The 144,179-nt window shown below is 38.6% G+C and overlaps 1 protein-coding gene across 3 annotated transcripts; it reads left to right on the forward strand.

The window, feature by feature from the left end:
* Window positions 1–4,148: 4,148 nt before the first annotated feature.
* Window positions 4,149–117,753, forward strand: LOC133559272 (cilia- and flagella-associated protein 46). Of its 3 annotated transcripts, none has more exons than XM_061910879.1 (59): window positions 4,149–4,269; window positions 4,704–4,792; window positions 4,860–4,981; window positions 7,803–7,934; window positions 8,162–8,226; window positions 10,541–10,705; window positions 11,248–11,371; window positions 16,000–16,094; window positions 17,161–17,286; window positions 17,434–17,533; window positions 17,755–17,853; window positions 18,128–18,318; window positions 24,124–24,349; window positions 26,446–26,563; window positions 28,455–28,584; window positions 31,904–32,028; window positions 32,675–32,790; window positions 33,169–33,275; window positions 38,456–38,662; window positions 38,756–38,945; window positions 39,828–39,977; window positions 43,821–43,925; window positions 44,525–44,706; window positions 47,702–47,833; window positions 47,987–48,152; window positions 48,532–48,598; window positions 48,725–48,860; window positions 48,960–49,143; window positions 49,320–49,473; window positions 56,150–56,373; window positions 65,565–65,663; window positions 65,776–65,934; window positions 66,113–66,261; window positions 66,986–67,084; window positions 67,172–67,232; window positions 68,007–68,159; window positions 68,254–68,454; window positions 68,533–68,639; window positions 68,841–69,023; window positions 70,944–71,082; window positions 72,650–72,844; window positions 76,802–76,990; window positions 77,198–77,311; window positions 84,174–84,356; window positions 84,510–84,683; window positions 85,070–85,167; window positions 90,427–90,497; window positions 91,866–92,041; window positions 92,173–92,279; window positions 92,650–92,720; window positions 98,059–98,229; window positions 100,915–100,985; window positions 101,260–101,365; window positions 107,855–107,957; window positions 108,044–108,156; window positions 113,486–113,567; window positions 113,738–113,874; window positions 116,649–116,753; window positions 116,950–117,753. In XM_061910879.1, the coding sequence occupies exons 2-59, from the start codon at window positions 4,744–4,746 to the stop codon at window positions 117,057–117,059; spliced, it is 7,713 nt and encodes a 2,570-aa protein (XP_061766863.1). In that variant the 5' UTR covers window positions 4,149–4,269; window positions 4,704–4,743; the 3' UTR covers window positions 117,060–117,753. The 3 variants fall into 3 exon arrangements, 2 of the variants coding, with proteins under 2 accessions (XP_061766863.1, XP_061766864.1); XM_061910880.1 differs by having other exon boundaries at window positions 4,158–4,264; XR_009808131.1 differs by lacking the exons at window positions 85,070–85,167; window positions 92,173–92,279; window positions 92,650–92,720; ... (7 more) ...; window positions 116,649–116,753; window positions 116,950–117,753 and having other exon boundaries at window positions 91,866–91,932.
* The last annotated feature ends 26,426 nt before the right edge of the window (window positions 117,754–144,179 follow it).

Here is a 144,179-nt window from a genome sequence, read left to right on the forward strand (position 1 = left end):
AGACACAGTCAGGTTTTATGAGAGGAAGACACAAATCTAATAATATCAGGCTTGTACTTGACATTCTGGATTACCCAGAGGTCATTAATGATGAAGGCTTCCTTCTTTTCCTGGACTTTTACAAAGCTTTTGACTCGATCGAACATGAATTTATATTCAGGACACTTGAGAAATTTGGCTTTGGCAATTTTTTCCGCAAAACAATTAAGACTTTGTACTGCAATGGCAATAGTTCTATAAAGCTCAAATCTGGTACATCTCCAAGATTCGAGTTAAAATGTTGCCCTATTTCTCCATATTTATTTCTGTTAGCCATCCAACTGTTATCGGTTCATATAAAAACTAGTCATTTAAAGGGGATTTCTGTATTAGACAGAGAAATAATTTTCAGCCAACTGGCTGACGACACAACACTCTTTTTGAAAGACTCTTCTCAAATTCCCCTAGCCTTGGATGTGATTCATGTTTTTTCCTTGGCTTCTGGTCTCCGTCTAAATGTGAATAAATGTGAACTAATGGCTGTGAAGAGATGTGAAATTATGTCTGTATCTCAAATTCCAGTCAAGGATAGTATTAATTACCTAGGAATACATATCACTAAAAATCAAAACTCTAGATCGGTATTGAACTTCAATCAAATTGTAGAAAAAAATAAGAAAAAATTTAACCATTGGCTACAGAGAGATTTATCTTTAAAAGGCAGAACCTTACTTTCCAAAGCAGAAGGTATCTCCAGGCTCACGTATGCAGGTATTTCTTTAGATGTTAACCAAAAAATATGTAAAACTATTGACAAAATACTGGTTGACTTTATTTGGAAAAACAAAATTCATTATATTAAGAAATCTGTTATAATGAACAATTACGATCAGGGTGGTCTAAACTTTCTTGATTTCACTATACTAAACAACACCTTTAAAATTAATTGGATAAGACACTACTTGAAAGACCATACCTCAATTTGGAACTTTATTTCTCATCATGTATTCTCTAACCTTGGAGGCCTAAAATTTTTGCTATTGTGTAATTATAACATTGATAGGATTCCTGTTGCGCTCTCAAACTTCCACAAACAAGACCTTCTAGCATGGTCTCTTGTATACAAGCACAATTTTTCACCTACCAAATATTTCATCTGGAACAATAAAGACATATGTTACAAAAGGAAATCTCTTTTCATTGTCACCGACGTCCCACTGGGTCATTATTGTCACCAATGTCCCACTGGGTGTGAGTTTTCCTTGCCCTTATGTGGGCCTACCGAGGATGTCGTAGTGGTTTGTGCAGCCCTTTGAGACACTAGTGATTTAGGGCTATATAAGTAAACATTGATTGATTGATTGATTTTCCTCAACAATTGGTTTAACAATAACGTTATTTTAGTGAGTCAGCTTTTCAATAAGGAAGGTCAACTTTTTAATTACCAAGAATTTCTCAACCAATTTAAGATATCTGTGACTCCCAAACAATTTGCTATTGTATTTGATGCCATCCCAACAGGTGTTATTATGTTGTACAGGGCTTACACACCTCCTCTTTCTGCTGTAAAAATTGTGAATGATCCACTTGACACTCCTGTGGGGAAACTTCGCTTTGATCAAAAAAATAACAGAAAAATCCGCAGCTTATTCCAAAATGATTGTGTGTCTGTCCCTTATGTAATTTCCTTATGGAATAATGTTGTAAATGACATCTGTTGGATCAAAACGTGGTCCCTCCCTAACAGGTATTTACTTACCAACAAAGTCAAAGAGATATCATTTAAAATCATCCATCGCTATTACACTGTGATGGTTAGATACAAGAAGGACATTGATGTTACCTGCACCTTTTGTAACATGCACCCAGAGACTGTCAACCACTTGTTTTGGACTTGTGTAAACACTCGATCACTATGGCAGGGCATCTGTCGCTTCATCCTGGACAATATTTATGACAAATTTGTGCTTTACTTTAAAGATGTGATTTTTGGTTTTACACTGTATGAACAAAAATTTGAAAAGGAATTCTACCTTTGCAACCTCATTATTTTATTGGCTAAGTTTTATATTCATAAATGTAAGTTTCTTAATACCCGTCCTATCTTTTGTGCCTTTAAAAAAGATCTGGAACTTTACATTAAAACGCTCTCTACCTCTAACAACAAAAAAGCTGTGAAAACGATGATGCTATGTTCCAAATTTAAGTTGTTTGATGAATCTGAATAAGCCTACGGCTTTGCATTTTGTTTATTATATATATATATATATTTTTTTTTTTTGTATTCTATTTTTATTATTTTGAACTTACAACCCCCTGGCGCTGTTTTGTACTGTTTTCATAATGTTTTATAATGTTTTATATTGTTGTTTGACTTACTGTTTGTAATTGTTGAAATTTATAAATAAACCTTTAAAAAAAAAAAAAAAAGCTCAACAACACTTCCTTGCTGACTTTAAACACACTATAAGATGACTTACTATATGTTTGAATGTAAACATGCTGCTCTTTTCACTCAACATTAATAAAAAGAAACACATCAAAATGGGCTTTGCGACACTCATGCAAATGACAGTCAGCTGTTTTGAATGCAATCGCTGTGGAACCTCCTTTGAAAAGCAAGACTTTTTGCTCTGTGTCATAAGAAAGGTGCAACATTATCTTATGTTTTTAGTCCTTTTTTAATGACAAATCATGAAGTTAACTTACGTGACTTGGTTCCTGTGGAAGGGGCGTAGCCTGCGGGCCTGCCGCGGAAGGGGGTGTGCATGGACCGGCCTCGAAGACAGCGACAGGTGAGTAGATGGCCTAGGTGGGCCTTGTTATCTAATCACCTGTCTCCTTCATTAGCAGCAGCCGTAACGAGACACGGCAGTTGGAGTGCTCGTTTCACTCAACATTAATACAAAGAAACACATAAAAATGGGCTGTGCGACACTCATGCAAATGACAGTCAGCTGTTTTGGATGCAATCGCTGTGGAACCACCACCTGGTGGGACAACTTTGACACGCAAGACTTTTTGCTCCGTGTCATAAGAAAGTTGCGACATTATCTTATGTTTTTGGCCTTTTTTTAATGACAGATCATGAAGTTAACTTACGTGACTTAGTTCCTGTGGAGGGGGGCGTGGCCTGCGGGCGTGCCGCGTAAGGGGGTGTGCATGGACCGGCCTCGAAGACAGCGACAGGTGAGTAGATGGCCTAGGTGGGCCTTGTTATCTAATTACCTGTCTCCTTTATTAGCAGCAGCCGTAACGAGACAGGGCAGTTGGAGTGGGAGCCAGAGAGAGAGAGACACGGACTGAGGGGAAGACAATTTGCTGGAAAGCAAAAGCCTACCACTATTTATGAAAATAAAACAGTGTTGTACTCTGAAGTCCGGGCTCTCGTGGCAGTGTGTGGTGCTCCGCAGAACCCACTAGAGGGCAACCTCTAAACTTCCATTTTTGTAGATGGAGCCGGGTGCGACCGTGCACACCCGTAAAAAGCACCAAGCAACTAAAAAAAACCCATAATGGAGCGTCCTCCTTGTAGTGTGTACTGATGTTAAAGACAATACACACTTTGTTTCACATTTACCATATCACTATATCCATGATCTGCGATGAGGTGGCGACTTGTCCAGGGAGTACTGTGCCTACCGCCCGAATGCAGCTGATATAGGCTCCAGCGACCGTGAAAGGGACAGGTGGTAGAAAATGGATGGATGGACTATATCCATGATTAAATCCTTTACAATTCCCTTAAACATGCAAAATGGTTTCTTTAGCTCGTCAGTTCATGTTGATTTTAGAAATAATGTACACTTCAATTGGGTTTCAGCAGCACCGACATGTATTCACTCTTAAATAATGTCTCCATAATTCTGTGTTTATGTGCAGGGTGATTTTAAAGATAATGTACATGTCATTGTACGTCCAAAGTCGATCAAAATGAACATAATAGGAGGTGTCATGCCACCATGTGAGCTATTGCTGCTTTTTTCAGGCTTCTGATTTGACAAAATATGCATGAGAGCAAGAGTATAGACACTTTTGAAACTACACTTGTGTAGATGGTGATTGTTTTAACCCCAAATATGTGTTTTTGAAACTCTGTGTTCGTGTGGACATAACCTATGAAAGGCCATGAGAACTTTGTAGGATGTTTGTCCCTCTTTAGTTGCCGTAGTGCGGATGTTGAGGCGGGGTAATGTTGCTAGGTAACGTTCTCAAACAAAACGAGACCATTACCACCAATTTAGCAATCTTTATCGTCGAGGGGAGTACTTTCGTTTCTTTCCAGGTATGGTAAGTTTGTCGCATTTTACTGTCTGGATATAACTAAACATCCTTTGCCGGTTAACAGTATCGTGTAATGCGCTTAGCTTCAGAAACACATACATGCTTATTTCGGTGTTTTTTCAAGGGTGAAGGAACTTAAGGTAACTTTTAATGCAAAAAATCCTCATACTTAGTCCTGACAGTTACTCTCATTCAAATCAACAATAGTTAATTATTGGTCCGTGGTGGCAAAACAAAGATGGCTTAACAACGATAGCGACGCTTCTTTCAAGCCATAATAATGATTAAAGCGAGGAACATTTTCCAATGCCAACATCATTTCATCTATAATAGAATAATTCTCAATATTTTGGTTAATGTGACTCAAGGCACCTATTGTGGGGCGAATAAAGTAAAGATTAAGAGTGAGAAAACAAATGTATGTTTCTTGTGTTGCATAGTGAATGATCTACAATCTGCAGAAAGACTCAGGCATCTAACATGGACATGGATGTCATCAAATATCTGGCCAAGGCCAAGGCGAACCACGGTTTGTGTTTAGATAAAATGAAAATACATTGTGCAATGTTTATTGCATTGTATTGTTTGTATATCAGATTGTGGAGCTTTGCAGTCAGCTTTCAATGTATTGGACGCGATGACAGCAACTGGAAGCCCAGAAGGAGCACTCAGCGTTGACCCACATTTGTATGTATCCTGTGGGGAAGAAGCTCTGCAGGTAGGAGAGTTTAACAGAATTGACAGTTTGCCGGGCTTCACGGTGGAAAAGAGGGGTTAGTGGGTCTGCCTCACAATACGAAGGTCCTGCAATCCTGGGTTCAATCCCAGGTTTGGGATCTTTCTTTGTGGAGTTTGCATGTTCTCCCCGTGAATGCGTGGGTTCCCTGTGGGTACTCCGGCTTCCTCCCACTTCCAAAGACATGCACCTGGGAATAGGTTGATTGGCAACACTAAATTGGCCCTAGTGTGTGAATGTGAGTGTGAATGTTGTCTGTCTATCTGTGTTGGCCCTGCGATGAGGTTGCGACTTGTCCAGGGTGTACACCGCCTTCCGCCCGATTGTAGCTGAGATAGGCGCCAGCGCCCCCCGCCATCCCTAAAGGGAATACGCGGTAGAAAATGGATGGATGACAGTTTGCCAGCTTCTGTATAAGTTAAATTACTTTAATTGCAATGGTATTTGGAAGTTTGATCTCGCCACAAATCATGTGCTCAATAATTGCAAAATATACATTGTTGATCTGAAAGCCCTGCAAATAGAGAATCATTACTGGTGAGAATGACTCTAACCACTTTACATTTACAGGAAATTGTATAAAGCCGGTATATTCAACTTGCAGCCCGCGGGCCAAATCTCGGGGGAATGGCACAATATGGGGTTGCCGAATTCCGTTCAGTACTTGAGAGGCACACATATTTGTAGCAAATTCTTGAAAACATTAGAGATCTCACTGTAAACACATTGGCAGATCCTTGGGTTGACCATTTAACCTTGCCAGCAAACTTAGAACATCCTTTTTTTAAGTTCTCTCCATTTTGACAGTTATTATGTGATTTATGTAACTAAGCTACTGCTGTTGCTTGTTTACTTCAGTTGCAGTCAACAGACAAGTGTTCACCTTCTTTAATTATATGAGCAGTGTTCCTCAAACTTCCATATTTGATATTTTGTTTTTTATCATTTGGGCTATTCAACTGGTGGCCTGCAAGTTCAGTTAAAAAACTTGTGAGATAGTCACATTTTCTGTTCCTTAAAAATTGCATAGCACTCTTTTGACTAAATAGAACAACATCAAATGTCTACTGTAAAAAGGCAGTGGTTCTTTGGAATATACAAAATAAGAAAAATAGAGAAGGGAGAAGTCAAAGCCCCAGTTCTTAGCTTTCTAGAAATGTTGCCTGCAAACAATCTAGTTGAACATCCCTGGAGATGCTAAAATGTTGTTACATATATGATGCTTTGGCAGATGTATCTAACTAATAGGAAATTAATATTGTGCATACTTGCATGCCTCCTATTCTTTGGAGAATCAATTATATAATTATATTTAGATTTATTATGTTCTGCTAAAAGAGTACTTAGATTTTTGACAACCCTTAGAAATATACTATTATGCGTAGAACGTGGACTAACCCTGTACCCTTCCCGGAGATTGATGCACACATATCCAATGATTGACAGCCAATGAACCAACAGCCCTAAGCTGTCAGCCCAATGTTCAGTGCGGCTTGTAAGGCATCAGCAGTGACGTCCACATATTTTCCTTCCTATTTATGTTAAAGGCATAGGTACGATATGTTGTACTGTAATATATTTTAGTTTTTTGCCATTATTAATCAGAAAAAGCATATTTCAAGTAACATTACACTTGCCTTTATGTATTAGACAATGGACTAGTCCAGTGGTTCTCAACTTTTTTTCACCAAGTACCACCTCAGAACAAACTTGGCTCGCCAAGTACAACCAAATTGACCAATTTTAAAATACAGTAGCATAATATGTCCAGTTATTCATTAAAAAGATGGCATATGTTTTATTCAAAAATATATATTTATCATTTTAGCCATTGTAACACTAAACACAGTTTGAATAGTAACACTGGGTTTACATGTAGGAAAATAAAACACTGTACTTTAATCAATTGATTACTTAAAGGGACGGCGTGGCGCAGTGGGAGAGTGGCCGTGTGCAACCCGAGGGTCCCTGGTTCAATCCCCATCTAGTACCAACCTCGTCACGTCCGTTGTGTCCTGAGCAAGACACTTCACCCTTGCTCCTGATGGGTGCTGGTTAGTGCCTTGCATGGCAGCTCCCTCCATCAGTGTGTGAATATGTGTGTGAATGGGTAAATGTGGAAGTAGTGTCAAAGCGCTTTCAGTACCTTGAAGGTAGAAAAGTGCTATACAAGTACAACCCATTTATCACTTATTTATCATTTATTTGGTGTACCACTAGATAGAGCCCTTTTACCACTAATGGTGCACATACCACAGCTTGAGAACCATAGGATTTGTTGTTAAAACCCAATGCAAAATATTTTAACTTTCCATTCCGACAAACTGTACTGTGAATCTATTCACCAAATATCCTGATTCTGTCAGCTTTCCCTCATGTTATTGAACTTATGCTTTGTGAACACAAATACAAAACCCATAGCCAGTGAAGTTGGCACGTTATGTAAATCGTAAATAAAAACATGACATAATGATTTGCAAATCCTTTTCAACCTATACTCAATTGAATACACTGCAAAGACAAGATACTTAACGTTCAAACTGGTAAACGTTGTTATTTTTATCAAATATTAGCTCATTAGGAATTTTATGCCCGCGACATGTTTCAAAAAAGCTGGCACAAGTTGCAAAATTAAGCCTCATTTATCGGCTTTATTAGTTTTACGTCATGAATTATCATATTGATCCGGTACTTATAGGTCTGACATTTATCGTGCACCCCCCATGTTTTTGTTTACAAAATGCAACTTCTTTAGTATATCCATTCCCAATTATGTTGATTTTTGTTTGATCTTAAATTTTAGCTGGGTTGTTTGGAGATAAGCGCGGCGTGTCTGCAGAAGTTCTTTGAGTGCAACCCACCGGCTGATCAATATCTGTGTCGGGCCTTCATCTGCCAAGGCCAGCTTGTAAGTCCCTCGGCCACAGGGAGCATGGTGAGTACAGTAAATTAGCCACTGCTTCTCGATATGGTTGCTTAGGTTACTTCACACATAAGATACACTGCATAGTGTTCTCTTTTATATTTGTATTGCCACTTGTTGTCATTTCTTTGGAAGCAAACAAAGGAATTTAATCAATTGTCTGTCCAATTACCATCTATACTGTACATCCGGTATGTATGAGGTGAAGCGTTCTCACTTCCCCATTGTTTCTATTTTAGGAAGACTTTGAAGAGAATGTGCAGTGTTTTCTTAAAGCAATTGAAATTGCAAAGCGAGAAAAAAGGTAAGTAACTCTTCTAAAATATAGATTGTTTTACAAACCCCGTTTCCATATGAGTTGGGAAATTGTGTTAAATGTAAATATAAACAGAATACAATGATTTGCAAATCATTTTCAACCCATATTCAATTGAATGCACTACAAAGACAAGATATTTGATGTTCAAATTCATAAACTTTTTTTTTTTTTGCAAAGAATAAATAACTTTGAATTTCATGGCTGCAACACGTGCCAAAGTAGTTGAGAAAGGGCATGTTCACCACTGTGTTAAATCACATTTTCTTTTAACAACACTCAATAAACTTCTGGGAACTGAGGAAACTAATTGTTGAAGCTTTGAAAGTGGAATTCTTTCCCATTCTTGTTTTATGTAGAGCTTTAGTCGTTCAAGAGTCCGGGGTCTCCGTTGTCGTATTTTACGCTTCATAATGCGCCACACATTTTCGATGGGGGACATGTCTGGACTGCAGGCGGGCCAGGAAAGTACCCGCACTTTTTTACTACAAAGCCACGCTGTTGTAACAGGTGGCTTGGCATTGTTTTGCTGAAATAAGCAGGGGCGTCCATGATAATGTTGCTTGGATGACAACATATGTTGCTCCAAAACCTGTATGGACAATTCAGCATTAATGGTTTCTTCACAGATGTGTAAGTTACCCATGCTTTGGGCACTAATGCACCCCCATACAATCACAGATGCTGGGTTTTGAACTTTGCGCCTATAACAATCCGGAAGGTTATTTTCGTCTTTGTTCCGGAGGACACCACGTCCACAGTTTCCAAATTTAATTTGAAATGTGGACCCGTCAGACCACAGAACACTTTTCCACTTTGCATCAGTCCATCTTAGATGAGCTCGGGCCCAGCGAAGCCGGCGGCGTTCCTGGATGTTGTTAATAAATGGCTTTTGCTTTGCATAGTAGAGTTTTAACTTGCAATTACAGATGTAGCGAACAACTGTAGTTACTGACAGTGGTTTTATGAAGTGTTCCTGAGCCCATGTAGTGATATCCTTTACACACTGATGTCGTTTTTTTGATGCAGTACCCCCTGAGGGTTCAAAGGTCCGTAATATCATCGCTTACGTGCAGTGATTTCTCCAGATTCTCTAAACCTTTTGATGATTTCACGGACCGTAGATGGTAAAATCCCTAAATTCCTTGCAAAAGCTCGTTGAAAAATGTTGTTCTAAAACTGTTCGACAATTTGCTTACAAATTGGTGACGCTCGCCCCATCCTTGTTTTTGAATTACTTAGCATTTCATGGAAGCTGCTTTTATACCCAATCCTGGCACCCACCTGTTCCCAATTATCCTGCACACCTGTGGGATGTTCCAAATAAGTGTTTGATGAGCATTCCTCAACTTTATCAATATTTATTGCCACCTTTCCCAACTTCTTTGTCACGTGTTGCTGGCATCAAATTCTAAAGATAATGATTATTTGAAACAAAAAAAAGTTTATCAGTTTGAACATCAAATATGTTGTCTTTGTAGCATATTCATCTGAATATGGGTTGAAAATGACTTGCAAATCATTGTATTCCGTTTATATTTACATCTAACACGATTTCCCAACTCATATGGAAACAGGGTTTGTAATACACAGGCCATGTGTACAGTATGCTTGTGTGCATGTAATCAACATAAAATATTCTGACTTGAATATGTTTACACTGCAGGTCATATGTGTGTGCAGTTCAGTGACACACTAAGATTTTCTGTTACATTAATTTTTAATTTCAAAGAATACATAATTTAAATAATATACATGTACTTCATTTTGACCTTTTCCTCACATTGGAATAATCTCTACCATGTTGTTTTTAAATTCAAACATCTTTTGTTGTTGGGTTAAAGAGATCATGAATATAGACATATATACATTTCCTGGTGCCTCGTTAAGATACAGTACTGTATTTGTTTGGACATCAGCACTGCCGCTCTTTACTAACGAATGCATAAAGTTTAAATAACGGTCAAATGTGCAATCCGCAACACCGAAGAGAATATTTACAAAAATATGCCCAGTTTAGATGATACAAATATGCTCTCTAGTGGATAAATTAGCAGTACTCACAGTGTACATCTAGGCTTAAAACATCTATTTTACATATAACATTGATCTGGTTTGACAGAGTTTTCTTCTGTGGCTTATTAGATAACAGTTAGAATCCCACTGTTTTGCATTTAATCAGACCTTTGCACTCAGTGTTAACAAATAGTTTTTAATTGAGTTGTGTTGTCCCAAGATAATACATCACTTACATGTAAATCATAGTAAATGTCTGTTTCCTTGTCCTACTTGTTTCCGGCAGAACTCATTATATTGTGTTCAACGCCTCAGTACTATATCTCCAGATGGTACGTCCTCTCCTGCAACCAGGGCGGTGTCGCCACCTGATTTCCTCTCTCAAGCAGGTGGTCAAAAGTCTGGAAGCGGTGGCTGACAAAGACCACGGCTGGAGGGCAGAACTTATGATGCAAGTGACCCTTTACTGCACTCTTGTGCTCATCTTGCATTCATGGGGATGGTTGGTGTGCAGAGCTAATTAAGCAGCATTTCATGTGCTGCAACAGCTTTCTGGCTCCTCGATTAATTGGCTTGCTTATTCTCATCTAATGGAGAGAGAAAGTTTGCTGATGTAAGCTGTCTTATGTACATGAAAAGGTTCACATGCTAATTTGTTTTTTGACAACCGCTAACATTGTACAATTTGTCTGCAGTGTGATGTGAATGATGCAACAAGTCACAATTTTAATTGGGTTCACAAAGCGACAGGGTCTAATTTTGGATCTAATTGTTCTATTATCATATGTTAGTCAACAGTTATGCTCTTCCATTGAATGATAGGCTGTGGTTTAATACTGAAAACATGCATGTCCTGTATGCGTAATTACAACACTGACAATAGACACAAAGCAATTGTTTGTTTAATGTAAAGTATTACAAATGCAGCTAGTCAACACATATTTTGTAAAACAAACAAAAACAACTGTTAAATCTCTTAATGCTCTTTTTCAGGCACCTACTTGACTGTCTTTTGGACTCTGGGAAAATGGACGATGCTGGAAGCTATGCAAGAGTTTCGGAGGAATTCATCAAAAAACACTGTCCAAATCTTTATTACAAACTTTTTCGTTTACAGGTAAATTATTTTATGACTCTACAAAATGTTTTATTATGGATGTAAAAATATTTAAAAACTAAATATGTTTAACAGTTTACCTTGATTGATATGCGGTAGGTTAAAATACATACTCTCTGAAAGGCTACACAGTGATTTTGTGGTTTTAGCATGTCAGCTTTACAGCCAGGAGGTCCTGTGTCAGACTCCGACTCACACTTCGCTGTGTAGGGTTGGCATTTTCTGGAAAGTCTGGATTCCTCCCACATTCCAAAAACATTCCTTCTGAGTTGTTGATTCGAGACTTGAAATCATTGTCCATAAGTGTGAATGTGGTTGTGAATGGTTGTTTGTATATGTGTGCACAGTTATTGACCCTGTTATTGTGTGCCCCGTCTGCCACCCGATTTCAGCTGAGATAGGCATCGGTTCAGTTGTAACCCTGAACAAAATATGTAGTCAATAATAAATAATAATTTCTGCTGTCACAAATGTTCAAGTAATTCAGTCTAAAAATGTAAGCATCACCAGCTATGGAAATATAAAAAATTACAAAACATATTCCTGGTGAATATGCCATTTTCTTTATCCCTATCTGTTGGATTTACCCGCACTTTATCTGTTGTATCAAACTATACAGCGCTGGTCATCAACTACATTTGTCAAACAACCAATGAATGTTATATATTTTAGCTTCTGTCAGTATTAATTTGGTATTCCATCCATCCATCCATTTTATACCGCATGTCCCTCTGGGGGTTGTAGGGTGTGCTGTTGCCTATCTCAGCTACATTCGGGCGGTAGGCCGGGTACACCCTGTACAAGTCGCCACCTCATCGCAGGGCCAACACAGATAGACAGACAACATTCACACTCACATTCACACACTAGGTATTTACAGACGCATATATTCTCTAGCACAGTTTATATTGACTTGGGCGTCAGTGGCTCAAGAGGTAGAGTAGGTCGTCCAGTAATTGAGGGTTTCGCTTCCTCTGTCCCAAATCACTGCTGTTTTGTCCTTGGGCAAGACACTTCAACCACCTTGCCTCCAGTGTAACCCTCACTGGTGTATAAATATTTGGTGGTGGTTCGAGAGACCATTGCCGTGATTTGGAAGCCACATTTTCATCAGTCTACCCCGGGGCAGCTGCGGCTACAAGTTTTTAGCCATCTACTACTGAATGGATAATGTGCCCTCAGTTTAGAGCGTGTCTAGAAAGGCGCTATCTGAATCTAATCAATATATTAAATAACAAAGTTCTATAAAGCACAAAACTGGGCCTGAAAGTAAGACATCACTTTTTTATGCACGTTGATTAATAAAAAAATATTTTTGGCCACCCATCAATCTGAATGCACATACTTTGTAACATTTCCTAAGTTAGGCTGAAATACGAAGCTCATAATGACACAAAATGTAAAATTGCTGGGGAAAAAAGGCCTGGTGGTCTGACGAGTTGTGCAAACCCTTGCTAATGCACATGCGTACAACATGGAAACCTGTTTTAAGTATTCTAGTATTATAGATTTCATTTGGCTTTGATGCCAAATGAAACGTCAAAAGAGATAACACTATACAGAGTAAATTGATTTGGACATCTTCACACAAACATTATAACCTAATAAAGCGCCAAATTAAACGTTTGATGGGTGGTGTAGAATGTAAAACATTTATAATAAATGACAAAATGCACAAATCCTTAAGATTCAACTAATGTAAAAGATTCCTTTCGGTTAGAAAAACTATAACAGATTTCCCTTCATTATTAATTGTAGCACGCACAGTAGCAAGGGTATGCATGAACCCACACAACTTTCCATTGCTGCTGTCTGCGCCCACTGTACGCTATGCGCTGGAAAGCATGGCAAGGGAAATTGAAGTAAATCTGCGTTAATGTTGGGCATTCTCAGACTTTGACAATAAAAATGACCCAACTGAAATAGATTTAGTGCCAATATCCTTAATATTTTATATACAGTATACTGTCCAGTATATGCTATAAACAGACCACACAGTCAGGAAATCGAGGGTTTTAATTTCTATTTGGGCATCTGTGTGTGCAATGTTCATGTTCTCCCTGTGTCTGCTTTAAAACAATGCTTGTTTGTCTATGCCAGGGGTTGGCAACCCGCGGCTCCGGCGCCGCATGCGGCTCTTGGATCACTTGGATGTGGCTCAGCCGCATACTTGCCGACCCCCCCATATTTGCGGGAGGCTTTCCGGATTTCAGTGCCTCTCCCAGAAATCTCCCCAGGATAACATTCTCAGATTTTCACCCTGACAACAATGTTGAGGGCGTGTCATGATGGCAATGCCTTAAACGTCCTCTCGACCATGTCGTCGCATCCGCTTTAAAGGCCTACTGAAATGAGATTTTCTTATTCAAACAGGTATAGCAGGTCCATTCTATGTGCCATACTTGATCATTTCGGGATATTGTGCTGAAAGGATTTAGTAGAGAACATCCACGATAAAGTTTGCAACTTTCGGTGTTAAGAGAAAAGCCCTGCCTTTACCGGAAGTCACAGACGATGACGTCACATGTTGATGGCTCCTCACATATTCACATTGAAAGACAATTTCCCCATTAATTTGAGCGAGGATGAAAGATTTGTGTGTGAGGATATTGATAGCGACGGACTAGAAAAAAAAAAAAAGTTAAAAAAAACGCGATTGTATTGGGACGGATTCTGATGTTTTTAAACACATTTACTAGGATAATTGTGGGAAATCCCTTATCCTTCTATTGTGTTGCTAGTGTTTTAGTGAGTTTAATTTTACCTGATAGTCGTAGGTGTGTATCCACGGGTGTCTTGACGCCAATGTCTCAGGGGAGTCGACGGCAGCTATGGACGGCACAAGCTCAGCTTTTCTCCAGTAAGAAGCGACTTTTTAACCCCAATTTTCTCACCGAAACCTGCTGGTTGACATTCCGTCGTGATTCATGTTTGCTTGACCGCGTTCTGATCCATAGTAAAGTTTCACCTTCAGGAATTTTAAACAAGGAATCACCGTGTGTTTGTGTGACTAAAGGCTAAAGCTTCCCAACTCCATCTTTCTACTTTGACTTCTCCAATATTAATTGAACAAATTGCAAAAGAGTCAGCAACACAGATCTCCAAAATACTGTGTAATTATGCGGTTAAAGAATACGACTTTTAGCTGTGTGTGGGTGCGCAGCGCTCATACTTCCTAAAAACCCGTGATGTCTTGCATACACATCATCATTACACAACGTTTTCAAGACGAAACTCCCGGTAAATTTAAAATTGCAATTTAGTCAACTAAAAAGGCCGTATTGGCATGTGTTGCAATGTTAATATTTCATCATTGATATATAAACTATCACACTGCGTGGTGGGTAGTAGTGGGTTTCAGTAGGCCTTTAATACTATGCCATATGAGTGCCGGCCCGCCACAAATTAGTGTGCGGCTGCTGACTCAACGTGCAAGCGACTGCAAGGCATACTTGTTCAACACCCATACAGGTTACCCTCAGTGTTGTGATATAAACAACTTTAACACTCTTAATAATATGCGCCACATTGTGAACCCACACCAAACAAGAATGACAAACACATTTCGGGAGAACATCCGCACTGTAACACAACATAAACGCAACAGAACAAATATCCAGAATCCCATGCATCCCTAACTCTTCCGGGCTACATTCTACCCCCCCACTACCATGCCCCCAGCCTCCGTGCGTCGGTTGAGGTGGGCGGGGTTTGGTGGTAGCAAGTATGCCTTGCAGTCGCTTATGTGTGTCTGCAGAAGCCTCATACAACATGTGAATGGACTGGTGAGCTGTTTGTTACGGTTGTAGAGGGCCCTAAACACATTGTCATCATAGCACGCCCTTATTATTGTTGTTTGGGTGAAAACCAGCAGACAGTCGAGAGAATGGTTTCTCTAAAACTCTGTAGTGTCCCGGAAAAATTGAGATGGTTGGCAAACGTGATGTTGTCAAGCGGCATTCAAATATAACTTGCAGGCCGCACTAATATTACATTTTTATATTAAGGTGCGGGCCGCGTGTCTGAGACCCCTGGTTAATACAAAGCACAAAGCAAAAAAAAAACTTTGTACGCTGTGTTATTTCGTTTTAAATTTCTTATGGGAGTCTTGTGGTTCCCATAGTTTTCTTTATTTTGTGAAATGGGTCAAAATGGCTCATTGAGTGGCAAAGGTTGCCGACCCCTGCTCTATGCGGTATGAGCCCTACAACCCTTACAACTGGCAGTCTAGGGTATACCAGCTGCGATAGGCTCTTGCTTACACGTGACCCTAATGAGAACAACCATTACAGAAAATGGATGGCTGTTATGTGTAATGCCCATTCATCCATCCATTTTCTATTGCATGTCCCTCTTGGGGTCGCGTTTATGTGTAATGCATTTACTGTATGTATATATTTACAATAAGTGTGTTGTATATTTTTACTTAAATAGCCCAAGACTCCATGAATTATATAATTGTATTCTGGAAACCATATGTAAATCTCTGGCATGATGACCTTTCTTGCTGTACTGTACTTTTTCTATACTACTCTGGCATCAATGCATCAACTTAAAATGCCAACTAATTTAAATTACACTTCACGTAGAAGCCTGTATCAATTCTAACCTCAGCCCTCTTGCATTAGGTGTGGCATAACCTATCAAAAAAGGAAGTTCTGCTCAAAAAGATCCGGCAGTCGACTACATTAACTGCCATTTACAAAATACTACAATTTAAAAGGTAAGAAACGTTGATGTATCATTGGTTGTAGTTACGTTGTTTAAGTAAAGAGTTTTTTCTTTTCTAGATTAATTTAGGAGCATAAACTGTTAGTGGCCTTTAATTGCCACATTTGAATGATCATATCACAATATTATTATTGTGGCTTCAATTTAGGTTGTGTTTTTTTGATTGAATATGTATTTGTATATTTGTAAAACGCAACATAGAGAAGCATTGTCAATTGTTACCAGTCATCTATCCGTTTGTATTTCTTAAAATTTGAAAGCCCCTCTTGCTTGCATGTAACCTGTTAACTTTGATAAATTAGGACTCTTAAGTAGATTTTTTTTTTAAATCAGATCAATTACACATTTGAGTTTTGATTAATTAAGATTAATCACAGGTTATGACTGGCTTGCATAATTTAAAAAAAGAGCCCAGTATTTGGACATAAATGCAATTTTATTGTCAGAATGTCATACAAGAATAGCAGTTTTATCTAAAATACGGCCAGGGTTTATTTTGAAGTGAAATTTGCCAGTGAGCACACCAGTCAGAGTCTCCTCACTCATATTTGCACTGTTATATGCATTGACCAGATCACTGACCGTTAACGACCCCTCATCCTTTCAGGTAATCATCCACGGTTAAGGTAAAAAAACGTGCGGTCAAAATAAATTATGTGACTAATCTGCACTCATGCTGCGCGCCACAGGTAACAATGTGCATATTAGGGGAAATGTTCCATTACGTTATATTCTTTTCAGTGACAGAGCAGGAAGTTATGTTTACATAAAAAAATCTCATGAAGCACCCTCTCATTAATTAATTGACAAATTGTGAGGTCCACTGCACAGCGCATGATCTTTGTATCAAGAGAGGCGGCCCTGCATGTTAACTTTTTAAGGCTCTTAATAGCAACTGCAAATATAACTACCTACGACTCTGATTTTCAGCATAAGATGCCCTTTTCTTTACTTTTTAAGTCCATTATATAGGGTTGTATGTAATACCTTTTAATTTACTTCAGAGGTTCATGTATGTATACATATGTTTACTCTGAGATATCTACCACTGATTATAGGGGCCTCGGGGAAATAAAAGAGGATGAAGTTGTAAAAAAAGATTTGAACGAGCTTGAAGAGATTTTTAGTCTACTGGGGGATTCCACAAAAGCATCTCTTCGGACACCCCTTGAACCATCTAGCAGGTTTGCAGCCATCCCACAAGCCTATTTTCCTGTTTTGTCCACTTAGGAAATTACTCTGTGCCATGGACACATTGATACACCAGGATCTATTCACTGATTACACACAGTTTGATTTAATCTGATATTTGAATTATTTTCGATTTGCAGAGTTTCCTTACTCATGGAGCTGTCTTTGCTGGCCTTGCAAGTAAAGAATGAAAAAGTGGCAATCAAATGCTTAAAAAAAATTAAGTCAATTGGGGAAACGGTAAGTGTTGGAGACTGTCCTAAAAACATCAAGCAGGTGTAAGATTAAACACAGCTGTTTATTTTATCTGAATCAGTCTTTTTGTTTGGCATATGATTGATTCTTAGTTACTCTAGGTACAACAATGCCATATCTGTTGTGTATAGATCTGCTGTGGTTTAACAAATATATTTGTTATTCCAACCAACTCTTTTGACTTTTGATTTTTTTTTTCCTTTCAGAGTATCGGTGAACAGATAATAATGGAGTGTGTCAACTGTGAAATAAACCTCCAGAAGAAAGAGACAAAGATGAATGACTATTCCAAATCCAGTGTTGAGGTGCTCAATCATCAGACACATCTGAGAACGTGTTAAACAAGCTGTCACTTTAGTAATTCGATGAGCACTTCACAATGAATAGTTTCCTGTATATTTATTTTTAGGACATATTTTACTTGAGGTAGTGTTTTACCTATAGAAAATACTAAAACTTATATAAACTCTCATATACAGTTCTAAAGTTCTAAATGCATAAAGTTTTATTAATTACATATCAGTATTGAAAGAGATGATGTTTCTATTTGCTTCAGAAGATTTTTTTTTCCCCCCGTAGGCCCGTCTAAAGGAGATAGGGAAGCTGAATCATTGTCTACAGGCTGCTGTACGAGAAGGGGACCCGCAGGCCGTGCAGGCAGTGTGTGCGACCCAGTGGAGCTTCTGTCTCCCACTGTTGCAGCACAATCTACGCAGACACGTGAAGACGCCTCTGTCCAGGGTGGCCCAAGCACTGGAAGACATGCAATGGTATTCAATTTATTTAATGTGTTTTTGATGTCTAATTGTATTTAAATAAAACTAGGGCACCACAGGATTCATTCAATTCTATGGGGTAACGATTCGATTCAAAACGATTGTCGATTAAAATCAATACTTTTTAATAACATTGGGTGCCAGTTGAATGATTAACTACATTTTCCATAAAGTAGATGACAAGCTCTGCTAAATTTCTATAGTAATTAGAAGAAAACTAGATCTGTACAGCAGATATGGTCAGCTATATGAACAATACGGTTTGCCTGAATGCCTGTACCGGATCGATTAGAAAATATATGTACATTTACATGTATCTGTTTTTTTTAATCGATGAATGAATTTTTTCAGTCGATTAAGAATCGTTACAAATAAGAATCACAATTTTTTCGAAAATCTTCATTTTCAATCAATCAATCAATGTTCATTTATATAGCCCTAAATCACTAGTGTCTCAAAGGGCTGCACAAACCACAACACAAACCACAACACAAACCACTACGACATCCTCGGTAGGCCCACATAAGGGCAAGGAAAACTCACACCCAGTGGGACATCGGTGACAATGATGACCCAGTGGGACGTCGGTGACAATGAGGACTATGAGAACCTTGGAGAGGACCACATATGTGGTCTAGGGGACCTAAAGCAATGGATGTCGAGCGTGTCTAACATGATACTGTGAAAAGTTCAGTCCATAGTGGATCCAACACAGCCGCGAGAGTCCAGTCCAAGGCGGATCCAACACAGCAGCGAGAGTCCCGTCCACAGCGGAGCCAGCAGGAACCCATCCCGAGCGGAGGCGGATCAGCAGCGCAGAGATGTCCCCAGCCGATACACAGGCGAGCGGTCCATCCTGGGTCCGGACTCCAGACGAGTGTTCCATTCTGGGTCCGGACTCTGGAGAGCCAGAACTTCATCCATGGCCACCGGACCGGACACCCTCCACAAGGGAGAGTGGGACATAGGAGAAAAAGAAAAGAAACGTCAGATCAACTGGTACAAAAAGGGAGTCTATTTGAAGGCTAGAGTATACAAATTAGTTTTAAGATGAGACTTAAATGTTTCTACTGAGGTGGCATCTCAAACTGTTACCGGGAGGGCATTCCAGAGTACTGGAGCCCGAACGGAAAACGCTCTATAGCCCGCAGACTTTTTTTGGGCTCTGGGAATCACTAATAAGCCGGACTCCTTTGAACGCAGATTTCTTGCCGGGACAAATAAATCAATCAATCAATCAATGTTTACTTATATAGCCCTAAATCACTAGTGTCTCAAAGGGCTTCACAAACCACTACGACATCCTCGGTAGGCCCACATAAGGGCAAAGAAAACTCACACCCAGTGGGACATCGGTGACAATAATGACCCAGTGGGACGTCGGTGACAATGATGACTATGAGAACCTTGGAGAGGAGGAAAGCAATGGATGTCGAGCGGGTCTAACATAATACTGTGAAAGTTCAATCCATAATGGATCCAACACAGTCGCGAGAGTCCAGTCCAAAGCGGATCCAACACAGCAGCGAGAGTCCCGTTCATAGCGGAGCCAGCAGGAAACCATCCCAAGCGGAGGCGGATCAGCAGCGCAGAGATGTCCCCAGCCGATACACAGGCAAGCAGTACATGGCCACCGGATCGGACCGGACCCCCTCCACAAGGGAGAGTGGGGCATAGAAGAAAAAGAAAAGAAACGGCAGATCAACTGGTCTAAAAAGGGTGTCTATTTAAAGGCTAGAGTATACAAATGAGTTTTAAGGTGAGACTTAAATGCTTCTACTGAGGTGGCATCTCGAACTGTTACCGGGAGGGCATTCCAGAGTACTGGAGCCCGAACGGAAAACGCTCTATAGCCCGCAGACTTTTTTTGGGCTTTGGGAATCACTAATAAGCCGGAGTCCTTTGAACGCAGATTTCTTGCCGGGACATATGGTACAATACAATCGGCAAGATAGGATGGAGCTAGACCGTGTAGTATTTTATACGTAAGTAGTAAAACCTTAAAGTCACATCTTAAGTGCACAGGAAGCCAGTGCAGATGAGCCAGTACAGGCGTGATGTGATCAAACTTTCTTGTTCTTGTCAAAAGTCGAGCAGCCGCATTTTGTACCAACTGTAATCTTTTAATGCTAGACATGGGGAGACCCGAAAATAATACGTTACAGTAATCGAGACGAGACGTAACAAACGCATGGATAATGATCTCAGCGTCTTTAGTGGACAGAATGGAGCGAATTTTAGCGATATTACGGAGATGAAAGAAGGCCGTTTTAGTAACGCTTTTAATGTGTGCCTCAAAGGAGAGAGTTGGGTCGAAGATAATACCCAGATTCTTTACCGTGTCGCCTTGTTTAATTGTTTGGTTGTCAAATGTTAGAGTTGTATTATTAAATAGAGTTCGGTGTCTAGCAGGACCGATAATCAGCATTTCCGTTTTTTTGGCGTTGAGTTGCAAAAAGTTAGCGGACATCCATTGTTTAATTTCATTAAGACACGCCTCCAGCTGACTACAATCCGTCGTGTTGGTCAGCTTTAGGGGCATGTAGAGTTGGGTGTCATCAGCATAGCAGTGAAAGCTAACACCGTATTTGCGTATGATGTCACCTAGCGGCAGCATGTAGATGCTGAAGAGTGCAGGGCCAAGGACCGAACCCTGGGGAACTCCACACGTTACCTTAACGTAGTCCGAGGTCACATTGTTATGGGAGACACACTGCATCCTATCAGTAAGATAAGAGTTAAACCAAGACAGGGCTAAGTCTGACATACCAATTCGTGTTTTGATACGTTCTAATGAAATATTATGATCGACGGTATCGAAAGCAGCGCTAAGATCGAGGAGCAGCAACATAGATGACGCATCAGAATCCATCGTTAGCAATAGATCATTAGTCATTTTTGCGAGGGCTGTCTCCGTGGAGTGATTTGCCCTGAAACCGGATTGAAAGGTTTCACATAGATTGTTAGACGCTAAGTGTTCATTTAACTGCGCCGCAACAATTTTTTCGAGGATTTTTGAAATAAAGGGAAGGTGAGATACCGGTCGGTAGTTTACCATGAGGTCAGGATCGACGTTAGGTCTTTTAAGAAGAGGATGAATAACCGCTTTTTTGAATGCTAGGGGAACAGTGCCCGAGGAGAGTGATAAGTTTATAATATTTAGCACTGATGGACCTAATAATACAAAGAGCTCCTTGATCAGTTTCCCAGGAAGAGGGTCAAGTAAACATGTTGTTTGTTTTATTCCATTTACACGTTGTAACAATTCCTCTAATGTTATTTCCTCAAAACGAGAGAAACTATTTTGGAGGGCAGTATCAGCCGTATATACCATCGTGTCAGTGTTAATAGAACCCCGTTGTAGCTGGGACGCATATGGTACAATACAATCGGTAAAATATGCTGGAGCTAGACCATGTAGTATTTTGTACGTAAGTAGTAAAACCTTAAAGTCATATCTTAAGTGCACAAGAAGCCAGTGCAGGTGAGCCAGTATAGGCGTAAAATGATCAAACTTTCTTGTTCTTGTCAAAAGTCCAGCAGCTGCATTTTGTACCAAATGTAATCTTTTAATGCTAGACATGGGAAGACCCAAAAATAATATGTTACAGTAGTCGAGGCAAAACGTAACAAACGCATGGATAATGATCTCTGCGTCTTTTGTGGACAAAATAGAGCGAATTTTAGCGATATTACGGAGATGAAAGAAGGCCGTTTTAGTAACGCTTTTAATGTGTGACTCAAAGGAGAGAGTTGGGTCGAAGATGATATCCAGATTCTTTACCGAGTCGTCTTGTTTAATTGTTTGGTTGTCAAATGTTAAAGTTGTATTATTAAATAGAGGTCAATGTCTAGCAGGACCGATAATCAGCATTTCCGTTCTTTTGGCGTTGAGTTGCAAAAAGTTAGCGGACATCCATTGTTTAATTTCATTAAGACACGCCTCCAGCTGACTACAATCCAGCGTGTTGGTCAGCTTTAGGGGCATGTAGAGTTGGGTGTCATCAGCGTAACAGTGAAAGCTAACACCGTATTTGCGTATGATGTCACCTAGCGGCAGCATGTAGATGCTGAAGAGTGCAGGGCCAAGGACAGAACCCTGGGGAACTCCACACATTACTTTAACATAGTCCGAGGTCACATTGTTATGGGAGATGCCCTGCATCCTGTCAGTAAGATAAGAGTTAAACCAAGACAGGGCTAAGTCTGACATACCAATTCGTGTTTTGATACGCTCTAATAAAATATTATGATCGACGGTATCGAAAGCAGCGCTAAGATCGAGGAGCAGCAATATAGATGACGCATTGGAATCCATCGTTAGCAATAGATCATTAGTCATTTTTTCGAGGGCTGTCTCTGTAGAGTGATTTGCTCTGAAACCGGATTGAAAGGTTTCACATAGGTTGTTAGATGCTAAGTGTTCATTTAGCTGCTCTGCAACAATTTTTTCGAGGATTTTTGAAATTAAAGGAAGGTGAGACACCGGTCGGTAGTTTACCATGAGGTCAGGATCGAGGTTAGGTCTTTTAAGAAGAGGATGAATAACCGCTTTTTGGAATGCTAGGGGAACAGTGCCAGAGGAAAGTGATGAGTTTATAATATTTAGCACTGATGGACCTAATAATACAAAGAGCTCCTTGATAAGTTTCCCAGGGAGTGGGTCAAGTAAACATGTTGTTTGTTTTATTCCATTTACAGGTTGTAACAATTCCTCTAATGTTATTTCCTCAAAGCGAGAGAAACTATTTTGAAGGGCAGTATCCACCGTATCTACAATCGTATCTGTGTTAATAGAACCCATTTGTAGCTGGGACGCATTGTCTTTAATCTCCTTTCTAATGACTTCAATTTTCTTATTAAAGAATTGCATGAAGTCATCTGCCTAGTGGGTGGAGCTGCTGGAAGGGGTCCCTTGTTGGGTTAGCAATGCTACCGTACTAAACAAAAATTTAGGATCGTTTTTATTATGGTGGATGAGATTTGAGTAATATTCAGCTTTAGCTAAGGTAAGCATGCTTATAAGTTATTAAACCATCACTCCATGCTTGATGGTGCACCTCAAGTTTAGTCGTGCGCCATTTGCGTTCCAGCTTTTTACATAATAATTTCTGAGCTCTAGTTTCTTGTGTAAACCAAGGGGTACGATTTTTTGGAGCCTTTTTTAACTTTAGCGGTGCTATGTTATCAGTGGTTTCGCGCAGGGCATCGTTAAAGTTGTTAGTGAGGTTATCAGTAGAGCCCACATACTTTGGGAATGGTGCCTAGACCGAGGGCAGTAGGTCAGCAAGAGTTGTCATTGTGGTCGTATTAATGTTGCGGCTGCTATAGCAGTTATTATTATTATTATCATTTTGACGAACATGCGTCTGAACCTCGAATTTTATAAGGTAATGATCGGATAATACTTAAGTATATGGGAGTATCATAACTTTGGGAACGGTGATACCCCTGACAAGCACTAGGTCTATCGTATTACCGTTGCAATGCGTGGGTTCATTTATTATTTGTGTAAGACCACAGCTATCAATTATGGTCTGGAGCGCTATGCACGGTGGGTCCGATGGGGTATTCACATGGATATTAAAGTCCTCCATTATAATTATATTATCGGCGTGCGTCACTAGATCAGCAACGAACTCTGAGAATTCATTGATAACGTCCGAATACGGCCCTGGGGGGCGGTAGATAACAGACACACATATAATACAACTATCTGTCTTTTGTCTATTTCAAAGTCCAGAACATATACATTTCCTATTGGTTTAGAATCTTAAGTGTTGTGTTACATTTTTCCAGTATGCTGTTTCCAGTCCGATGTCTGGTCCACGCAGAGCTTGCGGTGATGGAAGAGGAGGACGGACTCCTGGAGGCCTCAATCACTCACCTCCAAAAAGCCATGCTGCTAGATAATGGCACACAAAAAGAAAGATTATCGTCAGCTTTCCATCTCTTACAGCTCAGAGGGAACCTTTATCAATCGCCCTCTCGCAGCGAGGATAAAGCCGCTATGCTTATGCAGCAGGTTTGCAGAATTCGGTGCCAAACAGTTTTACCATTTCAGACTGTTGAATTGAATTTCGTTTCAAGCCAGGGTTTTTTAGGGAAATAATTATCGTGACATTTGTATAAGTACAGGAGTATGAACAACAAAAGTACAGTCACATTGCTTAATCCATCTACAACTTTCAGTTGGACAATTTAATTGTAGGCAGCACAGGTGGAGACAGGTGGTTAGCATGTCTGATTTGCAGTCAGGTTGTTATAGAAGCTCAGCTTAGCTCGTTTGTGTAAGTTTTCTTCTTACATAGTCCAAAAAATGTTAGATTAATTAGAGACTCTAAATTGTCTCATGTTAATGGTTGTCTCCATATACAAAACCCAAAACCAGTGAAGTTGGCACGTTGTGTAAATCGTAAATAAAAAACAGAATACGATGATTTGCTAATCCTTTTCAACATATGTTCAATTCAATACACTGCAAAGACGATACTTAACATTCGAACTGGTGAACTTTGTTATTTTTTGCAAATATTAGCTAATTTGGAATTTGATGCCTGCAACACGTTTCAAAAAAGCTGGCACAAGTGGCAAAAGACTGTGAAAGTTGAGGAATGCTCATCAAACACTTATTTGGAACATTCCACAGGTGAACAGGCTAATTGGGAACAGGTGGGTGGCATGATTCGGCATAAAACCAGCTTCCATAAAATGCTCACAAGGATTGGGCGAGGGTTACCACTTTGCAAACAAATGCGTGAGCAAATTGTTGAACAGTTTAAGAACACTTTTTAACGAGCTGTTGTAAGAAATTAAGGGATTTCACCATCTACATTCCGCTATATCATCAAAAGGTTCAGAGAATCTGGAGAAATCACTGTACGTAAGCAACACTAAAAAATTGGCCCCAGTGTGTAAATGGGAGTGTGACTGTTAAGAAACGCCGCCGGCTTTGATTGCCCCAAGCTCATCTAAAATGGACTGATGCATTGTGGACAAGTGTTCTGTGGTCTGACGAGTCCACATTTCAAATTGTTTTTGGAAATTGTGGACGTTGTGTCCTCCGGACCAAAGAGGAAAAGAACCAGCCGGACTTTTCTAGGCGCAAAGTGTAAAAGCCAGCATCTGTGATGGTATGGGGGTGTATTAGTGCCCAAGGCATGGGTAACTTATACATGGGTGAAGGCACCATTAATTCTGAAAAGTACGTACACGATTTGGAGCAACATATGTTGCCATCCAAGCAACGTCTTTTTTATGGACCCCCTTGCTAATTTCAGCAAGACAATGCCAAGCCAAATGTCACAACAGCGTGGCTTCATAGTAAAAGCGTGCGGGTACTAGACTGACCTGCCTGTAGTCAGGACTGTCTCCCGTTGAAAATTTGTGGCACATTATGAAGCGTAAATTACAACAACGGAGACCCCAGACTGTTGAACAACAGTTCCCAAACATTTATTGAGTGTTGTTAAATTGGAAAGCCATGGAAAACAGTGGTAAAAATGTCCCTGTGCCAACTTGTTTGCAATGTGTTGCTGCCATTAAATTCTAAGTTAATTAATATTTGCAAATCCACAATTTCCCCTGTGGATCAATAACGTTTGTCTAAATCCAAGTCTAAAACGTTTGAACATTAAATATATAGTCTTTGCAGTGTATTCAATTGAATATAAGTTGAAAAGGATTTGCAAATATTGTATCCGCCCTGAGATCGGTAGGTTGGTCAAACCCCGGCCGAGTCATACCAAAGACTATAAAAAAAAACTGGACCCATTGCCTCCCTGCTTGGCACTCAGCATCAAAGGTTGGAATTGGGTGTTAAATCACCATAAATGATTCCCGGGCACGGCACCGCTGCTGCCCACTGCTCCCCTCACTTCCCATGGGGTGAACAGGGGGATGGGTCAAATGCAGAGGACAAATTTCACCACACCTAGTGTGTGTGTGAGACGATCATTGGTACTTTAATTCTTTCTTTTTTTACGATTTACACAAAAGGGCCACTTCACTGGTTTTCGGTTTTGTATCATTAACTGGTGACGATTCCAGGGTGCTGTGCCTCTCACCTATTGTTTGTTGATGTACAATATGATGTGTAAACTGTCGCTTTGTTTCTGTCAGGTGAAGGACATGCAGACCCAACAGGATACAGATTGCCGTCCCTTACTTCTGACTGTGGGTCAACTGTTGGCCCCTGCTGATTTCCAGATGGTGCTGAATGCAGAAAGCACCCCTAAACGTACACATTTTCCTCCTTTGAGTTTTAATTTTACAACAATTTGCCTTCATCACACTTCTTACTTGATAATCAGTTGTCATTTACACCAGTGGTCCCCAACCTTTTTTTCACCACTTACTGGTGTAATGTAGGCATTATTTTCAGCGACCGGCTTTCCACTTGAGCCAGATAAATACAGCAAAAACAAGTGCAAGAAAAAAATCCAACTCACTATAACGCTGAATTAGTGGGAGCCCTGGGATTATTTCTTTGCAATGAGATGCACATGGAAATCAGCTTTTGGCTACAAATTTGTCACATTTATATTTTATACGTTCATTAATTTTCATTGTATTATGTTTCAATGTTATAACAAATATAACAAATGGTAACTTCCTATGAGGAGTTTTATTGTACATCTTTAAACAAGCTTATTTGGGTGTCTAGTGAGACAGGCGAAAATTAAGAAAATGCAGTCGTTTATAAATTATTTAATATTTCGGTACAGCCTGGTAGCAAATGCGTCACGGACCAGTACCGGTCCCCGAACCGATAGTTGGGGACCACTGATTTACACAATGTGTGGCACCCATCTGCATGCACTTGAACACATTAATATTTATTTTATTTTTGATGTATGGACACTGTGCATATAGGATGTTATGCTGTGAAAAACTAAACCGTTTCATGTTTATTGTGGTACCTATATTAAAAAATACATTCCACTCCATTCCAAGATTTATAATAGTAATGATAACATATAGCACAGAGACTGAATGCTTTGCAACAACACCCGTACAAAAGCACTTAAATTACCAATGATTGTCACACACACATTAGGTGTGGGGAAATTAATCTCTGCATTTGACCCATCTCCCTGGTTCAAGACACTAGTCAGTGTTTGCTCTTCATAATCGAATGACTAAATCCCCCCACTGCTGCTTAAACCATGACATATTTAAACTAATCTAATGCTAAACCTAAAAAAAATTTCTATATCGATATCTATTGATATGTTTTTTAGATAATAACCTAATATGTAGTTTCTTTATGTATCGAGCTGTTTTCGGTGTCCATATGTATCAATATTTTTTTTATTAATCACCTAGTACTTACATTTAATTTTCCTATGTATCAAACTTTTCTGCAAATTGGTATGACACAATTTACAAATTAATTCCCTCAAAATACACCAGCATTTTTCTTGTGTCTTGGAATTTTAAATGCATGTTGTTTGGTCGGGGATAGAGTTGTTTTATGTTCTCCGCCATTTCAGATAATCTCTCCCATGATGCTGCTTTTTCAAGCGCTTGTGCATTGCAGCGGTGCTGTTTTGGGAAGCCATTTATAATTAGCACAGTTTACATGAAACCAGTTGTTCAGGTTTTTCCATTGATCATGACACTGGTTTACTATTACCTTTTTTCTCCTTGGCTTGTTGTTTGATGTCATCTTTTTTTTTAATGCATGGCCAACTTTTCTCAACACCAATTAAGGCATAAGGCACATAATTTAGTTTGTACATCATTAACGACATACAACAAGTTGATATTGTGAATAAACTTGTAAAAAAAAAAAAAAAAAATTGCCCAAACCAATCTGGAATGTATCCATATAATATTTTTCAAGTTTGTTTTAATCAAATTTCGACAGCTATTGACATGACTGAAGAAGAACTGAATTACACATTTATCTGGGGTGCATCTTGCATTCTTGCTTTTCATAAACATGCATACTTATTAATCCATGTTAAATACATCAAAAATAATTACTCATATCCAAGAAAGTGCAACAAAACCAATTTACGTTTTGTTTGTGCATTCATAACATGTACAATATGTCCCAAACGAATTGGGAAAATACAACTTTGTAAGTTTTTCAACATAATTGATGGGACTTTGTGTTTCACTAGTTACCAAAGCAAGTGTTGGATGCGGGCCATTAGCTCAGCTCTCTGCTGAGGCTCAGCATTACTATGCAGCTGTACAGAAGTTGGAAGGATACCTGGATCGACAAGGAGAAAATGCTGACAACACAGAGAGGTGTTTTTTTTTAAGTCTTCTTTCCAGTGTAAAAACTCAAAGCGAGTATGGTAGTGTTTTTGTAAAGGAGTGCAGGAACTCCGTTGGCATATTGTCTTTATGATATTTGCACAAACCCTGTTTCCATATGAGTTGGGAAATCGTGTTAGATGTAAATATAAACGGAATACAATGATTTGTAAATCCTTTTCAACCCATATTCAATTGAATGCACTCCAAAGACAAGATATTTGATGTTCAAACTCATAAACTTTTTTTTTTTTTTGCAAATAATAATTAACTTAGAATTTCATGGCTGCAACATGAGCCAAAGTCGTTGGGAAAGGCCATGTTCACCACTGTGTTACATCACATTTTCTTTTAACAACACTCAATAAACATTTGGGAACTGAGGACAATAATTGTTGAAGCTTTGAAAGTGGAATTCTTTCCCATTCTTGTTTTATGTAGAGCTTCAGTCGTTCAACAGTGCGGGGTCTCCGCTGTCGTATTTTACGCTTCATAATGCGCCACACATTTTCGATGGGAGACAGGTCTGAAATGCAGGCGGGCCAGGAATGTACCGGCACTCTTTTTTTACGAAGCCACACTGTTGTAACACGTGCTGAATGTGGCTTGGCATTGTTTTGCTGAAATAAACAGGGGCGTCTATGAAACAGACGGCACTTAGATGGCAGCATATGTTGTTCCAAAACCTGTATGTACCGTTCAGCATTAATTGTGCCTTCACAGATGTGTAAGTTACCCATGCTTTGGGCACTAATGCACCCCCATACCATCACAGATGCTGGCTTTTGAACTTTGCGTTGATAACAGTCTGGATGGTTCGCTTCCCCTTTGGTCCGGATGACACGATGTCGAATATTCCCAAAAACAATTTGAAATGTGGACTCGTCAGACCACAGAACACTTTTCCACTTTGCATCAGTCCATCTTAGATGATCATGGGCCCAGAGAAGCCGGCGGTGTTTCTGGATGTTGTTGATAAATGGCTTTCTCTTTGCATAGTAGAGCTTTAACTTGCACTTACAGAAGTAGCGACAAACTGTATTTAGTAACAGTGGTTTTCTGAAGTGCTCCTGAGCCCATGTGGTGATATCCTTTAGAGCAGGGGTCACCAACCTTTTTGAAACCAAGAGCTACTCTTGGGTACGGGTTAATGCGAAGGGCTACCAGTTTGATACACACTTAAATAAATTGCCAGAAATAGCCAATTTGCTCAATTTACCTTTGAATAGGTAAATCTATATATATAAAAAAATGGGTATTTCTGTCTGTCATTCCGTCGTACATTTTTTTTCCTTTCACGGAAGGTTTTTTGTAGAGAATAAATGATGAAAAAAACACTTAATTGAACAGTTTAAAAGAGAAGAAAACACGAAGAAAATGAAAATTAAATTTTGTAACATAGTTTATCTTCAATTTCGACTCTTCAAAATTCAAAATTCAACCAAAAAAAACAAAGACAAAAACCAGCTAATTCGAATCTTTTGGAAAAAATAAAAAAAATAATTTATGGAACATCATTAGTAATTTTTCCTGATTAAGATTAATTTTAGAATTTTGATGACATGTTTTGAATAGGTTAAAATCCAATCTGCACTTTGCTAGAATATATAACAAATTGGACCAAGCTATATTTCTAACAAAGACAAATCCTGATTTCTTCTAGATTTTCCAGAACAAAAATTTCAAAATAAATTCAAAAGACTTTGAAATAAGATTTAAATTTGATTCTACAGATTTTCTATATTTGCCAGAATATTTTTTTTGAATTTTAATCATAATACGTTTGAAGAAATATTTCACAAATATTCTTCATGGAAAAAACAGAAGCTACATTGAAGAATTAAATCAAAATGTATTTATTATTCTTTACAATAAAATAAAATAAAATTCTTCAACATTGATTTAAATTGTCAGGAAAGAAGAGGAGGGAATTTAAAAGCTAAAAAGGTATATGTGTTTAAAAATCCTAAAATCATTTTTAAGGTTGCATTTTTTCCCAAAAATTGTCTTTCTGAAAGTTATAAGAAGCAAAGTAAAAAAATAAATGAATTAATTTAAACAAGTGAAGACCAAGTCTTTAAAATATTTTCTTGAATTTTCAAATTCTATTTGAGTTTTGTCTCTCAAATAATAAAAAATGTCGAGCAAAGCGAGACCAGCTTGCTAGTAAATAAATACAATTTAAAAAATAGAGGCGGCTCACTGGTAAGTGCAGCTATTTGAGCTAATTCAGAACAGGCTAGCGGGCTACTCATCTGGTCCTTACGGGCTACCTGGTTTCCACGGGCGCCGCGTTGGTGACCCCTGCTTTAGAGATTGATGTCGGTTTTTGATACAGTGCAGTGTGAGGGTTCGAAGGTCACGGTCATTAAATGTTGGTTTCCGGCCATGTCGCTTATGTGGAGTGATTTCTCCAGATACTCTGAACCTTTTGATGATATTATGTACCATAGATGTTGAAATCCCTAAATTTCTTGCAATTTGCACTGTGAGAAACGTTGTTCTTAAACTGTTTGACTATTTGCTCACGAAGTTGTGGACAAAGGAGTGTACCTCGCCCCATCCTTTCTTGTAAAAGACTGAACATTTTTTGGGAAGCTGTTTTTATACCCAATCATGGCACCCACCTGTTCCCAATTAGCCTGCACACCTGTGGGATGTTCCAAATAAGTGTTTGATGAGCATTCCTCAACTTTATCAGTATTTATTGCCACCTTTCCCAACTTCTTTGTCACGTGTTGCTGGCATAAAATTCTAAAGTTAATAATTATTTGCAAAAGAAAAAATGTTTATCAGTTTGAACATCAAATATGTTGTCTTTGTAGCATATTCACCTGAATATGGGTTGAAAATGATTTGCAAATCATTGTATTGCATTGATATTTACATCTAACACAATTTCCCAACTCATATGGAAACGGGGTTTTTATCTGTTATCTTCATTAGCACCCTGAAATGGGACAATCGGTAAAAAATGGATGGATGCATGGAAATTTATTACCGCCTGTGTTTACTGTCCATTAAATACAAATATATTTGATTGACCGTATTGGTACTTTAGGAAGTAGAGCTTGAAGGGGTGCATATATGATTCCATTTGAAATGTGGACCATTATAATTGGCTGGTTTGCTTTACCAAACAATGTAATATACCTCAATTTCCTGCCCAAAGTCTTTCCCTTAGTATTGTGTAATGTTCAGCTGTGTATATTTCTTTCTTTTCATTGCAAATGGAGAGAACCTGATTGGTGTTCTACAAATAACCATGTTGAATGGTTTAAATGGTGACATTGTATCTGTTCTTGTTTAGGCTAAGGCTGTGGGCAACACTTGCAAAAACAGCAAGAAAACAGGAAGTTTGGGATGTGTGCCGAGTCGCTTGTCGATTCTGTTTGCTCTATGATGAGGGACAGTTGAAGATGCCCAAGTGTCACAGTAAGATGCTCAATGAAAGAATTAGATTTCTGAGGAAAAGAAATATCAAATAGACATGCGGGTAAAAACGTTAGTATGTTTACTGAGTTACAAAAAACAATTTACGATTGTTTTATATTGAAAGCAGATTTACACACATTGTAATTACTCAATATTATTTTTTGTCTTAGTTGCCTCTGTCTGGAATGTTTCTATTTCTGTTGGAATATTTGTTGGTAACTTCTAGTCGACAGTTTTCAGTGTTGAACCTGATTTATTGAATTATTTATGGTAGAACAAATTATTTCAATAAAATGACCAATAAATGTTGGGGAAAACTTGCAAATTAAAAATGAAATGTCTGATCTTAATTTGAACACATGCTGTGCTTGCTGTGTATTCATGTACTGCATACTCATTAAGTCCGTATTTGTTCTGCAATATATGTCATCTTGACAAATGAAAAGAGGTAAAGTACCATTCAAGTATAACATTTCTTCATTATTTAGGACACCGCCATGTATTAAAAAAGTTCCCGGTATAATTTTGCAGGGAATATATATTCACACCTTAAGCTTTAATAATACTATGACCTACCAGAAGTAGCTTTACTGTAATTGGTTTTCTATGTCACAATATGTTTATCTTTTATTTCTTTGTCATGCAGAGTCTAGATGCTCGGATGAAGACACCACTTCTGAAATTGTTAGCAGTTGTGAAGAAAATCAACCCTGTGTGAAAAAGTTGCGTCTTTTAGCAGAAATGTGTTTTATTACTGCTGAGGTATGTGAGTACACACTAAAAACTATAATTAAGAATTTAATAATAATTATTGTTAATAATTCTAATAATACCTACATATCCTTTCACCATGTGACAAGCTGCTCTCACAGGAAATTTTCTGTACCACTCCCTCACATAAAGGGCCTGCGTCAGTAGCGTCTCATTTGCATATAACCAACTACTTCCTCAAAGTATTTTTTATTCTTGGTTTATCTTCGCTGCATGTCACATCTCTGAACTGTTTTATTTTTCCCAAAAATAATATGTACATGCATGATATTATTTTGTAATGTTAAAAGGGACAAGTGGTAGAAAATGGATGGATGGAATAAATCAATGGTTGTAAAGTTACAAATCAATGGTATCTGTCTTGCTAAGGCTACCATCAAAAAGATACAAATGCAAGGTGTGCAGCTCAACAGCCCAGCAGTCCATCCACAGAATGGAAGTGTTTCTGAAGATGATCCACACTGGGTTATTTACAGGTAAAAACCCAACAACAACATTTAGATCTTGGTTATCAAAACTAGGGCCGATACCGATTGGAGTAGTCAAGAGGCCGATATTAATTTGCAGTAAAAGTTATTTAAACATGAATAGCATGTGTCAGTAAACAGCCAGACAAGGCTTTAAGTTGTTTTCGAAAAATTACTTTTTAGAAAACAGCAGACCAGTAGCAACATATTTAATAATGTTGTAGTTATTTAAGCAGGAAAAAAAACTCAGAGGATGTCACAAACCCCTTTAGTACGTGTGTCTAAGAGGACCATCAACATTTGCATTTCAAAATATGGGAAATGTCCTGAAAATTGGTAAAATTATGGGATTTTTCTTCATCACACTAACTTGCAACCAAATTATTTGTATAGAATTTTATGATTTTACTACATTGTAAGGTTACCCTGTGAGGAACCCTGACATATTTGTTGGTTGATAGGTGGAAGTTGATTTTGAACATGTATACAGTTTCACTATGACACATCACATATTTTACATATTTTCAATTCTCTTTACAACTTGTCCGAAAAGGAATGGAAAGAAATTAAGCTTATTAAATCCCATCCCTTTTCCAATTCATAGCAATTACTAACACAAAATGATCAGTTTCTGTTCTCGATTTGTAACACAATTAACATGAATGATTTCTAAATGGTATGACTGATATAAAATACATGATTTCTAAATAAGGCAAACATTTAGATAAAACAATTTCTGGGATCAGATGAGACATGTATCAAGCAGCTGGCTGACAATTTCTTCTTCAACGTTACATACATGACCTGCTTCCTGCTCTTATTTATATATTATATAAGTCTCCTATTTGTCAATTTACACAAAGTATGGATTTTTGGCAGAGATATATTTTCTGTCATCTTCATGTCCATTCATTTCTGTCACGTTATTTGATTTAATTACATACAAATTTGCGACGCTTTCACACTGCGAGTGTTGCGGACCAAGGCTTCTCGGTCGATCGCTGTAGTAGCAAAAACACAGCACAGTTCTGCACAAAGGAGCACTGGTTACTGCTATGAACTTACTCGCTACTTATCACAATTTTCTTTTTCAATATTAAATAAACATTTGTGATGGGTAGAGGGTGTTGTGACAGCACAGTTCCACACTGGGGCAATATTGCTCTATTTATTTATTATATACATCAAATATACATTTTAATAAATAATGAACAATATAATAAATAAACTATATAATGGAGTGTGACTAAATTCAAGAGTGTATATGGTGTAAGACTTTGTGAAGCAGTTATCTGTTGAGTGTTAAAAAAGGATGTCTGTAAGCAGGCGAAAGATCCAGGGGCAAGAGAGAGACCTCGGAGTCCATGTCCAGGCGACGGGGGTTCAAGGATCAAGGGAGGGTGTGTAGATCCAGGGCAACGGAAGGAAAACACTGCGGGCACAAGGGAGAAGACAGGGGACAAGACAGGGGACAAATCAAGCATGGCGAAGAACACGGAGGGCAAAGAGCTAACGATCGCTTACGGTACGCCAACAGAAGGTTATACCGGCGAGGGATAGTCGGTGGTGTAGGCTTATGAAGGCAAGTCTGATCATCTGCACCAGGTGTTCAGATTGCTGATCGCCCACAGCCTTGCCAGCATGAGGGCGTGACGCGGCCAACGCGAGTAGGGGCGTGTCTCTGCACGATACCAGCGTAGGCGCTGAAAGACCCAACTGCCGGAGAAAAGCAAGTTTGAGCCCGTCCTGTCACAATATTGGTACCATATGTGTATATATTGTTACCATATGTGTATATATTGTATCTGCTGAAGTATTGATGTTGTAGTTGTAAACAAATATATGTATACTGTATTTTTCGGACAATAGAGCACACCAATTTATAAGCCGTGTCCACTTAACTTTAGAAGAAAAAAGTTTTTTTCCATATAGTAGCCGCACCGAATTATAATACGCAGATTTATATGTTGCAAAATGTGTTATTTACACAGGATGATTCTGTAAATGTTTATTTACATACCTCAATTGTTTTGAAACGGTGCCGGTAACACGGCATTAAAACAGGTAATTAAACAAAACAGCTGCGGAAGCTAACTCTCCAATCAGCTAAACCGTGGTCATCCAAACTACGGCCTGCAAGCCATGTGGGGCCGGAGATGTCACAAGTTTATTAAGGAATCCGGCCACAGGTAGATTTCAATTATTTTTTAAAGTCAAATTACACGCAAATGCTTTTTTACCATCTTGTGGACAACCTGAGTAATTTAGGCAATCGACCCATCATCAAGCTTTGAAAGGAGGAAAGTGCAAGAATTACTCATATGACCCAATGCAAACAACATTAGTAATGGTGCAAAAAAATAAATAAAAATCGAACCAACAAAATGCCAACAGACATGGTCACTCATAACACAATTTGCAGATGTAAAAAAAAAATCAGAATAACACCCATTTAAATCCATTACAAAGCATTATGGGAAAATGCAAAACACTATCTCCACACTTATCCATGTTTAGTCAGCTGCTTGATATTTCTGATTGATTACAAAAATATGCAGAGGTTGTCACGGAAGTAAACAAGGCATCAGTCCAACTTTCACATACTCTTAATATCCAATTTTATGAATAAATAATTATATATGCATTATATTAATATAATATGCACAGCTCTCTCGCTCTCTCTCTCTCTCTCTCTCTCGCTCTCTCTCTATCTCTCTCTCTCTCTCTCTATATATATATATATACATAAAATGAAAAAAAATATATATACATATACATATTTATATATACATATTTATATATATATATATATATATATATATATATATATATATATATATATAATAATGTCCAATGCGGCCCCCAGGGCAAAACGTTTGGACACCCCTAAGCTAAACAGACTCAATACCTCCACAATGACGTCTTCTTGAGTTTACTGAGGAATTTGTGAAACTACACAGACACTCGGAAATGTGTTAGCATATTAGCTAGTGCTAACGATGTAGAATCATTACATTATGATAACACGTACAAATATGCGTAAAAACACTCCTACAGACATCACACGTGACGGTTTGTGAATTGTATTTATATAGCGCTTTTTCTCTAGTGACTCAAAGTGCTTTACAAAGTGAAACCCAATATCTAATTTTTACATTTAAACCAGTGTGGTTTAAATGTAAACCATACTGGCCGCTCTACCAACCGAGCTATAACGCTTAGTAAGTATGAACCATTTTAATTATACTGTAAAATTTACAAACATTGCACCTGGGGATAGGTTGATTGGCAACACAAAAAAAAAAATGCCCCTAGTGTGTGAATGTGAGTGTGAATGTTGTCTGTCTATCCGTGTTGGCCCTGTGATGAGGTGGCGACTTGTCCAGGGTGTACACCGCCTTCCGCCCGATTGTAGCAGAGATAGGCACCAGCACCCCCCGCGACCCCAAAGGGTAATAAGCGGTAGAAAATGGAGGGATGGATGGATGCTTCAAGTGATGAATGAGAGTTCGCTATGGATGGCTAAAATACTAGAGGCACTCCGGTTGGAAAAAAACAAAAATCTGGTAAATAGAAACACTCCAGCACCGGCAGTGAGGAAACTCGTCCAACAGATGGTGCCAAAGCACAAATAATAAAAACACCCACACAATGTTTTATTTTTTTTTTTTTTTTTCTATATGATTATTTTTATAATGTCCGCCAGCGAAGGAAAATCCATAAATTAGCCGCTCCGTCTTGTAAGCCACAGAGTTTATAAAGTGTAGGAAAAAATGAGCGGCCTATATATACATCTATCTATATATATATATATATATATATATATATATATATATATATCTATATATATATATATATATATATATATATATATATATATATATATATTTATATATATATATATATATATATGTATATATGTATATATATATATGTATATATGTATATATATATATACACACACACACACACACACACACACACACAGGATTCACAGTTGTGCTGATAACTCTGACATTTATCCTCGTAGCTTGCTAGCTTGTGTGCGCAAGCTTTCTGAGCCTCTTATTTTGTTCGCGCAGGAAGGATGAAGCAGTATTTTCATTGTGAAAACAGGAACTATACAGTCTGTCTATTGCCTATTGCCGGTTGTTTTTTCTCCATACTGAGCTCGTAGCAGCCAGTGTCATCTCACAAGATCCTCAGATGCCGTGAATGTCAATGAAGTGACGTCATAGTGAAGATTGTTAATCACAAATTTTCAGGTCTGTTTTTTAATGCTTGGCTGGCGATCGACCGACACACCGTTCGCAATCGACCGGTAGCTCACGATCGACATAATGGGCACCCCGGGTCTAGAGTCCCTGTTTATTCACCTGAATCAGTGCAGATTTGGCGGTATTTTGAAAGGTTTAGAGGCAAATGTATAAGTGATAAAAACATTTTTTAATGCGATGATTGGATTTTTACACTCTTAAGAATAATATATGGTTTTAAGATTTATAATCACCAAGACATTACTACTTGCTACAACCTCACTTCATTTGACGGTCGCTGTATTTAGAGAAGAAAAGAATGGAGGTACATAATATCTTTACATCTGTTGGGTCCACAAATTAAGCATTAATCTGTGAAATGTATAGTTGGATTTATTCGTTCATCGCTCAGTAATGTAACATATTTGATTGACGTAACAAGTGCCTTGCTGCTGTAAATGTCACGCAAATGAGAAAAAATTAAAAATATGTTTGTAGTTGATTTCCTGCTACAAATATTAGACAAGATGGCGATTCCAAGCTGCTGCAATGAATTTTTCCGTATTTTGGCGGGCTCTTCTTGTAGAGTCAATTTTTGGGGTCGAAATCAATTAATTCGGGGGCAGCTTGAAGTAAAGTCGCTGCTCCTCCACATCTAGAGGAACCAGATGAAAAGGCTCCGATATCTGGTTGTTCAGGGAACATGCGACTGGTATGGGGGACACGACAAAGACTCACGATACGTTGGAGAGACTATGTCTCCTTAATGGCCTGTTACACCTTCGAAGTAGCTGGACGGAATAGCTGGGAAGAGGGAAGTCTGCCTAGACTGCTGCCACCACTATCCAACCCCAAATAAGCGAATGAAGATGGCAGTAGCCAATGGATGTATACATTTTTATATTGATATTTACTTTACCCTACCTCACACAGGGACTGGATCCAGTTTTTGTCTGCTTATGCCTCCTCTACTTTCTTGCGAGCAGCTGAGCTTGGCACACAGATTAAGGAACCGTGGCTTGTCGCAAATGCATCCATTTACTCGTGGAACTACAACAAGCACTTGCTGGTTAGTGGAGACTATAAATGTCTCATTCCCACATTCCAAAGCCTGGTAGAGATGCTCCAAGAGTCCACTGGGTAGGAATGATTTGTACATTGTTTTGCATAACTTACTTTTGATACTACTCAATTTTTCTCAAATCATTGAGATATTTATTTTGTTCTTTCTAGTAATCGTGCTCTGTTGGTGCTACTGTGTGACGTTGTGGCTCGAGGTTTGATCCAGCATCTGGAGTTACCTGACACTGTGGAGCAAGCCCCGCCACAAGACAAGGGCAAAACCAAATCTGAGAAGGTGACTTCTGTCCAAGCTGGTATGCTCGACCCTGATATTCTCCAGAAAGTCCACAAAGCACGAGAGGTATGTTGGTGTGTGTTAAGTGGCAGTGTTTTATTGCGCCATTGTTATGATTTCACGTGTTTATAAGCCTGACATTGTATTACTTTTACTATCCATCCATCCATCCATTCTCTACCCCTTTTTTCCCTTTCGGGGGCACGGGGGGCGCTGGCGCCTATCTCAGCTACAATCGGGCGGAAGGCGGGGTACACCCTGGACAAGTCGCCACCTCATCGCAGGGCCAACACAGATAGACAAACAACATTCACACTCACATTCACACACTAGGGCCAATTTAGTGTTGCCAATCAACGTAAAATCAAGCAAAATTACAATGTTTAGGATTATTGAACCTTGGTCATGTTTGCATGATTTTTTATCAAACAGTGGATCAAGAGGGATGTCAACACATGAGGACTCGGTGTTCACAACACATTTGCCCAGGTTCCTGCAAAAACAGACACCTGCTAGTCTTCAAAGAGGAAATGTCTTGTCCTAATGCAAGAATTTAAAAAGGTCACTCTACTTCCTTTCTAAAACATTTATTAAGAATTAATAATAAAGTAATTCCTGTGACCTTGGCAATATTTGACAGAATTTTCAGTCAAAGTCAAAATTGACCCAAACCATACTGTGAAGGCAAAAAATATGAACAGCATATGTATAGGGCGGAAGCGGTAGTATGCACAGGGAGAACAGATTTAACTCTCAATCTCTTGACTGTGAAGCCACCAAATGCTTCCCACTAGTTTACCCTACACCCAAACTGGAACTCAAGTAATTCACTACATGGATAAGAGTTTGCAGTGCAACAACAAGCCTGCTGATGACAGGTTGAATTTCTGTTTAATCAGCTTTTAATTGCTGTAAATCATATACAGTATCACCTCTTTGTCCCCACAGCTTTGTGACTACGCCCTGACCATACCCATCTGCAACCCCAGAGGGGAGACAGTTCCAATCGCTGTACAGAAGCAAGTAGTGGCCACCTGGGTGCAGATCAAGAACATCCTGCAGCAGCAGGCTGGCGGCAATGTTGACATGGATGAAAAGGTGCCATTTTACTTCTCAGACCGGACTAATCTATGTTAATCATGGGATAGGATTGGGGCCGAAATTTGTCTTCATTTACTGATTGGCTGATGAGCTGTTAATCCCAGCTGATCTTTACCAGCTGTGTCTAAGCGTTAACATGGCCAAAGATTGTACTTACTTGAAAGATTACTTCAAGAGGGATGCAAGCTCAAGAAGTCACAATTATATTTCCAGATTACTTGCTATACATGAATTCCAGGAAGGTGTGTGTCCTGCCAGAACATCTGCTTGAACTTAACAGCAAGCTGAAGGCATTGTCTAAACGCCGCGTCTAAATGGGGGTTCACACATTGCCGGTTTAGATGGCTGTTCATTACAATTCGGATATTCCCCGTGCTCTGCCAAAGACCGAATTAACACCGATCACAAAACCTGAACATCCGTCACTCATTCGCCATCTGAGAACCGCGGAGAGTAAAAATATAATCGAACATGTCAAAAATGTTGTAACTGTCTTGGCGGTTTGAAATTGGCCATTTTTAAAATGCCTCTCACCCTGTAATTGATGTATTTCTGCCGTATAAGATCCATGATAATACTGTGTTAACAACGTCCAAATCCTCCTGTCACATTTTCCTCCCGGACATTCCTGACGTAAACACGGTAATTATACGGATGTGGCAAAGTTAAACAGGGAAGCATCCCGGGTTTGTAACAGAGCTACACAGAGGCACTACGTTGATGTAGAGATTGGAGAACCCGGCCATTTTTTTGGGAAGATTGCTGATAACACTGCAGCAACTTGCGTTGGCATAGTGTTCAAAACATTATAAACAAGGCTTTCCATCATCATTCAGACACGATTCACAACAATTTGAGAAATGCAGTGAACCACCATCTATGACTGGAGGACCAGAGGAAAAGGAATGGCTAAGCATGGTAGACACACCGTGCATGACAACACATGAAAGCTAACCATTAAAGCTTCAATGTAAAGTAGTGTTGAACGATCCAGATGTCGATACTATTGATATCCGGTATAGTATTAATATATAAATAACAATAAAGTGATTAGATTTTTCTTTGGTAATATTTTGGTCGTTTGTTATTGTGTATAATTATATGGATACAAGAAGACTTTGAGAGCAAAACCCAAATACTTGTGCATGCAATGATCGCATTGTCAACTCCTCTTAATTTGTCATTTATTTATAGCACATTTGGGCACACACATTGATTAAGCTTAGTAAGAGTTCAACCAAGACCCTTTTTGATCGTTAGTAGGTAGTATACATATGTTCCACTTGTAAAAGCAATATGACCCAGTACTTTGTTAACTGCATTATATGACAGGTCTTGTCAACATTAGTATACTTTCATTTACAATTTAAGCTCATGCTTTATTATGAGTGCCACCAAAACAGTGTTTTTGCAACAAATCAAGAAGAAAAAATATGTATTCTTTTGGAGGCAGAGTTCATCTCCATACAGAAAGCTACAGTAGATCACAGATAGCAGTGCATCCAAACTATAAGTTTCCGCTTAATGTTTTGTGCTGTCTAACTAAAAAAAGAGGCGGAATATTTCTGGCCAAAACTACAGTACATATTTCAAGCACAAAGAAGCATTGAAAAATACAGTAGTCTCTTTTGTTATTTATTTAACATGCTCAAACCAATTGACTGTGGTCAAGAAGATAAATAGTGTACAGGTAGAAATTCTAATAAATTAATACAGTTAAAAAAACTGTTCTTGCCATGGACTCCCTACTCATATATCTTGTATAAAATGGAGTATTAAATAACCTTGTTCATTGGCACAGCAGCAATGGGAACAGATGAATAAGCTGCTTGAAAGAGATCCTGAGTGTCACTGAATGTGTGCATTGTAGGGATGTAACGTTAAAATCTCACGATACAATGTTATCTCGGTTTTTATTGTAAATATTTTTAAACTGCAATACTCAGATATTTACAGTACCGTTACACAACTAGTGCATTGCTCCCTAAAATACGTCTTCTGCCTGCATTTACCTTTTTACTACAGGCTGTTGGATCAATGTTAATGGTTACTGTATATTAATATATTTAAGTTTGTGAAAAAATTGCAGGGGAACATTTTCTTTTTTTTCACTCTTATGCAACAACATTTTTACAACCCTTTGCAGTTACTCTGCAGACCCCTTAAGGGTCCGAAACCTCTGTAGAAGACCTCTGAATTGGATTGTCATGCAAACGTTAGGATTTTAATTCAGGCCAAGAGATGATTTAAAGGCTCAGGACATTTTAAATTACAGTAATTGGCTATCTACAACATTTGACAATTTTTCAAATGTAATTAGTCTTTCTGTAAGGAGTTTGAATGTTCTCCATGTGACTGCGTGGATCCTCTCGGAGTACTCCGGCTTCCTCCCTCCTCCAAAGAAAGACACCTATGGATAAGCTGATTGGCAACACTAAATTGGCCCCAGTGTGTGAATGTGAGTGTGAATGTTGTCCGTCTATCTGATTTGGCCCTGCGATGAGCTGGCAACTTGTCCAGGGTGTATTCCACCCTCCCTTTCGCCCGAGTGCAGCTGGGATAGGCTCCAGCCCCTCCGCCACCCTGAGAGGGACAAGGGACAGGAAATTGATGAATGGTTTATGTAATTAGATTCTGACTTGAGTATTAGCTCTAAGCTGTAAACTATAATCTTAAATTATTAACTACATTGATAAAAACACAATAAATACATTCTTATATTAACATAAGAATTACCTTTTTCATGAAAACTACAAATTAAATATAAAGAAAAATTCTGTTTTAATATATTGATTTGCACTTGCACATTTAAACCCTTACATTGGGTGGCAAATAGTGTGACATTGTGGAACATTTAATTTTGTTTTCGGTGTGGCACAATTCTTTTTTTGTAATGTTCTAATGCGGGACATGGTTGGTTTCATATTTACAGTACTGTTTGCCACAGGCCAATACAAACAAGCCACAGGCTATAAATGCCTTCACAACCAGACTTTTGAGACCCCGAATGTGCTGTAAATTCTGTACTAAGATCCCCAATATCGCCTTCATGATGCACTGTGTAAACAATGTAATTACGCTTACCTTTTCCACATTATAGCATTGTATTCACAGCCTTGTGATAATGTCAATGTCACATTTGTCTGTGATGCTCATTAACAGTGGGATACATATGATGTGGGGATTGCAGTTTTATACATTTGTCAAATTGACTGATGAGGCACCATATTCCTACAGCACTTAATTTGATATATTTTGACGTGAAACCAATTAGATTGTTTCTAACCAGGCTAAGTGAGAACTCAGTCTTATAATACATGGCGTTTATAGTATATAAAAATATAATCTGATTATTGTATTTTGAAATGTTTTTGGATTGAATAGCAAGTTGTGCATTATCAAAAAGGACCTTTATGCTGTGATTAATATTTAATACACACAGTAATTGGGAAATATAATTTTATACATCAAAGGTACATGTTTGTCTTACAGCAAAACAACACCAACCCACTTTTTAGCATGATGCACTTTACCACTATAATACTGTAACAATGTGTTGCTAAATATGCATTTTAACATTCAGGTGTTGAGATCAGTCAGTGAGTGGATAACTCATAGTCAACTTTTAATATGTGAAGAAATAGTGATATATGCCCAACAGGTGCTGCATACAACAAACTCTAAGACTCCATCCATTTTCTGCCGCTTATTTCCTTTGGTGTCCCGGGGGGCGCTGGTGCCTATCTCAGCTACAATCGGGCGGAAGGCGGCGTACACCCTGGACAAGTCGCCAACTCATCGCAGAACTCTAAGAATTACTTTCCAAATTTGCCTTGTCAGAATGAAGAAATGTCACCAATGACTCGTGTGCTGATTCAAGTGGAGATGCTCCAGTCCAATAAGACGCCCAGTAACTTGGAGAGTTATGATCCCAGTCTCCCAACAGTACGTACTCGTATCTTCATGTTTTGCTGATATACAGCCAGTAGTTAATAGATCACAGCAACACATTCTAATATGCCCCTACAGCTGTCTTGCTCTGATTGTAGGTTAATAACATCTACTCAGTAGTTCACCCGCTTTAGACATATAGCCTTTATTTCTTCCCTTGGCTACTTTTCTGTTCCATTTGATGGTTGTACTTCTTCTTTCTTTTTTCTGCCCTAAATATATACTTTTAGATTTTTCTGTGTCTGCTCTTTTCCCTGTTGCATGCCAGCATTACTTAACAATGTCTCACCTCTGCATCCTTTATTATATTCCATAATTTTAATAGGCCTTTTACTGTCTTTTTTTATGTTCCTTCTTTATTCTAAATCAACGCTTATCCCACTCTTATCCTCATTGTCCTTCATCGGTCCCCTATCGCTGTCTCTGGCTGTAACCATTTTTGTCCCACTGGTTCTCATCCCTTGTCTAGATAATTCCTTCATGGTATTTGTTTGTGCTTTTCTCCACTTTTGTCCAATAAACATAATCCCTTGCCTCCTTTATCACAGTAATGTCTTACATATTTCCTTTTGTTGCTTTTGTCTTTTACAAAGCTGGTGACCATGGTGTCCAATGGCAACTGGACTGATACTGTGGTGGAGTTGCAGATATGGTGTCAACTTGCCACATTCTGCCACCATGCCAAGGAGTACCGCTTAGTGTTGAACTGCACTGAAAAAGCGATGCAGCTTGAGGATGCTGCAGCAAGATGCCTCAGCTCCACTCCTTGCCTTTTGTAAGGATACTGACCTATCTGTCATATTATTACAATACTGTATCTTCAGAGTAATAGACCCCCAACATGTGTATAGCCTTCATATCAAGCTCAATGTCTTTTTATGGAATTCATACATAAAGGAGTAGGTGAGTTATTTGCTTGCAAAGCTCCACCGGGGTGCATGGGCTTATTTTGCAGAATAGCAGTCAATGGTCTTTAGAAAGTATTGCTTGTGATGTGGGCCAACGGTGGTCAGCCTCTCAGTGAGATTGTGTTGACTCTGCATGTTCCCATAAACATGCAAGTTAGGCTAGTCATATACTATGAATTATCCATAGGTGTGAATGTTAGTGTATGTCTATATGTGCCCTGGGATTTACTTTCGACCAATTTAGGATGTAAGCCTCTTCCCCCGTGATAAACTCTAGCTCCCCCTTGACACAACAGAGGCCTAGCTACAAATGTATATTACTGATTTGCATGTGACATTATGTCTGGTTGCTATTGTCTTTGATACAAGCACAATGAGTCAATGGAAAGCAGAGTGAAAATGTGCTGTTTTTGCTTGTGGAAATGGTTTCAATAGATGTTTTGGCTTTAAGGTAAACAGATAAACAAAAACACAGAATGGTATTCAAGTGCAGTCAAAGTTTGCAGTTACCACTTTGTCACTTTCTATATGAACTTAAACTGTGAAATCCTAAAATTGTTCTATGTACTTTTCTTATTCTCCATATATTTACATATGAGCAGTTTTATTTATGAATTGGATGCATGCATTGTTCTTGCATCGGATTTTTAATACAATGTTTAGCCACAAGAAAATATCTCTAAATAGTTTCTCGTATGCTGCATATTATATAGCAACGACATACTGGATTTTCCTTAATATTGTTGGAAACCAAACATTTTTGAATAACAGGGAAACAGCTGAATAGCTAAACAATGAGACACAATATTAAGTTTACACAATTAAAACAACTGCAGACATGAATTATAAATTACGATAAAATAGTTGGCTCGCAAACAGGAGAACAACTGCACAAACTAAACTTCCATCCGATCAGTGTGCATAACCACTTATTCTCATGGGTCACGATCACTGCAGTAGACGGCAATTAAATGTTTCATAATGCACGATTAAGTCTGACATTTCTTTTCATTGCTGAATGCTTAATTTGTGGACACAGCTAGATGTAAAGAAATGACGTGTCTCCATACTTTTGTACTCCTTGTGAGTGTAAGAGGAGTGTTTTCGACTAGATAGTTTGAACAGTCTACTTGGGTGATGATGAATCTTATACTGTAAAGTATGTATTTGTAAGAATGTATGGATCAATCCCATTACATTCACTTCTTTTTTCATACTATCTGGCTTGTATATACACTTCTAAACCTTTTAAAAACAACAAATTTGGGCACTACTGCAAGAAAATAAACAGCAGTGTGTGACCTGACCACCATCTGTAACCCGGAAATGCCTTCAGGCATACTTGCCAATCCTCCCGGATTTTCCGGGAGACTCCCGAAATTCAGCGCCTCTCCAGAAAACCTCCCGGGACAAACTTTCTCCTGAAAATCTCCAGAAATTCAGGCGGAGCTGGAGGCCACGGCCACTCCAGCTCCATGAGAACCGACTCAGCAATGTTGTGACCCTCTTAAATAGGACAATACTGCCATTTGCTGTACATATAATAGAATAGAACACACTATATTGAACCCTGGGGGATATTGAGCACCGCAGTTTACTCACAATTAACTATGGTAATATAATATAATATATGTAAGATATTATATAAACAACTTTGAAGCGCTGAACTGGTTTCATTAAATGTCTTTATTCAAAGATATCAGGAAATGCTGACATGCTGAACGATCATTACCAGCAATGATCATGTTGATTTTAACACAATCACACGAGTGAAAGCAGTGCAGACTTAGTCAACAGCCACCCAGGTCACACCGATGGTGGCCGCATAAACAACACCAACACTGTCACAAACATGCACCCCACTGTGAACCCACACCAAACAAGAACAACAAACACATTTCGGGAGAACATATGGCCTTTATTTCTTCCCTTGGCTACTTTTCTGTTGCCAGCGCAACATAAACACAACAGAAACAATACCCAGAACCCTTTGCAACACCAACTCTCAACGAACCCAGCTAGGTGGGGGCTGTGTAGCGTATGGGAAGAGTTGGTGTTGCAAAGGCTTCTGGGTATTGGTTCTGTTGTGTTTATGTTGTGTTTATGTTGCGTTGCGGTGCTAATGTTCTCCCGAAATGCGTTTGTTGTTCTTGTTTGGTGTGGGTTCACAGTGGGGTGCATGTTTGTGACAGTGTTGGTGTTGTTTATGCGGCCACCATCGGTGTGACCTGTGTGGCTGTTGACTAAGCGTGCATTGCTTTCACTTGCGTGGATGTGTTCAAAATTAACATGATCACTAAGGCTAGTAATGATTGTACAGCCTGTCAACATTCTTGACATCTATGAGTAAAAACATTTAATGAAAACCATCCAACGCTACAATATTTACAATAAATTAAATATATATCGCTGAAGTACACTGAAAGTAAAGTATTTGATACATATTCAGTACATATTATTTTATATATATATATATATATATATATATATATATATATATATATATATATATATATATACACACACACACATATATATACAAAATATATATGAAATACGGTACTTGCCTTGGTGAATTATACTACGCCCCTCTTAACCACGCCCCCAACCACGCCTCTGCCCCACCCCCAACCACGCACTCCCACCCCCCATCTCCCGAAATCGGAGGTCTCAAGGTTGGCAAGTATGCCTTCAGGTCAAGTGGGTGGAGCCCAGCAATGAAGAATGAATAGATGGATGCTTGTAATGTCCTTCTTGGAATGTATTTATTTATTCTTTTTATCAATGTTTGGTGTTCAGGGGGGGGATTTGATTTATCAATGGTTTCTGATTCATGGCTAATTTATCTCTTCACTTTCTTAGGTATGGCTTACCTGCAGTCAATGAGATGCTCAGCAGTGCTGCTTGTCTGAGGGGTTTGAGCACAATTCACGAGTCCATTGGAAATTTACATATTTACATGACAGGCATGGACATGCTTCTATCTAGTGTCAGGTACTCTCCTTGGTTTACATACATACTAACATAACTTAAAGTCTGTATGGAGCTATTTCTGTTATTTTTTTGTAATTATTTAGTTACTCAACACAGATGTGAGACATAACATGGATTATGGCCATCTTGTGCTGTGTTTTCTGTCATTCACAGGTATGCACAGAAGGCTGGGAGTCCAGAACTTTGTCTTCGAGCTGCCAGACATTACTGGAATGCTTGTCTACCTCTATCACAGTCACCTGAGGAAAGGCACCAGCTTAGAGAGCCACTGGAAGCAATTCTCAATGCACTCATCCTCATTTTCACGAAATATACAAGTGTAAGAACACATGCACTCACATACTGTACATTGTTGATTTAGTTTTTCAAAGTGAGATTTGAACAGGGACTGGAGCAAATAAAGGCTTCTAATGTTTTGTGTTATTTATGTAATGCTATATTTCTGAATAACATAAGTATACAGGAAGCAGAGCTCCAAAACATTTATTATGTTGCAATGTATTAATGTGTTGGCAGAACTTGTTGAGAAGCTCAGGGAGGAAAAATGGATAGTCAAATGTGGCTTTTGTGAGGATTTTGAATTACCGTATTTTGCGTCTAAAACATACCTGAACAATGGCGCTTATGAAATAGTTTGAGGATCTCATAAAACTCCAATTACTCCTCTTAAATATTCATTTATTTTATTCCATAAACAGGACAAAGTAAAGGGTTCTCAGACTTTGGCAGCCGTCCCTCCTGGGATTTCCAAACCTGAAGCACCAAGTAAGAGTGACATTTATTTTGGCATACTGTTTCTGTATTTCAATAGTATTTTGTAACATGAGCACATGTTTGTCATACATTACAGATTTGATTTTTGCACTATTCTTTCCTTGTACCTCTGAGCAGATGAAGAAGTCCTAACCCTGAGATCATCGATTTACTGTCTGTTGCTTCAAATACACATAGACAAAACAGACTGGAACGGTGCTCTGCAGCTGCTGGATAATGCAGTTAGAGATATGCCTTCCTCCAAACACAGACTGTGAGTAAACCAAATAAACCAGGGACGATCGAGAGCAGATGAAACACACTTTACAAAGTATAGTATATCCATAGCTTATTGCTATCTGTATTTGTCCAGAAATCTGCTGAAATATCGCATACAGATGAAAGCACGGTTGGGTGAAAGTGTGTTAATGGACATGCAGACGTTGCAAGGCAAAGAAGAGCAGCATTGTTCATTGATGTGGCACAAAGTAGCACTGTCTTCTTGTGATGTAAAACAGCAACTGAATTGCTTTCAGAAATCTCTCACCTCTTTATTGGTAAGCTTGTAGCTTGTTGGGGCAAACAAATATATGCTCTTACTGTCATCTTGTGGAATCATGACATCATTACATCTTTTTTTACAACAACCTGAGTTTTGACATACTGTAGGCATCCTTAACTATCATATATTTACAATATTTCTTTGTTTGTGTACTTTGTTTTGGCATGTAAGAGTGAAGAAAACCAATGGCAAAAAGTCGGTTTCATGCTACAATTTGGAGCCTGGCTTTACTCTCACAACATATCTAAAGAGGATGCTCAGCACCAGGTTCAGTGGGCCATTGACATTCTCCTTCACTTAAAAACTGAGAAGTCAGAAAAAACAGGTACAAATCGGTGACACACCTTGCTGACAGTCTACACCACATCACACACCAACATAAAAATGTGTTACAATGTTGTACATTCATTGTTTCAATAGTGTGGGAAATACATGATTGCAGTGACAACAGTGTTTATATGATGTGCTTTACATACACATACTACATACTGATTCCTTACAATTTACAAAAATACCAGGGTTGTCAACATTTACTTGATAAAGAATGTGATTAATATAAAAACATATTGTGTTATCATACATGAATAAAGATTGATCACAGTTTTTGATTTTACAGCAGAAAGGTGGCGCGCATTGTATGGGCAGTAATCACGTCACATGCCTGTGTGATACCAGTTAGAGCGGTGTACAATTGCGCTATTCAAAACAAACTGCGATGGAAAGGGAATAAGCAGTAGAAAATGAATAGATGGATGGAATCCTAGATAAAACTGAGGTAATTTGTTAATATTTTAGTGACAAACCTTTTTATCATCAGCACCCATCAATTTTAAAATAGCATCTTTAAGCGAAACGTGAACATGAAGATGGCGCTGCTAGCATTAATGCTACATGGAGGGGGGGGTGGCCGCGGCGGCGATGACCAAGAAGAACGCGCAGTTGGAATATAATTACTTTATGTACATATTTATATATTATTTACATATTTATATAATATGTAACTACAAGCTCCATTCACAGACAGAGTCCCATTGCTTTTATGAGCGGTTGAGCGAGTCAAAAGCCCCCCCCCAAAAAAATAACCCAATTTATTATTTTTTTATTATTTTTTTTATTTTTTATTTGCGGCGGCTGTAATTCTTTCGTGGCGGGCCGCCACAAATAAATGAATGTGTGGGAAACCCTATTATATATATATATATATATATATATATATATATATATATATATATATATATATATATATATATATATATATATATATATATATAATTCTCTCTCTCTCTCTCTCTATATATATATATATATATATATATATATATATATATATATACATATATATATATATATATATATATATATATATATATATATATATATATATATAGTTTGCGTCAACATGGCATTCTTCCCAGGACCCTGTGGCCCCTCCTTGTCTACGCAGTCCCCATCTCAACAGTGGAGACCTTAGAGAGGAGGGTCAGTAGCCACCTCCGGAGATGGCTGGGATTACCAAAGAGCCTGAGCAGCCTCGCACTCTACGGGAACACCAACAAACTGCAACTGCCCTTCAAATCCTTGGAGGAAGAGTTCAAGGTAGCAAGAGCCAGAGAAGTGGTTCAGTTCAGGGACTCACGAGATCCGAAGGTGGCTAAAGCAGGGATCCAAGTGAGGACTGGTAGGAAGTGGAGGGCTGAGGATGCAGTTCAAGAGGCAGAGGCAAGGCTGCGTCAAAGAAGCCTGGTGGGAGTGGTCACTCAAGGCGGAGCTGGGCTAGGCACTTTCCAACTCCCCAATTGTAAACCAGCGGGAAGGAAGGGCGCCGCCTTGTTCAGGAGTAGGTGAGAGCTGCAGTGGAGGAAATAAGAACTTGCAAGGCAGTGGGATTGAAGCAACAGGGAGCTTGGACAAGATGGGAGAATGCAGTTGAGAGGAAAGTGACCTGGGCCGAGCCTCACCGCATTAAATTCCTCATCCAGGCAGTGTACGATGTGCTTCCAAGCCCATCAAACCTGCACACATGGGGTATAGCAGAGACGCCAGCATGCCCATTGTGTTCCAAGCGAGGAACCCTGGAACACATCCTCAGCTGCTGCACCAGGGCACTTGTATGGGCAAAGCAGTTCCGACCCTCCAAGAAAATCATCGCCTTTGTCAGAGCTGGGGAGCAGCCAACCCCTGCCAGAAGAACATCTGCTGGCATCCTAACCTCTGCAAGAGACTGGCAGCTGTTGGTGGACCTTGAACATCAGCTGAAGTTCCCCAGCCACATTGCAGTCACCACCCTGCAACCAGACATTGTCCTCGTGTCTGAGTCCACCAAGCAGGTAGTGCTGCTGGAGCTGACCGTCTCATGGGACGACCGCCTGGAAGAAGGCTTTGAGAGGAAGCTCTCCAAGTACGCGGGACTGGTCAGTGACTGTCAGCAGGATGGGTGGAGAGTGAGGTGTCTCCTAGTCGAGGTTGAATGCAGGGGTTTTGCAGCCCGCTCCTTGACCAGAGCCTTCAGCACTTTGGGCATCGAGGGAGAGAGAAGGAGGAGAGCCATCCGCAGTACCACCGATGCGGCAGAGAGGGCCTCAAGATGGCTGTGGCTCAAAAGAGGAGAGCCATGGAGTCATGGTAGCTAGCTAGCCATCTGGACACAAGCTGGGGTCTGATCAGCCCCGGCTGGGTCACCTGGAGGAAGGTGTATGATGTTGAAAGACCCGAATCACCCGATGATTCCAGGCACATCACTGAAGATGTGTCCGGAGGCATCAGTAGATGTATGTACACAGTATATCATATTTAATCAGGCCGTGGCTTCTTCAGGTGTCTGTCTTCATTTGAGGAAAGGGAATTTTGAGGGTCCTTATGTAACTGGCCTGGCTGAGCCCCAGCATTCTGCTCAAGGCTCGAACTGAGTCAGCCGAATTAGAGTGCAAGAGACGAGGAATCCACTTAAAAGCCAAAACTGCTCAATGCAAACTCTTTTAAGGTGTCTGCAATAGGCGTGTCCTGCTACGATGTTGATATTGGATATCGGCCCGATATTTGAAAAAAAGAACAAGTATTGGATTGGGTGGCATGGCTCAGTTATTGAACAGCCGTCACTGCCGTTGTGTTGTTCGGCAAGACACTTTACCATCCATACTCCAAGTGCCGCCCTCACTGGTTTAAATTCAGCTTAAATGTAGATGATGGGTTTCACTTAAATAGCTATATAAATATAATTCACTTTCGGTTTGCATCTAAAATCTTTGATACAAACAGTCCTTCAGCATGTTTATTTGTGCAAAGTTCGACAGCCAGTTAATATCTACATTTATTCAAATTGGAAATGTAACAATATGTACATTTTATATCACGTTTATTATGACCAAAATGATCATTGTTATTGTTATAATTGTGATACAGTCGAATGTGCTCAAAAATTACTTATACACACACTGGAATCTGTATTATATTATTAGAACATACCCGTAACTATTATAAGTAGACAAACTGTTAGAAAACCGACTATTTTGCATGTTTTGTTTATTATGCTTCATCTATAGTGTTTTTTTCTTGGTAGTTTATGTGTTTTAATGGCTAAGCCTTTATTGCTTTCAATATTGTTTTTCTGTAGCACTTTAATTGTATTTAAATGAAAAGTATACCACAATTAATATATTTTATTACTATTTGTTACTTCTGGTGGGCGTTGTGTCCTTGAACGCACTGTAAAAACACCTCCGTCTCTTTTCCTATGAGTAAAGATTGATATCTAAGAGAACCAAGAGAGCACAGCTTCCATCCATCCATCCATTTTTCTACCGCTTATTCCCTTCGGGGTCGCGGGGGGCACTGGAACCTATCCAAGCTACAATCAGGCGGAAGGCGGGGTCCACCCTGGACAAGTAACCACCTCATCACAGGGCCAACACAGATAGACAGACAACATACGCACTCACATTCACACACTAGGGCCAATTTAGTGTTGCCTATTCCCAGGTGCATGTCTTTGGAGGTGGGCTTAAATAGCTTAATTGCTCAACGATGTCTTTGTAAAAGTTTAGAATGGGATGTTATCTCCTAATGGGGGAATACCTTAATGTCTCTTATTTGCAGGGTTTTTTTTAGTTTATCAAAGTGCAGCTATCAATCATGTTTTTTCTGTGATTTTAATTTAACGTTGATTGTTATATCCTTACTCCGTATATAGTTTGTATTTTTGTGTTTTAGTTGAATAATTTTTAAAAGGTAAACATGGTAGGCTGTATGCTACGAGAAGTGATCAGCTCCACAACTGCTAAGCACACAAGCTAGACCTTCATAATAAGTGTCCTTAATTGAACAATAGCGCGGTCTAAAACACTATTTGTCAATGAAAACAAATAATTGTTTAAGCTTATTGCTTACAGATACAAAGTCTCTAAAGCCGTAATAAATATACAAATCCTGTTTCCATTTAAGTTGGGAAATTTTGTTAGATGTAAATATAAACGGAATACAATGATTTGCAAATCCTTTTCAACCCATATTCAATTGAATGCACTACAAATATAAGATATTTGATGTTCAAACTCATAACCTTTTATTTTTTTTGCAAATAATAATTAACTTAGAATTTCATGGCTGCAACACGTGCCAAAGTAGTTGGGAAAGGGCATGTTCACCACTGTGTTACATCACCTTTTCTTTTAACAACACTCAATAAACATTTGGGAACTGAGAAAACTAATTGTTGAAGCTTTGAAAGTGGAATTCTTTCCCATTCATGTTTCATGCAGAGCTTCAGTCGTTCAACAGTCCGGAATCTTCGCTGTTGTATTTTACGCTTCATAATACGCCACACATTTTCGATGGGAGACAGGTCTGGACTGCAGGCGGGCCAGGAAAGTACCCGCACTCTTTTACTATGAAGCCACGCTGTTGTAACACGTGGCTTGGCATTGTCATGCTGAAATAAACAGGGGCGTCCATGATAACATTGCTTGGGTGACAACATATGTTGCTCCAAAACCCGTGTGGACCATTCAGCATTAATGGTGCCTTCACAGATGTGTAAGTTACCAATGCCTTGGGCACTAATACACCCCCATACCATCACAGATGCTGGCTTTCGAACTTTGCGCCTATAACAATCCGGATGTTTATTTTCCTCTTTGTTCTGGAGGATACCACATCCATAGTTTCCCAATATAATTTGAAATGTGGACTCGTCAGACCACTGAACACTTTTCCACTTTGCATCAGTCCATCATAGATGATCTCGGGCCCAGCGAAGCTGGCGGTGTTTCTGAGTGTTGTTGATGAATGGGTTTTGCTTTGCATAGTAGAGTTTTAACTTGTCGGTGTTTGATGCAGTACCACCTGAGGGGTCAAAGGCCCGTAATATCATCGCTTACATGCAGTGGTTTTTCCTGATTCTCTGAGCCTTTTGATGATTTCACGGACCATAGATGGTAAAATCCCTAAATTCGTTGCAATAGCTCGTTGACAAATGTTGTTCTGAAGCTGTTCGACAATTTGCTTACAAAGTGGTGACCCTCGCCCCATCCTTGTTTGTGAATTACTTAGCATTTCATGGAAGCTGCTTTTATACCCAATCATGGCACCCACCTATTCCCAATTAGCCTGCACGCCAGTGGGATGTTCCAACTAAGTGTTTGATGAGCATTCCTCAACTTTATCAGTATTTATTGCCACCTTTGCCAACTTCTTTGTCACGTGTTGCTGGCATCAAATTCTAAAGTTAATGATTATTTGCAAACAAAAAAAGTTTATCAGTCTGAACATCAAATATGTTGTCTTTGTAGCATATTCAACTGAATATGGCTTGAAAATGATTTGCAAATCATTGTATTCCGTTTATATTTACAACTAACACAATTTACCAACTCTTATGGAAACGGAATTTTTAAGTCATGAGGTTAATTTGACAAATTATTATAGCACCTAAATGTCGCCAAATACCAATTACAACAACTCTTCAACTTAGAGACAGTGTAAGTCCAGTCTAGTTAATTAATACTATGTAGGTTAGTGTTTTTCCTATGTATGGTTGTTCTCTATTCTAGCAATTTTACTTTATCAAGCCTTCTTAAACATACCAAACTATAAAATAATACATGTATGATTTGTGCTGATATTGAATCAGATCTACGTATATCAGTATTGGCCAATAAGCAAGGCTTTAATATTGGTATCGTTTGGGAAGTGAAAGTTCGGGACACCCCTTGTCAGTGAGTAAGGTTTACCAACGTACACTCGCCCATACCCATACTAACTCGTCTCCATTACTCTTTATATATGCTTGATGTCAAGAGTAGATGTAAAATATATATCTGTGGCTTTTTGGTTTGATCATGTGTTAAGAATGTTTCCAAAGATTAAGCTCTGTTTTTAGAAAGTTTAATGGTTTTAGGTCATCCAAATAATAACTGCTGAAGCTCTCTTAATGAATACTTTTTTCTCAACTTTGATTCTCTGCTCTCCAAATCCCAAATACAATATGCCATAGATGATCTTTGTAAATCATTATACTTATACTCACTTTTGAGTCTTTGCAAAACTATATCAGAAGATGCATTATCCTTATACCTCCTCCCAAGTTCTCCATTACCATTCCTTAAATCTGACGCACCAGACCTTTCTGACTTTGTACTTCATCTGCTTCCAAAGGACACAGTGATACCTTTTTTGACAATTTCTGAGTATTGTTAATCTTTCACTTACTCTCTCATTTCAGACAGACATTCTTCAAAGGGCAACGATTATATACAATATCAGACAGATTATTTTGTGCAGTCCAAATATTACATTCAGTGATTGATACATTCAGAATATTAACAATAATAACACACAGGATAGACGGATAATTGATTTGTTTTTTGGCATACGCTAATTGATTTATACAAAACTAAATAAATGTAAGTGATTTTACAAAACAAAATATGCGTTAAAACATAAATAAATAATACTGTAATTATGCAAATTTGTGATTGTGGAATATACTTTGTAATGTTTGTGTCTAGAGGACGAGTGTCAGGAAATGGATGGGAGCTCAGTGAAATATGAGAGTCTGGCTGTTGTCCAAGGGCTGTCATTCACACAAAGTGTATCGACTCTAAAGGAGGTCCAACGCCTTGACAGCTTGGTACAAGCACACACTCTGCTCGCTGTCATGGCAGACAGGAATTCACCCGAGCACCAGTTTAACCTACTCAGAGCTTACGACTTTGTACTCCAAATTTGGAAGGTGAGTAACTTTTATAAAGTTCCTAAGTCTTAAATAAAATTAAAGTATTCCACGTTTATTAACATTAAGGAATATAACACGGACACAAGTTTATAATATGTATCAATAAAAAAATAAACATCAGGAACCAGAGTACATTATATTGTAAATGTGAATAAGACTAAGACTTGGTCGGTGTAATTTTTATGTGCCAGAGTCATGTGTATGTAATAACAAGATGATTATAACTAAGGTAAATTTGAAAAACAGAGGCAGTGACAAAGTTGTCGCAGCTGATTAAAAAGAGGCTGAAATGTTTGTCAAACATGAATTGACGTTCATACACCCGTGTGAATATATATATATATATATGTATATATATATATATATATATATATATATATATTTATATATATATATATATATATGTACTATCGCTTGTCTCTATCAGAGTCTCGGGGGTTGCTTAGCGTGGAGGGCAAAACTATATCAGAAGATGCATGATTCTTATACCTCCTCCCACTTTCTCCATTACCAGTGTCATCGCACGGCCAACACAGATAGACAAACAACATTCACAGTCGTAGTCACACACTAGGGCCTATTTTGTGTTGCCAATCAACCTATTGGAGGTGGGAGGAAGCCCGATTACCCGGAGGGAACCCACGCAGTCACAGGGTGAACATGCAAACTCCACACAGAAAGATCCCGATCCCGGGATCAAACCCAGGACCTTCGTATTGTGAGACAACGTGTATATATATATATATATATATATATATATATATATATATATATATATATATATATATATATATATATATATATATATATATATATATATATATATATATATATATATATATATATACATATATATACATATATATACATATATATATATGTGTTCTGTAGAGATGAAGTAGTCTTGTGATTTTTCCCACACCTACATATTGCGCTCTACCACGGTATCGAGCACTATTCTCTGGATAATCCAATCAAGATATATATATATATATATATATATATATATATATATATATATATATATATATATATATATATATATATATATATATATTGTTGTGATCTTAAGGATGCAGATGAACGAGGTTGGAGCGTGAGGTAAAAAAAGGGGAATTTATTAATAAAACTAAATGTGAGCGAAACAAGGAAGTGCCCTGACCAGACAGGCTATGACAAAAACAAAACAAAATGCAAAACACATACAGTAAATGTGGAGCTGACGGCGTCCACACAAAACGAGTATACTTGCACTTCGCATCTAAAAGGATCGTCAATGGCAGTGGTTCTCAACCTTTTTTCAGTGATGTACCTCTTGTGAACATTTTTTTTATTCAAGTACCCCCTAATCAGGGCAAAACATTTTTGTTTGAAAAAAATAGATAAAGAAGTAAAATACAGCACTATGTCATCAGTTTCTGATTTATTGAATTGTATAACTGTGAAAAATATTGCTCATTTGTAGTGGTCTTTGTTGAACTTTTTGGAAAAAAATATATAAAAATAATTAAAAACTTGTTGAAAAAAAACAAGTGATTCAATTATAAATAAAGATTTCTACACATACTTTAGAATTAATAATCAACTTAAAGTGCCCTCTTTGGGATTGTAATAGAAACCCATCTGGATTCATGAATTTAATTCTAAGCATTTCTGCACAAAAAAAAAAATCTTTAACATCAATATTTATGGGACACAAAAATAAAATCTGGCCACAAAAAAATCTAGCTGTCAACACTGAATATTGCATGGTTGCATTTTTTTTCACAGTTTATGAACCTACATTCATTTTTTTAAAGTATTATTCAATAAATATATTCATAAAGGATTTTTGAATTGTTGCAATTTTTGAATATTTAAAAAAAAATCTCACGTACCTCTTGGCATACCTTCAAGTACCCCCAGGGGTATGCGTATCTCCATTTGAGAACCACTGGTCTATGGTCACCAGAGAATCTGAATAGATAACATCATCAACATCAACAATGTCCCGACAACGAAGGTAGAAAAAGGATCAACTTAAATAGTCTTGATTGCAAACCGAAATCAGGTGAAGGGAAATGCTCTGGGACAAAAGTGAAGAAGGCATGGGAAAACACCAACAAAACCGGAAAAGCCGCCAAAATAAAAACACAGGACAGGAACTAACACAAAACACTGGAGAACACTAACAAAACCCAACATAAAGACACGGCTTGGCGCAACAAGCCGTGACATACATATGTGTATATATACACAATTATGTATATACACATATATATGTATATACTATATGTATACATCCATCCATTTTCTACCGCTTATTCCCTTTTGGGGTCGCGGGGGGCGCTGGCGCCTATCTCAGCTACAATCGGACGGAAGGCGGGGTACACCCTGGACAAGTCGCTACCTCATCGCAGGGCCAACACTGATAGACAGACAACATTCACACTCACATTCACACACTAGGGCCAATTTTGTGTTTTCAATCAACCTATTCCCAGGTGCATGTCTTTGGAAGTGGGAGGAAGCCGGAGTACCCAGACATATATATATATATATATATATATATATATATATATATATATATATATATATATATATATATATATATATATATATATATATATATGTATATACAAAACCAGTGAAGTTGGCACTTTGTAAAAAAAAAAAAAGACTGAGAAATTTGAGGAATTCTAGTCACACTTATTTGGAAAATCCCACATGTGAACAGGCTAATTGGGAACAGGTGTGTGTCATGATTGGGTGTAAAAGCAGCTTCCATGAAATGGTCAGTCATTCACAATCAAGGATGGGGCGAGGTTCACAACTTTTTGAACAATTGTCTGATCAAAGTGTCGAACAATTTAAGAACATTTCTTAACAAACTATTGTAAGGAGTTTAGGGATTTCACCATCTACGGTCCGTAATTTCATCAAAAGGTTCAGAGAATCTGGAGAAATCCCTGCAAGGCCAAAAACCAACATTAATTGCCCGTGACATTTGAACCCTCAGGCGGTACTGCATCAATAAAACGACATCAGTTTGTAAAAGATATCACCACATGGGCTCAAGAACACTTCAGAAAACCACTGCCAGTAACTACAGTTTTTCGCTATATCTGTGAGTGCAAATTAAAAATATACTATGCAAAGCCAAATACATTTTTCAACAGCACCCTGAAACGCCGCCGGCTTCGCTAGGCTCGAGCTCATCTAAGATGAACTGATGCAAAGTGTAAAACTGTTGTTTTTGGAAACTGTGGACGTCGTGTCCTTCGGACTAAAGGGGAAAAGAGCCATCCGGACTGTTATAGGCAAAAAGTTCAAAAACCATCATCTGCGATGGTATGGGGGTGTATTAGTCCCCAAGGCATGGATAACTTACACATCTATGAAGTCACCATTAATGATGAAAGGTAGATATAGGTTTTGGAGCAACATACGTATGTTCCCATCCAAGCAACGTTATCATGGACGCCCCTGCTAATTTCAGTAAGACAATGCAAAGCCACGTGTTACTACAGCGTGGCTTCATAGTAAAAGAGTGTGGGTACTAGACTGACCTGCCTGTAGTCCAGACATGTCTATAATTGAAAATGTGTGGCACATTATGAAGCCTAAAATACCGCAATGGAGAACCTGGACTGTGGAAGAACTTAAGCTGTACATCAAGCAAGAATGGGAAAGAATTCCGCATGAAAAGCTTCAAAAATTGGTCTCCTCAGTTCCCAAACGTTTACTGAGTGTTGTCAAAAGAAAAGGCCATACAACACAGTGGTAAAAATGCCCCCGTGCCAACTTTTTTGCAATGTGTTACTTTCATTAAATTGTAAGTTAATTAGTTTGCAAAAAAAAATTAGTTTCTCAGTTAGAACATTAAATATCTTGTCTTTGGAGTCTATTCAATTCAATAAAAGTTGAAAAGGATTTGCAAATCATTGTTTTCTGTTTTTATTTATGAGTTACACAACATGTTAACTTCACTGGTTTTGGGGTTTATATATATATATATATATATATATATATATATATATATATATATATATATATATATATATATATATATATATATATATATATATATATATACATATATATATATATATATATATACACAGACTTACACAAACACACATAAATGTTTACTTTGCGCTGAGGAAAGTGGCTGCATCTCCAGAAGCTCTGCAGTTCTAGCTCTTTTAAACTCATCTTTCGCTGACTTTTTCTGTTTTTTTTTATGTTTTCCATGAAGACATAGTGAATCCCTGTACGTATAGTATCCAATGGATACTTTTGGCAGTTTTAAAAGACCAGGAGCCGGCTTTCTTTCTTATTCGAGAGAGGAGCTGGTCACTCTGAAAACAATGGGGCGTGCTGGCTTACGAAACCCCATTCCAGCGGAGCTGAGGAAGAATCCTGGGAGCTACAAAGCGGGGGCTAAGCTAAAGGCTAAGCGAGAGGAAAAGCGACGGCGCTACAAATCATCCATTCCTTCCGTCATCATGGGGAATGTGAACTCGCTGCCAAATAAGATCGACGAGCTTCATGGACTAAAAAAACAGCGGGCATATCGAGAGGGCAGCCTGTTTATCTTCACTGAGACGTGGCTAAACCACCTCGTACCGGATGCATGGACCTGCAGGGATTCACCGCAGTGATAGCTGATTGAGGCACTAAAGGATGTGGGAAAAGCAAAGGTGGGGGGCTCGTCATATCTGTTAACAACCACTGGTGTAACCCGGGACATATCTCTGTAAAGACAGTCTTGTGCTGCTGGGACCTAGAGCTACGAGCTGTTAGCCTCCAGCTATACTATCTGCTGAGGGAGTTCAGTCACGAGATCTCCCTCTGTGTTTACATTACCCGGAGGGCAGATGCAGCCAATGCATGTGAGATGATGCATTCCATCACATCAAGGCTAGAGACACAACATCTTGAGGAATTTTTCATCATTTCAGGGGACTTCAATAATGCTACTTTGGACTCAACGTTGGCTGCTGTTTACCAGGCTGTGCAATGTCCCACGGGAAACAGGACAATTGTTCTGCTGTGTGCATATGTCAGGGATCCATACAAGGTCACACCCCTACCCCCACTAGGGAAGTCCGACCACAAACTTGTTCATTTGCAGCCAAAATATATCCCCCCGGTCCAAAGACCGCCTGTTAATACTTGCTCTGTGAGGTGGTGGTCCCCTGAAATTGAAGATGCCCTCAGGGACTGCTACAACACCACAGACTGGGATATGCTGCTTCCACATGGTGAGGACATTAATGGGCTGACTCACTGTCTCGCAGTTTACCTCAACTTCTGCGTGATGTGACCAGCCCTTCAAAGACTGTTCGGTGCTACCTTAATAACAAACCCTGGGTAACACAGGAGGTTAAAGCTGTCCTCAACAAGAAGAAAGCTGCCTTCAGGAGTGGGGACGGGGGAAATGAGAGCAGCAGAGCGGGAGGTGAAACGACGCGTGAGGGAGGCTAAGGACAGCTATAGGAAGAAATTGGAACAGAAGCTGCAGCAGAAAAACATGAGGGAGGCCTGGGAAGGTGTGAAAACCATCACAGGCCACAAGACAAAGATCAGAGCAGTAGGGGGGACAATAGAGAGGGCCAATGAGATGAACAACTTCTTCAACCGGTTCAACCAGCCCGTGTCCTCTCCACCCCTCATCACAGCCACCCCTTCTCTTTCCCCTCAACACACTTCCCTGCAGCCATGGTAGCACCCCCTAACCCCCTCTTCCTCTTCTTCCTCCTCCATCCCATTTATGCAGACAGTCATCTCTGTGGACCAGGTCAGAGGTCAACTGAGGAAGCTACACCCTAGGAAAGCAGCAGGCCCAGACAAGGTGTGCCCCAACTCCTGAAGACCTGTGCTGCAGAACTGGGTGAACCACTCCGGCGGATCTTAAACCTGAGCCTGCAGCTGGGGAGAGTGCCCACCCTCTGGAAGACTTCAGGCATCGTTCCAGTTCCCAAAAAGAACTGCCGCAGTGAGCTGAACGACTACAGATCAGTGGCACTCACCTCTTATCTAATGAAAACAATGGAGCGTCTCTTTCTCAGCCTACTTAGATTACAACAGGTCCAGGACAGCCTGCAGTTTGCGTACCGGGCAGGCGTTGGTGTGGAGGATGCTATGATTTACCTGCTGCACCGAGCCCACTCACACCTGGATTGTTACGGCGCACGCGCAGGCCGCATCTCCCTCCTCTGTGGGAGCACCCGAAGGATCCGCTGACAGCGAGCCCAGACACGCCCCCGCTCACGCTGAGCGCAGCACGCCCACGCACCAACAAGCCTGCACTCAATTGCCAATCTGCACACCTGGTATTGATGAGGGCGAGCTGGATAAAAGAACAGTGGACCCAAGGATCGGCACGGGAACTTAGTTTTCATGGTGTACCGTAAACGACTGCTTTATGCTCTATTCTTGTTTCCTCTCCGTGGCTTGACTCGTCCCCTTGTCTTTTCCCATGTCCCCGCAGTACCCTCCGTCGCCTGGTAAGTGAGCTGTGCGTCTCACTTTTTCCCGGATCTTCTTCTGTCCTCTGCCTGCCGCCCTCGTTCCTCGACTCCTCGCTCGCCCCTGGACTCTGACGCCTCTCTCTCGCCCCGGATCCCCGGCCTGCCCCATGGACTGCCTCGTTCCTCGTATCTCGTTCAACACTTAGGTAACACACACACTTCAGTTAAATTCTACACATAGTCTTACACCATACACACTCTTGAGTTTTGTCACACTTCATTTCCTTAGTTTATAAGCTAGTTTTGTTTATTATTCTTATTATACATATTGACTATATATATAATAAATTATTGAACATTACTTTTCTCTGGTGCCGTTTTGCCGTCATCTCCCCTTTAGTCTAGACAAAACATAGATAAGGGAAATGGAACTGTAAGGAGCCTGTTCCTGGAGTTCTCAAGTGCCTTTAATACTATCCAGCCCCTTCTTCTCCAGGACAAGCTGGACAGAATGTGAGTGGACCCCTGCCTTGTTGCCTGGATTTCGAACTACCTCACCGATAGGCCATAGTACTTCAGGCTGAAGGACATCACGCCTGACACTGTGATCAGCAGCATCGCAGGGAACGGTGCTGACTCCTCTTCTCTTCACCCTGTACACCGCTGACTTCTGCTACAACTCGGAGCTGTGTCAAATCTAGAAGTTTGCGTATGACAGTCTTCGTCAGGTGCCTGCAGCAAAACCCGTCAAAGACCAAGGAACTGGTCATTGACTTTGGGAGGTCGAGTCCTAGGTCACAACCTATTATGATCGAGGGAGTCGAGGTACAGACCGTGGACTCATTCAAATACCACGGAATGTGGGTGGACAACAAGCTGGACTGGACTGTTAACACAGATCACTTGTACAAGAAAGGACAGAGCACGCTGTACTTCCTGAGGAGGCTGCACTCCTTCAACATTTGTAAGAAACTCTTGTGGCTGTACTACTAGTCTGTGGTTGCTAGTGTTCTGTTCTACATCATTGTGTGCTGGGGGGGAGGGGCAGTACACCTTAAGACAGCTCCAGACTGAATAAACTGATCAATAAATGATTGCAATGAAACTGGACTCTGGTGATGGTGGCAGAGAAGAGGAGTGTGGAAAAACTACAGAATATCATGGATGATGCCAGTCACCCTCTGCATACCGTTATCAGTAGCCAGAGGAGCCTGTTCAGTGTTAGACTGCTTCATCCCAAGTGCAGGACTTTTTTTTTCTCTCTACATACAGTAATATGGTCACTACTGCTTAGTTTCTCTTTTTATATTCTTATTTTTACTGTTATATTTTTTATTATTATAATATTGTTACTTTTTATTTGTATTCTTATTGATATATTTTCTATTGTATTTCCATTTACATCTCCATTATTTACTTATTAATTATTTTAATTATATCGTAAATCTGTACACTGCTGCTGGAATTTAAATTTTCCTGAAGGAATCAAGAAAGTACAATCTATCTACCTATCTGTGATGGACCTGAGTGGTAGGATATTAAAAACTAATACAATTTAGCTAATGACCAATATAAATATTAGGAACCCAATGTAGTGAGAGCAACCGTACCAAAATAAGGGAAGCTAATTATGCTCGTTCACCATTTATTTCAATACAAATAAAAAAAAACAGCCAAGTTGATAACACTATAAATACCAATTGGTAAACAATATTATAGGTGAGGGTACAGTCGCGACAGGCGTAGTGGGTGAGTGTCCTGGCTCTGTCCACTTCCACGGCGTCCTCCTGCACACAGAATTACAACGCGGGCTGACGTCACACTTACATGCAAGGCACCTCTGCTGTGGTTCTGCGTATAAGTATTGGGTACGCTCACCCTCTTCACCAGTCTCTGGTCATTCGCGGGACCTACATGGCCGTATTCGTCCCGTCTCACTTCCCCTCTTGGTTGCTCCCGGGGGTCACCGCAGGTCTCTAGGTCCCGATCGCCCCTGTCCACAGAACCACACAGCCAGCGCACAATGCACGAGCCGCAAGCCCAGCCCAAGGCAGTGGAACACCCCCCCAGATCCACAATGCATGACACTTACTTTGGAGGCAGAGTTTCCTCTGCCCCTGCGTGTTGTGGGCTTCTGGGGGTTCGCTCCGGTAGCCTGCGGGGTTTGCTGGGTAGTCCTGGGGATTCCTTCCCAGCCTGCGTGCGTTAACTCGGTCCTCCTTTTAAAGTCTGTCGATCCTGTCTCCTTTTTGTGTGCAGTCCTAATGCTCCACAGGTGCGTCTGATTTCAGGTGCCGTTAGATTGGGAAAGGTGACTTGTACTGGGTTGTTAGGGACAACAAGCTAAAAAGGGGGCAACATCTTAAAATACACGCAAAGTCCACAAGGAGTAAAAACATGCAATTAAAAATACAATCAAATTCCACAAAGTGTAAAAGCGTGCAATTAAAACCCACAGCAATAAAAACCCTCTAAGACATGCATGGCAATGAAACATAAAAAAATAAAATCTCCTACTTGTGTCCCATCACACACACACACATATATATATATATATATATATATATATATATATATATATATATATATATATATATATATACATATATATATGTATATATATATATATATATATGTGTGCAATATGATTTGCAGTTGAAAAGTAAACTCTGTCTTTCTCGCTCTCTCTCTCTCTATTGCTCTCTCTCTCTCTCTCTCTCTTTCTCTCTGCAGGTGTCAATGACTGTGACGTCCAATGAGCTTGCAAGATCTCAGTCATCTCATTCCCCCACAACTGCTGTGACAAAAAAAGAAAAGGGCAAAGGCAAAAAAGTGAAAGATTAATAGTTTTTTTAATTATTCGGTGGATTTGCAGAATATCGTTTCCATTAAAGTGTTTGTTCTCGTAACACTTTTTTCTTTTGTGTGTCATCTGCTTATCCAGCCGCCCCCCGCAGAGGTGAAACCCAAAACTGTCTTGGATCCAACACTTACTGCTAATCTGGATTATTGGGTTAAATACGCTTGTCCTGATCAGGTCCGTTACATTTTCAAAACCAACTATAACCCCCAATGCATCAATATTCATAGCATTCCAAAGCAGGTAAGGCTACTTTCTCCACAAGTGTTTCTGCTATGTTATACGTTTTCTCATATTGATTTAGGTCCGAAGAAGTACACTGCAAATGGCTTGTGATCTTGTGATTCAGACAGGGGTGACACAACTGAGCAATACAAAGTATTTTCAAAGTTTTTTTTGTTTGTTTTGTAATTTGCTTTAGGACCAGAGCTTGTATTATCTTAACCTACTGGAAACGGAGCTCCACTCACTTTCACTCAGTCACCTGACACTGCCGATACTGCATCTAGCTGAGACATTGGCTTGTGACCTTTTGGAGAGGAAGAGCCTCTCTGACCTCTATCGACTCAGGTAGAAATACTGACACATTAGTGGTTTGTCAAAATATATTTGAATATGTTTAATGGTAATGTGTTTAATGTGTTGGCCCTGTGATGAGGTGGCGACTTGTCCAGGGTGTACGGCGCCTTCCGCCCGATTGTAGCTGAGATAGGCACCAACGCCCCCCGCAACCCCAAAGGGAATAAGCGGTAGAAAATGGATGGATGGATGGATGGATGGATGGAAGGTTTAATGGTACCCTGTGATTGACTGGCAACCAATTTTCCCTCCAATTTTTCATATGTGTGAGCAAAAGCCAAAACTCCTTGAGCATTCAGTGGTGAAAATGTGAGCGACGGCAGACGTGCACACTGTTATGCGCTTATCTTTTATTCGATTTTGTGCGCGGCCTAGATTTGCCGTGCGCAAAGGACGCATGAGCAGTGTGGGTACAGGTTCCCTCTAAGGTACAGGTGCGTACCTTAGAGGAAACGTTGTTGGCAACCCCTCCAGGGTGCACTCCAACTCTCGCCTGAAATCAGCGGATAGGATGGTTCCAGCTCACCTGTAACCCTAAACAGGCTAGGTCATAGAATATGAAAGAATGGTGATCATATGTGTCAAAAGGCAAACGTTATGTCTGAAACAAGATTAACATAGGGGATAGGATTTTTTAAAACTTGCTGTATTTAGTTGCTCACAATACTTACAGTAATGCATGGCCTCCACATTGCTTCTCTTCTTACCTGATTAGAATAGTGAGGACTTGCAGTCAGCTTGGCATGGAGACACACTCCCCGTATCACGATAATCTCTTGAATCTGATTAAACTACCAGAACAAGAACAAATTGGGTATGTAAGTGTTGTACAACTAAAGATTTGTCTGTTGTTGTAAAACCAGCCTCATTAATCTTCAGCAAATGATAACCATGACTATAGGTGCCACAGAGCAATTACTCTTTTACGGGAGAGAAGAAGCCTCTGCAACCCATGCAATCAGGTGAGCCTTTTTTTTTTTTTTGTTTCTTTGTTTTTTACTTAAAAAATAACAAAAGATACAAATCTGCTTCATTGTTACATAACATTCAACAAAGTCAGAAACAGTGATGACCCTAAGAAAAAAAAAATGTGAGGACAAAGATGACATTATAAACTCCAAGGAAGCGAAAGACAAAACTCACAAACACTTTGATGGAGCTGACAAAGATACACATTTCATCCACTAATCATCACCAATAAGGCATTTATAATCATATTTTTTATTATTTGCTTGTCATTCATACTGCACAAGTAATGGTGTGAATACATTATCCGTAATACACATGGAGAAAGGGTAGGATTAAATAAGTTGTGCTTTTTACTCTTTTTCAGACATGTCAATTTGCACAAATGTATCAATTTGATGTTCATTAATGTAACTTGTTAAAGCATGTCTGAAACAAATGAATCATTCCACACCACACCATACATACCAAATAAGGTTAAAGGTACTTGTTATCGTTGCCACAATTAAGAATGTTTACGTAGTTTGAAAAAATTGGAGTGAATGTATTGGTTTTTTTCCCGATATTGTCAAATATGCCTTTTTGAATTTTGTACAGTATAAACTGAAAAAATGGAAGTACTTGGTATCGTTGCCACAATTAAGAATGTTTACGTAGTTTGAAAAAAATGGAGTAAATGTAGTGGGATTTTCCCCGTATTGTCAAATATGCCTTTTTGAATTTTGTACAGTATAAACTGAAACAATGGTTATAATTGTGTGCTTTTAAAGAAAGCTGGAGCGAATGAAATGTCTGAACCACATCTACAAAAGAGGAATTTGTTCAGTCTGGATATTTGGGTAGACAAAGCTGAGGTCTGCCTGGGAATGGGGCTGTTTCAAGGAGCCAGGCAGCTTCTAGCCGAAGCCCAGTTGGTAGCATCAGTGAGTAGTATATTGGAAATGTTTGTTTTTTTGTTGATGACTCATGACGATGTGGTGAAGTTCATTTCCTGTGTTTGATCAAATTGCGTTTTAGGAATTTGAAGACAAGACAGTAATGGCAAGAATCTTCCTCAATGTGGCTGTTCTGGCTAGTGACGAATATAACTATGCACAGGCTCTTTATCTTCTGGACAAGGCCCAAGCATTAGGTGGGGACGAGCACTTCTGGTACAAATTCACTCTCACAAAGATCACTGCTGTAGTAGGTCAGAGACAGAAAGATGCACAAGCAAAGGTAAATATCATACAGTTAAGAGTTTTAGACTTTAATTTTCCTAAGTTTGCACATAATCACAATATTTTTTTTAAACAGATTGATCAAATTGTAAAGCAAGGCTGTGAGGCTCTAAAAATTGTTCTGGAGCAACGGATAAACCGAGTACCAGGGATTACCTTTTTAATTACATCATTAGAAATGAGGTAATTCCCTTATGCAGCCTGCCAAGTAGTTCAGTTGCCCTTTTTAAAGAAAATGTCTAATATCCATCTATTCATTGCAATTACATATGCCCATCTATTTAAAGGGGCTGCAGTTCTAAAACCCTAGGCTGTGTTGTAGAGATCTACAATGTAATGACATCAGCTAACACATCTCATAATGTCATTTGTGCTGTGTTACAGGGGTGCCATTGAGTGTATACGTGCCATTTCTGGCAAGGATCCTGGAGATGTACATTGCACAGAGGAAGTTCATATGCTGATAACTGCTTGCGAGACACTGAAACAATGCGCAAAGGTTTTTGCTCAACTTACCTACATGGAGCATGCTGCAAAGAGCAATGAAGAGTGCATGCATGGTCTGAGGTGAGTGATGCTGAAGTTACTCCAGATTCTGTATGGTATTGCCGCAATGACTTGTATAGGCAGATGAAAATTAATTGCAAAGATTTACAATAAATGCAGGTAAAAAAATAAATTGTGTATACCTGTATCAAGATGGAACTATTTTTTGTTTTGCAGCGGTACCTCAACTTTACCATGTCCCAACGTATTTTGAGATAGGAGCTGTGTTTTGGCTAATTGCGAATGCTTTAAGTTGAATTTGATATTTGAAATACAAGCATATTTTGCTTTAGTTGGCATAGGGAATGCCACAGTGAACCCCGTAAAATCTAACCACAACATCTCGTCTTACTCGCTAGCATTAGTCTATAGCTAAAAAAAATTACTTAACTTTGTTTTTCCAACAATAGTAGGGAAGAAAGTTAGTATGAAAAACAGTGCTGAGAAGAAGTGGATGATGTTTATTGAATTAAAGAAAGAAATCATCCAAAAACATGACCGTGTGTAGCCAACTTGGCAAACTAATTTGAGCGTACCACTGCTCACAAGCTGACTGAAGCAAAATGAGTAAAGTAAAAAAGCACCAGCCAAGGACGATAAAATATTATCTAATTGCGTACACATGTACACTATCCCTAAAAATGTTGATGGGGAAGCAGCTTACTGGAAAATTTCCCTTTCCAAGGTAATTGCTGTAAATTATTAATACATCACTCCATAAAGCTAAAGGAGTCATTAGACAATCTACTGTATTGTTTTATATACAATATTTTTTGTTATCTAAAAGTTTCTTTTTCCTTTTTAAAAAGCATGTTGCATGTTAAAATTATGGTTATTTAAAGGGGCAAGCACCGATTAAATTGATTGATCAGATGATTTGAGATACAAATGTTTTGAGTTAGGAGTTCTGTCACAGAAGCATTAAGCACATAAGTTGAGGGACAACTGTATCGGTTTCCAAATTTAGCACAATTGTAAGATATTCTATTGGCTGCATTTATTCCCCATAATATTACGTTATTATTAGTTATTATGTGCACTGGTTGATTAGCTTTTATATGTACAGTGAGGCAACTGATTATTAGAACCCTTACTGATTTTGTTTGAATGTTTACCCCTTGACAAAGACATTAACCAATTATTGTACATTTAGTTTACCAGAGACAGACATAATCTAAAACATGTAATAAAAGTTAAACATTTTTTGTATTCGGTTGAATTAAATAAGTTTTTTATCCACTAACATCCAGCAAAAAACTAGATCCATATGATCCGATAAATTTTCTTTTTTTGCCTATGAAGTCTTGTCGCTCCAGCAAGAATCTGAAGGACACATCACAATTTGAAAATGGATGAAAATAGTCAACTGCCCTCGCTCTATAGCTCCATGCACAATCTCACATTGTGGGGTAAAGATGGTAATGATGATGGATAACATTATCAAAGCTTGTTAATAATTTTAACAGCGATGGGACCACAGTCACAAAGAAAACCATTGGTAACACACTTTGCTGAAATTCATTAGATACCGAGGTGCCCGCCTGGTCCCTCTGCTCAAGAAAGCGCACAGACATGCCTGCCTGAATCTGGCCAATGAACAACTGAATCATTTAGAGAAGGTTTCTGAGAATGTGATCTTGTCAGATAAGACCCAGATAAGGATCAAATGCTTATTTTAGTCAATCAATATTTATTGTTATCAAATCATTTTATAGTTTTTTTTCTTGTTTCATCTGTCTCTCCTCTGTGAGAAGACAGAATCCAGATCAAATACTGTAATTATTTCCCCACCTTAAACCTGCAAATAATAATGCATAAAAAGTCAAAGTAAAACACTTGTTAGAGGTTTCCTTACAACCATAACCTTCTCCCAAACTTATTTCACCCTTTTACATATTGTGTTCCCCTGACGAACCCCTAACCATCATCATCCTTCTGAAGATTCCTGGCTGACATGGCTACAGACAACAAAGAAAAGCAGCGCTTTTTGCTTGATGGACTTTCCTGCATGCAGTTAGCCATCTCAGATCAAGAACGTCTGGTACTGAATGCTCATAACTACCTCCACCTGGAAGATGAGGTAAGTCAACCGCACATATTTCCCACCCGGGTTAATTAAAATTTGTTTCAAGAGTCTTAAGTATTCATTTGCTCTTTTACATTTCTACTCATTTTAATATTCTCATTTGTGAGAGGTAAGATTTGTTTGAAAAGAGAGAGAAACCAACATATAGAGTCTGTTTTTGACTGCCCCCTTAATTATCCAATTAGCTGCATTAGGTAGTCAATAACTGTTGAATCCTGTGCTGTGTCACACAATTTCAAGGGGAAATTGGACCTAATCAAAGGCATATGTTCTCTTTATGTCACATATCACAAATTTAGCAATATTCTAAAAGAAGCAGATAAAGCTTTCATTGCTGTATCGTTGTGTCAACGCCAGATAGATGATAGAATCGAAATATTTTGCAGACACTATACAATATTTATGAGCATGTGCGAGAGCTTGAGAAGCAGGGATGGCCAAGCAGAACACCGGTTGCTTCTTTGATTTACATCTTGATAGAATCATAAAAAAAGTGATTGAATGAACAACCCTCACACCTGCTGTAGATCCTAGTAGAATTGGGTTTCTGATGAAATCCCTGTTCTGTGTGGACTCAGCTGTCTGAGAGGCATGGTGATAACGCTATGCTCTCAGTAGAGGGTGCTGCTACCTTGGTCAATCTTGGCCTTCATTCTTTAGCGGCCAAAGTATTTGTTGAACTCAACCCTCTAATATGTAATAACATGTAAAGTTCTGCATAGTGTTACAACAATTGGCCGCAAAGCTATTTAAAATTACAACCGGTGTCCCCAGAATTTTTCCACATTTCATATGAAAATAAATTCTAACAACTAAGAAAACAATTTAAAAAAACACACTAAAATCTGATTTGTGTGAAGCATGCACACCTTAAAAACTTAATTTTGCTGTAACACAAGTTGAATTTAATCCTTTCACAGTCCAAAAAACAAGTAATCCATGCATCCATCCTGTGTTTTTTCTTTTTAATCATATACAACTGGTCGGTGGTACAAACTGAGCAAGGAAAGTTAAATGTTTTCACTGTCAAACTGAAAAGGGACAAGGTTAAAGATGCTCTGCTTCAATACTCCTTTTTCAGACATGTTGAAATTGCATCCTGTATTCATGTTCGAAATGAACTAAAACCATTACCATTACCAGTGGTGCACATACGCGCTGCACTTATAATTTGCTTGTACTATATTAGGGATAAGTATCAAATTCAGTACTTTTAAATGTACTGACCGATTTCCATCATTAGTAGCCTACTATGTATCAATTCACATAAAATCAAGAAGTCAGCTTAACTGCCTCTAACTAATGTTACAATATTCCATGCCAATAATAAAGTAAAACAATCTATAGTATAAATATAAGTATAAAACATTTAAGTATGCCTGACACTCTGTGTACAATAAGGCTCCAGATGTGTTCACTCAATACTAATTTACCTTGGTTTGCTATTTACATGCTACTGATTAGCATACAAAGTGTGTAGCTCTCATATTTATTCATGACCTTTGCTTTGTGCACTCTTTCTGTTGTGTTTTTTGTTTGTCATGTTGACCTTTTTTGCCAGAATTGTGGAGTTTTATTGTCACCCAAATGGACAATGCTGCGCATGCGGCTCACCCTAACAGAGGTTTGCTTGGCAATACAAGAAGAACACTGTGAAGAACTGCTAAACCGAGCCCGGGCAAAGGACAAGACAATCGCTGAGATAGCAATTGAGGATTTTATGCGAAGTATACCTGAACCCAACTCTATTGAACAGGTTAGAACAACCACTAGATGGCATTCTACTCTTGCACATTCTAAAGTAAACTGCAGATCTCCCAAGGCCAAACTTCTGTGACTTGGAGGTAGAAATTATGTTTGCCGTCTTATATATAGGGTCGCACGGTGATCATATTGCAGGATTGTCTCTATCCTCACAAAATTAAATATTTGTTTCCTTAACTTAAGCCTCACCTTTATATAGCCCCCCACCCAAATGTAATAATAATAATTCCTCCTTGCTACCTAACTAGCTCTACAAAATAATGTGTAGTATGGAATTTACATAGCCTTGTGTGTTAGATGTGTGGCAGAGTGTATAGTAAACTAATTAACTGTTTGCATCATGGGGGTTGACAATTTAGTTGACAAAAACAGGGACTAAGAGAAAACTCTTTTGAGCCACATTTTTCTCCAATAAACATTGATTTGGATCCTACTATGCACCTACCCAACGTTTGTTGTAAATCTTTGCTGTAGTTTTTGTGTAATCCTGCCCACCAAACAACACTTGTGGAAAAACATTTGCTCTTGTCCTTGTTGGAGGTAAGAACACTGAACACTTTTGCCAGGGAACACATTTAAAAAGAAGAATAAGGCAATCGCAATAGTATTGGCCAATACTTTTACAAACCCTGTTTCCATATGAGTTGGGAAATTGTTTTAGATGTAAATATAAACGGAATACAATGATTTGCAAATCATTTTCAACCCATATTCAGTTGAATATGCTACAAAGACAACATATTTGATGTTCAATCCGACAAAACATTTTTTTTTTCCAATAATCTTTAACTTTAGAATTTGATGCCAGCAACACGTGACAAAAAGTTGGGAAAGGTGGCAATAAATACTGATAAAGTTAAGGAATGCCCATCAAACACTCATTTGGAACATCCCACAGGTGTGCAGGCTAATTGGGAACAGGTGCCTGCCATGATTGGGTTAAAAAGCAGCTTCAATGAAATGCTAAGTAATTCTCAAACAAGGGTGGAGTGAGGGTCACCGATTTGTAAGCAAATTGTCGAACAGTTTTAGAACAACATTTCTCAATGAGCTATTGCAAGGAATTTAGAAATGTTACCATCTACGGTCCGTAAAATCATCGAAAGGTTCAGAGAATCTGGAGAAATCACTGCATGTAAGCGATGATATTACAGACTTTTGAGCCCTCAGGCGGTACTGCATCAAAAACTGACATCAGTGTGTAAAGGATATCACCAGATGGGCTCAGGAACACTTCATAAAACCACTGTCAGTAACTGCAGTTGGTCGCTACATCTGTAAGTGCAAGTTAAAACTCTACTATACAAAGCGAAAGCCATTTATCAACAACACCCAGGAACGCCGCCAGCTTCGCTGGGCCTGAGCTTGTCTAAGATGGACTGATGCAAAGTGGAAAAGTGTTCTGTGGTCTGACGAGTCCACATTTCAAATTATATCTGGCAACTGTGGACGTGGTGTCCTCCGGAACAAAGAGGAAAATAACCATCCGGATTGTTATAGGCGCAGAGTTCAAAAGCCAGCATCTGTGATGGTATGGGGGTGTAGTAGTGCCCAAGGCATGGGTGACTTACACATCTGTGAAGACACCATAAATGCTGACAGGTCCATACAGGTTTTGGAACAACATATGTTGTCATCCAAGCAACGTTATCTTGGACGCCCCAGCTTATTTAGCAAAACAATGCCAAGCCACGTGTTACAACAGCGTGGCTTCGTAGTAAAAGAGTGCGGGTACTTTCCTGGCCCGCCTGCAGTCCAGACATGTCTCCCATCGAAAATGTGTGGCGCATTATGAAGCGTAAAATACGACGACGACTGTTGAACAACTTAAGCTGTACTTCAAGCAAGAATGGTAAAGAATTCCACTTTCAAAGCTTCAACAATTAGTTTTCTCAGTTCCCAAACGTTTATTGAGTGTTGTTAAAAGAAAAGGTGATGTAACATAGAGGTGAATTTGCCCTTTCCCAACTACTTTGGCACATGTTGCAGCCATGAAATTCTAAGTTAATTATTATTTGCAAAAAAATAGTTCATGAGTTTGAACATCAAATTTATTTTCTTTGTAGTGCATTCAATTGAATGTGGGTTGAAAAGGATTTGCAAATCATTGTATTCCGTTTATATTTACATCGAACACAATTTCCCAACTCATATGGAAGCGGGGTTTGTAATAAAAAATTGTTCATTCAATATAAACATATTTAAAAGATGAAAGAAACCATCAAGATGTGAGAGGAAGTATATTTAGACTCTCATTGTTACTTCAGTCACACTCAAAGAAATATATACTATTATATATGTTTACTGAGAAGTGAATGGCTATAATTTAGCTTTTGTTTAATGGTATTGCAGTGTCAAGTGTGACAATCCTTATCTCTATTTGGGGTTTTACAGTCACCCCTAATACTTACGTAAAAAATATTGGACCAAATTTCAAGGAAAGGATTCCAGATCCCAAATCAGTTGAGGACTTGAATGACACTATAGACAGAAATCCCAACTCAATGTTTCTCACGGACACGACAAAATAGGAAATTATCAAAATTGTGAATACCTCTAAATGTATATCCAAGGCCTCAACTGATTGTAATGGAATGGATATGGGAACTATTAAAATGTAATTGAAGATATTTTAGAACTTTTAATGTGTATTGGTAGCCTATCATTTCTATCAAGCAAACACAATGAAAAGAGAAAAAGTGGTACCAATTTATAAGACTCGAGACAAAAAACAGTTTACAAACTATAGACCTGTTTCCTTACTTTCACACTTTTCTAAAATTAATGAAAAATTAATGAATATAAGTGGAACACTTGCAGACAACCAACACGGATACAGAGTCAACATTTCAACATCAATGGCATTAATAGAAATAACGGAAGAGTTTGCCAATGCAATATATGTTAAACTGTGCTGCTAAAGTGTATATGGATCTAACATAGGCAATTAACAAAATTAAAATAAATCTGGGGATAGGTTGATTGGCAACAGTAAATTGGCCCTAGTGTGTGAATGTGAGTGTGAATGTTGTCAGTCTATCTGTGTTGGCCCTGCGATGAGGTGGCAACTTGTCCAGGGTATACACCTCCTTCCGTCCGAATGCAGCTGAGATAGGCTCTAGCACCTCTGGCGACCCCAAAAGGGACAATCGGTAGAAAATGGATGGATGGGGAAACAACTACAAAAGTGCACTTTATTCACAAACCGTGTTACAAAAGAGGTCAGTTTGAATAATACATAAGGTTGGACATAGAGAATATTCTAACTCTTTATTTATTAAATCAAAAATATTACAAGGTGCATTTGCAAACAACTAAAAGTATGCACAAAGAAAATTATAACCTGCCACGCAAGAATGTACTATAATTATTCTCATTAAAGAGGAGAAATATAGCCTTAAGAGAAAAATCTAAATAACAAAAATGTGTATGCACGTACAACTCTTAAAACATTCAGCATATCAGTATGTGGGATTAAATTATGGAAGGGATTAAGCAAATAAGTAAAACTGAGTATGGTATACTAATATGTTCCAGTTTGAGGAACTGTTCAAACGCAAATTGTTTACCAAGTACAATGAAGAAGAACCTTGACAAATATCTTGAATCTTTCATCAAACTGTATTTATGTATCTAATAATCATGTAGTTACTCATTGTCTGTTATTTTTTGTATTGACTATTTTATCTACTCACTGTAGTGGTGCAAATGGAGTAAAAAAAAATGTGTAAAAAATTGCTATGATACGAAAAGGGGTAGAATTACATAAACTCTGCTTCTCCTACATCTTTTCAGACATGCTGTAATAAAAACTTAAAATATATGATTTATTACATTGCAACTTGAATTAAAACGACACTAACCAACCAAACCCTTCTATCTGACTCACCTTCTTTGCTCAGCTCTACATACTCCCTTGACCACCAATTCTCCCTTGTGTCCTATGCAGGAGTGGATGAATGTGGGCAGCACATTGGGTCAGAGGGCGTTGGGCCAGCTGGCTGCAGTGAGCTCCTGTTCCATAGACAGTATGGAGCTGAGAGCGCAGTGCTTGAGTCTGATGGGTAAAACCTTAAGACTGATGGCTGTGCAAGAAGACCCTGGTTTTATATCATATCTCTGGGACAAAGATATCCAGGTAGAAAATATCACATTGCCAAAAACGTTTGCACCAGAAAATGTTGGTGAAGCATAGCAACGTTGCATTAAAAATGGGGTCATAGACGCTCACATGGTGAAAAGCTAAGTTTTTGTGAGTAAAGAGGAATAAATAATGTCATAATTTACATCAGGTTTTAGACTGCATATTAGTGTAACATGATCTTGAAATCCTTCTCTGTCACAGGATGGTTTGTGTGACCCCAACACTTTGGAGGAACATCCTTCAGGGAAAGATAAAGACAGCACTTTAAACAGCGAGGAGTCAAAGATTACCTCTGCCAAAATAGCTGAGCTGCAGGTACAAACCTCATTTTAAGTGACCCTGTCACTCCTGACTCATTCAATCTGGGATTTTATGAATGTTCACCTCCGACGTCAAATACCCTAGAGGTCATTGTCTGGACATGCTTCCAAGTTCTCAAAATACAAATCTCAGCTGAGACATCTGATGCACTAAGGGCGGTGTGGCTCGGTTGGTAGAGCGGCCGTGTCAGCAACTTGAGGTTTCAAGATTTGATTCCCGCTTCCACTATCCTAGTCACTGCTGTTGTGTTCTTGGGCAAGACACTTTCCCCACCTGCTCCCAGTGCCACCCATACTGGTTTAAATGTATCTTAAAGATGCTTTGATTTCACTTTGTACTCTGAGTCTCTAGAGCAGGGGTCACCAACGCGGTGCCCGCGGGCACCAGGCCGCCCATAAGGACCAGATGAGTAGCCCGCTGGCCTGTTCTAAAAATAGCTCAAATAGCAGCACTTACCAGTAAGCTGCCTTTAGTTTTTAAATGTTATTTATTTACTAGCAAGCTGGTCTCGCTTTGCTCGACATTTTTAATTCTAAGAGAGACAAAACTCAAATAGAATTGAAAATCCAAGAAAATATTTTAAAGACTTGGTGTTCATTTATTTTTTCTACTTTGCTTCTTATAACTTTCAGAAAGACAATTTTAGAGAATAAATACAACCTTAAAAATTATTTTAGGATTTTTAAACACATATACCTTTTTCCCTTTTAAATTCCTTCCTCTTCTTTCCTGACAATTTAAATCAATGTTCAAGTATTTTTTTTTTTTTATTATTATTGTAAAGAATAATAAATACATTTTAATTTCATTCTTCATTTTAGCTTCTGTTTTTTCGACGTAGAATATTTGTGAAATATTTCTCCAAACTTATTATGATTAAAATTCCCAAAAATATTCTGGCAAATCTAGAAAATCTTTCGAATCAAATTTAAATCTTATTTCAAAATCTTTTGAATTTCTTTTAAAATTTTTGTTCTGGAAAATCTAGAAGAAATAATGATTTGTCTTTGTTAGAAATATAACTTTGTCCAATTTGTTATATATTCTAAGAAAATGCAGATTGGATTTTATCCTATTTAAAATATGTCATAAAAATGGGCATCTCTGGTCCCTCCCTACTATTGTCTACCTTGCACACACCGACGGGCAAGCTTCTCCGAAAATGTAGTGAGCTGAGCTACTAGTTACTATCGATTAAATGTAGTTAATCTACAGAGGAAGCTATCCCAATGAGAATTGTAGCAAGCTACATGGCAAAAGTAACCTGCTACATATATATACATGTATAACTTAGTGTACAACTTTCCACCAAACAAGAGAAAAAATGCTGTAACAAACAAAAAATAGAAACATTTCCTCTGTCAGGCTTTTCAACATTTCTTTTAAGTTGCATACCATGTACAAAATGAGGGAAGAAACACAGAAATCAATTCAAACAAAAATCAGTAAAACAATAATAATGATAAATAAACCCAATTATATATACTCTAATGAAGACTTTTCAGAACAGGATACATTATGACAATAACCTGGCTAAGGAAAAGTGCAAAAAAAATTTTCTCACAAAACGAGACACCTTTAAATGAACGGATACCAATAAAAACTGAACATATTTTAAGTAAACATATTTTCCTGACTGGGGAACAGAGTCAAACAAAATTAAATTATTTTCCTATTCGTACACTTCAAGTTCTTACACTGAAAAAAATAAGTCTGTTGGATTTACATTAAAATGGTATGTACATCGGTTGCACATACTAAAATCATGTACAGTAAACTGAGTTATTTTTCATAAGATGAACATGATTTTACAATGTAAACTCGTTTCTTTCATGTTTACTACATACCCTTTTCACTAATTAAAGGAACATGTTATTTTTATTTTTACTAATTAAAGTAACATATTTTTATGTTAAGTACAAATAGTATTGTTGTGTTGCATTGACCTAACCTGCTTTAGTGAGTGTCACATTATTAAATCATTTAAACAATGCTTGATTACTGTATAAATTCTATATTCCAATACTCCCCTTTAGATCATTTTACCTACAACATTTTTGAAAATTAATCAGCATTTTCTTTTTAAACAATGCAACTGTTATGTTAAAACTTTTCCACGGTGTGGCACAGTGACAGAGTGGCCGTGCGCAATCCGAGGGTCCCTGGCTCGATCCCCACCGAGTACCAACCTCGTCACGTCCGTTGTGTTCTGAGCAAGACACTTCACCCTTAATCCTGATGGGTGCTGGTTAGCGCCTTGCATGGCAGCTCCCTCCATCAGTGTGTGAATGTGTGTGTGAATGGGTAAATGTGGAAGTAGTGTCAAAGCGCTTTGAGTACGGTAGAAAAGTGCTATACAAGTACAACCCATTTCTTTATTTATCATTTAACTTACAACATATTGTCAGTACTGATGAGTATTTAGAAATCTAAATTATATATACATTTAGAAGTATATATAGAATATATATACAGTATATATATATATCTATATATATATATATATATAGATATATATATATATGGGACTTGTCCAGGGTGTACCCCGCCTTCCGCCTAATTGTAGCTGAGATAGGCACCAGCTACCCCAAAGGGAATAAGCGGTAGAAATGGATGGATGGATGGATATAAATTTAGAAGTATATATATAAAATATATATACAGTATACACTTATATATATATATATATGTCTTGATTGGATTATCCAGAGAATAGTGCTCGATATATATATATATATATATATATATATATATATATATATATATATATATATATATATATATGCTCAGGAAGATAGTTGAGATCCAAGGCATACATTAGGCCAAACAACAAGGCGGCAGCTAAGGAAATGTTGTCCATAACCCGCAATACCATCTGGCCTTCCAGGACAATCCCAATGTTCTCTGGTTGGTCAGTGGGGTGTGTTTGTTTTACCACGTTTATAAGTATGTATCCACTGTTTTCAGCAGACCCATCATTAAGGACCTCAACTAGTGTCTGCAAAGTAGTCACAAAAGGAGCCAAATAAAACTTTTTAAAAGCCCACCCCAAAAATTTGAGAGCTGAAAAGGTTATGATCATGTTTTTGCTCTTAATTGTCATTCCCAATATATCAGGTATCTCCAGTCCACTATTTCTTCTCTATTATTTATTACAGTTTGCTGTTATTACAACCTGAATTCCAAAAAAGTAAAGATGGTCTTTAAAGTGTATTGATTGATTGATTGAAACATTTATTAGTAGAATGCACAGTACAGTACATATTCCGTACAATTGACCACTAAATACTAACACCCGATTAAGTCTTTCAACTTGTTTATGTCGGGGTCCACGTAAACAAATGTGAACTTAAAGTCTTACCAATTACATGGGCCATGATTTTATTTACACAAGACATAACTTATGTTTAAACTGAAAAATATTACAGTTATGTGGTTACAAGAGAGTTCACTTTCTGCATCACCTGAGCATGTTTATTGAAAGACAACAAGACACAACCCAGAATGCCAAATTTGTTGGAAAGTGATAACAACAAAAAAATGGAAGTACAATTTCTGCTAACAGAGATTGACAAAAAGTTATTTGAAAAGGTTTTGTTTATTTATTTAGGTAATTAAAGGATATTGAGCTTCCATTTGCAATGGTAAAAAATACTAATTTGAAAAAAGCTTAATGCGTTTTAAAGGAGTACTTGGATTATTATTATTGCTATTATCACATATGAATACACTGGTGTTTAAGTGTAATCACTAGTGTGATTCTATTCTATTGGATTCTTAGGGGTAACGATTCGATTCAGATTCGATTCCTGATTCAAAACTATTCCCGATTAAAAATCAATACTTTTTAATAAAATGAAGTGCCAGTTGTATGATTTACTACATTCTTCTATATAAAAAAAAATATAAATAGCTGTGATAAATGCCTATAATACCTAAAAAAATGGGTTTTGTTTAATAAAATCCGACCCAAACATTTAATAAAGTCAAATACAAATAAGGCAACAAGAGTTTGTTGCTGCCCAACACTGCTGACATGGTATAATCTCGATTCACAAGTAACAATCTGATACATTTAAGAAACCTCTTCATCAACTGGCAATTTGATTAGATGCAATTTACATCCTGATTATGACACATCCAGATTCAAATAGGACTCTTTGACGTTGGTCAGTTATGCTTTCAGTCTACTTGACAGCAGCGTGGCATATTTCACAGTGTTAGTTTTAGCAAGATGCTCGTTTCTAATGAAAAACCTTTTGTTTTTCCAAACCATCGAGTTTAAGCCACTACTTTTTTTTGTTGTTGCGTATACAGGCCTACCCAGAATTCTTTGTGTTCACTAAAAAGGTTTTCAAACTTTGACCAAGTTTGGTAAAATTTGGGCTTTCAAATGATTTTTTTAAATCAGATTAATCACATTTTGGAATTTGGCTTAATCATGATTAGTCACAGGTGATTGCTCGTTTGCAATATTAAAATTTGCTTAAGACCCCAATATTTTAACACACATGCAATTATTTGTCAGAATGTGTGTTTTCATGAATAATGCAATATATTTTGTGATTAATCACATTAGTTAACGCTTTATTTTGACAGCGCAGGTTAAAATACATCAAAATCCAATTTAATAGATACAAGGTCAAATCTGATGCTCTTCAAAAGTTCCCTAAACTGCAGCAATTTAAAGCTGATCTACTGATGCACTTGTATTCAAATACGCATGTCCGGGGTTTGATGCCAAGGGCAGATTACACCCCAGACCGGTCCTCATTCTATCATCATTCTATATATATAGATATACAAAACTCAAAACCAGTGAAGTTGGCACATTGTGTAAATCGTAAATAAAAACAGAATGCAATGATTTACTAATCTTTTTCAACCTAAATTCTATTAAATACACTGCAAAAACAAGATAACGTTCAAACTGGAAAACTTTGTTATTTTTTGCAAATATTAGCTCATTTGAATTTTGATTCTTGCAACATGTTTAAAAAAAGCTGGCACAAGTGGAAAAAAAGACTCAGAAAGTTGAGGAGAGCTCATCAAACACTTATTTGGAACATCCCACAAGTGAACAGGCTAATTGAGAACAGGTGGGTGCCACAATTGGGTATAAAAAGAAGCTTCCATGAAATGCTCTGTCATCCACAAACAAGAATGGGGTGAGGGTCACTACTTTGTGAACAAATGCGTGAGTAAATTGTTGAACAGTTTAAGAACAACATTTCTCAAAGAGCTACTGCAAGAAATTTAGGTATTTCACCATCGACCGTCTGTAATATCATCAAAAGGTTCAGAGAATCTGTAACGATCACTGCACGTAAGCGGCAAGGCTGTGACCTTTGATCCCTCAGGCGGTACTCCATCAAAAACCGACATCTGTGTGTAAAGGATATCACCACATGGGCTCAGGAACACTTCAGAAAACCACTATCAATAACTACAGTTTGGCGCTACACATGTAAGTGCAAGTTAAAACTCTACTGTATAGCGGTATAGCTCGGTTGGTAGAGTGGCCGTGCCAGCAACTTGAGGGTTGCAGGTTCGATTCCCGCTTCCGCCATCCTAGTCACTGCCGTTGTGTCCTTGGGCAAGACACTTTACCCACCTGCTCCCAGTGCCACCCACACTGCTTTAAATGTAACTTAGATATTGGGTTTCACTATGTAAAGCGCTTTGAGTCACTAGAGAAAAGCGCTGTATAAATATAATTCACTTATTCACTTACGGTGCAAAGCCAAAGCCATTTATCAATCACACCCATAAACGACGCCGGCTTCGCTGTGCCCGAGCTCCTCCAAGATGGACTGATGCAATGTGGAAAAGTGTTCTGTGGTCTGACGAGTTCACATTTAAATTTTTTGGGGAAACTGCGGACATTGGAGGAAAAGAACCATCCAGATTGTTATGGCGCAAAGTTCAAAAGCCATCATCTGTGATGGTATGGGTGTGTACTAGTGCCCAAGGCATGGGTAACTTACACATCTGTGAAGGCACCATTAATGCTGAAAAGTAGATACAGGTTTTGGAGCAACATATTTTGCCATCCAAGCAATGTTATCATGGATGGCCCTGCTAATTTCAGCAAGACAATGTCAAGCCACATGTTACAACAGCGTGGCTTCGTAGTAAAAGAGGGCCGGTACTAGACTGGCCTGCCTATAATCCAGACCTTTCTCCCATTGAAAATGTGTGGCGCTAGTTTTACGACAACAGAGACCCCAGACTGTTGAACAACTTAAGCTGTATATAATGCAAGAATAGAAAATAATTCCACCTGAAAAGCTTAAAAAATGGGTCTCCTCAGTTTCCAAACGTTTACTATTGTGTTGTTAAAAAGGAAAGACCATGTAACACAGTGGTAAAAATGCCCCTGTGCCAACTTCTTAGCAATGTGTTGCTGCTATTAAATTCAAATTTAATGATTATTTGCAAAAAAAAAAAAAATTGTTTCTCAGTTCGAACCTTAAATATCTTTTTTTTGCAGTATCCATCCATTCATCCATTTCCTACCACTTATCCCCTTTGGTATATTCAATTGAATATAAGTTGAAAAGGATTTACAAATTATTGTATTCTGTTTTTATTTACGAATTACACAACATGCCAACTTCACTGGTTTTGGGTTTTGTAGTATGGAGACAGGCTTTTTCTAAATTCACATCAAGCTATTTTATTTATCGTCATTTCGGCACAGGCTTTTTAGTCAATTCAGTTTGGATCCTATTTTTGTATATCTTTTACTTAATTGTGTCCCCTATGTTGAGAATTAGAGGGGTTACAACTATAGAATAGAACACCAAGATTGCATTGTGTATAAATGTGTTGCCTATGTCTCTATGTCATGCAGCGTAGGAGACATAAAGCTAAGCAGCTTTTGGCCCAGGCCAGCAAAGTATTGTCTGAAGCTATTGCTCTATGTCTTCAGCACAAGTTGTCTGCTTCCATCCTAAGCAATGCCTCTCTTAGTATGCTGCAGTGTCATGGCCAGTCAAATCATGAACTGACTGGTCAATACCTAGCCTTGTTTCAGGTAAGCTTCTGTGCATCAAAAAAATATATCTTTGTGTGCATTTTCACCCAAAAAATTATTAAATGGGATTTATTGATAAATGTCAGTACCTACATTGATTCCAACCTAACGTAATAGACAACTTTAATTTTGTGTGTTTTTTTTTATCCCCAGAGTGCTTTTGCTGTTGATGTAATGGCTGAAGTCTTAAATTCAGCCTGTGTTGACACTAGTGTGTCCCAGCTCGCAGCTCTACTCAGCCTCCACACTAAACTGTATGTCTCAGAAGAGGGGAGGTCCACGAGAATGCTGGAAGGAGTGAAACATTCCCTGAACAGTATCTCCAAGGTACCAGGTCACCCACTTTCCACCCTCGCTTCTAATGATTAATGGATTCTGTCATAGCCAGATAGTTAAGTTCCCTTGAGGTGGGACGAGCTATTGGGGATGCTATCCCTTTTGCCCCAAATGTATTTTCAAACCCAGATACTGCTCTGAGGCTCAGCTGCAAATATATTTTACCTCAGTTATTTTGCATCACAAAACATGAACAGTTTTGTGATGCAAGTTTTATAAAAAAACTTTTAGGGCCAAACAATATGATTTTTTAAAATTTAACGAGTTCCATTAAGTTAGGAATTGCACCCCATTTATTGTATTTCTCTTTGACAAGCCCTTTCAACAAATACATGCTGTAGATAACAACACTCTTACTGCAAAAATAATTTCCACAGGCCTTCTCTCAACTAACCATTGATCCCAACCACCTCAACTTTGTTGCGGAACTTCCGCCTGAGATGAAGATTATATTACTGCAGCACTCCTATGATGGGTAATTTGTCTTTTTAAATTAGTCTTTGTTTCCACTCACTGCCATGTTTTCCTCCAAGTGTTGTTTGTATTGCTAACAGTATTGTTTTACTATACACAATATTGGCGTGGTTAGTGTGTTCAGGACCTGCCTCTCGAGGGCATATTTCATTAGGTAGACTGGAGAGAATCTTCAATGAGCTTTATTTGTCATACTCCTACACATTTGTGCATATGCTTGCATGCTTAAAAAACATTTTAAAATTTGGGGGTGTTTTATCATCGCACAAAATATTTCTTAGCTGAACAGTGTTCTAAGTCATTATAATCAGAGGTGGGTGGAGTAGCCAGAAATTGTACTCAAGTAAGAGTACTGTGACTTTAGAGATGTATTACTCAAGTAAAAGTAAGGAGTAGTCACCCAAATATTTACTTGAGTAAAAGTAAAAAGTATGTTGTGAAAAAACTACTCAAGTTCTGAGTAACTGATGAGTAACCTGATTACGGCAACAAATAATGCACAAAAACATAAAAATAGCATTGAGCAAATTCAGAGCCAGGAATATCTCTTAAGCAACTAAAACAATGATATATATTAAATAATAGTACATTAAAATTTAATTAAAAAATGGCACATTGAGCCACAATAACTTAACAGCACCATAGCCTGAATAGGCATTCATTGATTTGATTGATTGATTGATTAAAACTTGTATTAGTAGATTGTACAGTACAGTACATATTCCGTACAATTGACCATTGATTGATTGATTAAAACTTGTATTAGTAGATTGTACGGTACAGTACATATTCCGTACAATTGACCACTAAATGGTAATACCCCAATAAGTTTTTCAACGTTTATCAATTACTTAGTAAATGACCAAGTCGAGGTGATCTACCTCATATATACATATACATACACACACATATCATTTATACACACATATATCATATATATATGCATACATACATTTGTATATACAGTATATAATTTATATTTATTTATTTTGCCGTTTTTGTTCACATGTTGTTGTTTTAATGAATATACATGCATGTTTAACATATACATTCCTATCTTTCATGAAGACAAGAATATAAGTTGGTTTATTACCTGATTTTGATGACTTGCATTGATTGGAATCAGACGTCCACGTTTTCAAATGGAGGAGAAAAAAAGTTCCTCTTTTCTGTCTAATACCACATGAAAGTCGTTGGTTTTTGGCATCTTATCTGTCCAGCTTCCATATTCGTTTTTATACACTTTACAATAAATACATTGGCGGCAAACTCCGTAGCTTGCTAGCTTGTTTGCGCTGGCTTTCGGAGACTCTTATTTTGTTAGCGCAGGCGCGATGGAGCGGCACTTTTATTGTGAAGACTGGAACTGTGCGATCAGTCTTTAGGCTTTTGACAGGAAGTACGGTTGAAATAAAAAGTGTCTTTTTCCTTTACACTTTTGATTGATTGATTGAACATTTTATTATTAGATTGCACAGTACAGTACATATTCCGTACAATTGACCATTAAATGGTAACACCCGAATAAGATTTTTAACTTGTTTAAGTCGGGTCACGTGACCGCCTGGCTCTGTTTGATTGGTCCAACGTCACCAGTGACTGCATGTGATTGGTGAAACGCAGGCATGCGTAGATTCTACTTTGAAGCTCTGTCATTAACCAAAACAAACATTAATAGAGCGATAAAAAAAAGTAGCGAGTAGCGAGCTGAATGTAGACAAATGGAACGGAGTAAAAGTAGCGTTACTTCTCTATAAATATACTCAAGTAAAAGTATGTTGCATAAAAACTACTCGTAGAAGTACAATTTATCCCAAAAGTTACTCAAGTAAATGTAACGGAGTAAATGTAGCGCATTACTACCCACCTCTGATTATAATATGGTGTATGTTGCTGTGAAAACTAATTTCAATACCGCAGACAGTGCTAAAAAATAAAACTACCCACTTTTCCTTCTTGCAAAATTGAGGCTCAACGAAGAAAGAGCCCTTTAATACCTCAATACACAGTGATTACATAGCAACATAAACAGAGGCGGTTTTAGGTAAGGGTAAGAGGGAGCAGAGCCTCCTCAAACAAATGCCTTGCCCTCTCAAATCAAAATGTTTGAGGTTGTGAAAATACATTTTAATATACCCACAAAATGTGTATATGGCAGGTTGAGAAACTTATCCGCAGTAGTGGAGAAATCCGCTGAAAAGGGACAAGTTACGACACTTATCTTCCTACTTTTTTGTCCATCACCTGTGTCAAGCGCAGCAAGTCCTCGTGCACACAGACACACCCACACCCATCGTCATAATATTTGAACACCTGGGAGAAAGTGAAGGGGACACTTTTTTTTTACGCTAAATGATGCCATCGATTGTGACATCTACAGACTAAGTTAAAGCTGTGTGCAGTTTGTTCCATCGAAATTAACTGTTTAGTCGAAAAGAGCATCAGTTGCTCTTCCTGTTTAAACGGTGATGAAAACGAATATGTAAGCTACCATTATTTGCGTCAACGTGAACTCCCTCACGCTGCAAGTTTTTAAATGCTTTCTGGTCAGAGAACAAAATTGAATACATACAATTTAAAAGAACAAGGGAACTGATGTCTCTTGGTTAGTTGGTACAGTAAAACACAACTTGAAAAAAAACATTACTATTTTTAGAGTGTAGGCAGTGCTGTTAAGTTTCTCTGTGTAAATAAGTGAATAATTCAGAAACTTTGAGGCATGATTCAACTGACTTGATGATAAACTACTTTGAGAAGAATGTTGATAACAAACTACTTTGAGAAGAATGTTTTTGTATTATTCGTAAGACTACTGTACTTTTTAGTTTTGTAAATATTGACTATTGTGTATGAAGTCCTACGTAAGGTTCAGTTTAAGAATCAGGCCATCAATTAAGATAACTATTTGATGGTTGATAAAAAGTGCCATCCATCCATCCATTTTCTACCCCTTATTCCCTTTGGGATTGCGGTGCCTATCTCAGCTCCAATCGGGCGGAAGGCGGGATACACCCTGGACAAGTCACCACCTCATCACAGGTTGATAAAAAGTGGATGAAGGATACTTTATTTTATTTATTTTACTTTTATTTTTTTAATTTACCCCCTGAGAGATTGCCACCTTATTGTGGTTAAGAGCTCCCAGCAAGAGCTTAGTCTTTGGGTGAGACACTCAAGTTGAACATGTGTAAAGGTAAAGGCCTGATAAAGTGCAATCTTTTTCTCCAGGTTGGAGTTGGACACACAGGTCCTGTTTTACTAAAGGTTTCTGTGTACTAAATCATGTGCAATCCTTATAGGACACGCAAAGATGATCTACTAAACTTCTGCATAGTGGATTGCGTCTCTTCAGTGAGCAGAATAAGGCGTGCAATCCATTCTGAATCTTGGTCTTCATTTGTATGTAATACATACGCTGATCATCAAAACGCCCACAAAACAGGGAGGAAAAAATGCATGATTATTAATAATTATTCATTAAGCGCAATGTGATTCATCAACACTCATCAACATTCTACAAGCACTAATTTGCGTTTTATTTAGTAACTGTGCAAACTGACAGTTTCACACACAGCCGCAGGACCAGTGCTTGCGCTGCACAGACACGCAATGGACTGATGAGAATCAACCGTCATGTGTGTCTCAACATTTTTGAATGGTCAGGAAAAAAATATATATTAATACAGTATCATCTATTCAGCAACATAATTTTATATCTGTTAGAGTACATTTCGGGATTGATTAAAACAAATTCCATTGATGCGTTATGGTGTCGTTTAATATTTTTTTTTATGACATTAGTTTTTTTTCCACATAGAATGTGTGTATATATATATATATATATATATATATATATATATATATATATATATATATATATATATATATATATATATATATATCACTTAAGTATTTCTTATATGAAAATAAATACTTAAGTATACTCCTGCATGTTTGAAAACATAGCAATACGCCACAGGCATGATAACATGAATGTGCAGCCTTTCTCTGTTATAATGCCCCATATTGAGGGACGGCGTGGCGCAGTGGGAGAGTGGCCGTGCGCAACCCGAGTGTCCCTGGTTCAAATCCCACCTAGTACCACCTTCGTCACGTCCGTTGTGTCCTGAGCAAGACACTTCACCCTTGCTCCTGATGGGTGCTGGTTGGCGCCTTGCATGGCAGCTCTCTCCATCAGTGTGTGAATGTGTGTGTGAATGGGTAAATGTGGAAGTAATGTCAAAGCGCTTTGAGTACCTTAAAGGTAGAAAAGCGCTATACAAGTACAACCCATTTATTATATAGTACATGCAAAATCGTCATTTATATAAGACAGTCTGCACCACTTTACAATTGTACACACAGCCTTAGTAAATCACATGCTCACTAATAGTAAACACTATTTTATAGATTGCCCATACTGTTTAGTGTGTGGTATTTGAATCTTAGTAAATCAGGCCCATACTGTAGCTAACAACCAAATTATATGAAGAAGGCACTGTTACTATTGTATTAGCACAGAAAAAAGGGCTGGAGCATGATGGAGGAGGATGTACATATGATGCCCCGTTCACATATCTGACTGCCCCTTCGTATATGCCTGCCTCAAGACCGACCCAGAACAGTGGCATGCTTGGATGAGTTTGGTGTGGAAGAACTTGTCTGACACGTACAGAGACCTGACTTCAACCCCATTTAAATCCTTAAGACACACTAGACTAGGAGTCTCCAACGTGCACAAGAATAAATTGTATCAACGTATCTAAAAAAAATAAATGCAATTTTTTTTTTTCTAAATACCCAGTGTGCGTGTGTTTTTCAGTAGGTCAAATCCTCTCTTGCCTGATACAGTGGAATATGTGTCTGCAGTTCAGTCAGTATGACTCTATTTTTTCTCCGACCTCTCGTATTTAGGGGCAAAATATATGTCTTCAGTCCAGTCGGGTGGTTCTCACTGAATAATGTCTAGTAAATTAGCTGTACGCTTGACCAGAGTGTCCTATGGAAAACTCAACCTCGGGTACGTCATAAGTCATTTACCTGAGGGCAGCGTGGACCACTTTTGACTCATTGGACACACTGGTTTTGACACATGAAGCCAACATGGGTAATTTGCATTTAAAAAAAAGCACGTGCAAATCAGTTTTTATTGTTCACTTAAAGAGGAAGAAGAACTAAAAAAAAAAGAGACATTTAAAAGTCACACTGCATCTCTCCTTCACATGTTCATTTTAAGTAATTTGTTTGTTTTTTGTTTCAGGTCTGAACTTTATGGAGCCTTTTACAACATGCCTGCAGCTCCAGAAAATACAAAAGTGAAGACAGCACAAGGTTATTATTTGTTTGGCTGGCACACCTACTCCTAATCTGTATGCTGTTATAAAATCTCACACACTATATTTGTTGCTGTGTCCCCATGAATACTTTTAGGAATATTATGTTCCACACATACTCAGCTGTGTAGAACTTTGTCCGTATTTAAAAGACTGTAGTTTTCATATATGCATGTATTACGTATTTAAAGTGAACCTTTGATGTTTTTATCCTACATTTAAAACACTTCCTTGTGGTCTTGATAATATGTATTGGATATTCAATGTGTGTACATTTTTGCATATGTTTTGCACCACAGTCAAATTTATAACCCGTTTTTGAGGCTGTCTGCAATATGTTTGTTGGCGGACACATTCCCAGATTGCGAATGAAACTACCCCCAACACGCTCTAAAAGTATCGATAATTATCTTTTGAAAATGTATACTGTTTAAATATATACCTTGAAGTCGTCAGAGCTATTGTTTTTCAAAAACTATTTAAATTAAATCTCATTAACATATACATTCACATATACAGTATGCCATGTATACTTGCACACTTTCATCAACTTAAGAGTTGCATTGAAAAAAAACTGCTTTTAGCAGCATATACATGTTGCACATTGGTGATAATATTCCCATGCCAAGAGGAGATTAAAATAGTACTTTATCCTATCTTTATTCATGTTAGCTCACAAGCTGAAGCAGAAGAGAGGCACCCTCTCTGACTGAAAGGCTTACCAATGTCCGAATACATACATCCACCTCGCTGTGATGTCACAACATAGCCACACTGCAAAATACCACAAACAGAGGAATCCAAAACGGTGTTCAAGCTTACACCAAAAAACTTAGACCTTATGATTTGATGCTGACAATGTTTAACATGAGTATATAACATTGTAACAGCATTTTTAAGTCAGAAAATATGTAAATCATCATTGATACGCTTTAAAAAAACACATAAATATATTTTGAAATGATGAGGACAAGGGGTGAGAATGTAAAAGGGCACACTTGTTTCCCTTTAAACATCACTGCATTATACCTCACATAAAAGGCCAGCTTGCATAACTCATCACGTGGAATTAGCATAGTTGTACCTCCTCGCATGACCTTTTATGAAAGTAGTATTAAAATAGCAGTCATGGAAAAGAAAATGAATGTCTCTAGCCTCTTGCATAATTTCTTCACAACAGTGGCCAAAATATGGAGAATAAATTGAGTTATAAACAATGAGATGGGAAAAAAAGAGATTGATTTTAGACTACGGTAGCATCGATAGGATTGGGCATTGAAGGCGCTCGCAGGGACCAATTACAAATCCTGTACTATGTGTGTCTATGAGCACGCGTGTTGACTGGGTGTCAATTTATTTGTTGCAGGTTTCCTGACATGCTCTAAAGTAGCCAAGGTTTCTGTGTGCCCAAGGGCTCTGCTCGCACTTCAGGAGCAGACCCGGTCCTTTGACCAAGAGGCAAGACATGCTTTCCTGAAGGAGGCCTGTTTGTATGAGCGAAGAGTGGAAGAATCCACGGAAGAGCTTCACGCTTCTGATTCTGTATGCATTTGCTTGTCTTCTACCCCAATATTATTATCTCACAAGGTTTATGGTTTTACTTCAATAAATTTAAGTCATGATAAAACCTTTACATTTCCTGAAACATTATTTCTCTTTAATTTTCTAACCAGGAATCTGATGCAGACAAGGTGTTGACGCTTCACTTCAGGGAAATTGTTCAGCAAATGGAAGAATATTTGAATCCTCTTCTTGCTCAGTTTGACTTCTCTTGTTTGAGGTATTATCACCCACATTTGTTGGTCACTTTAGCTACAACTTTCCAATATAATGACATCTAAATCAAAGTCTATATTAAAACACAATCTTTACCAAATACAACACTGAAATATAATATTTTATAATCATATATGCAATATTATACTTAATATTCAGGCACTGTCAGAAAGTACATTTAACATTGTATTTAATATCTCACTTTTTATTCACTTTGTATTTTTAATTAGTATCTCTGTCTTGCAAAGAAAGGATTTCTGTGATACAGATGGATATTGTGTTTGGTCATAAGATGGTGCTGATATGCTTAACTCTGTGGCCTGTGAATATGGTTCAATAGCTATGATGATCCTTGTTTGTCTCTTTACTAACAGCTCCCAGGAGTCATTTGAACCAATTCTTGAAGGGGTCCAAGACAAAAGTAAAGAACACAAATTACCCTCAGGTAAATGAACAAGAAACCCCTGCCACTATTGCAGTTTTGGGTGAGACTTTCTGGGTGGCTGAGACAGTGCTTGCTTTTAAATAATGCATTTTATTCCCCTCAAAATTCTATGTACAATGCAACTTTTTTGCAACTTCAAAAAATATATATATTTCCACATTGTCATTATGGGGTATTGTACGTAGAATTTTGAGGACAAAAATGTATGTATTCCATTTTGGAATAAGGCTATAAGATAGCCTGTGAATTCTGTGAAAAAGTTTCAGATGCACTTCACAATTATATTCACAGACATACCTAAATACACACAAAATCATACATTCATCCATACACATGCACAAATACATGAATATACTCACGCATACAAACGCTTCAGCAAACACATATCCATACATACAAACATTTGTAGATGTGTACACAATTACAATCATACAAATAAACGCCCACATCACATAAAACATGGCACACTGATAAAGCTTAAAGTGCAACTGCACTTTTTTGGGTAATTCTGCCTATCGTTCACAATCATTATGAAATACATGACGGCGGATGGATTTTTTAAAATGCATTTTGAATATTAAATACATTTGATCAAAAGTCTGCTTACAATGGAACCTATGAAAGCCGTTCAATTCTGCCTATAAATCCCCTAAAAAACATCCAAACACATCCGTTAGGGTTTTGTATTTATGATGTAAGTATGTATGTAATGTAGTAATGGGCACATTTATAATAACACTTAATATTTACGTATATTGATCATTTTAAGCATATGCAGTGCATTATGATGTTTGCTCTTTTTTTTTTCTTCATCACTGATTAGTACTTACTGCAGACATCATGAGAGCCAACAGACATAACAAAACATCACTTACCGTGCGAGGTCTGCTGTCATTAAGATGCCGACTGTTAGGATGTTAATATATTTGTCAGGGACTCGCATGGCTGCAGTAGTCGTCACCCCAAGATGCAGGAGACACTGTACTATACTGCCTTTGAAAAGTTATTTTCTCTTAATGCCGCTGTGCGGCGGTGAGTACAGAGCCGAGACGCATGATGTTGAGTGTGTCAAAATGCACACACAAAGTGCATACAAGCAATAACATTGTGGTGGGGAACAATGGCAAAAACAGCAATTCTACTGGTTAATAAAGAGGGTGCGTGAAGTGCAATATGGAGGTAATTGGGCTTCAAAACTAACAATAAAGATGACACATTAAACAGGGAGGCAACGCACTGCAAGTGCTGTTTTACACTTTTTCTGCTTGTCGGCTCCCAGACTGTGGTCGAGGAACGCAGGGGAGACGTTCCCTCCAGGGTTGATGTTTTGTTGGGGGTAACACCCTTCACTTTACCCAGCAATGGGTCCGTAAAGTATCGCTCTTTGGTCGGAATGATGAGGCCGTCGATTAGTTACTACTTGGTCACTTTATTTATAATTTCCACCGGGTACAACCGGACATCCACTATGATATTAACACCCTGCACATGCTACTCCTACCTCTCCTTACTTGCCCACTCACTTAAAGATGTCACTCACCCCACACACTAATATTCTTAAATGAGCACACACACATATGCTACTTACACAACAGCTGCATTAAAATACGCATCGCCAAACGTGGCGATTAATATTACCACCTTTGCTTCAAACTTAGGTAAACATTTAAATAATAAACATTCAGATCTGCACAAGGAGTAATAAAGAATGACAGGTACTGATGTATTTGGTACATCTTTTTTGCTTGTTTAGCTCCCATGCAGACCGTAGTCGAGGAGCACAGGGGTTCCCTCCAGGGCGGTTGTTTTAATACCCTTCAATTTACCTGGCAATGGGTCTGCTAAGCTCTGCTTTCCGGTCAGAATTCAAGGCTGCTGATTCGTGACAATCTGGTTGCTTCATTATTAGTTTTGCAGGACACAATTGGACCCGTTCATCCTTCTACTGCGCAGTGCACGCGCTACCTCTCTCTCTCTGTACTCGCCCACTCACTCACTGACGTCACTCAGCCAACACGTTGACATTCTCGCAAACACACACACGCTACTCTCATAAGTTAACCAGCTCCTCTAACAGCTGCTTGAACTGATGCCAATTATTAGCAGCATTAAGACCGCTCAACTAGTGTCAACTAGTACAAGTGAAATGACTAAATTTTGTAATAAATTCCTACGATTTGTATTTTATCTTTAATAAATGTGTTTTACCTGCTATATGGGTTATCTATGTACATGTATCCATAGTTTTGTTTTAGTACTTAATTATTAATTATATTTTTCTAAAAGCACAGACAGTAGTGGAAATCATAAATCATGAATAATTTAATATACAGGACTGGCTCAGAAAATGTCAATTTTGTGATAAAGTCCTTTATTTTCTAAACATGAAAATGTCATACATTCTGGATTCATTACACATCAACTGAACTATTGCAAGCCTTCTATTATTTTAACATTGCTGATTATGGCATACAGCTTAAGAAAACTCAAAAATCCTATCTCAAAAAAATTTAATATTTCCTCAGACCAAGTAAAAAAGCTGTATGCCATAATCAGCAGCAGTAAAATAATAAAAGGCTTGCAATATTTCAGTTGATGTGTAATGAATCCAGAATGTAAGTCCTTAATTTTGTGTTATGCAATCACAATATTCTAATTTTCTGAGACAGTCCTGTAATGTCAGTAAAACTTTCTGTTCTATTCTAACCTAATCCTTGATGAAGACTATATGTAATATGGAAAATTGTAGATTGTTCTTCGAAATGCCTATTGTGTTTAATGCCTTTTAATTTATATTTTAACTTGTAAAATTGGTCTTTGACTGTGAGTGTTTAATGTATTGTAATATTTTCCGTTAAAATAAAACTAATATTGGCATTTTTGGTAATTCCTTTTATTTGGAAAAGTATCGAAAAGTTTCGATATACATTTTGGTACCAGATTTGGTACATAATTATTGGAATTAGGCAAACCTAGTTGAAACATAGGAGGAGCAGTTATGCACATATCATGTAGCAAAAAATCAGTAACAGAACAATTCCCGAGCCCTGACTGGAGGGCGAGACAGGCATAAATAGCCTAATTGGTAAATGCAACCGGGAGTGCTCAGGGAGACACTAAAATAAACACAAACTAAGGAAACATAACCAGAAATGAAGTGACAGATTGTCACAATACCCCCTCCTTTAGGGATGGATTCTAGATGTCCCAACAAAAAAAAAAACAAGGTTCAAAATTCACGGGATGGTGGAGGGCGCATTGAACGCCGCTGCAGCTGGCGAGACAGGCGACCCGGCGCACCAGCAGCTGTCACAGGGCCTAGCTGCTGATAGTGTAGCAGGCGTCCATAAAACAGCCACCTTGTTGGTCGACGAGGGGGCCGTGTGCGGGCGCCTGAGGGCCGCCTGTGTGGCAGTAAAGCTGGATGTCGCGGAGGCGACGATAATGGCGGTGGCTTCATGAGACGACCCGCTGGAGACTAGCATTGCGGTCTCCCCTTGTGACTTCTTTGTTTCCGCGTCTGATATCCGTAAGCAGGCGGAGATAGTCAGGGAGAATGGCGGGGCGTCAGAGGTCCATGTCTATGGAGAGGTTGAGGATGAAGGGACGCAGTCCAGAATCCAGAAGGGAACAACAAGGGATCTCAGGAGAAACACAGGGGGAGAGCGAGTACACAGGATAGAAGCCAGACAAGAGGTGCTTACTAGGGTACAGAAGACTAAGTTCCGGCCAGGATCATTGGGTCCACTGGCTTTTATACAGCTCCCCTACATCAGTACAAGGTGGGCAGTTTGCTGATCACCAGCGCGAGGAGGGGCGTGTATCGGCGCGCTGCCAATGGAGGTGATGGCAGACCCAGCTGCCAGTGAAAAGTGGGTTTGAGCCGGCGCCGTGACAATATGTTTTCCTATAATTGTGACTTAAAGTTTCCATAGTAGTACATCATTATTCTCAAACCTTAGCAACGCGAGCATAGCTATGCTATATACATATACAATACTATGACCGGTCAATTTGGACAAAATTAAATAAACAAGTCTTTAATTATTCTTATTATTGAGATTAAATACATACATGTCTAAATGTTTCGATTTATTTAATGTAAAAGTACATTGATTTGTTTCATAATTTATTCAATTATTTTTATGTTTAATTGACTATCTCAATGTTTTGATTAGTTATTGATTTCATTATTACATGCTTTTATTATTTCATATTTTAACTAATAATTTCACAATGTAATTATTTCTTTCATGATTTACTCATTGATGTAATTATGTCATGAGCCTGTGTGGCAGCACTTCATAAATTAATGTTGTCCTTTAATCTCAGCCATCAAAATCCGTGTGTAGTACTGGTCGATAATTTGTTGGGTGTTTTTCGGAAAAAAACTTTGACTGCTACATGCTGTGAGTCAGCAGGTGTCGTTTCCACATAATGTATTCAGCAAGGTGTAAAATATCTGCCACCTACTCCTGAAAACGTACAAGTATATGTTCCTTAGCCACCATGGTTTGAAATACTTTCAAAGTTCCAGGCTTCAGACCAAAGCAAATGGTATAGATTTGCATTAGGACCTGCCCACTGAATTTGATGGGTGAGTCTGACATAACAAAAAAATAATGAAGCGATGACACACAAGTTCATGAAATAATTAAATAAATCAGGAAACATTACTTAAGTGTGGAAATCAATGATTAATGAAATGTTGAAATGATGAATTAAATTATTAAATTACTACTACTATTACTTTTACATTGAATGAATAAGTGACACACTGATTTCCCATTATAACCAGCTGATGACACATTTAAGAAAATGTTTTAATTTGTTCATTTATGTATATATAAGCATTATCGTCACTTTTAAAAAGCATGCCCTGTTAGCCTATTCACTGAAAGACAAACAACACGATAACAATACAATTTGCAGGACCCCCATCTATTTGATTGACGGAGATTTGATGAACCTCCAAGCTTTATTTTAAGATGTATAGCAAAGTCTGTGTTTTTTTTACAAAGTGGAGAATATATATATCGAGTAGACTGCAACAAATAGAGGAGGAAACCATATCTACAAGAAAAGAGTTTATTTGTTCATGACATCATAAAAACCTGGAACTCAAAACCGTGTTTCAGTGTTTCTTCTCTTTTTAAAGTGTAGCAAACCAAATGAGAAAGTTATATAAAAATACCTACTGAGCACAATTATGTACCATAGTGATCTTAACGAGTTGAGATTTTTGTGGAGTTTATTATCATAGATTTGGAACCTTAAGTGTTTTCCTTTTTAATTGAGGGCACCAGATTACATTGTGTGTCCATGTGTGTCTTTACAGAAAGTACACCTCAAGTAGGGGAGTTTGTGGTGTTGCTGGCTGACTGTAAGTTGATGGAGTTGCCTTTGGAGGCTTTGTCCGTCCTTCAGGGAAACCTTATATGCTCAGTGTCCCGAGACTTCTCCCTGCAGCTTTTCCATAATCGCATGCAAAAAGAAGAGCCACCCAAAGGTATTAGAAACTCACTTGTTGCAAGGTCTGCCAAGAAACCGAAATGGCATTTATTACTCTTCGGGGACATTTCGATTTGAATCATTTGCAAAGATAAACAGGACATAAAAGTCCTTGAGTTTTTTTCTATTCCCTCTCAATGTTGCAAATATGTGAACTATTTTAAAGGTTGACAATATTTGCATCCTGTATACAATTTTAACAAACAAACAAAAATTACAGGTGCGTAATTTATCCTATAGTTAAAAATCAATCTCCTGAAACTTAATTTTAACAGCTGGGATTTTTACATTCAATTTTTAATATCGGTATGTAGTTCTGACAATGGATGACTCCAAGCATATCCATAATTCTGATGTCAACAGTTTACTATTGTTTCTGGAAGATACTGGAATAACTTAATACCACGTTTGTAGGCGTTTGGGATTTTCTGCACTCTGCTTAGCATATTACTGTATATGTACAGGATAAATTAATCAAATGATATATGAAAATAATAGGGAAAAAAAATTCTAGTCTGTTCTTACCAAAACATATGAGTAATCAAATGTGTCTACTCATAAATAAATTATACCATTTTGGAAATTAGATGAAGTATTGGTGTCCATGCATTTGTCTCTAAATGTTGGTGTCTTTTGAAGTTCATTTAAATTATGCAAGCAAGGACAACACTGTGATTAATCAAATTAAAAAAGTGGTTAATCTGCTCAAAAAATATATTATTTGACAGCACAATTTTTCACCAACATTTACATGTCTTTGAATACACATTAACCATTGATCCAACACACTAGTGGAAAGCTATATTTGGGACAGCTAAAGCACACTTTTAGTGACACTCAGGGGCTCTTTCAAGCAGGACACCAATTTATTTATTTCATTTGCACACACTAAAAAAAGAAACAAGAACATTATGCAATAAAAAGCAAAACTATGTACAGGACAGGTTAAATAGACACTAAGTTCTTGTAAAAACACCTGCCCCAAAATGTCACAATTTAGCAGCAAATAAAAATAATACCAATAATACAATAAAATGGGCAATACAGCAAACATCAATATCATAATTCAGTTTAGACTATGGACTTCAATTGTTTTTTAAAAGAATAAAGTGTAGTTGTAGATTGAAGAGATGGTGGCAGTTTATTCCAAAGAGAGTGTCCTCTGTATTTTAGTGTACATTTCTCAGTTGACGTTCTACATAAAGGTTTAACTGTCCCTCTAACCCCTGTCGCTACTGTGCCTGTCATGCAGACCTGGCAGGTTACTCGAGATTGGCTGATAGCCCGTTCTTAGCAAGCAGCTAGTTCTTGTCTAAGTGTTCGGATAAAAAAATATATATATTTTTCCGTTGAATGTAAGACTATCTTAAAAAGCTGTTTGCAAGTTGCTTTAAGTTATACATTTCAAACCTAAAAAACACCGGCTAGCTTGTGTCACAATTAGTGGTTTACCAGATCATATATGTTGTTTTTCTAATGGCTCGATTTTTCACAATTATTAATTGTATTAAATAAAACTTGGCTGTGAGCCCAATAATTTTTTTTTTAGCATTCATTCGTGTCACTATTTACTGTCTCGTTCACAAGTACACGCATGGAGTGTGGGCACATACAAAAATCAGTCCAAGAGCTTTTTGTCTAGAAGCTTTTTGCAATTCGTTGTTGTTGTAACAGACCAGTAGTGTCAAATTTATTTTCTTTGAGGGCCACATTACAATTATGGTTGCCCTCAAGAGCAGCTTGTAACAGCCAATCTATTATTGCCTCACATTATACACAAGTGCATTACTGTATGTATTTGCTTATAATTGATTACTTGCTTTGAAATTATAAGTCAATGTGAGGAGCAGATATTTGTATACTTATGTTGATAACAAAAAAAAATACTTGGAATAGCTTGTTGCATTATCGGATAATATTAAAGTTTATAAGATATGCAAAAGCCTACAGTACATTTTTTCTCTCATATAGCACTTTATTGCTGCACATTATTTCCAGGATTTTGCGGGCCACATAAAATGATGTGGCGTGCCAGATCAGGACCCATTGTCTTGACTTTGACACCCGTGCAATACACTATACATTCAATGATAGCCAACATTAGTAGCTAAACTATGCTAAATTGTTAGCCAGACACAGACCTAATTCTTGAGCATGTGTGTTACGTACAAGGTACAGTTTACATCATGCCAAAAGCCAAAAGAGGGTGGGCTAAAATGCTTAAACAACTTTGAAAAGTTAGCCCCCTTTGGGCATTTGTGCAAAGGTTGCAAACAGCCTCTTTAAATGAAAATAAAGTATCAAAAAGCCAACTGATGTATCTTATAAGTAATGTTATTCATACTGTGTGTTGAGCATATTAACTTTGTACATATTATATTTAACCATTCACATACATCAGTATATTAACAATCAACTTGTTGCTGGTGTAGCTCTAAAATGATAACAATTAACATGTGCACTTTGTCCGACTACCAAATAAAGATAAATACATTTTGGGATAATCAGCGAATACATTTACCAATCAATTCTGGCTGTAGTGGCAGGAGTAAAATAACGTTATCGAGAGGTTTAACTTCAAGAAAGGTCTTTGAGCTGCATAGAAATATATGTCTTTGCAGATATTTGGAAAGTCACAATGTTGTGTTACGCAATCAAGCCAATTTCTGCTTCCTGTTTATAGTCGTGGAAAAGGAACCCAAAGGTGGTAAAGGCACTAAGGGAAAAGCTGATCAAAGCCAAACCATCAAAGTGGTAAGTAAATTGATCTGGCTCTGGTAGATAGCGACATTAACACTATTTGTACCATCTGAATGTATTGGTAATTATTGAAGTTTCTCCAGGCTCTCTTTCAAGTGTATTTATCATTTTGTTACGTAATGATTCATAAATATCACGATTTTCACCCTCAGAAAATCTTGATTTGATCAAAATGATCTTTGGTTTAAATGTCTCCCCGTCCATAATGCATATATGCAATCTGTTTGTTGCTGTTTCAAGGTTTATAATTTCAATATGTTGCACGCAGATGCCGACCAGTGAATTTTTACCTGCTCAAACCTTCCCATTTGACACACGGAACTTGAAAAGTATCTTTAATGACAAAGATGTTGTCAACAATTCCAGCATCTTGGGCAAGTAAAAGCTTTTTTTTTAATCACTTGCACAATCCAATTAAGAGTTGTATTGAAACATCACTGTTCTTTGACAAATACGGTGATACTCACTTTTGATTGACAGAGGTATTTGTTCTACTATTTGTATAAGTGGTTATAGTTTTCAGTAGTTTGCATTATACCGGGAATAGAAATGGGAACCGGTTCCCTGTGAATCAGTTCCTTGAAATCGCTTGCCATTTTTTTCAAACAATTCCCTTAACAATTCTGGCGGGCGGGAATGACGTGATCACGCAACCTGCATAGTAATGTCAGACAGTGGCATGGCGGCGAAGGTGCACAGCGAGACACAGTTTTCCAACATTTTACAAAAAAAAAAAATTCAACACCATGACTTGTAATAATTGCAAAGTTGCTATTTCATCAAGCGGAGGACAGACGAGCAATATTCTAAAACATGTGCAAACTGCATGCATTTACTACAAATGCATGTCGTGTTATTGAATTGCAATTATCTCATACCAGGCAAGAGTAGTCCATCCATCCACTTTCTACCGCTTGTCCCTTTCGGGATCGCGGGGGTGCTGAAGCCTATCTCAGCTGCATTCGCGCAGACAACATTCACACTCACATTTACACACTAGGGGCAATTTAGTGTTGCCAATCAACCTATCCCCAGATGCATGTCTTTGGAGGTGCAAAGAAGCCGGAGTACCCGGAGGGAACCCACACAGTCATTGGGAGAACATGCAAACTCCACACAGAAAGACCCCGAGCCCCGGGTTCAAACCCAGGACCTTCCTATTGTGAGGCACATGCACTAACCCCTATTTCACCGTGCTGCCGCAAGAGAGTCATCTGGCATAAATACAATATGTACTAACAAAACATTACCAATAATGTTAGTGCTACCTGTTAAATTGGAATAAATACCTTCTCATTTAAATGAGCATGAGGAGACATTTTTTGTAATAGCTACAGTTCACGTCTGCCGCTAGCTTTCTTCGCAACAGAGAAGCGTGTCACCAAGCAATGAGTAAGTTTGTGGTCAAAAGCTTGCACCCATTTGCCACTGTAGATGCTCCTATGGTCAGGGAATGTTCAAATATAGTCAGAGAAAAGTTGTGTGTTTTCTATGGCGTTATATTTTTGTCTTAATGTTGAGGTCGCAAAGGCAGATTTTGAGGACATGCTTGGAGTCCAATAAGATTGCTTTTTATGTTATCCCAGAAGCATTAGTTTGCACCTGATGGATACAATTGTCGTGTCGTAATTTGGGGACTGGATCCTTTCAAGGACTAAGCCCATGCAGTCGAGGGAGTGTGGGTCATGGAGAGAGTCTTCCAGTCTGAGCTGTAGCGATTTTTTCTGGGGCAGACGAGCCTTCGCAAGGATAGGTTGATTGGCAGCACTAAATTGGCCCAATTGTGTGGATGTTGTCTGTCTATCTGTGTTGGCCCTGCGATGAGGTGGCAACTTGTCCAGGGTGTATCCCGCCTTTCGCCCGAATTCAGCTGGGATAGGCTCCAGCACTCCTCGCCACCCCGAAACGGACAAGCGGTAGAAAATGGATGGACGGACGGATAGCCTTCGCAAATCGCAACACTTCCTGTTTGTGTCACGTGTTCACATCCTCCGGCTTGCGGTCAGGTCCACAAAGTGAAGAAAAGAAGTGAAAGAAACCTAACAAAATAGTAAATTGTAAGGCAAAAGAGTTGTTTCATATTTATCCTGCGTGTGTGTGTTTGTTGCTGTCGTTGGCTTCACCTCCTGTCTTGTCCAGGGTGTATCCTACCTTCCGCCCGAGTGCAGCAGGAATAGGCTCCAGCCATACCCGCGACCCTGAGAGGGACAAACGGTCAAAAATGGATGTTTTCAAATAATAGGGAATATAAATGGCTCCTGCAAAAGACCAGACTAATATTTTTAAATCATTCTAAATACATTCTACAATATAAGTTAAGTTAAAAGTTAAAGTTAAAGGCCTACTGAAATGAGATTTTCTTATTTAAACGGGGATAGCAGGTCCATTATATGTGTCATACATTATTGCGCGATATTGCCATAGTTTTGCTGAAAGGATTTAGTAGAGAACATCGAAGATAATGTTCGCAACTTTTGGTCGCTAATAAAAAAGCCTTGCCTGTACCGGAAGTAGCAGACGATGTGCGCGTGACGTCACCGGTGTGAGGGCTCCTCACATCCTCACATTGTTTATAATCATAGCCACCAGCAGTAAGAGCAATTGGGCCCGAAAAAGCGACAATTTCCCCATTAATTTGAGCGAGGATGAAAGATTTGTGGATGAAATATGTTAGAGTGAAGCACTAAAAAAAAAAAAAGGCGACGGCTCCAAGCGGCGGCAGTGGGAGCGTTTCAGATGTAATTAGACACATTTACTAGGATAACTCTGGAAAATCCCTTATCTGCTTATTGTGTTAATAGTATTTTAGTAGGATTATAAAGTCGTACCTGAAAGTCGGATGGCTGCGGTGAACGCCAGTGGCTGAGAGAAGCCGAGGACCCAAGATCACAGCTGCCTTTTTGAGCTGCAGGATGAGGTCACGTAATCCACTCAAGTCGCCGGTAAGAGCCGACTTAATATCACAATGTTCCCATCCAAAAACTTGCTGTTTGACGTAGGGAAATATGTTCGCTTGACCGCTCTGTGTTAAAGCTTCACAACAAACAAAGAAACACCGGCTGTGTTTCGGTTGCTAAAGGCAGCTGCAATCCACCGCTTTCCACCAACAGCATTCTTATTTGACGTCTCCATTATTAATTGAAAACATTGCAAAAGATTCAGCAAAATGTGTAATTATGCAATGAAAAGAGATTACTTTTAGCCGTAAGTGGTGCTGGGCTAAAATGTCCCCTCTAACCAATAATGTCACAAACACGCGTCATCATTCCGCGACGTTTTCAACAGGAAACTCCGGAAGAAATTTTAAATTGTAATTTAGTAAACTAAAAAGGCCGTATTGGCATGTGTTGCAATGTTAAGATTTCATCATTGATATATAAACTATCAGACTGCGTGGTCGGTAGTAGTGGGTTTCAGTAGGCCTTTAAAGTACCAATGATTGTCACACACACACTAGGAGTGGTGAAATGTGTCCTCTGCATTTGACTCATCCCTCACCTCGCCTCATGGGAGGTGAGCAGTGAGCAGCAGCGGTGGCCGTGCCTGGGAATCATTTTGGTGATTTAACCTCCAATTCCAACCCTTGATGCTGAGTGCCAAGAAGAGAGGTAATGGGTCCCATTTTTATAGTCTAACGGAGTTTGGACTCACAACCTACAGGCAGACACTCTAACTACTAGGCCACTAAGTAGGCATATAGCATTTGATATATAAATATATATATATATATATATATATATATATATATATATATATATATATATATTGCAACTATTCCAAAATAGGGGAATATATTCAGTTATTAAAAAATACATTCTAATTATTATTACAAGTACAGTTAAAAGTACAAACCTTTACAACAGGATTTAAATATATATATATATATATATATATATATGTATATATATATATATATATATATATATATATATATATATATATATATATTTATATATATATATACAGGATTTAAATATATATATATATATATATATATATATGTATATATATATATATATATATATATATATATATATATATATATTTAAATCCTGTTGTAAAGGTTTGTACTTTTAACTGTACTTGTAATATATATATATATATATATATATATATATTTAAATCCTGTTGTAAAGGTTTGTACTTTTAACTGTACTTGTAATAATAATTACAATGTATTTTTTAATAACTGAATATATTCCCCTATTTTGGAATAGTTGCAATTGCAATTAAGGCAAAAAATTAACCACAACAGCAGTAGTCTCAGCACTCTGTTTATTTATTACAGATGATCAGCCAAACATGCTCGTTGTAATATCCATTTCTTTTTGCTCTGTTGTCCTGTAAATTGTCTTGAGATTTCCTCCTTGAGTGTGTGAACACAAACTCACATTAACAGTGGTTTAAACACATAAATGTTAACATTTTTCAGTGAAATAAAATACATAGCGTCAACAAACAACTAATATAATTTAAAATAAAAACATAGTTAAAAAAGATGAATAATTAAAGTCGCACCTTTAGTAAGACATATATAAGACATGAATCAAGATCTTTAGTGTAAAAATTCAAAGGAAAAGATGTAAGGCTTTTACTTCTTAAAATGTTGAAAAAAGGAAACAAAGTAAATAAAGCTGTTTGCAATGTCAGAATATGAGTCTCTCTCAGGGCAAAAAGGTGCGGACAGCACGGAGGTCGCTCGACATTCTGATAATCGTGTTTAAACTCATATTTATAAGACAGTCGATGTCTCGTATTTAAACTCATATTTATAAGACTACTGTCACCCCAGCTTTATATGTATGGTTTTAGATGTTTTATGTGAATAAATAAAGCTTTACTTAAAGTCGCTCGTTTCGTTTCATGCAGACAGCGCCGCCATATTTAAAATAGTTTTTCAGAGCAGTTCTCTGATTGGTTGCCTTTTCAACACACCTTACACTGTGTGTCAAAACTTGCGCAAGCGCAGAGCAGAAATCTGAGCGAGTGTAGAAAAAAAAATAATGTGCAAAATGATGAGATAGAAAGAGTGGAAGAAAGTAGGCAGGAGAGTGCACATCCGTCTGACTGCAGACAGCAAAAATGATTTAGTGTTAAAATGGGTAATAGCAAACACTTTTATTGTGCACAAAATACATTCATATTGGCTCAATAATTTTTTTGTTTAATTTATTTTCACAACATAATGTTTGTGCTTTCAAAACATGTTTCTGTCCTCAAGATCTGCCTTTGCGACCTCAAAATTAAGACAGAAGTATAGCCCGATAGTTTTCCTCCAACCACATTTTTACTCAGTCTTTATATAGTACAAGTGGAACTTGAAAATTAGAATATTGTTTAAAAGTCCATTCATGTCAGCAATTCAACTTCAACTGTGAAACTAATATGCGATAAAAACTCAGTGCATGCAAAGTGAGATACTGTATGCCAATAGTTTGTTTTTTAATATAAACCTACGTTGTAAGCAATAAACATCAACATTATATAACAAGAATGCTTGAAATATCTTCATGTTATGAGCTTATGTCATATATTAGTAACCTTGTAAATCGAAACAAACCTTTGCACAATTATTTGTTTTAGTTTCACCAGTATATTTTCTTGGGAGATGACAAAGATTGTTAAAAGTTTTTAAAGTGTAACAAAATTTTACATTCTTCTGTATTTTACCCATATGTTTTATTTTGTTACTTTCTATAGAAGAATATTTATTTCTTACTTTCTTTTTTTTAAGTGTTTTTTTTCTATGCTGTATGCCTTTTAAGACCTCACTGTTGGCATTGTAAGGTCATGTTAGCTGTAAACTAAACAAAATTGATCCTAAACCTCCTTTTGTTCTCTTTTTTTCCCCACATAAGAATCGATAAAGAACCAAATCGTTTAGCGTTATCGAAAATGGAATTGGAACCGGAAGAATCTTATCAATTCCCATCCTTAACTGGGAACTTTGATCCACATTTTGATTTTCATAGAGCTAAATGATCAAACCCACCTAATAAAAAATATTAGACTTTTTGAAAACTTTTTTTTTTTTTTGTTACACAACATTCTTACAGCAGTGCAGTTTTTAATTATTAGCGCTTGGTGGGCAAGGATGAACTTAGTCTGTATGTAGCTTGCGCACTCTTCATCAGACGGATGAAGTATTTTTCCTTGTGCTTTGTCGTGTAGTGGCGATTTAACATATATTGTATCACAAATTAAGCACACGGCTTTACCTTTAATTTCTGTATAGAAACCTTTCGCAGTCCATGTCTTGTTGAAAACACGGCATTCGTCATGAAATTGTCTTTTTTTAGCGTGAGCTGACATCTCGGGGTAACCAGGCATCACTTGTCGCTGTGCACCTTCACTCACAGGTTACACACGGATCTACGTCCATAAATAAAATTTTTCAAAATAAAAGCAGCACAGTTGCATTGCACTCACGATATAGATGTTTTTTGAAAAGTATTTTGTAATTTGTCATTGCCGCTATTCACATTCACTCTCAATCACACACGTGCATACGTCCACACGGAAGTAATACAAATAACGCTTTTCAAAACAAAAGCAGCACCGTTGTATTGCACACTTGACATAGATACTTTTTAAAATTTAGTTTGTAATTTATGATTGGCCTAACGTGGGCCGGACAGGGACGCACTAAGGGCCGGATGTGGCCCGCGGGCCGCAAAATGCCCAGGTCTGTATGTAGACAATAGTCTTTTTATACTGCACTGCTCCAGTGCATGTCCTCTTAATTGTCAGCATCTGAAAGGGTTTTCCTGTTCATAACTTGTATTGGCATTGTTAAAAATTCAACTCACTTTTACACCTGTAGGCTTCCTGTAAATTATAATTGATGTCCAACTTTTGTACAGAAGGGACCACGCTTGGTGAGAATATGAAGAAGAAGTGGGAAACACAGGGCCAACATTTTCACCCTCTGTTAGCAGGCTTTGTGGACATCAAACAAACTCCCAGGTGTGACTTTCAAGCAGCAAATAAATTAAATGCAACATGTGGCGATGTAGAAGCCTAAACATACCTTCCCACCCCATGTTTATAAGTTTGAGTGAGATGGAGAAGATACTGTGCAACTGCAGCGGATTCTTGTACCTTGGAACGGAACGCTTCTGGGCTCACATGCCACCTGCCAAACTAGCGGCCCTCAATCTGTCAGGTACATTTTACTCACACACTGCACCTTAAAGAATGGTATATACTCTGGCGTCAGGTATTTAGCTTCCGTCCTCTCCGACAGCGTCTTAGTTTTTTTATAGCTCGCAGTCGCATGACTTTTAGTTATCTTACAAAACCCAAAGGTAGTGTTTTCTGTGTGAGCAACTACAACTCTTGTTGACTATCTTTATGAGCGAGAGAGAGTGGCTGCAAACTTGTAAACAATGGCGTCTGAAACGACATCCACTTTAATGATGGAGCTGCAACCAATCTCTTTAAAGCAATAGTCACTGTTAGTATTCTCATTTCTTAATTCGCAAAGAAGAGAAGACATTCGCAGAAGATGGGCTGTGGCTCTGCAAACCCTAAACAAGTTGCGATCGAGGACAGTGAATTTGCAACGCTACCCTGCCGTTGAAGACATGGTAATAGAGAGCAATGTAATTGAAAATAAACAAAACTCTTAAATAACTATTGTAATGGCCTGCTGGTGTTAATGTTTATGTGTATGTGTTATCAATGTTTAAAGCTCACATTTGTGAATATGTCATACCTGAAATATGATTGACAGAATTAGGAAGTGTTGTGTTTGTTAAAGAAAAATATGTGTGTTCACGAAAAAATATATGCGTCGGAATTTGTGTGTGTTAAAGAAAAATATGTGTGTCCACAAGAAAATATATGCGTCGGAATTTAACCTGTTGTTATCACAAGTTTGGTGATAAAAGTTAAAGAGTGTCGTTCTTTGTGTTACTTTATTTGGACGCAACAACACATATGCTAAAAAAATTACACATTCAGTAATTATTTTTTATAGCACATCAATATATTAAGTAAACAATATCAGTATGTGCATGCAAATTTTCAATCCTTGATGCTTTATATCAGTGGTTCTCAAATGGGGGTACGATTAACCCTGGGAGTACTTGAAGGTATGCCAAGAGGTTAGTTAGATTTTTTTTTTAATATTCTAAAAATAGCAACAATTCAAAAATCCTTTATAAATATATTTATTGAATAATACTTCAACAAAATATTAATGTAAGTTAATAAACTGTGAAAATAAATGCAACAATGAACATGTTCCATAAATATTGATGTTAAAGATTTCATATTTTGTGAAGAAATGTTTAGAATTAAGTTCATGAATCCAGATGGATCTCTATTACAATCCCCAAAGAGGGCACTTTAAGTTGATGATTACTTCTATGTGTAGAAATCTTTTTTTATAATTGAATTAATTGTTTATTTTTCAACAAGTTTTTAGTTAATTTTATATCTTTTTTTCCAAATAGTTCAAGAAAGACCAATACAAATGAGCAATATTTTGTACCGTTGTACGATTTAATACATCAGAAACTGATGACATAGTGCTGTATTTTACTTCTTTATCTCTTTTTTTTAACCAAAAATGCGTTGCCCTTATTAAAGGGTCCTTGAATTGAAAAAAAAATTCACAGGGGGTACATCACTGAAAAAAGGTTGAGAACTACTGCTTTATTTCATACGATACATTTCAAGCATAACGTGTGACTCCTGCGCTCAGGGACCCTCGGCAAAAGCTGACCAATCACAGCTCTGCGGTCTGCGTTACCGCTGACACGAACTAGTATTTCTGAAAGTAGCTTTCCAGGATTTTTGTGAGGATACACAGTAGAGGAGCAAGACAGTGTTGCTTACCCATGTTTTGTGACGCAATAGTATAATCTAGGCTTAAGGGATTTATTATTAATATACTTGGCCATAGCAAAGATCAAGCAACAGACAAGCCAAAACCAATGACCGTGGAGTCCAATAATTAGCAATATGGAGTACTGTGTGAATGGATTGTACCTTGAAGAACTGTAATTGACTATATTTATTCACTATACTCAAAAGTCTCTACTGTTGTTTTTTTTTTAGTAGTTTTTTAGTCCAAGAGACAACATCCAGCCTTTTTGTATATCACTTATCATCATTGTGATTATGAAGCCCTCTAAATACAAACCCCGTTTCCATATGAGTTGGGAAATTGTGTTATATGTAAATATAAACACAATACAATGATTTGCAAATCCTTTTCAACCCATATTCAATTGAATTCAAACTCATAAACTTAGTTTTTTTTGCAAATAATAAATAACTTAGAATTTCATGGCTGCAACACGTGCCAAAGTAGTTCGGAAAGAGCATGTTCACTACTGTGTTACATCACCTTTTCTTTTAACAAAACTCAATAAATGTTTGGGAACTGATGAAACTAACTGTTGAAGCTTTGAAAGTGGAATTCTTTCTTATTCTTGTTTTATGTAGAGTTTCAGTCGTTCAACAGTCCGAGGTCTCCGCTGTTGTATTTTACGCTTCATAATGCTCCACACATTTTTGATGGGAGACAGGTCTGGACTGCAGGCGGGCCAGGAAAGTACCCGCACTCTTTTAATACGAAGCCACGCTGTTGTAACACGTGGCTTGGCATTGTCTTGCTAAAATAAACAGGGGCGTCCATGATAATGTTACTTGAATGACAACATATGTTGCTCCAAAACCTGTATGGACCATTCAGCATTAATGGTGCCTTCACAGATGTGTAAGTTACCCATGCCTTGGGCACGAATACACCCCCATACCATCACAGATGCTGACTTTCGAACTTTGCGCCTAGAACAATCTGGATGGTTATTTTCCTCTTTGTTCCGGACGACACCACGTCAACAGTTTCCAAATATAATTTGAAATGTGGACTCGTAAGACCAAAGAACACTTTTCCACTTCGCATCAGTCCATCATAGATGATCTCGGGCCCAACGAAGCCGGCGGTGTGGCTGGGTATTGTTGATAAATGGGCTTTGCTTTGCATAGTAGAGTTTTAACTTGCACTTAAAGATGTAGCGACCAACTGTAGTTGTATGAAGTGTTCCTGAGCCCATGTGGTGATATTCTTTACACACTGATGTCGGTTTTTGATGCAGTACCACCTGAGGGATCAAAGGTCCGTAATATCATCGCTTACGTGCAGTGCTTTCTCCAGATTCTCTGAAACTTTTGATGATTTTATGGACCGTAGATGGTAAAATCCCTAAAATTCCTTGCAATAGCTCATTGAGAAAAGCTGCTCGACAATTTGCTTACAAAGTGGTGACCTTCAACCCATACTTCTTTGTAAATTACTTAGCATTTCATGGAAGCTGCTTTTATACCCAATCATGGCACCCAACTGTTCCCAATTAGCCTGCACACCTGTGGGATGTTCCAAATAGGTGTTTGATGAGCATTCCTCAACTTTATCAGTATTTCTTGCCACCTTTCCCAACTTCTTTGTCACGTGTTGCTGGCATCAAATTCTAAAGTTAATTATTATTTGCACACAAAAAAATGTTAATCAGTTCAAATATGTTGTCTTTGTAGCATATTCAACTGAATATGGGTTGAAAATGATTTGCAAATCATAGTATTCTGTTTATATTTACATCTAACACAATTTCCCAACTCAAATGCAAATGGGGTTTGTAATAAATAACAACCCTAAAGTCATGTTTACACTTGTGGTACCTAATATACACAAGTAACCTTGTTTGCATTCTACTTGCCTGTACCGGAAGGATCCTCCAAGTGTCATTGGTCTGGTCTTCATTGAGGCTTCCATCACAGTCACTACATGGAAATACTTTGTCGCATCCTTGGTAATTTGTCTAAATTAATGTAGTTCTTGGCTTTCATGTGCTGAAACCAAAGGCATCTGTTGTTCTGCAAAAACTTGGTCAACTTTACAGTTGGAGCAAAGATAGTTGTCAACGTTAGCTGCGTCATCAGAATTGGGTGTCCTGCCACCTTTTGTCTGGATGTTGTCATTCCACATTGCTTACGTCAAGACTCACCAATGTCATATAGAGCTGTGTTACTGATGTCGTAGATGAAGTGCAATGACAGAGTTAATTTCCAGGCGCTGTGCCTTGTGCACCATGTATAATCGAGTTGTGCCTCATTGATCCCGCTGTTGTGTTTATATATTGCTGATGTTAAATGCTCACAAAGAACAGATGTGTTATGGTGGGACAGGAATCAAAAAATAAGTGTATTGACAGCTATTTAATGTCTTCATAAAATTTACCTCCCAAGACGTGGCGTCCACATTTGAGGACATCACATTTTTGCTTGTGTAGACCACAGTAGAACATATTGTCCACTTATGAGGACAATATACTGCCAATTAGTGGTGAAAGGAAGAGTATACCACATCCTATGTTAGATTTAAGATCGCTGTAAACATTTTAAACGTTGTGATGGCAGCTTTCAACGTTTTTAGTTGTTTTACTCTTTGGATTCAAAATAGCCAAGAAAATTTTAAAATATTTGTCATACAAGAGTTCAGGTGTTAGGAGGCTATACATGAATGTCCCGTTTGGGGACTGTCTTTTATTAATTTGCCACAGAAAATTAATAGAAAATGTCATGATCCCACATGACAGTTTCTTTTATGTTTGTTATTTTCCTTTGTTTAATAATCATTTCTTGACCTGGTTCTCTTATTTAGTCATTACTTTTTGTTTGGTCTCTGTTTTGAAGCACCTTTACATTATATTACTGTGCCTGGCAGGATACGTTTTCTTCGATTGTTAATTAGTTTTATTACATGCCACCTTGTTACACCTCCTTCAGTGCTGGATAATTATTTAGTGTATACCATAATGAGCTATTTTGTTATTAAATCCTGCAATACTTTTGTCATTTTTCTTTCTGCTGGTTCCTAATTAAAAGACCTGCCTGTAAGATGCTTGCCTTTTCTGCATCTTCGGATCATGACAACAGCGGACTTGTCGCATCATCACAAGACAAGTAGACAAATAATTCAATGTAATACATATAAGACAAAAATAACTGTATTTTTTTCTGCATCTTGGGATCATGACAACAGCGGACAGGCAGCATCATCACAAGAAAAGTAGACAAATAATTCAATGTAATACATATTAGACAAAAATAAAGGTCATTTAACACTTAATTTACGCCCAAAAAATGTAGAAGATAGCACAAAAAATGGCTGTACCTTACAGTGTTATAGTCAAGCTGCAATATTTGAAGCGCAATGTGGCGAGGGACGACTATCCGACATCAATAACATAAAAGGAGTAACATGTACACATTAACGTAGATACGTACATGTTGGTTTTTATTAACGTGAACATGATGGTAAAGGTGTTTAATAAACGCATTAAATGCAAATATGTCTTGAGTCTCTTTGCTCAAGATAAATTAATAATGAATGGTATATAATCTTTATAAAATTAATGAACGTCAATAATGTGATTAACAATATGTGTAGACAGTGGTAATGATCATTTTGCCCTCTTCAGAGTGTCACATGGCTGTTCTCTTTGACCTGGTCCAGAGAAACACCAACATTCAACACTACTCACAATTTGACATGCACAAAAGGTAAAATTATCTGTTCTACATATTCGTAAAATACATAAATTTTCCATTTCTGATTGACAGCCTAGCTCACAAACTCCTTTTTTGGTGTGACTGGTCTTGTTTGATTGTAATATTGGCCTCATGCGTCCTCTTTTCCTCTTAAACTTAACCTTGCTCATTTCCTCCTCCAGGGCAGGACAGCGCACCTTGGAGAAGCCATTGGAGGTCGCTATGTTGATGAGCTTAAATGGTGTCAGTTGTATTGTCCTCAACCAGTGGCATAGCAGCCTTGAACAAAACTCCCAATACATGACTAACTTTTTGGATAGTACGTATTTAACTCACATCTAACTGTTTTCATCAAAGGGGAACAACACTTTTTTATTGGAATATTGTCTAGCGTATCATTATGAAAGACATGACGGATATATATATATATTTTTTGTTAATGCATTGTAAATAGAAAATGAATGCGATCCAAAGTCCGCTTACAATGAAGCCTATAAGAGTTGTTCTATTCTGCCTTAAAAGTACTCTAAAATTCATTCAAACTCCTCCATCAAGGTTTTATATACACACTGTAAGTATATATGCAATGTAGGAAAGGGCATTTATAATAACATTTAAAAGTTACCTATTTTGCTCAATTTAAGCATAAGCATAAGTTCAAAAAAGCATTATTTCATCGTTCACTTTTTTTCAACTACATCACTGATTTCTACTCACTACAGACTTTATGAGAGCCGAAAAACATAATAAAACATCACTAACTGCACAATGTCAGCTGTCTTTAAGGTGGCGACTGCCAGGGTTTTCATATTTTCCCATTTACAAACCCTGTTTCCATATGAGTTGGGAAATTGTGTTAGTTGGAAATATAAACAGAATACAATGATTTGCAAATCCTTTTCAACCTATATTCAATTGAATGCACTACAAAGACATGATATTGGATGTTCAAACTCATAAACTTTATTTTTTTTTTGCAAATAATAATTAACTTAGAATTTTATGGCTGCAACACGGGCCAAAGTAGTTGGGAAAGGGCATGTTCACCACTGTGTTACATCACCTTTTCTTTGAACAACATTCAATAAACATTTGGGAACTAAGGAAACTAATTGTTGAAGCTTTGAAAGTGCAATTCTTTCCCATTCTCGTTTTATGTAGAGCTTCAGTCGTTATACAGTCCGGGGTCTCCACTGTCATATTTTACACTTCATAATGCGTCACACATTTTCGATGGGAGACAGGTCTGGACTGCAGGTGGGCCAGGAAAGTACCTGCAGTCTTTTTTTACAAAGCCATGCTGTTGTGACACGTGCTGAATGTGGCTTGGCATTGTCTTGTTGTAATAAGCAAGGGCGTCAATGAAAAAGACGGCGCTTAGATGGCAGCATTTGTTGTTCCAAAACCTGTATGTACCTTTCAGCATTAATGTTGCCTTCACAGATGTGTAAGTTGCCTATGCCTTGGGCACTAATGCACTCCGATACTATCACAGATGCTGGCTTTTAAACTTTGGGCCGATAACAGTCTGGATGGTTCACTTCTCCTTTGGTCCGGATGACACAAAGTCGAATATTTCCAAAAACAATTTGAAATGTGGACTCGTCAGACCACAGAACACTTTTCCACTTTGCATCAGTCCATCTTAAATGATCTCGGGCCGAGAGAAACTGGCGGCGTTTCTGGATGTTGTTGATAAATGGCTTTCGCTTTGCATAGTAGAGCTTTAACTTGCACTTACAGATGTAGCGACCAACTGTATTTAGTGACAGTGGTTTTCTGAAGTGTTCCTGAGCCCACATGGTGATATCCTTTAGAGATTGATGTCGGTTTTTGATACAGTGCCGTCTGAGGGATCGAAGGTCACGGTCAAGCCGCCTACGTTGAGTGATTTCTTCAGATTCTCTGAACCTTTTGATATTATGGACCGTAGATGTTGAAATCCCTAAATTTCTTGCAATTGCACTTTGAGAAACGTTGTTCTTAAACTGTTTGACTATTTGCTCACACACCTCGCCCCATCCTTTCTTGTGAAAGACTGAGCAATTTTTGGGAAGCTGTTTTTATACCCAATCCTGACACCCCCATTGTTCCCATTTAGCCTGCACACCTGTGGGATGTTCCAAATAAGTGTTTGATGAGCATTCCTCAACTTTATCAGTATTTATTGCCACCTTTCCCAACTTTTTGTCACGTGTTGCTGGCATCAAATTATAAAGTAAATGATTATTTGCAAAAAAAAATGTTTATCAGTTTGAACATCAAATATGTTGTCTTTGCAGCATATTCATTTGCAAATCATTGTATTCTGTTTATATTTACATCCAACACAATTTCCCAACCCATATGGAAACGGGGTTTGTAGATAAAGAATTACTCGTAATCCTCGCAAAAAAAGGGGGAGATGGAACCAAGCATCTTTCTGTGTCGTTCTCGCCATTTCTGTGTCTAGAGTGGCTGTCAAAGTGTACCAACTTGTCGGAATACGTCCTGGCTCTTCCACTATCAATGTGAGAGGCATGATTTATGACCTGCAATAAAGTTTGACGAGCAAGGAAATAAAAACGCAGCTCATCAGTTGGTCATGTCAACATTGCCACATTAGGTCGAGATCGCGGTGCCACTATAAATTATTCGTCTGCGTCAGTGCTTATGATAACAATATCATTAATACTTGTTGTTGGCGCTTTTTGAATGATTTTTATTGGGTTTTATGGGGGGAATAGAGAACCACCCATTGGCTCCGCTGTAAGCGTATATTTATTCATGTTTATTTACGAGTTAGAATACATGAACATCCATCCATCCATCCATTTTCTACCGCTTATTCCCTTTTGGGGTCGCGGGGGGCGCTGGCGCCTATCTCAGCTACAATCGGGCGGAAGGCGGGGTACACCCTGGACAACACATGAACAATTAATATCAAATACATCCGTCTTGAAGTCTTTCACAATGATTGTGAACGATAGGCAAAATTCCCAAAAAAGTGTTTCCCATTAATACGAAATTTGATCTTTTTCCGCTGTTTGCACTGTTGGGTTCTCATAACTTGGGGAATTATATATAAATTATAATGAATCTGTATTGTTACAGATTTTCTGAGCTTCAAACAGACATCTGGGCAGATTGTCCATTCCCTTAGACGAGACACTCACTCCGGAGAGACATCATGTGACCAGAAGGCCGTCGGATTAAATGGTACATTACATTATGTTCTCTCCATCACAAACATTAGCATTTCAATGACCTTTGTTTCCCATATAAACAACATATTTCTAACATTTCAGTTTCTCTGAAAGGACAATATTACTTATTATATATCAAAACATGTGAAATACAGAATTAGCTGTCTCAAAAGCCTAATTTACCAGAACAAATTTTTATTTCATTTTAGATCACTCTGATGTTGGTGACTTGAAAGAAGAGTTTCAGCACAAACCCAATCTGACACCATCAGCGTTCAACTGCGTATTTTATGGACTCCCCCTTGTAACCGGCACATAAAAATTGTAAGCAATTTCATTGATGCACAGTCATCTGGCTTGCACTTCCCAAGTTAAAATAAATAATTATTACTACTAATTAACCTACTATTTATGAGTTTAACTGAAATGGTATTTTAAAACGTCTTTGATGGGAATAATATTTACTGATGTGGTTTTGTATGTACATTATGTGATTATATGTCTACTTGGATAACTATAAGGTGCCGAATGTAAAAGTTCATTCACACTTTTCTAGCAGATATATTTATCACATTTAGCTCATTTTTCTCAGATTTTACTCACTTTTCTCCCTCCTACATCTTTCTTACTGCGGAAGAAGGAAACATGACAGATGCTTAATGACAAATAATGCCAATAAATTTGCATATTTTGTTGCATAAAGACAATTAAACACAGACACTGCACTTCCGCGTTTGACGATGAATGGAATTGATTCTTACACCGAGGCATGCAGTCTGCATGAATACACCTATTTCTATTTGAATGTGTTGTTACTTCATGATTGTGTCACATATGGTCATTACATTGCTTTAAACTACGCGATCACAGTCATATACCGTAATTTCACGACTATACGCTGCACCTGACTATAAGCTGCACCAGCTAAATTTAGGGGAAAATACATATTGCTCCATATATAAGCCGCACCCGACTATGAGCCGCAGGCGTTTTGATGTGTAATTACCGTAGTATATAGGGTTCCTGCTACCATGGAGGGGATTGTCGGGACAGAGATGACTGTTTGGGAACGCAAACATTTATTAACAATAAATCTTTCAATCATTCAATCAAACGTTCACATCTATGACATGGCGAACAGCATTCGTGCACAGTACAAATAATACAAAGGTGCAAAGTAATACAAAGTGCTCGCCCGTAACACGGCAGTAAAAGTGCAGTCCCGCGGCCGTTTACGTTATCAAAATAACGTATATGAAAAGTCGGTCTTTAATCATTGTCATCGTCTTCCTCCTGCGTACTAAAACCACCGAAATCCTCTTCGTCGGTGTCGGAGAAGAACAGGTCCAAAATGGCGTCGTCAGCCACTCTCTCTCCTTTGTTCTCGCTCTCAAAACTTTCCTCTTCATCAGTGGAATCAACGGCTCCGGCTTCGTCAGCCGTTACGCCGTCCTTTTCATCATCACGGCGCAGCAGTCCAGCTTTTCGAAAGCCGTTGATGATCGTGCATGTTTTCACACTTTTCCATGCCGTCAGGATCCACTGGCAGACTTGAGCAAAAGTTGCTTTTCGCATGCGACCAGTTTTGGTGAATGATTTCTCACCGTTAGTCATCCATGCCTCCCACTGAACTCGTAGTGCCACTTTAAAAGCATGATTCACAGTGATGTCCAGTGGCTGCAAATGCTTCGTTGTGCCCCCGGGAATCACAGCTGGAATAGAGTTTGTGCTCTTGATGGCTGCTTTCACAGAATCTGTTATATGGGCCCTCATGCTGTCAAAAACGAGCAGTGCTTTTTTTTGGCGAAAAAATCCCCCATGTCGCTTGCCATAGCACTCATTCAGCCATTCCTTCATAACGCTTTCTATCATCCACCCTTTCTGGTTGACTTTCACGGAGATGTCTTTCGGGAATTTTTCATTTGGTATAGTAATCCGTTTAAAAATCACCATCGGTGGAAGCTTTAGTCCGGATGCTGTGCAGCCCAGAACACAAGTGAAACGTGTTCTCTTATGGCCAGTTGTTCTCAGTGTGATGGACGACTCACCTTTTTTGTTAACAGTCCTTGTGAGAGGCAAGTCAAAGGACAGAGGCACTTCATCCATGTTTATTATCTCGTCCGGTCCGATGGAATATTCGTCTATCTTTCTTTGTGTGAATTCGCGGAAGTTTGTTATTTTCTCCTTGTGGTCGGGAGGGAGTTGCTGACAAAGAGTCGTCCGTGCCCTAATGGACAGTCATGTTTGTCTCATAAATCTGAGACACCATGATGGTCCACCTCAAAAATCTTCAATATTCATTTATTTGGCGGTTGTTTGGGCTTTCAGTCGGACCTGCATGGTGGAAACACCCCGACCGTCTGCTCTCTGTGTGTTCACCCAGTCCTCAAGAAAGTTTTCAAGTTCCGGCCATTTGCTTTTATTACCTCTGAAGGATTTTTTTGTCTTTTTGCATTGAATCAGTTCTTCATGCTGCCGTCTCCAACGTCTCACCATTAATTCATTGATGTCAAGGGTACGTGCAGCAGCTCTATTTCCTTCTTTGACAGCCAGATCGATTGCCTTTAACTTAAAAGCAGCATCATATGCACTTCTCCGTTTGTTTTCCATATTGAGGGTGTTTGTATAAACAATTCCTTCGCGCAAACTGTTGCTGACGCTCTCCTTCTCTTTGTAATACAGACGTTTTGTCAACGCTATATTATAAAAATATAGCGCTATATTATAAATATACAGACGTTTTGTTAACGCTATACTATAAAAAATGAAAAAAAAAAATTATAAAAACAATTTACAAACACAAGCTATGGGATGACGCATTTACTTCCGGGGTCATGTTTCCTCACGTTTCCTCTTACGTCATCCCATAGCTTGTGTTTGTAATTTTTTTATTTATTTTTTTTAATATTTTTATAACATAGCGTCTGTATTAATCATGTCCACGGAAGTAAATGGGGGGGGGGGGGGGGGGGGGGGTTTGTAGGGGGGAAGAAATGTGGCATGACAGTGCCAGATGTCTGCCTCGGTCTCGCACACCCTCGGTAGTGCGCGCCCCTGGTTACCGTAAGCCGCACCGTTTTATAAGCCGCAGGGACCAGAACGAGGGAAAAAAGTAGCGGCTTATAGTTTGGAAATTACGGTAAATTTGCTGCAGCAGCGAGCTGACACGCTCACTTTGGATTAGTTCTAAAGAAAATGTCTTAAGTGTGAGCTAAATTGTAAAAATGGGATTATAGTGGAGAAGTTCAAGTACCTCGATGTTTTTTTCACGAGTGAGGGAAGAGTGGATCGTGAGATCCACAGGCAGATCACAGCGTTGTCTGCCGTGATGCGGACCCTGTGTCGATCCGTCGTGGTGAAGAAAAAGCTAAGCCAGAAGTCAAAGCTTTCAATTTACCGGTCGATTTACATCCCTATTCTCACCTATGGTCATGAGCTTTGGGTTATGACAGAAAGAACACAGGAACATTTTTCAAAACCTTTTATTTGAATGCACTTAATCTGTGTGCTCAAAATTTGGTAAGTCCTACTGTATGTAAAGTCCCATCAGGGTGTACTTTGAAGAGAAGTTAGCCAGCGAGTACATCAGTCGGCATCTTCCTTCTCATCTTTGCACTGATGTATTCGTTGACCTGGTCACTGATCGTATAGAAACCCGTCCTGCCGTTTAACATAACCATCAGGTAAAGGTGCATGTGCAGTCAAAAGGTCAAAAGGATCTCCTACAGTTTGCATACCAGCCCCACGTAGGAGTGGATGATGTTGTTATCTACCTGCTGCATCGTGCTCACTCTCACCTGGATGGTGGGAAGGGCACTGTGACGATCATGTTCTTTGACACCATTTAGCCAATTCTGATGAGTGACACATTGCTCAGGATGGGTGTCAGTTCATCCATTGTCTCCTGGATCACTGATTAGTTGTCTGACAGGCCCCAGTTTGTGGGACTGGGGAGCTCCCTGTCGGATACTGTGGTCAGTGGTGTAGGTGCTCTACAGGTGACCGTCCTGCCTCCTTTCCTGTTCACCCTGTACACCCTAGACTTCCAGTATAGTTCCATTTCCTGACACCTGCAGAAATACTCTGCTGTAGTCGGGTGTATTAGAGAGGGACAGGAACTGGAGTAAAGGTCACTGATCGCTGACTTTGTGGAGAGGTCTCAGGCAAACCATCCGCTCCTTAATATGGACAAGACCATTGACTTCAAGAAGAGAATGACCCCGGTGGAGCCCTTTAAGATCCAGGGCCTGAGGTGGCAGTAGTGGAGCAGTACAAGTACCTGGGAGTCCATTTGAACAGCAGACTGGACTGGAAAGACAACTGCAAAGCTGTTTACAAGAAGGGCATGAGCAGACTCTTTTCCTGAAAAAGCTTAGGACCTTTAATGTGTGCAGCAGACTGTTTGAGATTTTTTTTCAAAGTTTGTTGTGGCCAGTGCCCTGTACTTTGCAGTGGTTTGTTGGGGCAGCAGCACCAGTAAAGGGACTTAAACCACATTGACAAACTGATCCGGAAAGCCGGCCAAACTATTGGAACACAGTTGGAGACGTTTGTGTCAGTGAGGGACAGGAGGACACTGGACAAACTGCTGGCCATTATGGACAATCCTGCCCACCCACTCCACCAGACAATTGAGGGACAGCGGAGTTCATACTCCAACAGGCTCCTTCAGCTTCGTTCCCACAGTGTTCGGTTCAAGAACTCCTTCATTCCGCACTCCATTCAGTTATATAATCACTCACCATACGGCAATAGATGATATCTGTCTATTACCTGACACCTTCTATGTTAGCTACTTCTCTTTGTTTATAATGTTATTTTCTATTTTCTGCTGGATTTACTCTCTATTTTATGCTGCAGCTGTTACATATACTGTAATTGTGTAAAGTTTGTACATGGTAATTGTTATTTATTGTATACATCATATAAACATATATCAGTATATATCATATACTGTACATATATTATGTAAATATTACGTATATATGTTATATTTTTATTGCTTTTAGTCTATTTTATACCCGCATTGTCCTTGCCATCTTTTCCATCATTTGTAACTGAGATACTGTGTGGAACAATTTCCTTTGTGGATTAGTAAAGTTTTTCTAAATCTAAAATAATTTGTGATCTGCACACATAATCTTATATGGGTTATTTTTTGCGATTCACCGCATGCGTTACTGCTTTAACTATGACTGTCCTATTCAAAAGTACAAAATGAACCAGTGCAACAGTAACTGGTAGAGAAGGTTTAAAACATGCGGATGGCCTCCAGGCTCTTTAGCACTGGGTTGACATTAATATTGTTTGTATTAGCCCGTTATATCCAGAGGAGATAGAGACTGTAACGAGACTGCTCATCATTTGACCTTTATATGCACTTCATTTATGGATATAGGTCAGTAAAAGAGTGTGTTTTTGGAACAGGAGGCTCGTTGGAAAAGAGACAAAACAAAAATATGTTGAAATGATAATGTAATATTAATCCAACAGTCTGTGTGACAACAAGGAATTAATAATTGTTTTTTTTTTAAAGCTATGAATAACTCATAATCCATCTCAACATTGGAGATGGATTGATAAACCCCTCACTTTACACTGTGGCATACTGTACATGGCCCTTCGTCCAGAAATGCAAACAAAGGCCCAACCAAGACCCCATTTACCAGGAATAAGGATACCTTCTAAAGTTGAGCTGAGTTGTTATTTCGAACATGACAATTTCCAGTTTCTCTATTCAACATTTTTGAAAAGGAGTCGGAAGAAGCAGAGTTGATATCATCCTACCCCTTTTCCTTTATATAGCAGTTGCTAACACTTTTGTTCACTTCCTGTTCTCAATGTATTCACACTATACTCCATAAGTATTTACAATACAAATAAGTAAACAATAATTGGTGAAGTATTTTTTATTTGAAATAGTTAGATAAGTAAGATTATCTTCAAAATAAATGGATGGATGAAATAAATTCATAATGTATGTCATGGTTCTTCTTCTTTGTACATGGTAGACACTTTAAGTTTGAAGAGTTTCTTGAAGTGGATCATATTGGTACATTGTTTGGTTTATTTGCTTAATTTAATAATTTAATTCCACATACTGATATACTGAAGGTCTTAAGTGTTGTACGTGCATAAACATGCTTTAAATTACATTTTTCTCTAAGGTTATATTTCTCCTCTTTTGTTGAGAAGAATTGTTGTATATTCTTGGGAAGCAGGTTATAGTTTGCTTTGTGTATAATTTGAGCTGTTTGCAAATTCACTATGTCGTGGATTTTCAGTATTTTAGATTCAACAAATAAGGCGTTTGTGTGTTCTCTATATCCAACATTATGTATTAATCGAACTGATCTTTTTTGTAACACAATTAATAAATGAAGTGTACTTTTGTAGTTATTTACCCAAATTTCTACACAACAACTCGGATAATGTAACACTAGCGAGCAGTTGAGAATATGGAGTGATTTTTGGTCCAATACATGATTGGCTTTATTCATTATTGACGTGTTTCTAGCTACTTTATGTTGTATATTTTTTTATATGAGATATCCAGTTCAATTTATCTGTCATTATACCTAGAAATTTGGTTTCATTTAATCTTTCAATTTCTATTCCGTCTTTTTTTATTTGTGTTTGACTTTCTATTCTACTGTTACCAAATAACATTTGAGTTTTTACTGAGATTCAAAGATAGTCTGTTTTTGTCAAACCATTTTTTTTAATTAGTTCATTTCTTCTGTTATTATTTGTATTAGATTCTGTTTGTTCTCTCCCGAACAAAACCCTGTTATATCGTCTGCGTATAACACTAACTTTAAATCTTTTGTAACTGTACAAATGTAATTTATATAGAGATTGAATAGTTTAAGTTCTAGTATTGATCCTTTAGGTACACCACAGGATATATTTAGCATTGTAGAAGTGTGTTCGCCTATCTCCACGTATTGTTTCATGTTTGTTAAATAACTTCTAATCCAGTTCAAGACCAACCCTCTGATGCCATATCGTTCTAGTTTTTTGATTAAATTATTGTGATTAATAGATAGATAGATAGATAGATAGTACTTTATTGATTCCTTCAGGAGAGTTCCTTCAGGAAAATAATTGTGTCAAATGCTTTAGTTATATCCATAAACACTGCTGCCGCACATTTTTTACTATCTATTGCATTGGTATTTCCTTCTGTAATTTCAATTAAACCCATCAAAGTTGAAACATTAGCTCTGTATCCATATTGGTTGTCAGCGAGTATTCTATTTTTGTTTGTGAAACTCTCTAATCTGTTATTGATTTTAGGAACAGGTCTAAAATTTGTAAATTGGTGTTTGTCTCCAGACTTATAAATTGGTGCAACTTTTGGTATTTTCATTTTGTTTGGAAATGTACCTGTTTGAAATGATAGGTTACTAATATAGAATAATGGTCCTGAGATCTCTTCAATAACGTATTTTTTATCGTTTCCATATAAATTACATTACAATCAATTTTTGTCTTAGATTTAAATTTTTTCACGATTTTATCTATTTCCTCCTGCGTCACATTACTGGGGAACATTGATTTGGGATTTCGCTCTATGGTATCATTATAGTCCTCAATTGAAACGGGGTCTGGAATCCTTTCCTCCAATTTTGGTCCAATATTTACAAAGTAATTATTGAAGCTTTTAACTACTTTTATGTCATTATTTTTGTGTCCATCTGAGAAGTATTGGGGGTAATTCCTCTTAGTGCCATTTTTTAATAATGCTATTAAGCATGCCCCATATTGCTGTGTGATAATTAACTGTAATATTCTTTCCTACATGTTCACAATATGTTAGTTGGCTTGTTTTTTTTTACTTTTTGTACTTATTTTCTGCCTCTGTAGTTCTTTGTGTTATACATTTTCTATATCGTGTTTTCTTGTTATTACAAGTATTTTTTAATCCTTTTGTCATCCATGGTTGACTATTATTTCTCTACTTTATACTGAGTTGTTTCCACGGACAATGATTATCATAAATTATGAACTTGATTAAGAAATGTTCACATGCTTAATCAACCTCATTTTCATTGTACACATTGTCCCAATTTTGCTTTTGTAGCTCAATTTTGAAAGCAATCATTCACTTCTTTGAACAAAGTCTTTGAAATGTACTTTTGTCTTCCATGTTCTTCTTCTTGTAGTTTCCGTCATATATTGTGAAAACTGGCAGATGATCACTAACATTGGTTACAAGTAGGCCACTTGTAGTGCCATTCATCCATTTTCTACCGCTTGTCCCTTTCGGGCCCGCGATGGGTACTGAATAAGCGTGGCACAGTGGTTTTGGTACCAAACAAACGCCCTCCGGAAACCCAATTTGCCTAATTTTGTCTTTCGCGTGCAGTGGCACACACACGCTAAAAACTAAAAGCACAACCAGCGCATGATTACCCTATGCAGGACAGGTTCTAGGTCATTTGACGCCCCTAGAGAGAGTGAACTATGAGACCCTAACCCTATGACCCTATTCCAATGATTCTCAACCACTCAGACACGCCAAATTAGAATGTTATGAGAGATAATCTTGGGGCTTCGTGTACAAAGCTTGCTTATGCACAAAAACCTGCCGTACGCCATTTTTCATGTATCAAAACTGACGTAGACATGGAAATGTGCGCTGGGTCACGGCAACTTCAGGCGTACTGTATGAACACATTTTGTTTGAAGTAAGACAAATTATCGTGTGCTGTTTTCTGTTGCAGGAGAAAGAAGCACCTCTTACTGAGTACTCATTGGGCAGTGCTTACCGTTCTCAGTCACAAGGCTACTTTCAATTTGATTTGCATGTTAATGAAGGAGCGTTTTCTGGGTGGGCCAAGCCATGCAGACGTATGCGGTCGATTCCAAGTAGATTGCGATGTAACAAAGAAATGTGCTTGATTCGTGCGAGCAAACACTGTCATACATCTGTATTTTTACTGGCATTTGCCTTTTTTTTTTTAATTTGATCATACGGCCATATTTAGTAGGAAAGCCTCGCAACTCTCTGAACATGAGGCTCCTAGTGTGCCACAGGAAAAAATACAATTTCCCCTGATTGTTTCAAAAATGATTAGTATGGTTTTATCTCTGTTCAGAAAAATTAAATACTCCACTGTCAAAAGGTACATAGAGTAATTAACCTATCAATCTACTTGTTGCCATTCACAGCACAGAATAGGTCATGGCATGCTTCGTGGTGTGCCATATTTTTTTCAAAACATGACTTGGTACTTGGTGACGAAAGGTCTTGTTGGCAAGCACAGAGAAAATATATGTGTTTGTTGATTGATTAATTGATTGAAATTTTTATTAATGGGATTGCAAAGGAAGAAAATACATTATACGAAACAGTACAGTTTATACAGAACAGTAGATATTCCGTACAATTGACCACTAAATGGTAACACCCGAATAGGTTTTTCAATTTATTCAAATTGTTTAAGTCGGGGTCCACTTTAATAAATTCAGGGTACAAATATATACTATCAGCACAATACAGTCATCATAAAAGTCCATCCATCCATCCATTTCCTACCGCTTATTCCCTTTGGAGTTGCGGGGTGCGTTGGCGCCTATCTCAGCTACAATCGGGCAGCAAGCAGCGTACACCCTGGACAAGTTGCCATCTCATCGCAGGGCCAACACAGATAGACAACATTCACACTCACATTCACACACTAGGGCCAATTTAGTGTTGCCAATCAACCTATCCCCAGGTGCATGTCTTTGGAGGTGGGAGGAAGCCGAAGTACCCAGAGGGAACCCACGCAATCACAGGGAGAACATGTAAACTCCACTCAGAAAGATCCCGAGCCAGGGATTGAACTCAGGACTCAGGACCTTCGTATTGTGAGGCCGACGCACTAACCCCTCTACCACCGTGCTGCCCCCATCATACAAGTTAATCATCAGAACAAGGACACCATAAAAGTGTAGCTCTCAGCTTCTTAGGGTATGTACATCAAGCTGTAAATGTTGAGAGTTCACAGAAGCAAAGAATAAAAGAGTATATACATTGAATTACAAACCCCGTTTCCACATGAGTTGGGAAATTGTGTTAGATGTAAATATAAACGGAATACAATGATTTGCAAATCATTTTCAACCTATATTCAGTTGAATATGCTACAAAGACAACATATTTGATGTTCAAACTGATAAACATTTTTTTTTTGCAAATAATCATTAACTTTAGAATTTGATGCCAGCAACACGTGACAAAGAAGTTGGGAAGGGTGGCAATAAATACTGAATATGTTGAGGAATGCTCATCAAACACCTATTTGGAACATCCCACAGGTGTGTAGGCTAATTAGGAACAGGTGGGTGCCATGATTGGATATAAAAGCAGCCTCCATGAAATGTTAAGTAATTCACAAACAAGGATGGGGCGAGGGTCACCACTTTGTAAGCAAAGTGTCGAACATTTTTAGAACAACATTTCTCAACAATCTTTTGCAAGGAATTTAGGGATTTTACCATCTACGCTCCGTAAAATCATCAAAAGGTTCAGAGAATCTGGAGAAATCACTGCACGTAAGCGATGATATAACGGACCTTTGATCCCTCAGGCGGTACTGCATCAAAAACCTACATCAGTGTGTAATGGATATCACCACCTGGGCTCAGGAACACTTCATACAACCACTGTCAGTGACTACAGTTGGTCGCTACATCTGTAAGTGCAAGTCAAAACTTTACTAGGCAAATCAAAACCCATTTATCAACAACACCTAAGAACGCCACCAGCTTCGCTGGGCCCGAGTTCATCTGAGATGGACTGATGCAAACTGGTCTGACGACTCCACATTTCAAATTATATTTGGAAACTGTGGGTGTGGTGTCCTCCGGAACAAAGAGGAAAATAACCATCCGGATTGTTATAGGCGCAAAGTTCAAAAGCCAGCATCTGTGATGGTATGGGGGTGTATTAGTGCCCAAGGTATGGGTAACCTACACATCTGTGAAGACACCATTAATGCTGAATGGACCATACAGGTTTTGGAGCAACATATGTTGTCATCCAAGCAACGTTATCATGGACACCCCTGCTTATTTCAGCAAGACAATGCCAAGCCACGTGTTACAACAGCGTGGCTTTGTAGTAAAAGAGTGCGGGTACTTTACTGGCCCGCCTGCAGTCCAGACATGACTCCCATCGAAAATGTGTGGCGCATTATGAAGCGTAAAATACGACAGCGGAGAACCCGGACTGTTGAACGACTGAAGCTCTACATAAAACAAAAATGGGAAAGAATTCTACTTTCAAAGCTTCAACAATCAGTTTCCTCAGTTCTCTAATGTTTATTGAGTGCTGTTCAAAGAAAATGTGATGTAACACAGTGGCGAACATGCCCTTTCCCAACTACTTTGGCACGTGTTGCAGCCATGAAATTCTAAGTTAATTATTATTGACAAAAAAAAAGTTAATGAGTTTGAACATTAAATATCTCGTCTTTGTAGTGCATTCAATTGAATATGGGTTGAAAACGATTTGCAAATCATTGTATTCCATTTATATTTACATCTAACACAATTTCCCAACTCATATGGAAACGGGGTTTGTATTTACAATCCGGAGGGTGGGATGTGGAGGGGGTTAGGTTAGGTTGCTACCAGCATATAGCAGTCAACATACAAGTTTATCATCTGAGAACTAGACATTGAAACAGTTTAAGTTTCATTTTGTAGGATATGTACAGTGAGCAGTGAATATAGTGAGCTCAGAAAGCATAAGAACTGATCAACAGGGTTACACACATCTAAGTTGGAATTTTGACGTAGATGTTGTGGGATAATGAATATGTCGCATCCAATCGTGCCAGGATTTTAAGGTGTAAAACCAGTAGGGGTGAGCTGCAGAATTGGGATTGGTCCTTAATGAGCTATGATCAGTATTAGGAAAAATAACGTTATATTGTAAAGTCGGTACTACCATATTTGTCCGACTATACGGTGCATTACTTAAATCCTTTTTTTTTTTTTTATTCGATAGTGTGCCTTATAACCCCATATGCCTGATGTAAGTATTAATTCTGGTTGTGCTTACCGACCTCAAAGTAATTTTATTCGGTACTTGATGTCATGATAAGTGTGACCATTAGATGGCAGTCACACTTAAGAGATATATTGGGGCAAAAAGTATTTAGTCAGCCACCGATTGTGCAAGTTCTCCCTCTTAAAATGATGACAGAGGTCTGTAATTTTCATCATAGGTACACTTCAATTGTGAGAGACAGAATGGGGAAAAAAATCCAGGAATTCACATTGTAGGAATTTTAAATAATTTATTTGTAAATGATGGTGGAAAATAAGTATTTGGTCACTTCAAAACAAGGAAGATCTCTGTCTCTCACAGATCTGTAACTTCTTCTTTAAGAAGCTCTTCTGTCCTCCACTTGTTATCTGAACCTGTTTGAACTCGTTATCTGTATAAAAGACACCTGTCCACAGCCTCAAACAGTCAGACTCCAAACTCCAGTATGGCCAAGACCAAAGAGCTGTCGAAGGACACCAGGAAAATAATTGTAGAACTGCACCAGACTGGGAAGAGTGAATCTACAATAGACAAGCAACTTGGTGTGAAAAAATCAACTGTGGGAGCAATTATCAGAAACTGGAAGACATACAAGACCACTGATAATCTCCCTCGATCTGGGATCCACACAAGATCTCATCCTGTGGGGTCAAAATGATTATGAGAACGGTGAGCAAAAATCCCAGAACCACACGGGGGGACCTGGTGAATGACCTGCAGAGGGCTCGGACCAAAATAACAAAGGTTACCATCAGTAACACACTACGCCGACGGAATCAAATCCTGGAGTGCCAGACGTGTCGCCCTGCTTAAGCCAGTGCATGTCCAGGCCCGTCTGAAGTTTGCCAGAGAGCACATGGGAGAATATCATGTGGTCAGATGAAACCAAAATAGAACTTTTTGGTATAAACTCAACTCGTCGTGTTTGGGGGAAGAAGAATACTGAGTTACATCCCAAGAACACCATACGTACTGTGAAGCATGGGGGTGGAAACATCATGCTTTGGGGCTGTTTTTCTGCTAAGGGGACAGGACGATTGATCCGTGTTAAGGAAAGAATAAATGGGGCCATGTACCGTGAGATTTAGAGCCAAAACCTCCTTCCATCAGTGAGAGCTTTGAATGGTCGACCAAATACTTATTTTCCACCATAATTGACAAATAAATTCTTTAAAATTCCTACAATGTGAATTCCTGGATTTTTTTTTCACATTCTGTCTCTCACAGTTGAAGTGTAACAATGATGAAAATTACAGACCTCTGTCATCATTTTAAGTGGGAGATTCTGCACAATCGATAGCTGACTAAATACTTTTTGCCCCACTGTACATGTACACTGCAGTATGACACCTGTTCAGTGGATGTCAGAAAATGATCCATGTATGGTAAACGTTTACCTAAAGTGCTTTGCATGCGACCACCATTGTAGTCCGATAATGTAGTCAATAAGTTCCTCCTTTTTCTTTATCCTCTTGTTTTTGGGCATTCATCCTCTGCTGTTGCCATTTCTAATATAAAGTAGCATGCAGTTCTAACTTATACAGTTTCTGTCAGTAGACTCGCTATGAAAAGGCCAAAAATTATTGGTACTACAAAGATGACGGTGAGAAAACGCTGTCGAAGTGGACCGCCCACAAAGAGACATCAGAAAGCGACTTGAAGATGATCGGTTAAATATAATATATACACCATTATGTAAACCATAACAAAGTGTTTGAAATGTAAGAAAACAATCCTTACCGTGTAGTGGGTTTGCATAATTCTCCCACGGAATTTCCGTTCTTTTTAGAGAGGTTTGGTCTAAGGGTTTTTTTACTGAACACATTTCCAGTGTGCGTTTGTTTGTTGCACATCAAGCCGCAGATGAGGAGATGCGGTTTAAACAAACATGTGAATGACATTAAAACAGTTAGCTCCATCTTTTGACACTCCGACTTCGATTCCTGTCTTCACAAGCTACATTATTTGTCTGAAAGTAGACCTGAATAGACCCACTCATTTGCAGTGCACCTTGTAATCCGGTGCGGCCTATGGTCCGAAAAATACCGTAACTTTGTTTTTCTAGTAACAAGTAATGTAATTACTTTATGTACGTTACAACGCCGTTACCTTTGATGCAGACAAAACAACTTCAGCAATTTGACTTCGCGAAGTAGCTCTTTCCGAGTGCCAGCGGTAACCACCATACACACACACACACACACACACACGGGCGATGGCTCAACTACTACTGCCACTACTCCAAGGGAATAGTCAATATTTAGTATAATAACAATCATCAACAACAATAAACCTACAATACCGCATTTGTAGACAAGGAGAGACATAGCCATTGACGCACTTTCAATCACTTCATTAATTCTCAGTGAAAACAATCCACAGGCGCTGCAGTCACAATCCCCTTTAAGTCCGTAGACTACCAATGCTGAGCTAAAACAGTCAGTGAGAGCGCCCTCGTTGACATTAAACTTCACTTGGCAACAGGCAACGCTTTTTAAAGGATCACACTCACACACCCTTCTCTCATTGAACGTCTCCCAACTGCATACACCAGATATTGTTATGTGTTTGGCTATTCTGCTGCCTCTTTTTTGTCTTTCTTTGTAGGTTTCGGGGGACGGCATGGCGAAGTTGGTAGAGTGGCTGTGCCAGCAATCTGAGGGTTACTGGTTCAATCCCCACCTTCTACTATCCCAGTCACGTCCGTTGTGTCCTTGGGCAAGACACTTCACCCTTGCTCCTGATGGGTCCTGGTGAGCGCCTTACATGGCAGCTCCCACCGTCAGTGGGAGCTGCCATGTGGAATGGGCGAATGTGGAATGGGCGAATGTGGAAATACTGTCGAAGCGCTTTGGGCTCCTTACCCGAAAAGCGCTATACAAGTACAACCCATTTACCATTTACCATTTACCATTTGGAGTTCCAGTGCGGAGCCACCCACACACACCTGGTGCCAATTTGCTTCTAGCCTACTTCAGCCTCCTTGCCAGTCGTCTCAGTGCCAGTTGATTGTAGATATTTGACTGACCTCCAAGGACTTCTACCACTTGCTTGGCATTTCCTGTTGAAGATCATTTTTCTTTGTTGTTTTCCTCACACTGATCTGTCCAGTGGCTCTTTTCCGATACTGTTTTTTTGTATCTTCCTCACTCCTTCTGAGTGTGTCTTTTGTTTCTCTTCTCCTTTTTTGAGTGTGCTATTGTTATTTTTCCACTTCTCAAGAGCGCTTTTTTTTTAAACATTGTTATTTTTGCTGACTCTGGTTTGGGATTGTACTAAGGCTTAGTCGAGGTCCTAACAAATCAATTTGCCAATATGGACCCCGTAGAATAAGAACACTTTCACTAGGCGCTCAAGGGTTTTGGACAGGCTATCGGCAATCACGACCAGCTGCTGCGTGATATGAGAGCCGCCATTCAGGCTTCGTTCACCAGTAGAGGGTCTATCGATCAGCGCTTGGATCAAGCTACAGCTACAACTACTCCAGGAGTTGTTGGTTCAGAGAAAGAGACGATCATGTCCTCACCAGCAGCAACTCGTTCCTCACCGGAACCCAACATTTCTAACCCTTCCCGTTTTTCCAATTAGTCAAGGTCATGTGAGCAATTCCTTCATCAGTGTGTGTTAGTATTCCGCCTGCAGCCTATTTCTTATTCTTCTTACCAAGCAAAAATAGCTTTTATTAGGAGCTTGTTGTCTGACAAAGTCGCCGCCTAGGCGATTGCAGCTCGTAAGACTTTACCTGCTGTGCGCACCTCACTGCCTTTTCTTATAGGTGAGATGAAGAACATTTTTGATTATCCTTTTGAAGGCAGGAAAGCAGCCAGCTGCCTGCTGGACTTTGAACAGGAAAAGCTCTCTGTGGCTGCATACACTATTGACTTCCTGCATCCTTACGGCACAGAGTGGATTTGGTGGCTGAACACGATGTACTATTTTTACAAGCAAACTGCTACATCAAAAATGAACTTGCTGTCCATGACAAAAATGGCACACTTGGCGAACTCATTGACCTGGCCATTCACCTGGACGACAGACTGCACAAATGTGATTGAGAAGACACCGAGGAAGATAAACGATACCACATGTTTTCGCCTTTGGGGGCTATATCGACGTTGGCAAGAGTCGACCATGTCATCATTCCTGCCCAGACCGCCACTCTCCAGCAAAGGACGGTTACGGAAGAACAGATGCAACTAGGACGACAGCTTTCCACGTCCGAGCGATTCCGATGAAGGAAACTTTCTCCGCTGCCGTTATTGTAGAAGCCCAGACAGTCCATCCTATTTTTTATTCTGCTGTGCCAGTCGACGCCCGTGGTGTTGGACCTTACGTGTAATCTAATTTCTAACAAACTCAATTTTCCAAGTATACGAATTGCATAAAGTCATCAGCCGAGTGGGTGAAGCTACGAGGAGAAGGTCCTTGTTGGGCTAGTAATGCTTCTGTATTAAACAAATATTTAGTGTCATTTCTATTGTGATGGATGATATTGGAGTAATAATTAGTTTTAGCCAGTGAAAGGCAAGTTATTTGGAAAATGTAGTAAACTAAGCTACAAGTTACTCTCGATTAAGTTTAGCCAAGCGACTGGGTAAACTACCCCCAGAGAACCTTAGCAAGCTACACGGCTACTGTCACGTGGAGGTGGTGACGAACCCCAAGATGCAGAGATGACAGGCTTGGAAAATGAAAACATGGTTTTAATGTTAAAAAAAAAGGCAACTAAAACACCAACCAGAAACCAGGAAACAGCAAACAGGGACAGGAGTCGGGATCCAGGGAATAGCTCTAAGCTCCCCCAAAAAAAGGCAGTCCACAGCAAACAGCAAACAATATTCCAGCACTCACTGGAGGGCAAGGCAGGTTTAAATAATGCCTCTGATTAGTGCTCAGGCAGCAGGTGAGCGGGTGAACACTAATTAGAAGCAGGTGGAAATAATTAGTAACCATGGTAACCAAAACAAACAAGGGTGCACAAAAACAAATGCTCAGTTTGATTGTTTTTTCATAAACACAAACAAGAAAAAAATCCCTGTCTGGCTTTTTATCCTTTCTTTTAAATAATTGTTGCTCCCTTAACCAACATTGCTAGTCACCTACAACGAGCTGATTATTTAAAATTACAATAAAAAATTTAAAAAAAAAATCTATATATATATATATATATATATATATATATATATATATATATATATATTGTGTTTTTTGTCCCTCATAAGTATACTGAACGAGAAGCAAAATACAATTCATAAAAAAGTGTAGTTCCCTCATATAACAGAGAAAAATGCCCCAAAAGCTTTCGTGACGGGGATGGTGCTTTTTGAGCCCTTTACCACTAATCAGCCTGTGTGGGTTCTAACGCCTGCTGGGTGGTGATGAATATAAATTATTTTATGAAATTGTATTTAATATTTTTTTTGTCTGGATTTTTTTTTTAATTCTGCTTCGACGCTAAATGTTTTTTCCAAAATTACTTAGTTTAATTGGATGATAAATCAGGTAACAGAATAATTGGAGCTCTTTGACAGTCACATATATAAACGCTTTAACATATTTTTGATTTACAAGAAGCATCATCAAAGTCATAATTTTTCCTTTAGACTTATTTTGCAGGATTTCTTAATTCATTTTACATTTATACTTGATCTTGATTTGTAACCTCTGCAAACATATGGCTGCTGCCTCAAGGTGGGTCTTAAAGCTCTGACTGTTACTCAAGCACTGCTGTAAATCCGATTACCTCACTTTAAACACAGAAATAAGGCATCAGTTTAATTCTTGGGTTTACAGCAAAACAAGATTGTCCGCTACGCTCATAATCATATTAGAGTGTGCTAAATTGTAATTATGTTATGTAATCATATTATACCCTGCATGTTTATAGCTAGCTCCAAACACATGCACTTTTATTGTTTTTATAATTGAATATGTTGTTCTGTCAGCTTCAGTCAGTGTGTGATTAAAGTAGTTTGATTTCCCCATCTGTATAGTCACATAATAAGCATTTCAGTAAATATAATGTGCTTATTTGATTTGGACTTATTTTAAGGCTGGAAGGAGGAAGTACCTCTTACTGTACAATAGTTCTCGCTCTTACATTAAATCAGCAATATTGGCGTGGCTGTGATGATCTGTCACTTCATTTATTTTGGTTTTCCTTATTTTTGTATTTTCTTCCTGTCAGTGCTCTTATTTTGTTAAATTTCCTGTTTGTTCCAAGGAACACTGTTTTCTCCTCACTTGCCGTTGATTGGCAGCCGGTCCACACGAGCTGCCAATCAACATATACCTATTTATGTTTTCACTCGAGCACTCCTCAGGGCTCAAAGATAATTATCTGTTTGGAATTTATGTTTGCAAGACTGCTTCATGTTTTTGTTTGATGATCATTGCTTAGTATTACCGCCGGGTCAAACTCCTGACGTCACAAGTGACACTCCCCCTGTCATCATTTTCAAAATGGAGGAGGCTGATTTCAATACCGGTACTTTGAAATAGCATAAAGAGAAGAAAATTAAGAGCTATTCAGTAGGATTTAAGGTCCAAGCTTACACCACACTCAATTTTTTATTGCATACCTTTGGTAAGTGCCAGAGTGAGAAGAGGTTTTAAAATAATTAGTGCATGCTTACTTTTACTGCATGCCTTTGGTAAGCACAGGAGTGAGAAGAGGTTTTAAATTAATTATCGCCCCGGCAGCAATTCAAGGAAATACGGTGTGCTACAACATATAGAAATATATTTTACATTTGCATAAAATACAGAAGTCTCCTCATGCTGCTGTAAGAATTGTGTCCAGCATGCACCAATGCAGATTCCCAAGTTTGAAGCACGTTCTATATTTACTGAAAGACAAAGGTGAAGGCAGAAAGACCCACATTTACAAAGCCAATTGAAGGCCTGACAAATATGATATGGGTGTGGTAAAACAGAACACTATTTCCTAAAATCTGCTTAAAATTTAAAAAAATGGTAGAATATTATGTCACACTTCATAACTTCAATCACACATTGTGGCAGGTAGTGTTTTATTTTCAATCCATCATGGTGTTTGAAAATAACATCCCAAACACCTTTTTCATTGTCTAAATATTACATTTACTTACATTACAAATAATTGCAGACTTATACAATGGTACCTCGCTCTTTACTAATAACCCTTTTTGCCCATATTTGCTGTACAGATTTACTTTACAAAAGAGAAGTATGGGATATTTCTCTTCTTGCCTTATTTTAATAAATGGATTTATATTCATGTTTGGCGCAGCCAGACCGGAGCAGGAGGGGATAGAAAGAAGAAAAAAAGGAAGACAAAAGGTAAATTGCGGGGACAAAAAGGGAATAGGACAGAGAGACAACAACAACAACAGAACAACATCAGTTGATACGAAAAGTAATAGCAAGTAATAGCAAATAAGCAGTTGGTGAAGTAAATATTTATAACACATAAATGACAATGAACGTTATTGCACTTCAAATGCAGCAAAACAAATACCAATAGACATAGCACTATTGATCATTAATAAAAACAACAATAACCAGTATTATCAACAATAACATTTTCTTCAAACGCAACAATACATGTAATAATAACTTGAAATACAAAAGAAAGCAGATAAATGGAGGGGTAAAAAGAGAAGCAAACTTTATTACCCTTGTAGATTGTTATAATAACAATAGGTTAAGATTTGTCAGTGTGACCAAATCTGCTCGGTCAAAAGTATAAATACAGCAATGTTAACATTTGGTTACATGTCCCTTGGCAAGTTTCACTGCAATAAGGCGCTTTTGGTAGCCTTTCACAACCCTCAGGCAAGCTTCTGGTTGAATTTTTCACCACTCCTCTTGACAAAATTGGTACAGTTCAGCTAAATTTGTTGGTTTTCTGACATGGACTTGTTTCCATAATCAGCACCCATGGCAACAAGGTTGCTGAAACAGAAATAAGTGAATACAAAACTTAAAGAAGACATGATCCGGGCAGCGGATCATCACAAGGTGAACATTTTAGATTACTCTTGCTGAAGACTTTTGTTGGCGAATGCTGCGATGAGTGGAGGAGAAAGAACCACACGCTGGTTCCCTTTAAAGGAGACCTAACTTTAAAGAGGAATTGCACTTCTTTGAGATAAAAACACACATATTGATCTTTTTTGTGCGTTCAAAATAGTAAAAATCTGCTAGCAAGATATGCAGGTAGTGGGGGAGTCATCTATTATGCTAAAAATGTCCAAGAACTTACAACAATGCTCAATGTACATGCTGTGACACAATACGAAGGTCCTGAGTAGTCCTGGGTTCAATCCCGGGCTCAGGATCTTTCTGTGTGGAGTTTGCATGTTCTCCCCGTGAATGCGTGGGTTCCCTCCGGGTACTCCTGCTTCCTCCCACTTCCAAAGACATGCACCTGGGGATAGGTTGATCGGCAACACTAAATTGGCCCTAGTGTGTGAATGTGAGTGTGAATGTTGTCTGTCTATCTGTGTTGGCCCTGCGATGAGGTGGCGACTTGTCCAGGGTGTACCCGCCTTCCACCCAAATGCAGCTTAGATAGGCTCTAGCACTCCCTGCGACCCCCAAAAGGGACAAGCGGTAGAAAATGGATGGATGGATGGATGGATGGACTTAATCAACCAAGCTGTACGACATTGTTATTCTTAGAGCTAATACTAAGGATTTACTTTTAATAAAACTGAGTGAGAGGTAAGCTAGATAAGGAGCTCCTGCTGAATCGCTTCTAAGTTAGGAAACGTTAATGCTTGATAATATATCATGCCTATCACTTATCAACATTGAAATTAAATTCAGACCTAAAGACATCGCTAAGAAGGTGGTTACATGATTAACTGCATGTGGACGACTTTCCCTGTCGCCGCTCTGGTTCCACTGACCACCCAGGAAGGACATCGCTTTTGCACAAGGTTTGACTCTTTATTTTTCAAAAAAGCCTTTCTGAGGTTTGGATCGCTCTTTCAGCTCCTCTCCGCTGCTCGCTCCTCGGTCGCTCTTTCAGCCGGCCGCGTCATCGTCCCTTGTGCGCTGTTCTCTCTCTCTTTCGCTGCTGCCGCTCTTTGTCCGTTCTTGCAGGCTCTCCAACTTCTTCCGCCCCGATCTCTCCTCCTTCACGCCTTTTATGCAGCATCAAGAGAAATGTTAATAGTTTCCTGAGTGTGAGCCACGCACCCGAATTAGATTGCGGCGGCGTCGCTCACAGCACGCCTCTCCTCTCCTCTCCGCTCTGCCGCATTCTCCGCCTCCTTGCCATCTTGGGCAGGGGTGCAGCGTGCCCTTCCCCGCCGTCGACTGCACCTCCCCACATACCTACATCGCCAGACGCAAGCCGGAACTCCAACCGGCTAGGCCAAATCCTCCTTCCCTCTTTTGAAGCGGCGATAAGTGAAGACTGCCACCTGTCTTCTCTTCGTTTTCTTCCTTCCTTTCGTCTTTGTCCTCTGGTGGTGAAGTAGCATCCTCACCCTATAATGACGTTGTGTGGTCCTCTTCAGTTGGCAAGTCAGCTACAACCATTTCTTTGCCTTTTTCTTCACCCTTTTTGTTGTCTTTTTCATCGTCATCATCATCTTCTTCAACTTCTTCAACATAAACTTTTTCTTCTTCTTCTTCAACATAAACTTCTTATTATTATTATTCAACATAAACTTCTTGTCATCTCATCCTCTCCTCTTCCTTCTTTCTTTCCTTCTCTTCCTCCACCAGTCTCCTCTTCTCCTTGGCTAACCGTTCTAGCTCCTTTTCTCTTCTCACTCTTTCTTCCTCCTCCTCTTTCATCTTTTCTTAATTCCTTTTTCTCTCTTCTTCCACCAGCCTCCTCTTTTCTTCTGCGAGTCGTTCCAGTTCTTCTTCCCTTCTCATCCTCTCCTCTTCCATTGTTCTCGCTTTCTCTTCATGCCTTCTCCTCTCTTCCCTTTCCCGTCTCTTTTTCTGTGCTTGTCTTTCCCGCTCTTCTACCGAGGCGAGCTCGTCCTCGCTCTCTTTGGCAGATAACTCGCCCTGCTGGTCTGCAGACACCACTGAAGTCAACCCAGCCCCGCCTTCCAGGTGGAACGCTTCAGCCAAGACTTCACTGGCGTCCTCTTTGACTTCTTCTTTGGGGGGGGGGGGCACTCGCCGCCTCCCCCCACCTTGTGCACCAGCGCCTGCATGAGTTGGCAATTTTGCCGGCTGCTTACTGCGAGCTGTGTGAGAGCGCTCACGATAGCCCACAGGGGATCATCCTCCCCCGCCTCCGGTGGTCCAGCCGGGTTGGGCGCCATTTGTGGACGACTTTCCCTGTCGCCGCTCGGGTTCCACTGACCACCCAAGAAGGACATCGCTTTTGCACAAGGTTTGACTCTTTATTTTTCAATAAAGCATTTCTGCAGGTCGAATCGCTCTTTCAGCTCCTCTCCACTGCTCGCTCCTCGGTCGCTCTTTCAGCCAGCCGCGTCGTCGTCTCTTGTGCGCTGTTCTCTCTCTCATTCGCTGCTGCCACAGTTTGTCCGTTCTTGCAGGCTCTCCAACTCCTTCCACCCCGATCTCCCCTCCTTCTCCCCTTTTATGCAGCATCAGGAGAAATGTTAATAGTTTCCTGGTGTGTGAGCCATGCACCTGAATTAGATTGCGGCGGCGTCGCTCTTGGCACGCCCCACCTTTCCGCTCCGCCGCATTCACCGCTTCCTAGCCGCCATCTTGGGCAGGGCCGCAGCGTGCCCTTCCACCCCGTCGGCCCATCGGCTGCGCCTCCACACACTGCACTTTTTTTTATTTTTTATAAACCTTTATTTATAAATTTCAACATTTACAAACAGATGAAAATAATAATCAAAGTAAGTACAAAACAGTACAAAAAGGTATAAAAAACGTACAAAACAGCGCCAGGGGGTTGTAAATTCAAAGTAACTAAAGTAGAATGCAAAAAATATATATTTATATCAAATAAACAAAGTGCAAAGCCATAGTATCAATCAATCTCAGTAAATTACTTAAATTTGGAACACACCATCATCATTTTCACAGCTTTTTGCTTGTTAGAGGTAGAGTGTTTTAATGTAGAGTTCTAAATCTTTTTTAAATGCACAAAAAACAGGTCGGGTATTGAGAAGCTTACATTTGTGAATATAAAACTTAGCCAATAGTATAATGAGGTTGCAAAAGTAAAATTAATTAAAGAAAACTTTTTTTCAATACGGTGTAAAACCAAATATATAATATTTAATATATATTATTGTTTTAGTTGCTTAAGAGAATTCCTGGCTCGGAATTTGTTCATTGCAATGTTTATGTTTTTGTGCATTACTTGTGGCCGTCATCATTAAATGAACATGTTACTCATCAGTTACTCAGTACTTGAGTAGTTTTTTCACAACATACTTTTTACTTTTACTCTAGTAAATATTTGGGTGACTACTCCTTACTTATACTTAAATAATAAATCTCTAAAGTAACAGTACTCTTACTTGAGTACAATTTCTGGCTACTCTACCCACCTCTGATTATAGCTAATAGTAGTAAATAACCAGATAGCGTAATCTTGTTAATATTATATAATTATTTATAATAACGGCAGAGGGAATCACAACAACTACAGTTTCAGCACATTTGTATATGTTATAAAAATATTTTTTTCTTAAATGATCATCTAGACTGTTATATACGTGTTTTGTGTCATTTCATTTTGCTGTGTTGTTGTCCACGTCCTCTTTCTTGATTATTCTGCACAGCAAAAAACCAACAACCAAAAAACAGAAACGTTAAACACAAGATCACAATAATCAATAATAGAAGTAAACATTTTCAAATAGCATGCAAATGCACACAAAAAACAGCAACAACTAATATCTTTACATTGATGCACATATTTACAATACTTAATTATTCCCGCCACACGTTAATAGAGAATAACTAGCTCCATCCATCCATTCATTTTCTACCGCTTATTCCCTTTTGGGGTCGCAGGGGGCGCCGGCGCCTAAATTAGGTCTAAAAAATTAAATTAAAAGAGGTCTGGCTTTACTTCCAAATGTTAAAAAAAAAAAGCTGTCTACAATGGGTGGATATATATATGGCACTCCCTCGGGGTAAAGAGAGGGGTAGAGCACGGCGTACGGTAGTCAAGGTCTGGTATTTTAACACAAATTTATATCACTACTGACATCCTAGCTTGATATGTCTGCTTTTAGCTGTTTTAAATGAATGAATAAAGCTATACTTAAAGTCGCTCTTTCCGATGCAGCTGCCGAATCGAGACACAGCTAAAGTTTAAAAAGAGCTTAAGTGCTAAAAAAAAACTATTTGAATGCGTTGTAATGTTGAGATTTGTGAATACGCCTCGCTCGCTGTCACCGGGATCTGTGCGTAATGAGGAACTGTTGTGTTGTTACTATCAATCAATCAATCAATCAATGTTTATTTATACTGCCCAAATTACAAGTGTCTCAAAGGGCTGCACAAGTCACAATGACAAAGCCCACATAAGGGCAAGAAAAAACTCACCCCAGTGCGACGTCAGTGACAATGACTATGAGAAACCTTGGAGAGGACCGCATATGTGGGCAACCCCCCCCCCACCCCCCACCCCCCCACCCACACACTCTAGGGGAGACCGAAAGCAATGGATGTCAAACGGGTCTAACATGATATTGTGAAAGTCCAGTCCATAGTGGCTCCAACAAAACAGTGAGAGTCCAGTCCATACTAGATCCAATATAGTAGCGAGAGTCCTGTCCATAGTGGAGCCAGCAGGAAACCATCCCAAGTGGAGACGGATCAGCAGCGCAGAGACGTCCCCAACCGATATACAGGCGAGCGGTCCATCCTGAGTCCCAAGTCTGGACAGCCAGTACTTCAGCCATGGCCACCGTACCTGTGACCCCCCCCCCACACACACACACACAAGGGAGAGAGGGGCAGAGGAAAAAAAGAAAAGAAACAGCAGATCAACTGGTCTAAAAAGGGAGTCTATTTAAAGGCTAGAGTATACAAATTAGTTTTAAGATGGGACTTAAATGCTTCTACTGAGGTAGCATCTTTAACTGTTACCGGGAGGGCATTCCAGAGTACTGGAGCCCGAACAGAAACATTCTATAGCCTGCAGACTTTTTTTGGGCTCTGGGAATCACTAATAAGCCGGAGTTCTTTGAACGCAGATTTCCTGCCAGAGACATATGGTACAATACAATCGGCAAGATAGGATGGAGCTAGACTGTGTAGTATTTTATACGTAAGTAGTAAAACCTTAAAGTCACATCTTAAGTGCACAGGAAGCCAGTGCAGGTGAGCCAGTACAGGCGTAATGTGATCAAACTTTCTTGTTCTTGTCAAAAGTCTAGCAACCGCATTTTGTACCAACTGTAATCTTTTAATGCTAGACATGGGGAGACCCGAAAATAATATGTTACAGTAATCGAGACGAGACGTAACATATTAACTCATGGATAATGATCTCAGCGTTGCTAGTGGACAAAATGGAACGTATTTTAGCGATATTACGAAGATGAAAGAAGGCCGTTTTAGTAACACTCTTAATGTGTGACTCTAACGAGAGCAATGGATTTTAAAAAGAGCATCTGATCCTGCATTACAAACAAGATGTTATTTGTACTTTGCAACAAACATAGTCTGCATTGATTTAGCACCAAAAACAAGGCACAAGTAGCCACTATGGAACCGAGCTTCTCTACCCATTGCTACTTGGGTTGTATGGTATACTGGTATTAATATTGTACCGCTATACTAATAAATAATTTTCGGTACTATAGCGTCTCTGAAACGTACCGGTGCAATGTGTCATGTGGTGACATTGCTGGTTTACGAGCATGTTCGGCAGCACATAATCACGGAGTACTTACAAGCAGACACAGTGTGTAGACAGAAAAGGGAGAACGGACACCATCCATCCATCCGTTTTCTACTGCTTATTCCCTTTGGGAATAAGCCTATCTCAGCTACAATCGGGCGGAAGGCATGTACACCCTGGACAAGTCGGAGAACGGACATATTTTGGCTTAAAACCTAACGATAAAGGTGAAGTTAGGAAGAGGTGCTTTAAACATGGCTCGCAAGCTAGCGGCTAACGTCCATGTGCCGTCAGCAGTGTTTTAGCTACTTCTAAATCACTAATCCTTGCCTCCATGGCGACAAATAAAGTGAATTTCTTACAAGTATCATCCCTGCAGGACAAAGAATAGCTAAACATGCTTCGCTACATACCATAGCTAACCGGCGTCAAAATGTTAACAAACGCAAGGTGGATCTACGCCTAACATCCACTGTAATGATATCAAGTACAGGCACGTATCTAGTGGATATTACTATGATTACGTCAATATCTTCTTTTGTTTTTTTAACATGTATATTATGTTTACAAACTCAAGAAATATCACCGATGTATGATCCTGTAACTACTTGGTGACGGATTGATACCCACATTTGTGGTATCATCCAAAACTAATGTAAAGTATCAAACAACAGAAGAATAAGTGAATATTACATTTGAACAGAAGTGTAGATAGAACATGTTAAAAGAGAAAGTAAGCAGATATTAACAGTAAATGAACAAGTAGATTATTAATTTATTTTCTACCAATTGTCCTAAATTATGTTGACAAAATAATAGAATAATAAATGACACGGTATATTACTGCATATGTCAGCAGACTAATTAGGAGTCTTTGTTTGTTTACTTACTACTAAAAGACAAGTTGTCTTGTACCTTCACTATTTTATTTAAGGACATAACTGCAATAATAAACATATATGTAATGTACCCCTAAGATTATTTGTTAAAATAAAGCAGTTTTTGTTTTCCCCTTTTTTTTAGAAAAGTACCGAAAAGAACCAAAATAATTTTAGTACAGGTACCAAAATATTGGTATCGTTACAACACTAATCCCTATTAAAGATGACTCTTTTACAGTATGTCCCAAAAAGGACAGTGTAATCACCTGACAGTGTGACAGTTAAAAGACCGGGCAGAATGTTTTTGTTATTTTTTAATAGCATCTTTGTTTAGTTTCAGAAACTGGTTTGTGAAGGAATGCAACAGACAGCATTTATTACGCCTGATTAAAACAGGTGTCACAATTTATATTGCCTTTCAGCATCATACTGTATCTTTAGCGCCCCCTGTTTTGCATCCAAAGACATGTCTTAAAATCAGCTTCTCTCCTCCAATGAGCCAGAAAAGGAATACAAGCAGCATTTCCGGCACTTGTACAGTGTGGAGAGATTTCCTAGTCCATCGTAATGTGATGAGGACCCTCAGGCGGTCCGGGTCGGTGCCCTGAGTCCGCCAAAAGCATGTCAGCCACGGCCGTAGAAACACGCTGATCTACAGTATCACCCTTGGCGAGGAGCTGGTGTGTTCCACTCCAAGTATTGGCCTTAACAGCG

The sequence above is a fragment of the Nerophis ophidion genome, linkage group LG09 (assembly GCF_033978795.1).
Source record: "Nerophis ophidion isolate RoL-2023_Sa linkage group LG09, RoL_Noph_v1.0, whole genome shotgun sequence".
Classification (NCBI taxonomy): domain Eukaryota; kingdom Metazoa; phylum Chordata; class Actinopteri; order Syngnathiformes; family Syngnathidae; genus Nerophis; species Nerophis ophidion.

Coding starts and splice junctions, on each gene's coding strand:
- LOC133559272 (XM_061910879.1), top strand. CDS start 4,744: ATGGACATGGATGTCATCAAATATCTGGCCAAGGCCAAGGCGAACCAC. Junction 76,991..77,197: donor TCTGGGACAAAGATATCCAG/GTAGAAAATATC, acceptor TCTCTGTCACAG/GATGGTTTGTGTGACCCCAA. Junction 92,721..98,058: donor AGAACACAAATTACCCTCAG/GTAAATGAACAA, acceptor GTGTCTTTACAG/AAAGTACACCTCAAGTAGGG.